Source organism: Uloborus diversus, chromosome 7 (genome assembly GCF_026930045.1).
Source record: "Uloborus diversus isolate 005 chromosome 7, Udiv.v.3.1, whole genome shotgun sequence".
Classification (NCBI taxonomy): domain Eukaryota; kingdom Metazoa; phylum Arthropoda; class Arachnida; order Araneae; family Uloboridae; genus Uloborus; species Uloborus diversus.
In genome coordinates, this window is record NC_072737.1 from 4,693,217 (window position 1) to 4,837,395 (window position 144,179).

Here is a 144,179-nt window from a genome sequence, read left to right on the forward strand (position 1 = left end):
AGGATCTAAATGAAATATGGATAGTGGTTTTCTCCCCAAAACTTCCTAAAAACGAGCTGATGTGTGCATCACATGACTTCCTTTTGCTCCAATTTAATGTCATTTCCCCACCATTGGCAATTTTAATGTGATTCAATTGTTTACTCTCTAAATATCACTAACAATGGCCAAACTGAAATCATAATTTAAAAAAAAAAAAAATCGCCAAATATGTCGCCAAAATGGCGACAAAACTTGGCGACCAAAAGACTAGCGATATATCGCCACGTGTCCGCCAAATTGTAACACCACTTGAGTTTACATCGAAAGTAACAATGATTTCCCTCAAAAAGTGGCAAAAGACGCCCTTAGAAACACCCGAATGCAACCAAAAGGGGGGGTGCACAACTAGACCCCAGGGGCGTAGCTAAGGGGGGGGGGAGTTTGGGGACAAACCCCCCCCCCCGAAAAGTTAGTCTCAAAAAAAAAAGAGAAAAAGAAGAGAGAAGAGAAAGGAAAAAATTCCAAGCGATTACACACACACACACATATATATATATATATATATATATATATATATATATATATATATATATATATATAAAAGAAGTAACCCCCCCCCCCCCGAAAGTCGGGTCTAGCTACGCCACTGCTAGACCCCACTAGGAATCTACGTACCAAGTATCAATTTTCTACGACATACCGTTCTTGAGTTATGCGACATACATACGCACATACATAGGTAAATACAGACGTCACGAGAAAACTCGTTGTAACTAACTCGGGAATCGTCAAAATGGATATTTCGCGTGTCTATACGTTCTTAGGCATTTATCCACGTGTGGTTGAGTCGAAAAAAAAAACCCAACATTCATTTGGGGGCGAGCAAAATGGAAATTTAGGTCGATTTTTGAGTGAAATTTTTTTTGCGAATACTTCTTCTTTTTTTGAAAAACGAAGTATAAAAAAAACTTTTCTACACCGGGGTGTTATGCAAATCTGCATTTATGACAAGGGGATCAAAATCTATGACCTAGAGGGGTACGGTGTAGATACATTATTGGCCTAAAGTAAAGCAGCTCGAATTTAGCGCCATTCGAAAGCCTTGGAAAAATGCTCCTGAAATTATTTTAATTCTTTCAAATTTCAAAAAAAAGAAGAAAACAAACAAACAAGGCCGTAAAATCACGGGAAAATTTTTTAAAACCATTTTTATGCCTAAGGAAACACTACTATTTCCATACCGGAAACGAAATAGTGGCAACACGCGATCAGAAGTTGCCACTTTTTTTTTTTTTTTTCTCGCCTCTGACGAAAAAAAATTTTGTTTTTGTGTTGAGGTAAAAATTTCTCCTTTTGATTTTTTATGGCGATCTTTTTTTTTTTTTTTTTTTTTTTTTTTTTTTTTTTTTTTTTGTGCTGCTATCAGAAGTTAATCAAGAAGGTAAGAAGGTTGCGCTTAATTTATTCGGGGATTTTTGATCTGCCGTTTTCTTTCATTAAGAATGATTATTTTGACGGGAAATTTTACAGTATTTTTTTTTTTCTCTAATTGAAGCCTGATTGTTAACACGCATCAATTTTTGACCCAACTTTTATTTTCGAGGTAGACCACGAAAAGCCGGGCAGCGCAGCTACTGTTAAAATAAATTGTAGATTTAGAAGGCAAAGGTTACAATGTAAAGGACACATATCTCGCTTGTTGAGAAACAATGATTTAAATACCAATGCAAAAAATTATGTATTGCACCATTCCACCATAAAGTAGTCACTTTGTACCCCACGTGACTTTTCATATATTTCATTAAAAAATAATTATTTAAAAAAGTAATGCCGTAATTTTTTGCTTTAGGTGACCGTGGACCTTCCAAATAGCTCAAATCGTTAAAAAATATGACTTTTTTATTTCGTGGAAGTAACAATATATGAAGTGTGCTGAATCGTACGAAAAAAAACCGCTTGTTGATCTGATGTTTTATCGCGAAGTTATATGCCTTTAAAAAAAAAAGTAAACAGAGCATGTTTTTGATTAAAATGGCTGTAAAACATGTAAACAAAATCGAAAAACTCAGTAAAAATAAGTGTCAAACATGTAAACTAAGTTTCAATAAATTCTTACATTGGTATTAATGTCAAGTATTTAGTCATCGTGAAAATATTTTTCGGGAGGTATTAAAATACGAAGATCATGAAATGTAGGTGAAATTAGACTTTAACGTCATTTATCTCGGACTGGAAAATTCGATGCTGACACAGATTGAAAAAAGCTCCATGCGACTTCATTTTTGTTTGATATGCTTCAAATTTTAGAATATACTACTTTCGTAGTAGTTTGATAAAACTGGGTATGCATTAAGGTTTAAGAAAATTTTATGGTGTTTAAAAATATTAAAGTTTCTATTTTTATGTAATATTCGCAACAAAAACTATTGCTTTAAGCGAAAAAAAATACTGTGCAGTTAATATTGGACCAATCCTTAAATGGATACCCAAAGTTCTTGGAAATGTTCTGTGCTCTGGTAAAATGCAAATTGTTTGAGAAAAAAGCAAACATTGAGTCGCATGGAGCATTTTAAAATTTATATTTTAAATTTCAAACTTTTTAATTTTAATCAAATTTTTATTTTTTGCTTGATATTTTGTATGCTAATAAACTTACTAACTTTTATGCTCAGTTTCACATTTCAAAATTAATAAATAAAAGAAAAAGCTTTAAAGGTCCACCGTCCCCTAAGGTATCATATATTCGTTTGAAATTTGTTTAGCAATGAAATTTTTATCATTATCTTTTGAAATTATCTTTTTTACTTTAATATACGATACGTCACGTGCGGGACAAAATTACCGTTTTGCGCGGAGTGGCCCTATTGCACTCTACGATCAATATTCTACGATCCCTCTACAGTACAATAGAGTACATTGAGTAACAGGACTCGCCGATATATATCAGTCGATATATCATGATATATATCCGATATTTATTTTGAAAATATCATGATATTTTGATATTTTCGATATTTATTTTTTCAACCACGGTATTTTCAATATAAAAATTATATTAATCATAGTAATATTGTTCATTTATTTTTGAAAATAACCAAAAAGTTATGTACGATATTTTAAAGATTTATTAATACATCAGTAACATAACAAAGTAATATAGTATTGTTACAAATCCTGTAAATAGTAATTATTGTAGTAACGTAACCTGTAAATAGTTTCCCGTAATGAATATACAACCCCTTTTCATATGGCTAAAGTGTACGACCCCCCTATTTCCTTTTTGTTCATTGATAAAATTTGATAACGGTCTACTATTTTCCAGAAGCGTGTGGAATATTTGAGAGATTTCTTTTCGGTGTGTATATAAACCGTTACGCTGGATAAAGAGGGGAGTTTTCGATTGAGATTTCGAACTGAGAGCGTATTTGCTCTGTTTATAGCGAGGCATTTCGCTGTGTTGTTATCGTATTTGGAAGTAAATACGTGTGTAACCGTTAAGTTTACGGTGTTGAGTGATATTTGCTTAATTGCTGATGATTAATTTAGCAGTTGTGAACGATTTCTCCTGTACATAGTGTAAATAAAGCTCCTGTGTTTTTATCAAGAACTGTGTCTTCATTTCAAGAAAGTGGAAGTCGCGCTGGAATCCGTTACAATATTAATCATAGTTATATTGTTCATTTATTTTTGAAAATAACCAAAACGTTATGTACGACATTTTAAAGATTTATTAATACATCAGTAACATAACAAAGTAATATAGTATTCTTTTTTTATTTTATATTCATAAAATTATTAGTAATGTAACAATTTTAATTCCGATTAAAAGTGCTTAATTTAATATTAAACGTTGGTCAGAAAAAAAGAAAATGCCCTATGACTATTCACCAACTAATACGTATTTTTTTATTTCTCAATCATATTATAACTGGGTAAAACTAGCTAAAAGAAGAAAGATGAGTAAAACAGCTAATGTTAAATTAATTCCATTAAAATTGATTAAAATGTCAAATGAAATATTAGATATAAATAATAAGAGAAACCTTAATTTTTAGACTACATATTGCAATAATATAAGAAAATAAGGAGTGTTTTTGAAGATGCATTTACTATCTTGAAGACTTGAGTTTGTGTTGGTTGAAAATATCGGATATATATCAACATATCCGATATATATAGTTACAAAGTCTGTAAATAGTAATTATTTTTGTGATTAATTTGTCGTAATCTAGCTAAATTAGGCGTTTACTAAATTATCTTTCATCTAAAATTATTGTAGTAACGTAACCTGTAAATAGTTTCCTGTAATGAATATACAGCCCCTATACATTCAGTTGAAGTATACGGTCCCCTATTTTTCATTGATAAGGTTTGTGAATGAAAAGAAGATACTAGAAGCATTTGGAATATAGTGGAAACTTTTCGATGTTATAGAAAGCCGTTACGCATGATAAAAAGTCAGTTTCGATTGAGAATTTGTACTGAGAGTGTATTAGATCTGTTTATAGCGAGGCATTTCGCTGTGTTGTTTTTTCGTATTTGGAAGTAAATACGTGTGTAACCATTGAGTTTACGGTGTTGCGTGATATTTGCTTCATTGCTGATGATTCATTTAGCAGTTGTTGACGATCTTTAATGTACGTAGTGTAAATAAAACTCCTGTGTATTCTCAAGAACTGTGTCGTTATTTCAAGAAAGTTGAACTCGCCCCGGAACCTTATAACAATATCAAAATATCGGATATTTTCGAAAATATGATATTTTCGAAAACTGCTGAGTATAATACTGCCGTGTGCAGGTAAACGGCAGTATCTGCAAAAAGGAGTTTCCGAGACATTTGAAGAAACGCGTTTTGGTTTCAATACTAACAATAGGGAAATGCTGGAATCAGACGTCTTTTTCGTACCTTTTTTTCGGTGGAAACCAAATAAGCGAGCTTGTACAGTAAAGATAACGTACAATAGATGACAAAAATGTAAAAAAATGAGAAATGAAAAATTTGCAGTTACTGCCCTTTACCTGCATACGGAAGAATACTCTAAGATCTCGTACATTATTACAATGCAAATCAAATAATAAAAATTTAAGAGAAATGCACAAGGCAGGTATTTACATATTCCAGGCCATGGGGCAATACAAGCTTCTTCCACGGGGGTGAGATGACCTTGCACTCGAATGGCAGGACTGACAAACCGGGCATTGCATTTGGGGTCGTCCTCGTCTAGATACTCATCGGCTGCAGGCAAATCAAGTTCGCTACCGAAAAAATAACAAAGATTAGACACATAAAACAACTCTATCCCATCACAGAAACGAAGTTTAACTTTTTGTTATTACAACCATAAACATATTTATAAAAGCGAATGATCGAGTAACGCTGAAGTCATCAACAATGAAACTCGCGCCACGATATGATAATTTGATAATATTTTTTGGTAATATTTGACATGCAGGGAAATGCTGTTTTTTTTTGAGCAATCACGATTGCTTATTGTTCTCACTTGACTGTTTTTGGCGTTCCTATCATTTTATTTTCCCCCCGCCACCCTCCGCACCACCACCGTCGATCGGCTCCTCACGATGCTGCTCCTATAGCGAAAGCCGTCTCCAGGTTGCATCCATGTCCTACACACACACGCACACATACACAACTAAACACACACACACACCTACACACAAACACATACACACACGCATACATAGAGACACCCACACATACACACACGCATACATAGAGACACCCACACATACACACACATACACACAACTACCCACACATTCATGCCTGCACACAGATACAAACACATATACCTATACACACATACACATACCCTCTCCCCCCACACATTCACACACACAACTACCCACACACTTATGCCAGCGCACAAACACATACACACACGCATACATAGAGACACCCACACATACACACACATACACACAACTACCCACACATTCATGCCTGCACACAGATACAAACACATATACCTACACACACATACACATACCCTCTCCCCCCACAAATTCACACACACAACTACCCACACACTTATGCCAGCGCACAGACACAAACACACATGCCTACCCAAACATACACATACCCCCTACACACAAACACACATACCCCCCCCCCACACACAAACACACGCCTACATACACACACTCGTGATTGCGAAAAACAAAATTTGAATTCAAGATGTCAAAATTCAAATTAATTTTTACTTTATTTATTTATTTATTTTTTTAATTTAAAAGGGCTGAACTGGATCCGGTAACTTAACCGTTTTACTGGTAAAAGACTGTCATTTTAAGAGAATGAAGAAACGTAAAAATGGTCAACAAACAACAATGAACGCTACTTACTGGAGTTCAGGGTTAATATACTGGAGTTAGGGTTAAAATTTCAACTATCGAAATGAAATTTGACAAGCAATTGCTTTGTTTGAATGTAGAAGCAATTTTCACCCGTCATACTTTGACGGGCGATTTTTCTAGTCCTCAAATACATAACAGCCAATGATCGAGTAACGAGTATTTTTTGGAAATGTTTGACATGCACGGAAAACTTGATTTTGTAGGGCTGAACACTGGATTCAGTAACTTGACTATTTTACGCTATCCACTGGAGCTACGGTTAAAATTTCAACTTTAAAAATACAGTAGAACTTTGATTATCCGAGCTAATTGGAACCGCTTGTTCTATAGAATTCTATATACGTCTTTTAGAATCCTATAGATTTTTTTAAATAGAATTCCATAGAAACATCCTATAGAAAATCGGGTGTCGGAAATCTCTGTTGATAGAAACTTCGCATAAAAACCCTGTCAGGATCTCAAATTTTTAAAAAGTATTAATTGAAATACAATAGAATATTTTTAAAAGATAAAAATGACCATGAAAAAAGCAATGTTTTACAATTAAAAAAACTAAAACAGAAAATATAAGTTTAAAAAGAAAAAAGTTTTTAATTTTTTACAATGCCAAGTGAAATATTGAAAAATGCATTTAAAGAAGCAAACTTCTAGAAAATATTCTTATTTTCACATTGAAAACTCTTCACTCAATGCTAAATTAAAATTCTTTTTAAAAATTAGATTTCATTATCGGCTCGGTTAACAGAAACCTCGCTTAATCGAAGCTCGGTTAATCGAGGTTCTACTGTATCACCAAACAGGCAATTTTTACGTTGAAATGTAGAAGAATTTTCACCTGTCATATCTTGAATGTCGATTTTTCAGTTAATTAAATAATTAGGAAATGTTTTTTGAGATGTATTGACTACTTACTCCGGATTCGGTCCAAACGGCCTAAACAACATCTTGGTGTCGACGGAACCATTTTCATATCTATATTCGATTCGAATTTTGGATCGAGGCTCTCTGACCACCACGGAGTAGTTGAAAACAGATCGGGGCGCCACCCAAACTGACATGACGCCAGGGTCGGTTGACAGCAGAGGCGGACGATTTCTCAGGTAATACTTCTCAGGAATTCGGCCGCCAAATTTTAGCTAATAAAGAACACATATATTGACATCTTTGTTTCACCATAGGTAAAGCAGCAAAAGTTTTTAGTAAACGAAACCTAATAGAGTCCTATAGAATTACGTTCCAATTTTCTGTAGATCGTTTTCTATAGAATTATATAGTGAAAAACTCTGAAGGTTTCTACAAAATTAGTCTATAGAATTCTATACACGACTTTTAGAATCCTATAGAGTTTTTTTAAATAGAATTCCATAGAAACATCCTATAGAAAATTGGGCCATAATTCTAAAAAACTCTATACAGCCTCTTTAGATCTTCTTATTGATCCTCTATAGATCTTCCTATAGAGCCTCTATAGATCTTATTAAGAGCCTCATAAAATACAACGACAATGCTTTACACAAGGTAAAAAGTATTTAAAGACAAGAAATAAGCATTGTACGAGTGAATAAAATCAGTCGAAAGAGAAACTTGAAAATGGCTATGAGATACTAGGGTATGTTCAGTAAATTACTGACCCAATAGCCAGGGCTAAAGAAGAAATACATGAAATACACCACCATCTCAGTCATTTCCAACCGAGGACTGCAGTTTCATGCTTATTGGCACTCATCAGCCCGGCATAGGAAAGTGACTGAGCTGGAGATGGAAAACCTCTTTGTATTTCATGTATTTCTGCTTTAGCCCTGGCTATTGGGCCGGTATTTTACTGAATATACCATGCCTTGCCTTCAATCCTCGAGTTGAACCGAACCATTGCTTCGGTCACTCGTCTGGTCTGCGCTAATTCTTTATTAACTACCAGTTTGTTTGCCACTCTTGGCTTCCTTAATAGGTTTTCCATCTCCAGCTCAGTCACTTTCCTATGCCGGGCTGAAGCGTGCTAATAAGCACGAAACTGCAGTCCTCGGCTGGAAATGACTGAGCTGGTGGTGTATTTCATGTATACTAGGGTATGGTTTTAAAACAACCAAATTTTTGAATTCCAATTAGAGCAGCAGTTGGCGGAGGAAATCCGTTGAACAATTTGTCACGCTATTTTTCATAAGCATTTTGTCATAATAAGATGTGGAATGTCCCTTTTCTCGTTACCCCCTCCATTCCCTTTTCCCAAACTGAAACAATTTCTCAAACTCCTCCCCTCTCAAAGCGTGAGTTCATTAGTGGGTACTAGGCCTAACTTTAATTACAAATTCTGAAGTGCAAAAATCAAATTGATCAGACAGAAATCATCTGGTAACGAAACAATGAACATTAAAATGAAACATCTAATTAATGGGTTGGTTTAGCTAGAACAATTTTACTGTATTGAGTTTCATTTTTGACTGCTGGAGTCGAATACAAAGTTCAGAATCTAGACAGCTTCGATATAAATACCGAGTAATCTGAAGAGTATTCCATGGACACTTTTCAAGCACGTTTTGAATACTTTTTGAACTCGGACACTTGTTCTCTTTTTTATAGCACTTTGAAACACTTTTTGAAACAGCTTTCAAAACAATTCTGAGAACAGTTTTCAAAATGCTCATTTGGTTCAGCGTACATTTTTACACTTTTGGGGACGCATATGAGAAGATTTTTTTAACACTCCCTTATGAAAATGGTCTATAGAATTCTATAAAAATCTATAGAAATACCTATATAGAGTCCTATAGAATTACGGTCCAATTTTCTATAGATCATTTTCTATAGAATTATATAGTGAAAACTCTGAAGGTTTCTACAAAATTAGTCTATAGAATTCTATATACGTCTTTTAGAATCCTACAGAGTTTTTATAAATAGAATTCCATAGAAACATCCTATAGAAAAATGGGCCATAATTCTAAAAAAAACTCTATACAGCCTCTTTAGATCTTCTTATAGATCCTCTATAGATCTTCCTATAGAGCCTCTATAGATCTTATTAAGAGCCTCATAAAATACAATGACAATGCTTTACACAAGGTAAAAAGTATTTAAAGACATGAAATAAGCATTGTACGAGTGAATAAAATCAGTCGAAGGAGAAAGTTGAAATGGCTATGAGATACTAGGATATGTTCAGTAAATTACCGGCCCAATAGCCAGGGCTAAAGCAGAAATACATGAAATACACCACCAGCTCAGTCATTTCCAGCCGAGGATTGCAGTTTCGTGCTTATTAGCACTCATCAGCCCGGCATAGGAAAGTGACTGAGCTGGAGATGGAAAACCTCTTTGTATTTCAAGTATATCTGCTTTAGCCCTGGCTATTGAGCCAGTAATTTACTGAATATACCATGCCTTGCCTTCAATAATCGAGTTGAACCGAACCATTGCTTCGGTCACTCGTCTGGTCTGCGCTAATTCTTTATTAACTACCAGTTTGTTTGCCACTCTTGGCTTCCTTAATAGGTTTTCCACCTCCAGCTCAGTCACTTTCCTATGCCGGGCTGATGCGTGCTAATAAGCACGAAACTGCAGTCCTCGGACTGCAGTTTCGTGCTGGCTGGTGGTGTATTTCATGTATACTAGGGTATGGTTTTAAAAACAACCAAATTTTTGAATTCCAATTAGAGCAACAGCTGACGGAGGAAATCCGTTGAACAATTTGTCACGCTATTTTTCATAAGCATTTTGTCATAATAAGATGTGGGATGTCCCTTTTCTCGTTACCTCCTCCTTTCCCTTTTCACAAACTAAAACAATTTCTCAAACTCCTCCCCCCTCAAAGCGTGAGTTCATCAGTGGGTACTAGGCCTAACTTTAATTACGAATTCTGAAGTGCAAAAATCAAATTGATCAGACAGAAATCAACTGGTAATAAAACAATGAGAATTCAAAATGGAACATCTAATTAATGGGTTGGTTTAGCTGGCCCAATTTTACTGTATTGGGTTTCATTATTGACTGCTGGAGTCGAATACCAAGTTCAGAATCTAGACAGCTTCGGTATAAATACCGAGTAATCTGAAGAGTATTCCATGGACACTTTTCAAGCACGTTTTGAATACTTTTTGAACTCGGACACTTGTTCTCTTTTTTATAGCACTTTGAAACACTTTTTGAAACAGCTTTCAAAACAATTCTGAGAACACTTTTCAAAACGCTCATTTGGTTCAGCGTACATTTTTACACTTTTGGGGACGCATTTGAGAACATTTTTTTCCCTTATGAAAATGGTCTATAGAATTCTATAAAAAATCTATAGAATACCTATATAGAGTCTTTTGAATTATGGCCCAATTTTCTATAGACCGTTTTCTATAGAATTCTACAGTTAAAACGCTATAGGTTTCTATAAAATTAGTTCTATAGAATTCTATATACGTCTTTTAGAATCCTATAAAGTTTTTTTAACAGAATTCTATGGAAATATCCTATAGAAAATTGGTCCATAATTCTATAAAACTCTATACAAGTATTTCTTATAGAGCCTCTATAGATCTTATTACGAGCCTCATAAAACACAATGACAATGCTTTACATAATCAATATATGTCTGACAAAACCAAATGATGAATAAAAAAATTCGGTGCAGCAATTATTTATCTTTAGTTCAACAATCCAACAATTATTGGATTATATTAACAACCCAACATTACTGTTAGATAGCGATACTACATAAAACTGGACAATGGCATATATCATTTGGGAGTGCTAATTAAATATTAAAGCCCCTATCAGTACAGCGGGCCATTTTTTACAGCCCCTATGGACCACCCTTTTGATTATACCAGCAGTTTTTGTTGTTAATTTTTCAGTCAGTATCGTAGGGCAACTCTCAATTGCCGCCGGCAATGGACAGTCTTTGACAAAGGTAGGCCATCAGTTTTCCCTCCAACCTCCATTCTCGACACCAACCGACAGCGATCCATTGCAACAAAATTTCTATTAGTATCATATTCAGATATTCTAATGATTGGTATAAAAAGGAAGATGCTTAAATTATATTTGTACGAAAGAATGCAATGATTTTACCAGTGTACCCAATGTGTTCCCATTTGTAAGTTTAACAAAAATCCCGAGCGTATCACATTCGAATTTAAATTTAAAACACATCTTTTTAACGGAGCGAATTCGGAACATGGCCGGATTTAGGGGTGGGCAGGCGGGGCTACTTCCCCGGAGTCTCCACAACAAAGGGGCCCCCACAGTAAAAATTTTACAAAATATCCTAACTTTCACGGGTCAGCAAATTTTACGTTTTTTTCTCCCCTATAAATTATAATAATAATAATATAAAAAATAAATAGTAGCAGTAACTTCAGGATGTATTTACTATTAAAGTGCTGATCGAAAATGTCGAATATATACATATATCAAAATATTCGGATATATATCAAAGTATCGGATATTTTCGAAAATATGATGATCTTTTCGAACCCTGATTAGGGGTCTTCACTCCTTCGTTGTCACAGGGCCTCCACACTTCCAAATCCGGCCCTGATTCGGAACATATTTCAGTGCAAATTCAAACAATTAGAACACTTTCTCTAAATTAAAGTGTTCCAATGAGTACTGGGAATTTGCAGTGTGGTAGCTGCATGATCTTACAGCACAATTTCTTGAGATGTCAGGAAGGAAAATTCTATACTCCGAAGGAAAATTCTATATTTAGAAGGTGAAAATTCTGGTTTTCAAATACAAGAGCATTATTTGAAAATCATTTAGCGTGTTAAAAAAAAATCGAAGTTTGTGGAGGACTCCTGAGGGATCCGCGGACCACAGTTTGGGAAGCCCTGCTACAGTGAATAAAATAATTTTGCCTCTTAGAACTTGAAAGATAGTCGACAAATTTACAGGTCATATCAGAGCTGTAGCTCTTATTTAATCAAAAGTCGTTGTACTTACGAACTCTGTGCACATGGGATTTCCACTGGAATCACATTTCTTGCCACCCAAGAAAGCAGGCAGAACGTCTTCGTCGATGTACTTTAAGAGCATTGTTGCCGTGTGTTCTGCGACATAAGAAAATGAAGTTAATAATTATTTAATTTTATTTATAAGAGTTTTGTAGTATGAGCATGGTTTATAGCAGGGGTTCTCACGCTTTTTCGGCTAGCGGCACCCTTTGAAGAGTTAGAACTTTCTCGCGACACCCCAGTCCATTTTATTTAAAGTAGTACACCGAAGAGGGTCATCCTAAGGTTCATATCCTAGTAACTCGCTCATTTATGACTGAATTGGCTCGAGCTTTTTCATATTCACCAGATGATTCATAAACGAGCTAATGCGTGCATCACATGACTTCCTTTTACTCCAATTTAATGTCATTTCCCAAATATTGGCAATTTTAATGTGATTCCATAGTTTACTCTATAAATATCACCAACAATTGCCAAATAGAAACCAAATTTAAAAAAAAAATCGCCAAATTTGTCACCAAGTTGGCGACAAAACTTGGCGACCAAAAGACTGGCGATATATCGCCAAGTCTCCGACAAATTATAACACCATTCGAGTTTACATCGAAATGAACAATGATTTCCCCCAAAAAGTGGCAAAAGACCCCTTAGAAACATCCGAATGCAACCAAAACGGAAGGTGCACAACTAGACCCCATTAGGAGTCCACGTACTGAATTTCAACTTTCTAGGACATACTGTTTTTGAGTTACACGAGATACATACGCACATACGTACGTCACGAGAAAATTCGTTGTAATTAACTCGGGGGTCGTCAAAATGGATATTTCGGTGTCTGTACGTTCCTAGGCAAATATCCACGTGTGGTCGGGTCGAAAAAAAATCAATATTCATTCGGGGGTGAGAAAATGGAAATTAATTCCGATTTTTGAATGATGCCAAAAAATATGATGAAACTAAAGAAAATTGAAAAAATAAAAAGATCCTAAAGAAACAATATAGAAACAAATACATCTAACCACATTTGATAACCTCAAAAGCATGAACAAAAATTTCATTATTTACTTCCACTGAAGAGAGAAAGTTTAACCGTCACCATTAGGGGGAACACCCACCCCCCTTAAAAATATATTTATACCATGTGCACACTTCGCGGCACCCCTCGCCTCCTCCCACGGTACCCAATTTGAGAACCCCTGGTTTACAGCAAGAAATGAGCATTCACGTAGAGAAAATAGCAATATTGTTGGGCACCCCTCGCAATATTGTTGCAATATTGTAATGTATTGTTGCAATATTGTAATGTATTGTTGCAATATTGTTGCAATATTGTAATTTATTGTTGCAATATTGCTGCAATATTGTAATGTATTGTTGCAATATTGTAATGTATTGCTGCAATATTGATGCAATAGCAATATTGTTGCACCCCTCGCCTCCTCACACGGCACCCAGTTTGAGAACCCCTGGTTTATAGCAAGAAATGGACATTCACGTAGAGAAAATATGACCGTTGGCAGAAATTGAACAAGTACCTCGGGAGACGACTCTGATTTTTTGTAGCAACTTGAGTTTCATTATAGGTTTGAATATGTTAAAGGCCTTGTCGAAGTAGAAAGGAGCTGAAATAGAAGACAGAAAAAAAAAATCAGGCTTGGACGTTTAGAAATGTTACCAACATATTAATTTAAACAGATATCAAAGAGCAAAAGCTGAAACTAAAATACGACGCGTGTTTTTAAAGTAAGTTCCGTTTTGAAATAGAAAAGGAATGAGAACAGATAGAGCAGAGACATTTATTGCACAAAAATCTACAATCTTTACACTATATTTCGACATTACTCCCGTGATTTTCCAAGCATTTGTCATAGCGTGGTATAGGTTTTTGTATACCTTACCGTAGAAATTTGCCGCCTGTGCAGTCAAACATGGGGTAACATGTTCTCTGAGCTCATTATTGCTGTTGTGCCACAGACCACCTAGGAAAGACTTTAGATGCCGAAACAAATGAAAGTTGCTGCGGGTGAGGTTGGGGCAGACCAAAGGATGTTCAAAAAGTTTCAGCAAAAGCTCTGAAAGAGTCCTAATGGTTGACTAGGAAGGCGGCAACTTTGTACGAATAGGTATACAAAAACCTGTACCAATGCTATGACAAATGCTTGGAAAACCACGGAAGCAATGCAGAAAAATAGCGTAAGGGTGTTAGATTTTTGTGCAATATTTTTTTTTTGCTCTATCTGTACTGGTTCTTTTTTTTTTTTTTTTTTAGTTTCAAAACGGAGCTTACTTTAAAAACACGCCTCGTATATATATATATACAGTGAAACCTGTGTATAATGATACTGTCTATAACAATAAACTTGTCTATAACGATATTTTCCTTGGTCCCAGCAAAATGTCAGCATGAATAACCGAACTGTCTAACAATAACCTGTCTATAACAATATTTTTTTAGTTCCAAGAATATCGTTGTAGACATGTTTTACTGTATACAGTGAAACCTGTGCATAACGATACTGTCTATAATATAACAATAAACTTGTGTATAACGATATTTTCCTTGGTCGCAGCAAAATGTCAGCATGAATAACCGAACTGTCTATAACGATAACCTGTCTATAACAATATTTTTTTAAGTCCCAACAGTATCGTTGTAGACAGGTTTTACTGTATATATAAAACACTTAATTGCAATTCTTTGGAAGACGAGAACATGAAACCGCAAATATACTCGAGCCTGTTTTTTTTTCCCACAGTGCATCAACATCACCCGTAGTCAACTCCAGAATGGGCTCGTTTCCAAAATTTTAAAAAGTATTTTTTCTGAAAGAACATGCTTAAAAACATAGGATCTGACCATTTTTTAAATAATTTGACTGAGTTTAATATTTTTAAAAAGATACTTAAGTCGGTGTGCTTTCATTGTTTACATTTCTTGCCGATGACATCACAATCCATTCTGTGTTGCCATTCACAGAACGTAATATTTATTTTCCTTCTTTACTCACGTGTACTGGCAACGATAGGGTTGATAGCAAGCGTAGAGCGCAATTTTAATTCGCTTCTTGATTATCATAACGCAGAAACGCAGTACTACAAAGATGCGTCAAAGAGCATCATTTGTGACGTCATCAAGACCACGCCTTGTTTGAAAAATCAGACACTTAAAAAAATTAATTAAAAAATAACTGTTGGGAAAATGAAAGAATTTTCTGGATCCATGATTTTTTTTTTTTTTTTTGCTTATTCTATCAATTTCAGGACTAAAAGTACTACTTTTCACTGAAGGAAACAACCCCATAGACACTTTCCAGTAAAATAAACATATGAACAGGATTTTCTTGCTTTTCGAGTTCCAAATTAACATTAACAATTAATGGGTGATTGTGAGTTCATCAAAAAATACCTGAAAGTTTCAAAGCGAGAACGGGGGAGGGGGGAATATTTGGCCCTTATTACTTAAGTGCACCTTTGCCATAGTATTAAATAGTTCTGAGTCAAAATATTGTGTGTACATGTGATTAAATTTTTAATGGATTACAAAGTTACTTTTGAGCTGGTGTTATACAAATTATCTAAGGGATAGGCGTCCATCTTAAGGCTCTTGCAGGTATATTTGATGAGTATTATATAATTTTAAAAAAATGCGAAGGTAGGGAGATAAAAGCATAACAAAAAAAAAACATAATTTCGGTACTTTTGGACATAAAAATACCTAAAATACGTCCGAAAAAACCGAAAATTCAGTAAAATACCGGAATACAATCACCCCTGAATTAAGGAGCTGACATGGGGGAAGAGAGTTAGTCACAAAAAGTAAATTTTACCGGGGGAGAAAAAAATACACCAGGCCAAATAGTGGACTACAAGCAAACACCATCTTCCCTCCCTCATAGATACTAAATCATTTTGACAATGGGGTTGTTTCCTTCAGTTAAAAGTACTACTTTTAGTCACTGAAACTGATGGAATAACCAAAAAAAAAAAAACATGGACCCAGAAAATACTTTTATTTTACCAACAGTTATTTTTTAATTAATGTTTTAAAACGTCCGGTTTTTAAAGCAAGGCGTGGTCTTGATGAAGTCACAAATGATGTACTTTTTGCGCATCTATCTGCCGCGATTCCACGTTATGATAATCAAGAAGCGAATTAAATAATTGCGCTCTACGCTTGCTATCAAACCTATCGTTGCCAGCACACGTGAGTAAAGAAGAGAATTAGATATTACGTTGTGAGAATGGCAACAGTGAATGACATTTCATCATTTGAGATGTCATCGGCAGAAGCGTATACAATAAAAGCGCACCGGTTAAAATATTTTTTTAAAAAACATTAAGCTTAGTCAAATTATTGAAAAAGGGTCAGGTCCTCTGTTTTTAAGCATACTCGATCAGAAACAAATACTTTAAAAATTTTGGAACCGACCCCATTGTGTATAGAATCTTATTTCGCACCGAGTCGTATTAAAGTAATACTTGAAAAAAAAAAATCCTTTGCAATAATTTATCAGAATTAAATATTCCAATCCTTTGTATATGTTACCGTTAAAGTATGAAATCCGTTATTTCATAGAATACCTAGTTATTTTATTTCATGGAATAACTGATCGTGCCCGTTAAAGGGTAAAACTCTCTTGTATTTCACGGTTTAACTAGTTATTTCATAGAATTACGATCTGCAGCCCGTTAAAGTGTAAAACAATCTACATCATATATCTTGCACGACAAATACATTTATCTTCCACCCCTACTGCATTTATGAACTATTCCAGGCCATAGGGAGAGAACTTGTTTAGCGTGTTGGCGCCAGTGCATTTCGGTTAATTGATTGCTTGCACGTACATTGCCGGCTGCTGTTCGTCAAATACTGTTTCAACGTATCAAGTATTGAGATACATTGCAGCGTATAAATACCATTTATACGCTGCATAAATTAGATAAATTGCTTCTTTTTCATTTTAATTGTCTATCATTAGTTAATTTATAGAATACCCCGAGTTATTTAATTTCAGATAAATTGTTTAGTTTACACTTTAACTGTCTCTCATTAGTTAATTTATAGAATACCTAGTTATTTCATAGAATAGCTAGTTAACGTGTCAGATTAATAACATATTGTTACAAATTCTGTAAATAGTAGTTATTGTTGTGATTAATTTGTCGTAATCTAGCTAAATTTGGGCGTTTATTCCATTATCTTTCACCTAAAATTATTGTAGTAAAGTAACCTGTAAATAGTTTCTTGTAATGAATATACAACCCCCTGACATTCGACTGAAGTATATGGTCCCCCTATTTTTTTCATTGCTAAAATTTGTGAATGAATAAAAAGAAAGTACGAGATATTTGTAGAATGTTATCGAAACTTCTCAATGGAACATTCTGGAAACATTTTAAGGATTTATAAATAGCCTCTGCGGCATAAAAAGTCAGTCTCGATTGAGAATTTGTTCTGAGAGTGTATTAGCTCTGTTTATTGCGAGGCATTTCGCTGTGTTGTTTTTCGTATTTGGATGTAAATACGTGTGTAACCGTTGAGTTTACGGTGTTGATTGATATTTGATTAATTGCTGATGATTAATTTAGCAGTTGTCAACGATCTTTCCTGTACATAGCGTAAATAAATCTCCCGTGTTTTTCTCACGAACTTTGTCGTCGTTTCAAGAAAGTTGAAGCTGCACCGGAACCTTTAACAATATTACACACTTTAACGGACAGGATCAGTTATTTCATGGAATAACTGGATATTCGATAAAATAACTGCATTATATACTTTAACGGTAAACCCAGCGACCGTTTTTCCACTCTGCTGGTAGCGACTATGTGACTTACATTAGTCTGGCGCTAAGATACAGATATTACTACTGCTGTCATGTGACTGGCTCGGAAGAAAAATAGGTTGAGTACAGCTGCCATAACCAATCATAAAGTACTTTTCTTGAACTGTTTTTTTCTCCGAGGTTAGATGGTGTTTCTGAATTTCAGTTTAAGGGTCTGATTACCGAATAGACCAACCAGGCCGTGGCCTTGGGCCCCTGCTTTTTAGTGACCCCCAAAAATGGCTTAAATTGTTTTAGACAATGATTAAAGTAGTGAAGTTTGACTACTGGAGGCTCCCGAAAAAGAGTGTTTGGCCTAGGGCCTCCTGATATCTTAATCGGGCCCTGCTCTCGTCACAGCTCGGCAAAAAATGTTGACGTGATTCAACCAAATACAGTATAACTTCGATTTAACGATACCCGATTTAACAATTTCCTCATTTTAGTAATTCATTTCACTGGTCCGGATTTAACTGCATTGAATGGTTACGCTCCTTAATTTGACGATAGCCTTGATTTAACGGTAACTTTTTCCAGTCACTTGACAATCGTTAAACCAGGGTTATATTGTATATATTTTTACTTTTCGATCATATTGTTACTCTATATACAAGCATGATGCTGTAAATGTAGCTGTCTTAGTTAAATTCGGCAAAAACTAACTTGTAAAAAAGCAGTCGAAAACTTTGTACTATGGAATGAGTAAAAATGATAACAACGTGTATAAAGTACAAATAAAGTAGTATAAAAGAGTTAAAAAGAGTTAAAAGTTTTTAACTCTTATTTGTACTTTATACACGTTGTTGTCATTTTTACTCAAAAACTAACTTGCTGTAATCTTTACCGGAATTAATGGAATCTGCTAGTTAGGTCAACCAGACATGCCCACTCCCTCTATGAGCAAGGGCGCACTCCCCTAAATATCGCGACCCCCCAAATCAAGAGCTCCCCCCCCCAAAAAAAGTGAAAAATATCCCTCAAAGCACCTCCCCCCCCCCGAAAAACTTCAATGGCGCAGGCTGCGCTATAACCCCCCACCCCCACCCCACCCCACCCCCACCCAGGTCGGCACCCCGGGTCAACGATCGATTTTTTGGCTAATCAAAATGACCAAATTTCACTGCGTATTATGTTTTACTGCGTTGCCACTTCAAAAACAAACTTTTAATTTCGTTAATTTTCTATGAAAAAAAACAATGAAATAAAAAACAGTTATGGATTAATAAGGGAGAAAAAATAGTATTAATTACCATTAATGAAAAAGACATTGCCCCAGCATTCAGGAAAGTGGTCCTGTACGACGCGGATCAAATCCAGTCCCATTTCAATTACTGCAAGGAAAAAGGAAAACACAAATTCAAATTATCACGCTGAAAATTATCAGTAGAGACATGGTACACACATCCTCATATATACACAGTTCAGTCACATTAATGTGACCATCTGTCAAAAGCCAGAATAACCACCTTTCGCAGAGCGGACTGCTGCGAGATGTGCAGGAAGAGTGTCACTTAGGTCCCTGAAGGTGTTCTCTGGGAAGTTGAGGCATGCCGACTCTAGTTCCGTGGCCAGCTGCGCTAGATTACGCTGTCGAGGATCCATGGCGCGAACAACTCGATCGCGATGGTCCCACAGATGCTCGATTGGGTTTAAGTCAGGTGAGTTTGCTGGCCAGGGGAGGGCGGTAAACTCATCCTGGTGCTCTTCGAACCACGCACGTGCTCTGGCAGCTGTATGGCACCTCGCATTGTCTTGCTTGAAGATGCCATCATCCTGAGGAAAAACAATGCGCATGTAGGGGTGGACATGGACAGATGCGTACTTGTATTGATCCATCGTGCCTTCCACAATGATCAGTGAACCCAGAGAATGCCAGGAAAACATTCCCCTGACCATAATGCTCCCGCCTCCAGCTTGGACCGTTCCGGCAATGGTTGCAGGGTGGTTCCTTTCAGAAGTTTCACGCAATATACGCCAACGTCCATCTGTCTGATGGAGCATAAAACGCGATTCATCTGAAAACGCTGCCACTCAGTGGACGTCCAGCTGCTGTACTGACGTGCAAATTCTAGCCTTCGTCGTCGATGAACAGCAGTCAGCATAGGTGCACGAACCAGGCGTCTGCTTCGGAGGCCCAGACGCAGCAATGTCCGCTGAATAGTAGTTTAGGAGACACTTTTGTTAGCCCCTTGTTTCATTTTGGTGGTCAGTTGCTCAACGGTAGCCCGTCTATCTGCCCGAACGCATCTCCGCAACCGTCGTTCGCCTCTGTCATCTATGGCCCGTGGTGCACCACATTTGCCACGTCGCTGATTTTGGACAGTCCCATTTTGCCATGCACGGTACACTTTTACCACGGCGGCACGCGAACAGTTCACAAACTCAGCCGCTTCGGAAATGCTTCCACCCTTGGCCCGAAAGCCAATGATCATGCCCTTTTGGACGTCGGATAAGTCGCTTCGTTTCTGCATTACGCCAACGATTGAAATGTTTTCCGAAGTCCTCACGCACCCTTTATATACGCTCAACTGCACTGTGCTGCCACCTGCCTTCTGTGATTGGTAATTTAATTCTGACGTGGAAAGTACGAGGTGGTCACATTAATGTGACTGGACTGTGTATAATAGCCAATGATCGAGTAACACTCTTGACGTCATCAACAACGAAACTCGGGCCACGGCATGATAATTTGATAATATGTTTCGGTAATGTTTAACATGCAGGGAAAGGCTTTATTTTGACAAGGCTGAACTGGATCCGTTAACTTAACTGTTTTATTGGTAAGACTCATTTCAGGGGAATGAAGCAACGAAATAATGGCCAACACACAATGAACGCTACCTACTGGAGTTTAGGGTTCATCCACTGGAGTTAGGGTTACCATTTCAACTATCAAAATATCACCAAACAGGCAAGCGCTTCGTTCAAATGTAGAAGCAATTTTCACCCGTCGTATCTTGAAGGGTGACTAGTATATACAGAGTGGCCAAATTTTTTTCAGCACTTGATACTAATACGCAGATCGATCATTATTTCCCGTCGCTGCTGCTAACGGGCGGAATAGCTATATAAATTGCATGCATTAAAAGTGAAAAAATTATACAGTAGATTATGAACTTAACAACTAACATGACTTGTACTAATTTTTCATATGAACATCACTTAAAAATAAGTGCTCTCCATTTTAAATTTTAGAAAATACTAGCAAAAATAATCGGCGTTGCCTGGGTCAGTAATAATTATGAGAAACAATCGTTACTTGCCCTTGTTTTCTGTTTTAAGCGAAGGAATTTAAAACAAACCTTTTTGACGTGATTAAAAATCGAGCTTCTTCCTTACAAATTAAACTAAAGTAGCATTAAGTATAAAGAACAAAATAGCATTCAATTAGAAACGAAAGCACGACATTTAAGCATATACAAATTTGAAGAATTTCCGAAATATGAAATTGAACTTTACATGTTTAAAAAGAATTATCTGTTAGTACTTTTTTTTATAATCTAAAACCTTCTCTGTATGGCTATTGATGTACGAATTGTTTAAAAAAATGTAGCCGCCCGTGTTCCCCTTACACTTGCTTTAGTTATTTTGGGAAATTTCAATTTTTGTGGGCACTTGGTGCGGTCTAAAATCTTACCAAATTTGCGAGAATCATTTTGGGACACTTTCGATAATACTCCCCCTCCTTACTAATTTTTATTATAGAAATATTGTTGCCAGATGCTGAGATACTTTTGGTCAAAATAAAATGGCGCTAAACGGTTTCATCCGAAATGTTTCCAAAATAAGTAGTAAAATCTGGCGATTGTTTGAAATCGTGCAAAAAGAAAAAATTAATGGAAGTTTTTGTGCGGTTTATGGATTTGCCTAATTTAGTTGTTGAATTATTTTACACAGTATTTTTTTTTAAGTATCTTTTATTGGCGATATTTTGTTTATATGGTGAAAGCTGAGAAACATTACGTAGTCTTTGGGCTCAAAAACAGCGACAGTGGAAAAAACTGCCAAATGCATCAGCTACTGAAATCTTTCTGAAAAAATTCTGGCGATGTTTCTGCTGGTTGGTTGGATATAGTGAGCAAGTGTCCAATCAGCATAAAAAATAATAATAAACCATTAATTACATAAGTTCCGTTTAAAAGTAAAATGATCTGCCAAATCCATTTATTTTTAGCCAATCTTGTGGAAAAACGTTACTTTAAGATTTGACTTGAGAAAAGCCTCAAAAAGTCAGACGAAACACAAAAATATTCAACAATACAACAATTCTTGGGAGTTGAGATGACACACTAAATAATGACTTGGGTTGATGAAAGCTTTCAAACAGGGAACAAAAAAGCTCATAACTCGTTTTTTATACAATTTATAAACTTCGAACAGATGCTATCTTCAGCAGAAAAATTGGCGCTTTCGATGGACATATAATGTTTTTTCCACCCCCATATTGGGGCATTTATACGAAAATTGGGACTAAAATTGGAATAAAAAGGGAACTATCAATCGGATTTTTTTCGAACTGGTCTATAAACCTTCCCAGTACCAAACTGAACAAACGGTGAAAGTTTCAGCCAAATCTGCCGGGTAGTTTCTGAGATCTTAGGGAACAAATTTACCAAACTTCATTTTTATATATATAGATGTAAATTACAATTGGAAATTAATGAAAAGATCACAGTTCAATTTATAAGTTCTAACACTGTTGAAATTACTTTTGTGCATGCAACCAATCGCATCGTTTGTATTTTAACTCAAAAAAAAAAAAAACTCGTAACCACATGCAAATTTCCAGCCATTTACCTCATACATAACATTTTGATTTGACCAACGCCACTTAAATGCTAAATGCCTATCGCATTTGCCACAAAATGAAGTGCCCATTTAAGGTAACAATACGGTAAGCAGCGCCACGCAGCGGTACCTCAACGATGGCATTGTTATGGTGATGGATCTAAAAAATTCAAATTAAACTGTTAAAATTAAAATTCAGAAGTTAACCTATAGTTTATAGATCCTCTACCATTTTTTTTTTTTTTTTTTTTTGTGTGTGTGTGTACGTCAAAAACGAAAAACCAGGAAGCAATACGCATTTAGGTGTTGATTTGACATTGTTCCAATGTATTTGCTCATCCGAAAAAACAAAAAAAAAAAAAAACTTACCGCATTTGTAGGCGAGTTGCTGAATAGAGAAGTTATCCATGTCAAAGATATAAGTAATGTCATGAACATTAAGGCCTGTCTGAAAAATGTCCCCTTCATTAGGTATATGAAGAAATAAATCACACAAAACATAATATACAAGAACAAATTTTGTAGCGTTAATCCATGAACAACAATATTTCTCGGGCCTTGAGATTTAAAAGGCCTTGATTTTATGAGGCCTTTCTAAGTTTTTTGATGGGGCCTTTTGAAGATTTTCTAGCTAAATTCAATACAGTGATTTTCACCTGTTCAATGGTGCTCCAGTTTAATTCTTATTGAAATTTCAGTTCTATGAAGGGATGTTTTATTTTAAAAGTGCATTAAAATTCAATATAATGTAAATCATTATACATAGTATAACGTGCTTTACACAAATCGACATTTTCGTCTATAACTTTATTCGATCCCCATTACCTGGAATCCCACTTCCTGCGATCGGATTCTTTTAAAAATTTTCATGAGACCTCAGACTCGATGACAATGCAATATTCCACAATCAAATTACTTAATTATTACTTATTTCATTTTTAATCAATATTTTTGCATAAATCCTTTAATATGAGGACAAAAACGCTCGCACAAATTGGAATTAAACATTGACAGAAGCCTCTGATTTTTCCGCATCAAATAAAATTTGTTCCAATGTTCAAAGGTAATTAGAACGTGATTTATAATTGTTTTCAACAAATTTCATGCCAAGATATTGGCAAGCCTTCAATTGAAAATTCATTGTTGATCACGGTCATTGTTAAGAGTCATTTTTACTTTCTTCTATATCTAATATATAGAAGAAAGTATTGGATTCGTGCAAATTTTCGAATTTCGAATTTTGACGGATTCGAACGTTTTGAGGTGTGCTGAGTCCATTTCGACCATTTTTGGAAAATGTCTGTCTGTCTGTGTGTGTGTGTGTGTATGTATGTGTGTGTGTGTGTATGTATGTGTGTCACGTCTGTGTGTGACCAGTTTTTTGTGGCCGCTCTACAACAAAAACTACCGCATGAAATCGAACGAAATTTAGTACACATATGTGCCCCTATGTGAACTTGTGCCCATTAGTTTTTTGGCGTGAATTCCTCCAAGGGGGGTGGAGCAATGGGACGTTTTTTGAGTTACGCGTGATTGCTATTCCTCAGGAAGTACCTGTCGGAATCAAACAAAATTTGGTCCATGTGTTGCCATTAACAGGAACAGGTGCTGATTCAATTTTGGTGTCAATAACTCAAACGGGGGTTGAGCTATAGAACGTTTTTTGTCGTCAATTGTGACTGCTGTATCTCAAGAAATAATGAGCGGAATGAAAGAAAAATTTATCGGCAAGTAGCCCTTAGTAGGTATAAGAGCTGATTTTATTTTGGTGTCAACAGCTAAAAAGGGGGTAGCGCAATCGCCCGTTCTTTTTTTCCATTGTGAGTGCCCTATCTCAAGAAGTAATGCTACGTTCTGGTTGAAATTTGGAATATATGTGAATCCATATGTAAACAGGCTTTGGTTCTATTTTGACGCCGATCGCTCCAAGAGGTGTTGATTTTTTTTTTTTTTTTTTTTTTGCGAATAAAAATATTTTTATTAATGCAACAATAAGAAAGATAAATCGTAATAGATTGTCGTCTGCGTATTTCTCGTGATTTTAATTGTATGGAAATGATAGGAAATATTATCTCAATGATTTAAAATTTTTAACTGTTGCCATCTTATGTTTGTTAACAAATAAAATATTTGTAATTCTTTCAAGCAAGGCTTTTAAAATAACTTTCAATTTTCGCTCTTTGCTTTGCTTTTGCAATAATTCAGACATTGGGATAGTCGTCAAGTTTTGGCATGTGTCATTTTGTTTTTGTTGGGAATATTGCTTCCTCGTCAAGCATGGGGAGGGATCAGATAAAAGGAAAAATATAGAAGAAAGTTTCGTGATGGCCACAACATACTAGTTTCTTTTAAGATGGACACTTTTGATAGTTGATGTCTTCAATTTTCGTAAAAATTTCAGGATGTATTAGTGGTACTATGATAAGAAAAAGTGAAGTTTCTTTTTCTAAAAAACTGATTTGTTTGTCCTTGAGTAGGGGTCAAAGGTAGTGAACAAAAGAGCTAAATATATGATTGGTTTGCTTCAAAAGCAATGAGTAAACCGAGTCAATTCTTTCAAATAATGCTACTACTCGATTCTAGGTACATTCTAGTCTAAATATTTTGGTGACTCACTCATGGCTTTTAGGGCAAAGGTCAATTGAAAATGCAATTTTTTAAATTTTTTTGCCTTGTTTGGGCCCGGATATTTGCTGCTGCCGTGAGTAACCCTCGGAAATAAGTATATGATTAACTACTCAACACAGTATAGTACTAAGAAAAATATAAAATAGCTTTCGTTTCCCTTGGCTTTAGTAGTTAAACGGTCTCAAAGTCGATGATTTTTTTAAAATTGCCAAGTTTAGAGGTCAATACCTTTGATCGCGACGGGTCAACATCTTTGGGACACAGCTGTAGTTATAGTCCAAATGGTGTAGTTTAAGGTGCATGTTAGAAAACCATGGCAACTAATCAAGTTTTTTAATTACCCGGTCTCAAAGTTGATAATTTGAAAAAACAAGAGTCAAAATTTTAGGTCAATTACTCTATTACGCCTATATAAACATTATGCACAGTTCCCAAACTTCTTTTGATCTTTTGTTATTGTCTAACAAACCTGTGATTTTTTTCCTTAGTGTTTATTTATTTATTTTTTTTTTATTTATTTATTTATTTATTCATTTATTTTTTTTGACTTTGTATTTATGTTTTTAATTTTGAGCCATATAGAATAAATTTGTTTATTTATAAAAGTTTGTTACTAAGTAAATTCTACTGTAATTATGAACTCAATCTCTTATCCAATTGTAATTCTCTTCCTAAAATATAGCATTGATTTATGATCATTATAAAATCAAAAATAACCAAAGATGCATGCGAATAGTCAATGTTATATCAGAGTGATTCCACGTCAACTGACCTAAATTTTTAAAACTGTTCCTACTCGATCATCCCCGAATGGGATGAAATTTTAGAGGTGTAGAGATGTCTTTAAAACTAACCTATGCAAATTTTCAGCTTCCGAGATCCGAATCCTGAGGATCTAGGATCTTCAAAATATAGTGCTCCAAAATGGCGGATCAGCTTTGTGAGGAGAATTGCCATGTTGTGGTCAAGGTTACAGAAAATGTTATTACACTGGAAGCATGAAACTTTGGGAGCTTAAAGTACATTTGACTGTTGATTCGTTCTAGTATTTGTGAGTTTGAGCTCATAAGATTGAGTAGCACGCATATAAACTCGTGAAAAAACCGTTCTTTTATACTGAAATCGTCATTTTTGAGACCGTTTAAATTAAGGAATATGATTAGGTCTCATGGTTTTCTGACATGAGTCTAAAACCACACCACGCAAAGTATAATTGCAGCTCTTGTTCTAAGTTGTTGACTCAGGCGTTATAGAGTAAATTGACCTAAGACTTTTATTCTTGTTGTTTCAAATTATCAACTTTGAGACCACGTAATTAAAAAAGTTGATTAGTTGCCATGGGTTTCTAACCTTGACCTTAAACTACATTACTCGGACTATAACTACAGCTGTGTTCCAAAGTTGTTGACCCGTCGCGATCAAAGATATTGACCTCTAAACTTGGCCATTTTTAAAAAATCATCGACTTTGAGACCGTTTAACTACTAAAGCCAAGGCAAACGAAAGCTATTTTATATTTTTCTTAGTCCTATACTGTGGTGAGTATAGTACTAAATTAGTACATCGTAAGTACTCGTTAATTATATACGAATTTCCGAGTGTTACTCACGGCTTTAGCAGATTTCCGGGCCAAAACAAAGCAAAAAAAAAGTTTTAAAAATTGCATTTTCAATTGACCTTTGCCCTCAAAGTCATGAGTGAGTCACCAAAATATTTATACTAGAATATACCTAGTATCAAATAGTATCCTTATTTAAAAGAATTGGCTCGGTTCACTCATTGCTTTTGAAGCAAAACAATCATATACTAAGCAATAAATAAATACCTTTGTGCCGAGAAATAACAGGAAATATCCAACGTTGTTTAGCACAAATAAACAGATTTCAGAATACACTTTTACTGGGTGTCTTTACATCTAGAAGCTCACACCTTTGAATTGAAAAAGGGGTTCCTTGAAACCTCGAAACACGTGTATTCTGAAATCTGTTTATTTGTGCTAAACAACGTTGGATATTTCCTGTTAAATCATATACTAGCTCTTTTTTTCTCACGACCCTAAACTTTGACCTCCACTCGGGGGCCAACAAGTCAAATTAGAGAGGAAAGAAGCTTCACTTTTTCTTATCACGATACTAATAAAATATCCTGAAAGTTTCAGGAAAATTGAAGGTGTCAACAATCAGGCCCCCATTCAATTTGTCCATCTTAAAAGAATGACTCTTATACAATGCTTTAATTGAAATGTATCTCAAAAGTAATGTAAATATAATTTCCACAAACAGTTGCGGCGATTGAAGGGGGGTAACCGCCCCTTTTTATAGGTTTTTTTTTCCTAATTAAAAAGCCAAAACCAGAAATCACAAAAATAGCAGAAATGTCAAAATTTTCAGGACATAATGATTTGTTTTACTCAGTGGCGGCTATTCGGGGGGGGGGGAGGGACAAAGGGGCATCCCCCTCACTTTTTATGCGATTTTCTTCCCAATTAATGAACCAAAGCTAGAAATTACAAAAAAAAAAAAAAAAGCTGTAAGGTAAAAAGTTTTAGATCGTAAATATTTGTTTTACTTTGTACATCTGTTTACGAAACATTATTTAGCATAAGCAGTCACTTTTAGTTTATGTATTCATTGTTTAGATATTAATAAATAAATTGTTTTAATTGTTTGTTGGTTTCATGAAATTCTTACTAAGTGTTTGTGACATCTCAAAATACTTCCGGGTCTAATTCATGTCTAAGTTTCTTCGTGGGAAGTTATTGTGTACCTAATTCATCAAAATCTTAAGAAAAACGTGAGTTAAAAATTGATAGATATAAGTAAATTTCTACTCATCTGCTCTAAAAAACAAGCCCTAACAAAATTTTGCCCTTTATTTTCTGTTTTTCATATTTTACGGCCGTTTTTTTTTTTTCTTTCTTTCTTTCTTTTTTTTTTTTCATTTTTTGCTGCCTTTTTTTTTTGTCCCCCCCCCCCCCCCAACATCCATTTATGAGCCTCAATCGCCGCCTCTGTCCACACACATGCATACATACATACATACTTACATAGATGATTGATATGGATTAACTGGATTAGACAATTTTTCGACAGGCAATTTATCGGAAAAGTTGAACGTTTTAAGAGCTCAACAGTTGCACCTTAAAGAGTATTAGTATTCCTTTTAGCGTTTAAGAGATCCTTGTTTCGAACGTTGCTCGAGCTATTCAGTCTTTTTTTTTTGGGGGGGGGGGGGGATTTTATGAATACAGAACATCTTGAATTATGTTAAAATAATTTTCCGTAAAACAAGTAAAACTAAAAAAAAACGAAAAGAAAATAATAGTTTTAAGAAAACAAAAAAAAAAAAAAAAAAAAAAAAAAACGCTTTTGTGTCAAAAATTTAAAAAAGTAATAAAAAATCTTTAGCAGATAAGTATGATAAAATAATTGGCTAACAATTAACTTCAATGCACGAAAAAGAGCGTGTGGGGGGGGGGGGCTTCATATCAGTTGTCTGAAATTTTTTCCATTTGTTGTCCTTGCAAAAATGTAAATAGATAGCACCCCACGGTTTTTTCCCTATAAGTTAATTGTTTGTCATTCATACTAATTTCCCATAGATTTTTTTAACTTTTTACTTCATACTTTTTAGTTTTTTAAATTATTACTTTATTTAGTCATTTACACCAAGTGATTGAAATTGTCATTGTCCGTTCAAATACTTTTATTTTGATGAAGAGATAAAATTCGATCCAGCCTATATCCACCCCCCTCCTAAGAATGCTGGTCAGGTAATCGTTTATGTTTGAAAATTGTATTATAAGACATGTGTAATGATTTTATACAGGATATTCTGTTTTAACCTGCAAAAAGACCTATATTTTCGCAACCGTTAGTCCTAGATGCATACTTCTAGTTGCAAAAATGTTCAAAATCAGATGTAGAGCTAAGGAATTGAAAGTTTGAAGCGAAAATATGAATGCGTCAAATAATAACAAAATTTTAACTTTTTATACTCGCCCTAGGTCCCCTTACTTATGTTTAGGGGGCATTTCACGGTGTTTTTGACATTTGTGTAGAGTCCGTAACGTGACCTTTTTCTGCCATAGCTTTTTAATTTACCGTTCAATTTGCAAATTATTTTATTTTAAGTTGGTGTGTTGATAGGAAAAGCTCAAAATAAAATAATAAGCTAACCAAACAGTAAATTAAAAAGTTATGGCAAAAAAAAAGGCCATGTTACGCACTCTACATAAATGTCAAAAATACCGTGAAATGATCCTTAGGGAAATAATCTCCATTGGAAAACAATTCCAACACAAAAAGTTTGAAATTAGTACAACCAATATTCACCGAGATATGAAACGCAGAGTTTGTGATTTGTACAACTTTACAGTTTACACTCATCGTCAATAACACCTTTTAAAGGAAAATATAGCAATTAACAAGTGTTTGAAATTATATGTGTGCAAGTGTGATTTGCAAATTGTTCGAGGTTTTGCAGTGCGTTTTTGCGTATCACGGCATAACATTTGCATTCATTTTTGAATAGCAATGAAAAATATAAATACCTTGTTTTTTTTTACTTTGACAATCTGTCATTCTTCTGAAAGGGCGATAAATTCCAATCTTATCCTCTATATGGTCCCTTAAAACTTGGAACTGGAATATCTCCTTGAGTTTTGGTCGAACAAATATCAAGTTTTTTTTGTGTCAGTAACAGTTTAATTGATATTATCTCTCTAAATATAAGTTCGAGGACCTAGGCCCCGTATAAAAAGTTAAATATTTAATTTTTTGACTCATTTTTATTTTTGCTTCAAATTTTCAATATCTTAACTCCGTATCTGATTTTGAACATTTTTGCAATTGGAAGTACACATCTAGGACTAACGGTTGCAAAAATAGAGCTCTTGCAGGTTAAAAAGGAACACCCTGTGCTGAGACTCAAAAAAACATATTTTATTTCTGAAAACACAAATGAATTTTGATGTTCAAGCCACACATGAGGTTCACACAAAAATGTCCGAAAAATCCAAAAAACACGTATCACAAAAATTGGCTATTGTAACTAAACACATTTCCAAATATGTTGCCAACTCTTAAGAACGTAATAATCACGCATTCACAATTTCTCCTGTTGCCAAAATATAAATTATACACTGAAACTTAAGGAGAAAAAACAAAATTAGAGTTCAACACCCTGTATAATCATGTAATAATTCTAAATAATAGTAAATTACCTTTTGATTATGTTTCTTTTGTTCCTTGCGATCCCATTCTATTAAATATGAGCAGTATTTACAAATTTCATACGCAGTCATGGACATAATGAAACCTGAAAAACAAGTAAGCATATACTTCTTTTGTATAACACGGTAATTACAATTGTTGACATTCTTTCAAGTAATGGAATTTTAAAAGAGATAGAGAGAGATAACAAATATCCATTAACAAGATGTTAACAACAAATCAACGTCTTGGCTGTGACCTGTTTTTTGTTGAGCCCTGTTTTTCAAGTGCTTGATAAACAGCCATGACTTCTTCTTCTGATGATGTTGGGATTTCAGAAACTCCCTAATTGCTCCATGCCTTGAAAAATTATAATTTCCAAGCTATTGATCCTTTCAACTCCTGTGAAGAGCTGAGAGCAATTTTCAAATCAAAATAGTTAACAAAATCAAATACAATAGACCTTCGTTTTTCGCGGAGGTTACGTTCCACGTAAATGCCGCGTAACTAAGACTTAATAGTGGTGTTGAAATAGGGGTTAGGCTCCAAAGATTAAAACGAGCTGATGTGTGTATCACATGACTTCCTTTGACTCCAATTTAATGTCATTTCCCCATTGTTGGCAATTTTAATGTGATTCAATAGTTTACTCTCTAAATATCACCAATAGTGGCCAAATTGAAACCAGATTTTAAAAAAAAATCGCCAAGTTGGCGACAAAATTTGACGACCAAAAAACTGGCGATATATCGCCTAGTGTCCGCCAAATTATAACACTACTTGAGTTTACATCGAAGTTAACAATGATTTCCCCCCAAAAAAGGGCAAAAGACCCCTTTTGGAGCATCCGAATGCAACCAAAAAGGGAGGTGCACAACTAGATCCCACTAGGAGTCTAAGTACCAAATTTCAACTTTCTAGAACATTCCGTTCTTGAGTTATGCGACATACATACACACATACGTACATACAAACGTCACGAGAAAACTCGTTGTAATTAACTCGGGAATCGTCAAAATGGATATTTCGGGTGTCTGTACGTTTCTAGGCATATATCCACGTGTGGTCGGGTTGAAAAATAAACTCAACATTCATTCGGGGTTGAGCAAAATGGAAATTAATGCCGATTTTTGAGTGAAAATTTTTTCGCGAATACAATACTTCCTTTTTTGTAAAAGGAAGTAAAAATGCTTCATGTAGTCATAGATAAATGTATAATATGTTTAATGTGTACTTATTCTGATACATATTCACAGCGTGTATAAAGAAAACATGAATTAACTTAGTTTCTTAGTTTTTATATTACTAGTGGTACCTGCACGGCTTCGCCCGTAATAGAAAAATTAAAAGGTCTTTTGGTTCGCCTGTATTTACAAATAATGTATTGTGAATTTTCTCGTCAATTGGCTTGTACTCATGTTACGGTTCCACGTTATGATAATTTCGTATCTCGCCAATTGGCTTGTGCCCATGTTACGGTTCCACGTTATGATAATTTCGTCATTTATGATAGTTTTTTTTCTTAAAATTGGAATAAAAAAAGAACCACATCGAATTTTTGAAAAATCGCTTCGAGGTGCACACCCCCATGCTACATACTAACTTCATGCCAAATTTCATGAAAATCGGCCGAACGGTTTAGGCGCTATGCGCGTCACAGACATCCTACAGACATCCTACAGATATCCTACAGACATCCTCCGGACAGAGAGACATTCAGCTTTATTATTAGTAAAGAAAAAGCTGGGTTTGGCAGTCATTATTTTTATATGTAGTTCTTTGTGGAGCATTTACACATCCACAATCACTCCCGTCACTTCCACGACGGGATCTTCCTTCACTAAAAACCAGTAACATCATTTGCAATTGTCAAGCAATGGTTCATTGTGAAAGAGTTAAATATTAGTCATCGGTGTCGGTATCCTCGTTGGTTTCGTTCTCCTTTTTTCACTTCTAGAAACTCTTCCTGCCGTGAGCTCTGATTTTTGTGAATTTAATAACTTAACTTCTGGAAAGAGCTCTGGAATCAATCGCAAAAAATGTCTACAGCGTTCACTTGAACAGTCACTAAACTAACTGGTCCTTGCCCTTGGAAGTTCGCATTGCGACCAGGGCTTGCTCGCATGGGAGCTCAGGGGAGCGAGCCCATACTCTTCTTTCGATTTTGATGTCAGTTTCAACATTTTAGCTAAAGCACTTTTTTTTTTTTTGGTATTCTGCTTTGAAGTAGTTTTCTTTAAAACATGAAATCAACATTGTTAAAGCGCAAAAGTTGCTAAACTGATACATACGTATCCTTTTGTGAAACCTTTTTACTACCTTTTGCAAAAAAAAAAAAATCACTCAAAAATCGACCTTATTTCCATTTTACATACCCTCGAATGAATAATGAGTTTTTTTTTCGACTCGATCAATAACTCGACTCGATCAAGTGCCTAAGAAACGTAATAGACTTGCGAAATATCCATTTTGACGATTTCCGAGTTAATTACAACGCGTTTTCTCGTGACGTCTGTATGTACGAATGTATGTGCGTATGTGTGTCGCATAACTCAAGCACGGTATGTCCTAGAAAGTTGAAATTTGGTACGTAGACTCCTAGTGGAGTCTAATTGTGCACCTCCCCTTTTGGTTGCATTCGGGTGTTTCTAAAGGGGTCTTTTGCCCCTTTTTGAGAGGAAATCATTGCTAATTTCGATGTAAACTCAAGTGGTGTTACAATTTGGCGGACACTTGGCGATATATCGTTAGTCTTTTGGTTGCCAAGTTTTGTTGCCAACTTGGCGGCAAATTTGGCGCTTTTTTTTTTCTTTTTTTTTATCTGATTTCAATTTGGCTTCTGTTGGTGATATTTAGAAAGTAAAACTATTGAATCACATTAAAACTGCCAGTACTGAGGAAATGACATTAAATTGGGGTAAAAGGAAGTCATGTGATGCACACATTAGCTCGTTTTATTCTATGCAGAAAGCGTCTTCGATTGACGACGCTAATTAGTAGTCCTCAAAGAAACATGCGTGTTTTATAACACTAGGATTTTTTTTTTCATACATTCGTTGTATTTCACAAAAAGTCTTCCAACGTAAAGTCAAACCTTCTACCCGTTCAATATCGAAAAGAAAAACTGTTCCTTGTTCTTTCGAACTACCGTAAAACACACTCTGCAGCATTAAAGTGCTATTGCCGGCTCTAATCTGTGTGATTCCGAACCTTGGATGCTCCTCCTACAAGTTAGTACCAAACATAATCGACATTCTGTATACAGGACCCAATCAAGAGGAAGTGGTGCCCATGTCCTGGTAAAATTTTGTGCATCTCATAGGAAAATCAGCCCATTTTCAAAAAACAGTAAACTTCCAATTATCCGCGGTTGTTGTTTCGTCGTCGTGTGCCAGCTAGATTGGCAATTTGGGGTGCGCTGCTTCACTTTTCCAACTGTACTGTCATTTTGGTGCGAAGGTCGTCTTCTACAGTACACACATGACATAAGGACCCGTTTATAGGGTAAACAACCCTTGACAGTATAACAACACATTCACACAAAGAAAGGACAAGGACAGGAGAGAGAAAGTACGTCCATGCCCGAGTAGGGATTCGAACCCGGACGTTCCTGTCGCAGTCAGACTTCTCTGATCACTAGACAACGCTGGCGGCATTATCCGCGGTCTTTCACACTTTTGAAAAAAAAAAAATATCGCAAATGGTAAGCTAAATGTAGATAAGTGCACACTTAATTAACTTAACAAGAGCAAAATCTATTTTTAGACATTCCTTTTCCTTTAACTTAACAAGAGCAAAATCTATTTTTAGACATTCCTTTTCCTTTAACTTAACAAGAGCAAAATCTATTTTTAGACATTCCTCTTCCTTTCACTTAACAAGAGCAAAATATATTTTTAGAAATTCCTTTTCCTTTCACTTAACAAGAGCAAAATCTATTTTTAGACATTCCTTTTCCTTTGTTCCCCCTTTCTTCCTGGGGCATCAACCTTTCCAAAATCACTGAATCCGGACTAGTTTTAGTCGGCTAACTTTAAGTAAAATAAAAAAACTGATTTTTAGATCTTTAGATCTACCCTACTTACTGCTTTAGATGAACTCTACTTAGCGATATAAGCTACTTACGTGTGTTAACGAGTAACTGGACCAGTGGGTGAAAAAACTCCTCTCTCCTCCCCTATGCGTTTTTGTTGTAACGCTTATAATGATTTGGTTGATGAGCGATCACTACATGCATTTGTTACATACCCTGTTATCGTTTTAACTATAGTTTACATGTATGCGAGTGTTATTGATCTGTTTAAGCCAGTGGTTCTCCTTTTCCAACTCGAGACATCCTTTAAAGAATTCGAATTATTTCACTGCACCCTAGTCTATCTCTATTATCTACATATACATATTGTTACAAAATTCTGTAAATATTAGTTATTTTTTATGATTAATTTGTCGCAATCTAGCTAAATTTGGAGATTAAAATTATCTTTCATCCAAAATTATTGTAGTAATGTGAACCTGTAAATAGTTTCTTGTAAATGAATATACAGTCCCCCGTACTTTCGGCAGAAGTATATGGTCCCCTCATTTCTGAATGATAAAATTTGTGAATGGAAAGAAATAAAATAACGGTCTACGATTTTCTGGAATCTTCTGGGAATACTGTGGAAACTTTTCGATGTCTATAAATAAGCCGCGTCGCATGATAAAAAGTGAGTTTCGATTGAGAATTTGTACTGAGAGTGTATTAGCTCTTTTATTGCGAGGCATTTCGCTGTGTTGTTTTTCGTATTTGGATGTAAATACGTGTGTAACCGTTGAGTTTACGGTGTTGCTTAATTGCTGATGATTAATTTAGCAGTTGTTAACGATCTTTCCTATACATAGTGTAAATAAAGCTCCTGTGTTTTTCTCAAGCACTGTGTCGTCCTTTCAAGAAAGTGGAAGTCGCACCGAATCCGTTATAATATTAAAATTCCTTCCCGGTTATGGAAGTCTTATTCAAACAAATATTACCAATACAGCAACAAAACTGACTTTACTGGAGAATGAAACTGCACAAGTTTTGTTTCCGAAAATGTTCGATGTATGGACCTTTCGTATTGCGGCACATATCAAATTTCTGCTCCAATTCTTGCTTCACTCGCTATAACTTGTCACGATCAACCATAGAAAATTCAGTTGTGATGTTTCGGCTGAAATCTTTCATATCACGTGGCCCATGGGACACGGAACTCACGATCTTCAATGTCAGACCATAAAAAAATCGCTTGGAGTTAGGTCCGGAGAGCACGGTGCTCACGGAAGAAGTTGATTGACGTCATCAAAATCTCATAGAATCCAAAGACTAGGAAGCTCGTTATTGAGGAAATGGGGAACGTCTGTCAGATAATGGGGATGCCCCCATCTTGTTGGAAAATGAACGACCAATGATCGTGCAATGCTAAAGCGAGTGACAGAAGAATTCGCTTATCAGTGATTAGCGCGCCATCCTATTTCGTGGATAACCTGCAGTGTACTGAAGTAGTTCACAAAAATTTGGGCGGGGTAGGGGGGGAACGAAACTAACCAACTTTGGTGTCCCTAAAAATGTGCTGCCCAGGGAGATGACCTACGGGACCGTACGTGCATTAACCAGGCCCCGTCTGAATAGACAGATTAAACAAAATAGAATACTTACCATAGTGATCGCCTTTCCCCACATGAACGTATCTTACGACAGATCCGTCTTTGGCAAAACCCAGGAAGGAACTGTATTCATATTTCTCAGTCGCCTGTGGGATACAGAAAAAAAAAACGAAACAGCTCACTTTAAATCCTTTAAGCACAGCATTTAACTGGAAAAATGTACTAGCGGGTTACAATAACAATGTTTATAATAAGAAAATAAAGCATTGTTGACAATTTAAAAAAATATATGGATGTTTACCTATTTTTTAATATTTTTATAAGCAAAAACAAATTTAAAATATTAGTTTTATTGCAAATGAATGCAAAACACTTGAAAAATGCTATCTAAACTTGGGACAGCTAACTAACTGCTGGAACGCTGGCATTTTTCTGGATATTTTTTGCTGATTTTTTTAGGTTGTTTAAAATTGAAAACTAGCCAGCAGAGGTCTCTACTGGATCGCTGTCATTGCTCACGATAATGTTTCAAATGTAGAGCGAACACGCCGATCGTCGCTCTTCGCCGGAGGGTAAAACTTGATTCTTCTGCCCATGCGCGAGCTAAATCAACGTCGTGAATGGCCACGCCGGAATCCACTTGACTTTGATTTGAGCGTCACGGTGAGGAGCGACGTCGAAGATCGGCGATTCGCTCCTAGGAAACTAGGACTTCATGCAAACTTGGAGTAGCGCAATAAAACGTCCCTTCTCTATTGGTGTAGGTATTTGAGTACTTGGTTATGTTTCAGATACCCTTTAATTATGACACTATTAACATTGGTCGCCGTTGCATCGCTTTTATAATTTGGGACGCTGGCCAATGTTTTGGAAGTTCATTTGTTATGTGCATTTCTTAGAATGCTAGAAATTAGTAAACTTCTCAAATACTTATACATACTACACTTGTTTTCTATTTATCTTTCTATTTAATAGACACAGAAAAATTGAGGAAACAACAAACAATTTTTGCGAAAGACCTCACCTATGGTACTCAAGAACAGTAGAACCTCGTTTATTCCGTCCCCGTTTCTCCGGATCTCCAGTTTAACCGGATCAAATTTGTAGAGTTAAAAAAACTTGAATAATAGTTCTAAATTATAACAAGAAAGGAGCCACAAGTGCACAAAATATTCGCTTTTTGCTTTCATTTAATGTACGACTCTCGCAAAGGTCGTACTACGGATTATAATAATCTAACAAACAAAAGAGAGATCACAAAGACAATTAGCAGATTGAAGACTAGGCCACTTTGGTGGCAAGAAAATAAATGGACACAAAACCAGGACTTATGTCAAAAGTAGAAATTTTTTCCGAACCTTCTCCGGGTCATATTTTCAATTACCCAGCAATACTGGCACTCGTCCAGATTTGGCAGGATTGCCCACCTAGGGGAGGGGGGAGGGGTTGTGGGTTCAGACTGCGAAATTGAAATTTTTAAGGGGCGGGGGGTTAAAGGGGTATTTTTCTTATTTTGGGTGGGTCTCCACAATATTGAGGGAGGTGCGCCCTTGACCTTAGGGTGGGGGGTACCCCTGCGCATATGACGGATATCTACACACAGAAGATAAAGTAGCGCCGGCTGGAGCAGTCGCTAAATCTCCTTGACTTCTTGTTGGACACGACACCAACCAGCCAATTAGCATGACAAACTTATCACTCAAGTCAGTCACGGTAAGTCAAACTTACCGTCACCACTGTAGTTCAAATTAAAATAACAGTGTTTGCAAAAAACAGTATAATGGGGTTGTTTCCGAAATTTTAAAAGTATTTTTTTCTGAAAGGAGCATGCTTAAAAACATAGGGTTCAAACTATTCTTTAAATAATTTGACAAAGTTTAAAATTTTTAAACAATTATTTTAATCGGTGCAAAGGTTGTAATTCCTTTTTTTACGCTTTTCACGTTACATCACAAGTGATGAAATGCCATTCACTGATGCCAGTAGCGCACAGTGAAAATTATCACAACCTGCAATGCAGTTGAAAGCAAAGAGTAATATTTTTTCGCGGCAATGGAGTAGCGCGTCAAAGTACATCACTTGTGACGTCATCAAGACCACGCCCTATTTCCAAAAATGGGACATTTAAAAAAATAAATAAAAAAATAACTCTTGGGAAAAGTAAGTTTTTTTTTTTTTTTGGCTCCATGGTTTTTTTTTCTTTTTTTTTTTCCCCTTGCTTATTCTATCAATTTCAGTCACTAAAAGTAGTACTTTTGACTGAAGGAAACTAACCCCATTCTGTTAAAAGCATTGCTTGTTCGCTAGAATAAAAGAAACCTTTGCTTATTTCAGAAAAGTATTGCTATTTAAGAATGTGTTTTGCTTATCACCATAACACCCGGATTATCCTGATTTTCGGTAGTCCGGAAAAACGAGGTTGTTCTGAATTGCAAATTTTATTAAACATTTAAGGAGTTACAAAATAAGCGAAACGAACAAATATATTTTTATGATGACGCCACTAAAGTTAGATCAAAACTTCACGGGACAAACAGGGGAATAATTTTCGGGTAAGCCTTCCAGAAAAATTCAGAAATCTTGCAAAAATTTCAAGTCGAAGACGTTTTTCTGGAAAGTCTCATTCAATCTATGGAAAGTTTTGATATTGTCACCAGCGTTCGAAAATACCAATTTTCAAAAGTATCGAAAATATCCGATATTTTGATATGTATCGGATATTTTGATATATATCCGATATTTTCAATTAACACAAACTAAAGTCTTCTTAAAGAAGTTCTTCTGCCCTTATATAGAAGTTTGGTAAGACCTTATTTGGAGTATGCTGTTCAGTTTCGGTCTCCATATCTTAAGAAAGATATTAATGTATTGGAAAGGGTTCAGAGGCGGGCTACAAGGCTAATAAATGGACTTTCTCATTTAGACTATGATTCCCGGCTTTGGATGCTAAAAATGTACAGTCTTGAGCAAAGAAGAGACCGAGGGGGACATGATTCAGTTGTTTAAATTTATTAAAATGAAAGATGTTACGGGGCTGAAGTTTAGCACTGAAAACAGGACAAGGGGTCATTGTTTTAAGCTATTTAAATCTCAGGCTAACATGGATGTTAGGAAAATTATTATTTTAGCAGGGTAGTGGAACCTTGGAACAGCTTACCGGAAGAGGTGGTAATGAGTAAGGAAGTAGATAGTTTTAAGAGGGCCATTGATCTTCACTGGGGATTGTAAATTGACTAGGACCAGCCTAGCTGGGCCAGAGCCTGTTGCTAGTCTTCACTTTTGTATTTGTAAAATAGTAAATGCATCCTCAAATCACTTTTTATTTTCTTACATTATTATTACAATATGTAGACTTAAAATTAAAGGTTTCTCTCATTATTCATATATAATATTTCAATTTACAGTTTTGTCAATTTTAATGAAGTTAATTTAGCATTAGCTGTTTTACTCATTTTTCTTCTGTTAGCTACCTTTACAGTTATATGATTCAGAAATAAATAAAAATAATTTATTTAAAAAAAAAAAAAAAAAACCCGACTGCGTAAAAACAAAAACCTAAAAAGAAAAATGTATAAGCCCAGTAGTTTAGAATGCTATTGCACCATTGAAATAGTTTTATATTCGTACACAGATACGACATATCATAATTCAAAAACAGAATAGAAGGATCAACAGTCGGGGCCCATTTCTTTCTGAATCAAGGAACCCCGTAAATTTGAATGGTCCCCGACTGTTGATCCTTCTATTCTGTTTTTGAATTTATGATATGTCTTATCTGTGTACGAATATAAAACTATTTAAATGGTGCAGTTATTCAGTAGTACTTAATAGCATTCTAAACTACTGGGCTTAAACATTTTTCTTTTTAGTTTTTTTTGGTTTTTACGCAGTCGGGTTTTTTTGTTTTTATTCAATAATTATTTTTATTTTATCACTTTTTAGTTAATTTTCATTGACTTAGTCAATATGAATATAAGACTCGCAACCTCGTCATTTCATTGAGAGAGTTTGTATCGTGAGTTTATTAAGTAACTTGCGGTGATTTAAACTACGGATAATTAGTCCCTCTAGGGACCTAACTCGGCTTAAAGCTACATGTGCTTGACCTTTAGCAAAAATGCGGAGAACATAAGTCAACCATAACGCAGCTATATAAATAGCCTGTAATACTCACGATGACGCGAGCTAGCAAACATCGTCAGTCAAATTTTTCTGCAAAACTAAAAGACAGGGTTGGCAAAAACCGGGTTTTTTTTTAAAAAGCCCATGGACCCAGGGTTTTTTGGGTTTTTTTTTAAATAAAACCCAAAAAAACCAACTAAAGCTGGGTTTTTTTAAAAGAAATGTGGGTTTTTTTGTCTTTTTTTAGGGAAAATGTAGGGTACTTGTAGCATATTGTAGCGTAAGTATATGAACAAAGCACAAGAATTGTCTTGGGGTAAAAAAAGCTGGAAAACTTGTTAAAATTCAGCGTTTTCTGAAGAAGAGTATGAAAGACGACGAAACCCAAGAATGGTTGAAATTTCAGATTTTTTAGTTTCCATGATACCAACAGTTAAGGCAAAATTACTTCTTGAGTGATAAAATCTATTGTTCGTTTTTAATTACTACTATTTTTTTTTTTTTTTTTTTGCATTTTACTTTATTGTATTTCATTTTTTTATGCAAAACTACTGTAGAACCTCAAGTAGTTTAAATCCCTATTTACTGAATTCCAGCTTAATCAAGACATTTCTTTGAATTTTATGTTGCCTGTTTTTCTATTTCTGTGTACAGATTAAGAAATATTAAACTTTTTTGTAAGATAATGAAAATACTGTACATTCCTATTCTGTTTTCTGTCCGACCATTTGTAAAAACTGTTAATTTCTAAAAAAAATATAACTTGTTAATTCGAAATTTGTGACGTGTCGGGTTGCAGAAAATAATTCACATGAAAGCCTTTTAACTAGATTAATTTCCTCTGTACAATCTACAAATATTGAGAAAACCAGACGTGACAGGACTTAGTCAAGATAATTTGAGTTATTTATTGACCAGTTAAAGATAAAAGTTAAATATATATATTTTAAATCTTTGAAGTATTTTTAATGCCGTTAAGAGGTAAGAAATACTATTAAGTTCAAAATTCATTTTTTATGTCCAATTGTCTGTGGTGAAGAACAAATAAATAGAAGTTTAAATTGTAAAAGTTTTTAAATTAATTACTCTTTTAAAAAACTCTCAAAAAATTTAAAAAACCCAAAAGTGGGCTAAATAATGGGTTTTTTCAAAAAAACCCATTGGGTCCAACCCAATTGGGTCCAATCCGGCCAACCCTGCTAAAAGAACCTGGCAAGAAAGTACACGTCGCGAAACTCAGTCCCTTGAACCCAGGCAAAGACAAATGCAACGTGTTAGAGATGAAAATCGAATTAGTAGATTTTCTTTCTTTTGGTGCTTATTGCACGTGTTTATTTTGATGAAGACTCTAATCTGAGTATCTTCCCTCCATTACGCATGATATATTTTTTTAGTACAGTACAGAATATATACTATAAACAACATATGAAAGAATTTACATCAGAAAGAGGGGAAGTACATCCGGAGCGAGGATGGAAGTCGAAACCACCGCCTCAGGTATGAGAAGCAATCGCTTAGACCACTCGGTCATTGAGGCCCCAATTAGTAGATTAAGTAAATAAAAAATTCAGGTAGTGAAAGCTACCTGCATTTGTCTCACGTTGTGTCGCACGCAGGTAGCCAGCGACTGCGTGAGACACCATCCCGAATTGACAAAATGGCAACTGGTTGTTGATATGGTGCATTTTGATTACTGTCATGTGTTTAGTGACACTCCCAAGGTTAAGACAAATCGATTGACGCAAAAATTACAAAAATTGGCTAAGGCGTTAAGCCTCTACAATGCCACATAGGAACAAACTTAGACTTATTAACACATTACCCTCCTTTGCGTCGCGCACGCACAGTCGGGCAAAAATATGCATTAGTTGGTGCAGTCATAAGACTTTTTTTCTGACCAACGTTTAATTTATTGTTTTCGTTATATTTAGTTAGGCACTTTTAATATGATTTAAAATTGTTGCATTACTAATAATAAAAATGAATATAGAATAAAAATTTATTACTTTGCTGTATTTATGATGTATTAATACATCATAAAAAAATATAGTACACACTTTTCAAGTTCTTTTTAATAATACATTAACAATATTACTAGGATTTATATATTTTTTATATTGAAAATTACGTAGTCGAAAAAATAAATATCGAAAATATCATGGTATTTTCAAAATAAATATCGGGTATATAGCGTGATATATATCGACTGATATATATCGGCGAACCCTGATTGTCACATAAATGTATATATCACTTTCGTGGTTAAAAATAGATTTTACAAGAAATTAGTTTTAAAAAGAAAAACCTTTTTAGACTCACTTCTGATCGTTTGAACCATTCTGTAATAGTGTCAAACTCGTAAACTTCCCTGCAATCGTGAATCTATGGAAAAAGAAATTAACACTAGAAAAATGAGTAAGATAAAAATTACCAACTACTAAACATCATACTTATAGTAAATGAATAAGACTAAATAAACTTCTAAACATGTTTTATACGATTTATGAATATGGCTAAATGACAACCGTGTAAACATGTTACTTTCTAATTGTTTATGCATAAAACGAAATTAAGAAATTTTAAATATGTTACTGTCAATTAAATAATTGTCTAAAAGCATATTATTTAAAGCATTACGAGAAGAAATAAAATCGAAGCAATTTAGAAAAATATCTCAGAAACAAATTATTCTTACTGTTCCCCTTGCAAACGCAAAAACAAAAGATTTTAATATTTTATGTAAACACTAGATCTTCGATCTCGCCATGTTATTTTCGAGTGCCAATCACTCATTTGTTTTTCTTCAAGCAAGTGGATCCTACAATAGGTCTCAACACACACTACAAAAATGTTTGTGTAACCTTACTCCATAAAATCGTCGGCAGCTTTGCTGCCTCCACTGCTCTGGGGGTAACTAAACTGATATAACTCTTGTAAAGTTACACATTGCTTATGAAAAATTACGGACACTATAACACCGACTATAACACCTTTAAAAAAGTGTTACAAATAACTTAAGTTTTTACCGCAATAATAACCGTTTTTTGTTTCACTTTGCTTCCAGTTATAATGTTATAAATTATGCGAGTAGGCATACTCAATCTACAGTCGGCTCCCGCTACAACGCGATTCGACTTACGCGAAATGGCTATAACGCGAATTTTTCACAAGCAACGAATTTTAGACCTGACGCGAATTTTTCGACCACAACACGAATTATTTTCGAACGAAGTATCTGCTTCGTTACTGGCTATTAAATATTGATTTTGTGAATGTTATTACATCACTTTAAGCATCACTGACAATGAAAGTTCCCTCATCAAACTTGTCTACGCGTCGCGTTGTTAGTGCATCAACTAACCACTCAGCAACTTTCATTTAGTATTTTTTTTTTCATCTTTACTAATAATAAAGCAGAAAGTCTCTCTGTCCGGAGGATGTCTGTAGGATGTCTGTGACGCGCATAGCGCCTAAACCGTTCGGCCGATTTTCATGAAATTTGGCACAAAGTTAGTATGTAGCATGGGGGTGTGCACCTCGAAGCGATTTTTTCGAAAATTCGATGTGGTTCTTTTTTTATTCCAATTTTAAGAAAAAAAAAACTATCATAAATTACGAAATTATCATAACGTGGAACCGTAACATGGGCACAAGCCAATTGGCGAGATACGAAATTATCATAACGTGGAACTGTAACGTCGGTACAAGCCAATTGGCGAGAAAATTCACCATACATTATTTGTAAATATACAGGCGAACCAAAAGACCTTTAATTTTTCTATTACGGGCGAAGCCGTGCGGGTGCCTCTAGTTCTAAATATTAAAGTTGATGAAACATAATGGCACCTTAGTGGTACCTTCATCTTAAACTTTTGACGATGAGAAGAAAAAGAAAGTTTCTGATTGAAAAAAAAGGCTAAGATTCTTGATATGCTTGAACAACTGCAAAACGCCGACGGTAGCGCGACAACAATTATGAATTAATTTTCCATACGTAAATTAAAAGTCAAAACAAAAAGCTATCAGCAAATATTCAGAACTTAGTTTCAATATTGAAGCTTGCATTGCAGTCTTGCAAAGTAAATAGTATGAAAATGGAAAATGCTCTTCTATTCTGGAAAAAAGAGATCAAGAAGAGGGGCTGTTGCCACAAAATGAAACGTTAAAAAAGAAACAGCGAAGCAACCGTATTTAAAAATGTATCAGGTAAGAATAACTATATCTAATCATGGAGCATTAAATTATGGAGCATGGATAATCATCATTATCTTCAATTTTGAACACACAAATATTGTTACTGTATCTACTGTACAGCATTATTATAGTGCAGCATTTTATTATTACTACATACTATGCGAATCGTGTTACGTCTTTCCCTTCCATTGATCATTCATTTTGTGCATCTTTAGTATTCAATGTAGAATAAAACAGTTTTGTATTTTTTAAATACAGTAAAAGTTCAGTTTTTTTTATGTAAGTATATAGTTGAGGAATACTTGAAAGCAATTTGAGGGGTGTTCATAAGTGTCTGAATGAATTTGGTATGCTTCTAAAAAATTTGTATACATACATTTTTCCACAACGCGAAATTTCGACTTACGCGAGGTGTCTTGGAACGCATCCCTCGCGTAAGTCGGGACTCGACTGTATGGCGTAACGTCTGAATCATTTCTACGTAAAAGGTTACACCAGAATTTTCTATATGCTTACAAAGAAATTGCTTGAAAGGGTATACATTAACAAAAATTAAGCTTTCATCTGACCGTTTTGAACGGGTACTCATTTCTAATGGTAAATAGACTTATACTTCAAGTTAACTATTCGACGGTTTAAATTAATTGTATTAACCGATCAAGTAATAATTTCTTTCTATACGTTTTAAACTGAAGGTACAAAAATAAAATAGTAAGTTACAATGCTTGAAATTTCGTTATAACAGTATTTTAAAAAAAATCATCCTCAAAACCCCTTCTTTAAGCTCTTGCTCTTATTTATTCGTTTATTCAATACGAGTGGTACCCGCACGGCTTTGCCCGTAACGACCCTAAAAGGTCTTTTGGTTTGCCTGTATATTTACAAGTAATGTATGGTGAATTTTCTCGCCAATTGGCTTGTACCGACGTTAAAGTTCCACGTTATGATAATTTCGTATCTCGCCAATTGACTTGTGCCCATGTTACGGTTCCACGTTATGATAATTTCGTAATTTATAATAGTTTTTTTCTTAAAATTGGAATAAAAAAAGAACCACATCGAATTTTCGAAAAATCGCTTCGAGGTGCACACCCCCATGCTACAAACTAACTTTGTGCCAAATTTCATGAAAATCGGGCCGAACGGTCTAGGCGCTATGCGCGTCACAGACATCCAGACAGAGAGACTTTCAGCTTTATTATTAGTAAAGATGAAATTCATACAATTTTCAGAAACTAGTACATTTGTGTAAGAACGAAATTTTAAGTGCACTAATGCAAAAAAGACAAAAACCATGAACTTTTTTTAAATATAATTTGCCGTAGTTGCATATGTGCAGGGCCATCACAAGACCAAAAGATGATGGCCCCTTGATTATTTCAAAGGTATTCCAAATACTTGGGAAAATAATTGGTTTCAGTTTTTTCCCCCGGAAAGTTTTCAAATTTTTAGTCTTAAAAATGCATTTTAGTTCCATATTTTTTAAAAATTTTCAATTCAACTTTAGGTGTTACCCCCCAGACGGGTTTCACCCGGGGCGGACCGCCCCCTCCGCCCCTCGATAGTCGACGCCACTGATTATGCCACTATTTACGTAATAACCACGACATATATTCCCCATTGTTACTTAGGATTAATATTTCTGTCAAACCACATTCAATGCACAATTGAATATTTTTTTTTAAATACAAGATTATAAATACAAAGGAAAAAAATACCTGACGAAAAAGAGCTTCTGCCTTCTTTAAATTATAGTTTCGGGCTGAAATAATGAGAGGAAAAAATATTACATATATCAAAAGATGAAAATCATTACCGATTTGCATCATCGTAAAAAATTTTCTTAGTGCAATAAATGATGCTCAAGAAACTGCATGAAAGTGCTCAAACAGCATTAAAATTGCAGACCCGTGTTTCGACGTTGCAAGAAACTCCGCTTTCAAAAAATAGTGGTTTTGTGGGAGGGATAATGAAGGTAGGTACCTCTCCCAGGAAATAAAAGTATTTTCTCTCTCTCTCTTTTTTTTTTTTTTTTTGAAAAAGTGAGAATGAAGTTTTATTAAACTACTTTGTAAACATGTCCAAAAAACGTGAAAGAAAGTGGGATAGCTCTTACAAATGCAACTGAACAAGTATAAACCAACAATAAATTAATTATTTCAATATACAGTAAAAACCTGTAAAGTTGACTACCTTTGTAAGTTGACCACCTGTCTATGTTGACCGCTTTTGTCAGGAACGGAATTAGTACTATCTTGTATAATGAAAGAAAACCTCTGTAATTTGACCACCTTTCTATCTTGACCACCTGTCTATCTTGACCACTAATGTACCCCAAATTTGGTTTGGAGTATTGCAAAAAAACCCTTTGTAAGTGGACCACTTTGCTTATTTTTTAAAAATTAATTCAGCAAATTATTTTATTTTATTATTATTTTTTTAATAGCTTTCCAAGAATATTTTTGATGCCAGACCAGCATTTTACCAACTAAATAAAACAGCAGCATAACTAAATCTCCTTGTAAATTTAACCCCCACATTGAAAAACTACTAAGAACCCTTTTATTCTCCAAACTTGTTTTTCTTTTGTTGTTCTATTTGAGATTACCTTTTGTACTCTCTGTTCAATGAAAACATGTGTCAGCAGAAAAGTACTTAGTATTTTTTTCCAGTTGCAATATTTTGTGGCAACACTGGAATTGTGCTAGAGTAAAAGTTACTTGCATTGCAGTATTTCTGGTGCAAGGGATTAAGAGATACGACATTTTCACTCTCAACTGCTTTTTTGAACTATGATAGTCCAGCTTGTTGCTCTTTGTGTTATAGTTTTACATAAAATGGCTTCAAAAAGAAAGTTAGTTGAACTTGAGATTGACAAAAAGTATGAATTAATTGAAAAGTGAAGAATCCAGAGAAAATTAGCTGACACATATGGGATTTCCAAAACTAGTGTCTAATAAGTGCGCCAAACTTCAATAAGGATTTATTTTGTTGAAAAGTAGATCATCATGGTTATAAATGTATTAAATGTATATGAGAAAAAAAAAGAAGCGAAAAATTTGTTGTTTTTGATTAACTATGAATTTTTAGGAACTATTAATATTAAACAACTTTTTATAAAAAATGATTCGTTTTTTTGATCAATTTACTGAAATTTCAAAATTTACATGACACATTATACGTCATTCTAAGAAAATAACCCTAAAAAATATTTGAATAACATTTTAAATTATTGTTTCAAAGTAATATTAAACAATGAAACTAAGTTGAAAGGAAAGAGTAAGTGTCAATTAGTCAAAAAATTAACACATGGGGCAAGAAATGACAAAAAAAAAAAAAAAAAATCATTACCCCCTTTATAAGTTGACCAACTGTCTAAGTTGACCACCAAAGTATTGCACCGCAAGTGGTCAACTTACACAGGTTTCACTGTATATTGAAAAACGAAAAATTCGTAGGTTTACCCCACTCCGCCTAATTACTTTTGGGTAGGCTTGCCAAACGATCCGGTTTGACCGGGACATCCCGGATATCAGACAAAATTCCGGTGTGCCGGCCGGTTTACTTCACGTCCCGGAAAATGATAAATTTGACTATAGATAACCAAAAAAGTCTAAAAATAATTTACTATGAAGGATTATTTAGGATAATTATTTTCTCATTTGCAACATTAAAATGTTAAGTTAATATTGAATTAGCTTGTGAAGGTTCTTACAACAATATTGAAACCAAAAGAGTTCTAACCAATAAAAAGTGTATGTAAATATTTTTTTTTTTTTTTTTGAGCAATCATGATTGCTTATTGCTTTCATCTGATTGTTTTGATGTGCAATCATTTTATTTTTCCGCCAGCACCCTCTGCAGCACCACCGTCGACCGGCTCCTCACGATGCTGCCTGCTCCTATAGCGAAAACCGTCTCCAGGTTGCATCCATATGCTACACACACGCGCATACATACACAACTACACACACACACTCGCACACACAAATACATATAGCTACACACATACACACACACGCATACATACAGACACCTACACATACACACACAACTACCCACAAATTCATCACACTCACATACACACAACTACCCACACACTCATGCCTGCACAAAGACACAAACACATATGCCTACACACACACATTCCCCACCACACACAAACACTCATACAACTTCCCACACACTCATACCTGTACACAGACACACATGCCTACACACAAACACACATACCCCCCACACACACAAACACACACGCCTACATACACACACACTCGTGATTGCGAAAAACATAATTTGAATTCAAGATGCCAAAAATTCAAATTAATTTTTTTTTTGCTTATTCAAAGCGTTTCTACTTGCTTAAATAACTTTAAAATATAAACATGCAAGAAATAAAATGTTAAAATTCAATGCATTAAAAATGAAATACCGTCTAAAACCCTGTAGAAGCCAGCCAAGGTTGAAAACCCTTTGGAATACCCGCGACACAGGGGGGGGGGGGGTGCTCTTCCGATGTCCCGGTTGAACATTTCAGAAATCTGGCAAGCCTACTTTTGGGGGAGTAATACTTTGCGAAACAAATTGTTTTATGAAAACTCTTGGGCAGGACACTTCGCTCTCGTGCTTCATTCTTTTGGTTAGAACAATGTTTCATTCAAGTTATAGTAATTGAAATAATATTAACATTGAAACCTACATAGAAATTTTTATCCTATCTAAATGATCGTCTTAGAGGCTTTGAACAAACTTTTGGAAATGTACAAAAAAAAATGTTTATTTCTTGATTAGGTTGCATAAATGGATTTTAATTTATTGTTTTTTATTCAAAAAAAAGAAAAGAGAACATTACAGTAACCCCTCGTTACATCGCGCTTGTCGGGAGACAACAAAAAACGCGATATATCCGAAAACACGATATAACCGATGTTATAAAAATTAACGCAATTTTAACGCATTAACATAAATTTTAATGACATGTGCCCCAACAAAAACTTTAGTTTAGTATCGAACTAGGACGATTCTTTTTTGTAAAATCAAAAAGAAATTAGTCTACCAATTTTTCTTTAAAAAAAATATAAAAATATTTTTATGGGTTTATGGTGGAATATGAATCGAAAGTTGCAGCTGAAACTGTATTTAACTAAGTACTTGGAAATCATGCAAGTTTTGTTTTTGTTTTTAACTAAAAAAGAGAATATATTTGAGAAATATTTTTTTTTAAAAATTGCGGTGAGTTTAAATAAAAAGCAACATTTTTTTATCAAACATATAATTTTTTGGGAGACAAAGGAAAAGCGCGATATATCCGAATCAGTGATATAACGAGGCGCGATGTAACGAGGGTTATGTATTACGTATGGAAGCACAACAACCTCCTTCCTTTTCTAAAAATATGGGTGATATAAATAAATTTTACGCATAAAAATTTATTCCATCACGTTCAGAACCGGCATTGCTTTCAATGCAAAAAGAATGAAATTATTGATATGAAGTCATCCGACAAACGTTAATAGAGTTCTTTGTACTTTCGGAACATGTGTCTGCAATCCTTTTTACTCTTAGAGCATTTTGCATTGTTTTTTAGTTAATTACAACGCAGTGACCGACATAAAATGCAAAGTGTGACAAGCAAATAACACAAGCACATTTTTTGGAATGTGCCATATAGGACAAGTTTGATACATATTCATTGCAATAATGTTAGTTTATAAGGTCCCAAGAAAATATAAATTTGCGTAAAATTTTAGTATTAGGTTTCTTCTTAATTTCAATTTTATGCAATGCCAGAGGCGGCGATTGGGACTGAAAAAAAAAATGTATGAAGGGGGGGGGGTGGAAAAAGAAAAAAAAAGAAAGGAAGAATAAATAACTAAAAGCCATAGGATTTTTACCGGCAGCAAAAAAGAAAAGAAAAAAGAAAAAAATAGTACAAAAGTATGCTAAGTCTGGTTTTTAGAGCATATAAACGGTAATTGATGCTTGACTCACATTTTTCTTAAAATTTTCATGAATTATGTACACACATGAATTAACCTTACATTATTTACCCCAAAGTATTTTTATGTGTCACAAACACTTGGTAATAATTTCATTAAGCATGTACGGCTTGTTTAAGTAAAAAAATTGATTTACTAATATCTAAACAATAAATACATAAAATAAAAGTTAGTGCTAGTGCTAAATAATGTGTCGTAAACAAAAGTACGAAATAAAATTATGATCTGAAAATTTCGACGTTTCTGCTTTTTTTTTTATAATTTCTAGTTTTGGCTTTAAATTGGAAAATAAAATAAATAAATGGAGGGGGTCGCCCCCCCCCCCCCGAATTCCCGCCACTGTAGTAATGCTAAAGTCAATGGTAAATGTATGCAGCGCTGCATTAAAAATAGCACAGACGTGCAATAACGATATAGCACTATAATACATTATCCAAAAGAAACAATGTCGTTTATATAGTGTGGCTTCGGTAACTTGTGCCTTGGACAGATTCATTTATGCTTGTATCGTAAGAGGAGAAGTTTCTGTATTGACACAATGCCCATAACCTTTGGCGCAGTTGCCATTTTACGTTCATTTTAAGGAATAAAACCGTTCAAGCTTCAGCAGATAGGAAATCAGCTTTTGAGAGTAAGAAAACCAAGCATAAAAGCTGCAATTACACTTTTATCTTTACTTTTGAAGAAAAATCTTGATTTTAAAAGATATGTATAATGGGGTTTTTTCCTTCAGTCAAAAGTAGTACTTTTAGTCAATGAAATTGATAGAATAAGCACAAATAATAATAATAACATGGACCCAGAAAATACTTTCATTTTCCCCAACATTTTTTAAATTATTTTTTTTAAATGTCCGATTTTTCAAACAAGGCGTGGTCTTGATGACGTCACAAATGATGCACTTTGCCGCATATTTTCAACCGCTATTCCACTTTATGATAATCAAGAGGCGAATTAACCTATCCTATTCAGAGTCACAACTGACTTCAACTGTATTTATGTCGAGGACTGCATACTAAGTGCCTTGCCTCCATTATTTTATATACCGATAGATGGCAGCACCATCACCGGATCGAACAGTTAATGAGAATTTAGAACTAGTCCAAGAGCTAATAGCTACCTGGTACTAGCACCCCCAGAGGTATCATTTCACTTGGAGGACATTGAGCCCACGAGCATATTTAACGTCGCCCAGTCCCCTTTAATGACGACGGTGGGTCTTCGACCAGCGGGGACCGAACCCGAGCCCCTCCGGCCCCGAGTCCAATGCCCTACCGATCAGGCTACCACGGCCCCAAGAGGCGAATTAAAATTGCGTTCTACGCTTGCTATCAACCCTATCGTTGCCAATACACGTGAGTAAAGATGCGAATTAAATATTTTGCTCTGTGAATGGCAACACATAATGGCATTTCATCATTTGTGATGTCATCGGAGAGAAGCATAAACATTGAAAGCGCTCCGATTTAAATAATTTTTTCAAAATATTAAACTTAAATTATTTAAAAAGTAGCCAGATCCTATGTTTTTAAGCATGCTCTTTCAGAAAAAAATACTTTTAAAGTTTTGCAAATGACCCCATTATTTTTGAGATGTTCAATTCTTTTGTTCCTACTGTTCAGAAAAAGTTTCAACCAAATCAGATTTCTTTTTTGACAGACGACTTTTCTCATACGGGCCTAGGACAAGAATCACACACAAAGCAAAACGTGCCGGGAATCAGAAAATGTGTAAAATCATGGCCCCACCAATACTTCGCTCACACTTATAGGCCGTGACAATCGCTGAAATTCATAGCAACAAAGAGGGCGCTACAGGGAACCCCTGCTATCCATTACGTTGCCCTTGGTTGGTGAATGCAGGGTTCCGTCCAGCGCCTCTTTTGGTCAAAATGGGCGACATCCAATCAAAAATAAACAAACTTTGAGACGTTGACATTGATTGGCTGATGCATAGCAGATCATAGTTGCATTTAACACAGAAGTTATAAGGGCTCAAAAGGGTCAGCGCCATCTAGTGAGGCCATGGTAGAATACAAAGCGTTGTTACACAAAAATTAGTTTTTAAGAAATGAAAATTCAAATTCTTACCTCTCAGCCACTTATTGAGCGCGATGTCTGAATGACCTGGTGTTAGAATATCCGATACATTTTTCTTGAACTGTGAATATAAAATAAAATACATATTTAAATGCATGCATAGCAGGGAAAGTAATTGATTTTTATACCTGAATTAATTGCGAATTCTCAGGAAAGTTTAAAATTACCACTGATGCGGAGTAGGGTGGTTCAAAAAACCTTTTTCTCAGCTAGAGTCCAGGACCCCCCCCCCCCCTTTTTTTTTTTTTTTTTTTTTGAGCCTTACTAATAGTATTATGCTGTAAAAGTTTTAGCTTCTTACTCAAATTTTATAATATGTGGCATTGTTTTTTCAGTTCAATGTACTTTTTTTATCCCCCCCCCCTTATTGATGAAGTTTGGGGGAGGGGGTTGAGCACCGTCTTTCAGTTGAAATTCTTCCAGTATATTGCTATCCACAAGTCTAAAAATATTGAGGGGTGTCCTGTCATCTAGGTCAGGGCTTCGCAACCGGTGTGCCGCGGCACACTGGTGCGCCGTGACAAGGAACCCGGTGTGCCGCGGTATTTTCGTAGTTGTATAAAAAGAAAGAGCCTTGATGTATTTTATTTCAACCTTACGACCGAATAGCGTTTGTATCGTTCTGTAACTTCTCAATTCACCCTGTCGGTCATGTGCAATAAGACATACCCAAGAATCAAAGAGGCGGGATTTTCTGCCCCACCTCTTTTAAACTTTTCACGATCCTATTATTTTCAGTTTGCGAAAACGGATTCTAATTTCCACGAAATGCACTAATTATGCAGAAGTTTTTCTAAATTTTTCACAAACGGGAATATCGCCGCCTCCTCCAGTCAGAGATCGTGCCCTCCCCGCCCAGAATTTTAGCCCAAGCTTTAACTTTTGTTTTCCTCTTTTCCAGTTCCGATTCTAATTTCATTTTATCGTAGTTTCTCAAAGTTCGATTCTGAGACTTAACAAACTGGAAATTAAAACCATAAACTGTTAACTCCATCGTGAAGCTCTCATGGCAAAGAACTTACCAGATGAGCTGAAGTCGTGAAAATCGTGAATTTCATAAGATCGAGGCCGCTTAATTCTCGCCTTTTCGCCGTATACTCTGTGAAGAACTGGGGCAGATCACAACTCCCTACTTCTTCATACAGAGATTCGCTAGCTTTCATGTGGTAAGGTACTATCAAGAATTTTCGAATTGAGGGACCCCATTTTTTGATTTTAAAAAACGAAATGCAGTACAGCAGTTTGTTGCAAGACAACTATTGGCTGGCAAAACTAACGTACATGGCTGACATTTTTGAACACCTTAACGAATTGAATCGGAAAATGTAAAGACAAGGAGAGAATTTGGGTTACATGTATGAGCGAGCTAAACGGGTTCAAATCAAAAATTCAGCTGTGGAGAGAAGAAGTAGATCGTGGCTCATTGGACATGTTCAAACAGACCGTCAACGTGGTATGTGAAGGAAATTGCATGGCAGAAAAGCTACTGAATGTGGTAGCGGATCATTTAGTCATACTTCAGAACAAGTTTAAGCACTATTTCAAGAATACTGACATAGAACGGTATGACTGGATTCGCGATCCATTCTCTTTATCTGCCGATGCATCAGTTAAAGACTTTTCTTTGAAGCCGCGAGAAGAATTTATGGACCTTAAGAGCGACCGTACTCAATGTTGAGCGAAGTGCCGCTCTGAACGAATTTTGGTTGCTGGTTATAAATGAGTATGTCACCATCTCTTTTCTTGCTATTGATGTGCTGCTACCATTTTCAACTACATATCTTTGCGAACTCAGCTTCTCAGCCCTCACACTTATAAAAAAACAGCAAGAAATCATCTCTAAGCCTGGAACCAGAACTTCATGTAGCTCTTTCCAGGATAGAGCCGAACATCAAACGTCTTTACTCCTCAAGGTAGGCTGAAGTGTCTTATTAGCGTCAAACGGAAGTTATAGGTGCTTGCTTCGTTTTTGAAACATTATTTGATAAATCGTTTAATTGCAGTGTGCACACTTTAAGGACATGCTTGATGGAAATGCTTTGAAACATATGAAGCATAATTTTCTTTAAAGTCTGATATAGGTAGTTTTGTTGTTCATTATCAACCTCAATACATTTGAAGTATTTCTACTTTCTGAATAAATTAAAATACACTACGTTAGTTATAATTGTTTTATTTATATTAAAAAAGCCCCCCCCCCCGTCTTTCTACCAGTGAATGATAAAAACATTTTTATATTACCATTACGAAGTTAGGTTCAGTGTGCCCCGTTGATCTAGAAATTTCTTAAGTGTGCCGCAAAGTAAAAAAGGTTGAGAAGCACTGATCTAGGTGAACCTTTTTTTTATGTGTATTTTTGAAAAACCCTAATGCAGAGTGTGTCAACGCAGTCCACTAATAGTATGTTGTATTTACACTTTACATTTTCAATTATTGTTGTCATAAGGCAAGTATTTGCAGCAGTCATTAAGAGTACATTGCAGAAATTTTAAATCTACTTCTGATTCTACATCTTCAGATTTTGCAGATTTCAGCAAAATTTGAGAATATTTGCTGAAATTCTGCAGAATTACTCAGTTATTGAAACTTCAAATCGTGACAACCCTATTATTTGACCACTTTTGCGTCGACGATCTTATACTTTTAAAATCAGGTAAACGGCAGTATCTGCAGAAAGGAGTTTTCGAAATATTTGAAGAAAGGCGCTTTCGATTCAATTATAATAGGAAAATTTTGGAATTATAAGTTTTTTTTTCGCGCTTTTTTTCAGCGGAAACAAAATAAGCAAGCTTGTACAATAAAGCTAACGTACAATAGGGTAAGGTCACAGTGGCGGATCTAGCCGATCAATTTGGGAGGGGCCGTCCACAAATTTTGAACAAACTCTCGAGAAACATTATTAAAATGAATGATACTAAAGGGAGAGTGAGGGTGTTTGGAATCCCCCCTTCCTTAATATGTTACCTTAGACGCTCTAAAAATCTAATTTTAAGCTATTTTTGCACATATTAGAGAAAGCGATGGAGGATTTGTGAGCACTCCCTCCGAAAAATTTCGAAATTAAAGCCATAAATACGCAAATTTAAGCTCTCGTTGGTCTCGTGAGCAATAGGTGACTCGGAGGACAACAGCATTTAGAGAACGTCCAAGTGTCTAAAGTTGGGATCTAGATATGATGTAAACGAAGGAGTAAAATTTTGGAAATAATAGTTCTTTTTCTAGGAGAGAGATATAATTTCTCTCCCAATTAAGGCCTTAATTTTCTTTTAATGTAAAAAACATGTGTTAAATTTTGTTATTTTCTCATAATATTTTCGTTTTTTTTTTTCTTAAAAAAAATCCTACTATCACAAGGCTTTGGGAGGGGCCATGGCCCCCATGGCCCCCTTCTAGATCCGCCCCTGTAAAGGTCACCAGAAACAGACAAGGGTCCGGTGACAGACATTCATGAGCGAGTAAAACTAATGTTGTAGCCCATGAATACGGTGCAGTCATCTAGTGTTATCAGAGTGAATTTTATGAGCCAGTTGGTATTTTCAAGGCAGTGGTGGAAGGTTATGAACAGCTACCACAAGGTCAGTACAGGTACAAGGTCAGTACTTCCACAAGGTTCATGTTCATTTGAATTTAATACGACTTTAGTTCTGGAAAAATTTTTTTGTAAATTTTGAAGAGAAGAGGGAATTTTGTTTATTAATCATCCTTTCATCATCCTGTCTGTTACTCATCCTTCTAGAGACTGTCTGTTCCTGGGTATGATCAGATTTTCGGTGTCTGTTACTGGGGGGTCAGACCTTTTTTCAAAATAGCAAATAAAAATAGAATTACCCGATTCAGAGGTTCCAGAAGCAGCGAAATGTTAGATGAGATGTAATTGCACGAGAAAAAAATAGTTTAAAAAGTCTAAATACATCAAATTGCTCATAAAATTGAGTTAACCCGAGAGCGATGTTTTAAGCATGTCTACCACTGGTGCCGTTACCCTCCTAGATGATAAAAACGCAAAAAAAAAAAAAAAAAAAAAAAAAAATGAAAAACGAAAACTTTGCAGTTATTGCTCTTTACCTGCCCACGGCAGTATGCCATCGTATTTCTAACATTTTTGTCTACACTGTTGGAGAAAACTCGATGAATGAAGATCAGATTACGTCAGATCTGAGACCACCCTTTCTAGTGTGAGCGGTCCAGGAACTGCAAAAATGCCTACAAGCGTTTGTAATATCAGGGCAGCTTGAATGGGGTGGTTTTCTTCAGTCAAAAGTACTACTTTTAATCATTGAAATTGATAGAATGAGCAAAAAATATAACATGGACCCAAGAAATACTTTCATTCTCCCAACAGTTATTTTTTAATTAATTGTTTAAAATGTCCGATTTTTCAAACAAGGCGTGGTCTGGATGACGTCACAAATGATGCACTTTGCCGCATCTTTCTACAGCGTTTCCACGTTATGATAATCAAGCAGCGAATTAAACATTGCGCTCTACGCTTGCTATCAACCCTATCGTTGCCAATACACGTGAGTAAAGATGCGAATTAAATATTTTGCTGTGTGAAAATGGCAACCCTGAATGGCATTTCATCATTTGTGATGTCATCGGCAGAAGCCGTAAACAATGAAAGCGCTCCGTTTTAAGTTTTTTTTTAATATTAAACTTAAACAAATTTTTTTAAATGGTCAAATCCTATGTTCTTAAGCATGCTCTTTCAGAAAAAAAATACTTTTAAAATTTTGGAAACGAATTGCTGAAATTAAGCGGGGACGTTTCTCTAAATAAACAAACTTTTAGAAAATCATTCAATCCTATCTATTTTAAAAGAAAATAGAAATTTGAAGTAAACTGGTAATCGTGCAAGAAAAAAAACTTAAACACAGACACTGCAGTGTCTCATGCCATAGCAGCAACTTTACCTGTTTGAGAGCTTCATATTGGGAGTCCGATAAATACACTGCCGAGTCTTCCATGGAAATGTGCTATCAACACAAAACTGTAAAGAAAAAAAAGTATAATTGTTATTTTTTATGTTGAATGAATCAGCCACAATTTATTCAACGTATTAGAGATCAGTACCTGGACGACCGAGCCTCGCTCGGCTTTAAAAGAATTATTTTTTGTCAACTCGTGTTTTTTAAGGTTCAACACTTTTCCAAATATACTTAAAAAGCTTCACGTTAACGAAATGTTAAGCACTCGACCTTCTTATAACACTAAAGTACCAAACAAAGAAGATTCTGAATGTAATTAAATCAACATTTTGCTTTAAACTATCTGTTACATTTGTTTCCACTATACAATTTTCTTGTCAGTAATTTTGACCTTAGTTTTGCTATGGTGAAATCGATTTTTAACCGAATACTTCCTTTCATACTATGATGCGCTTCACGATTTTATCCCAATCGAGATTTTTTTTTTTTTTTTTTGAATAAGTACTTGTAGTTTTTACCACAAACCATTCCTACAAATGATAACAACTGACTTAACAAAACATAAACAATCTCAAGACATACGCTTCTTCGAAATAAAATTTAGATGCGTGATGTAAAAAACATGCTAAACTTTTCGAAGTGTAAAAAGAAAATAAATAAATAAAATAAAATAGGATGGTCAAGCAATAGTTTCACTTAAAAAAGAAAAAAGCCTTACATCGACTTACATAATGCTTTTGAATTTGTTTCAGCCAAGTATGATTGAAATTAGCCAAAGTGGCCAATATCAGCCAAGCCTGGCAACCCTAAGCAAGAATAAAATTTTAAAGCGAGAAGAGACAAATTTTCATTGTTATGGTTGCAAATCGTCTGCCTGATGCGTCAATTCAGAGTTTACTTCAAGGCTTAACTCAATTTGACTTTATATTAAAAAACTGTTTTTTGTAAAAAATCGCGTTTTTACAGAAAAAAACACTGATGTAGATGAACTTAGAATGCAAAACTACAATTAAATCCAAAATTTCATCCAAATCGTTAGAGCCGTTTTCGAGATACGAAATATATACATACCCACAAGAATTGCTTGTTTAAAGATATAAGATAAATAAACAAACACATGTGTAAATATAATGAAAGGAAAGTGAACAACGTGTTACTGCACAAAATTAGTAGCTTAAGGTTATCGCGATTTAAAACTTTAAGTTTGAGTAATTCAACAGATTTTCTGCAAGTATCTTTGAATTAAAGAAGACATTTTGCAGATATCTGTAAAGCCTTTGTAGACTTGCATGCGGATAACAAGTGGAAGAAATTTAAGACAACTGATAAGAAGCCCCCCAAGCTTTTTTTTCTATTACAGTAAAATTAAGTGTTTAGTCAATTACTTTATTTACTTGCCATCCAAAGATTTTTTTTTTACTTTTTGGTACATTTTGCTACTAAAGCGTGTTTTTTTTTTTAGTTTTTTAAACTATTATTTTATCTATTTCTTTTTCGCATCCTTGTGTGAGTCCCCATTCGTCGTCTGCTAAATGTAAGTATTTTTATCCACAGATAAATTGATTATAGAATATTGCATTGTCATCGGGTCTGAGGTTGCATTCCAAATTTTAAAAGAATCCGATCACAATAAATGGGCGAAAATTGAGCTGCAAGATTATAAATTTAATTTCGGTGTAGATTAGAACGCACGCCCGATGATTCCCGGGGGTGGACGTCAGCGAAGACCCGCGCCTTAGACCGCTCGGCCACGAACGATCGATCATAAAGTGGTGGAATGTAAGCCACTAGCTCTTAGTCCAAAGGAGAGCTACGAACATACAAGTGAAGCTAATAAAAGCGGGTTAAAATCTGCAGAAAGTTGGCAGATTCCAGCAAAATTCGTGAATTGTGAGGAATCTCGACGAAGGTAGGTTTTCTTAGTCGTATTTGAGACTATGAAGTGTGACAGTTTGTCACAAGAAATAGGGATACAAATGACAAACTCCTTCTTGGTGCCCCTTTAAAACTGGTCATTATGTTCGAAGCGTGGACACGAGCGAATGCAGAAAAGACCAATTGCCTCTATATTTGAAAACCAACATATAGTTCAGTTAACTAAGAAATTTCGAAAAACCTTAATGAAAACGTAATTTTACTTTTGAAAAAAAGTTTTTGTCCCATTTTCTTGTTTAAGAAGTTAGCGGCCAGACTTCAAATAACACCAATTCACTTTTTATGTACTTGTTTGTCAATGTATCGATCAACTTCACAATAGTTATCACAGCAAGAAAAACACTAAGTATTTAATTTGGTGTTTGTCTTGCTTATTTATTTTTATTTTGCCATTATGTGTCTTTGTTCTTTCATTAATCATATTTCAGTACACGATTCTGTTTTTCTAAATTTAAAACTTCGTTTATTTTTTTTATCAACAATTTCTTTCGAAGCTCTAAAGTTTTACGTCGTTTATTCAATAATTTATTACTAGTACCATTTTTCGACATTCTGTATATGTTTAAGAAATAATTGCTTGGTGCAGCATACTCTTTTTCAAGGCTCTTTCGTCATCTAACCAACTAATCTCCTTAGTTTTTTTACTATTGTTTGGTGCAGTTTCGTATCTTAAGACTCTTGCGCCACACGAAACCCAATAGAACCAACCAACCAATAGCTCTAAGTTTTGTGTTGATAATTTTATGTTGGCAATATTTAACGCACAATGCTACTATGATTTGTGAAGAGTTCTTGTATTAGTGCAGAAAACCAAAAAAATAAACTAAGTGATTTTCAAATTGCACGGATAATTAAATTGCCGGATAATCCGCATACGAATAATCAAGATTCATTATAAATATCACCTTCCTTCCAGAATCCTATAAATTAAGTGAAACGCAGTATGTAAGTGATGACACAGTGTTTTGCAACATATTTAAACCTCCTCCTTCTTCGTCACTATGTATCACACTTCACTCACCCTCTCGTCTAGTCACATGTTACACAAAATCGTCGCCTCAAAGCAAAAGTAAGACATCTAATCCCAGGAACATAACACTAAGATATCCTACTGTTGCTCTGAGGCGACGATATTACATGAACATATTGTTAAAAAAATGTTTTTATTACATCTATCTACTTCTTGATACTCCCTCCCCAGGGAAGTCCAAATCGTCGCCTCAGAGCAACAGTAAGACATCTAATCTCAGGAATATAACACTAAGATATCCTACTGTTGCTCTGAGGCGACGATATTACATGAACATATTGTTACAAAAAATGTTTTTATTACAACCAAAATGTATGCCGCTTCCCTTCTTGATACTCCCTCCCCAGGGAAGCCCAAATCGTCGCCTCAAAGCAACAGTAAGACATCTAATCCCAGGAATATAACACTAAGATATCCTACTGTTGCTCTGAAGCGATGATATTAGATGGACATATTTTTAAAAAAATGTTTTTATTACAACCAAAATGTGTGACGTTTCCCTTCTTGTTACTCCCTCCGCAGGGGAGGCCAAATCGTCGCCTCATAGCAACAGTAAGACATCTGATTCCAGGAATATAATACTAAGATATCCTAATGTTGCTCTGAGGCGACGATATTACATGAATATATTGTTACAAAAAAATGTTTTTATTACAATCAAAATGTGTGACGTTTCCCTTCTTGTTACTCCCTCCGCAGGGGAGGCCAAATCGTCGCCTCATAGCAACAGTAAGACATCCAATTCCAGGAATATAATACTAAGATATCCTAATGTTGCTCTGAGGCAACGATATTGCATGAACATATTGTTACAAAAATTGTTTTTATTACAACCAAAATGTGTGACATTTCCTCTCTTGGTACCACCTCCCCAGGGGAGCCCAAAACCAAAAACTTTAGGTGGGCGGAAAATGACGAATGGAAGCCCAAATTTGGCCGGCTGATAAAATACGAGTAAGCACACAGAAGTGCATCTTCTGAAAACGGACATTCCGGTGCTTAAAAAGAGCAATATTGCAATGGGGTTGTTTCCTTCCATCAAAAGTAGTACTTTTAGTCACTGAAATTGATAGAATAAGCAAAAAAAAAATAATAACATGGACCCAGAGAATACTTTCAATTTCCCAACAGCTATTTTTTAATTAATTTTTTTATATGTCTGATTTTTCAAACAAGGCGTGGTCTTGATGACGTCACAAATGATGCTCTTTGGCGCATATATCTACCACGTTTGCACGTTATGATAATCAAGAAGCGAATTAAAATTGCTCTCGACGCTTGCTATCAACCCTATCGTTGCCAATACACGTGAGTAAAGATGCGAATTAAATATTTTGCTCTGTGAATGGCAACACTGAATGGCATTTCATCATTTGTGATGTCATCGGCAGAAGCATAAACAATGAAAGCTCGCCGATTTAAGTAATTTTTTTTAAATATTAAACTTAAACAAATTATTTAAAAAAATGGACAGATCTTAGGTTTTTAAGCATGCGCTTTCAGAAAAAAATACTTTTAAAATTTTGGAAACGACCCCATTATATCCTCAAATTGACGAATCGTCAGAGACGATTAGCAAAAATAAGAAAAAATTTTAGCTATTTCATAGAGAATTCCTGTGACCTCCTATCGGGGTGCCCCTACCCTTCCTTCCCTTTGTCACAAACTATCACAATTTCTCAAAACTCCCTAACCCTCTCAAAGAGAGATACTATGTGTAGAAGACTGTGAAATATGAACAGAAATACGGCAACTTGTTGTACAAAAGCATCCAATTTGAAAGTCATCTTTACTAATAATAAAGCTGAAAGTCTCTCTGTCTGGATGTCTGGATATCCGGAGGATGTCTGTAGGATGTCTGGATATCTGTGACGCGCATAGCGCCTAGACCGTTCGCCCGATTTTCATGAAATTTGTCACAAAGTTAGTTTGTAGCACGGGAGTGTGCACCTCGAAGCGATTTTTCGAAAATTCGATGTGGTTCTTTTTCTATTCCAATTTTAAGAACAAAACTATCATAAGATTTACGAGTAAATTACGAAATTATCATAACTTGGAAGCGTAACATGGGCACAAGCCAATTGGCGAGAAAATTCACCATACATTATTTGTAAATATACAGGCGAACCAAAAGACCTTTTAATTTTTCTATTACGGGCAAAGCCGTGCGGGTACCACTAGTTAGAAATAAATCCAGTATCTTTACTAATAATAAAGCTGAAAGTCTGTGTCTCTGGATGTCTGTATGTCTGTTACGCGCATAGCTCTTAGACCTTTCGGCCGTAGCAACTTACCATAACATGGACGAGCGAATTACCAAATTTTCAAAACGTGAAACCGTCACATGGGCGACCAAATGAATACAGCAAATTGGCGAGAAATTCATCCATTATTTGTAAATATACAGGCGAACCAAATGACCTTTTAATTTTCTACTACGGGCAAAGCCGTGCGGATACCGCTAGTAACAAATAAAAGTTTCAACAACCCACAAACTGACTGATATAGAAAGTCGAAATCAGTAATAACAAACTTTGTCGTACAATTTGCAAAATAATTTCTTATGAACGTACTGAAGATAGGAATCTTAAAAAATGTAGATTATATCTTTTCCATTTCGAAAATCATGACCCTACAGGGCTGCTTGCAATTCTTTTGTTTTTCGCGGGAAGCTGCTGTTTACCGCGGTGAAAATCGCAGCGATTCATCCCCCATTTGGTAATACAGTAAAACCTCGTTAAGTCGTCCCTCAAGGGACAAAATATTTTTGACCACTTATGCGGAGTGACTACTTATGTGGAGTGGGAAATTAAGGAAGAAAAAAAAAAAGCCTTACAAATGCTCATGAATAGCAGTAGAATTCTGTGAGAAAACAATAGCTTATGTAATCAATGTCTATAAATTAGTGCAATAATTAACTAGTATGTTGTGGCCATCACGAAACTTTCTTCTATATTTTTCTTTTTTTTCTGATCCCTCCCCATGCTTGACGAGGAAGCAATATTCCCAACAAAAACAAAATTACACATGCAAAAACTTGACGACCATCCCAATGTCTGAATTATTACAAGAGCAAAGCAAAGAGCGAAAATTGAAAGTTATTTTAAAAGCCTTACTTGAATTAATTACAAATATTTTATTTGTTAACGAACATAAGATGGCAACAGTTAAAAATTTTAAATCATTGAGATAATATTTCCGATCATTTCCAATAATTAAAATCACGAGAAATACGCAGACGACAATCTATTACGATTTATCTTTCTCATTGTTGCATTAATAAAGCTAATTTTATTCGAAAAAAAAAACCAACACCTTGGAGCGATTGGTGTCAAAATTGAACCGAAGCCTGTTTACATATGGATTCACATATATTCCAAATTTCAACCAGAACGTAGCATTACTTCTTGAGATAGGGCACTCACAATGGAAAAAAAGAACGGGCGATTGCGCTACCCGCTTTTTAGCTGTTGACACCAAAATAAAATCAGCTCTTATACCCACTAAGGGCTACCAGCCGATAAATTTTTTTTTCATTCCGTTCATTATTTCTTGAGAAACAGCAGTCACAATTAACGACAAAAAACGTTCTATAGCTCAACCCCCGTTTGAGTTATTGGCACCAAAATTGAATCAGCACCTGTTCCTGTTACTGGCAACATATGGACCAAATTTTGTTTGATTCCGCCCGTTACTTCCTGAGGAATAGCAATCACGCGTAACTCAAAAAACGTCCCATTGCTCCACCCCCCCTGGAGGAATTCGCGCCAAAAACCAATGGGCACAAGTTCACATAGGGGCACATATGTGTACCAAATTTCGTTCGATTTCATGCGGTAGTTTTTGCTGTAGAGCGGCCACAAAAAACTGCTCACACACAGACGTGACACACACACATACACACACACACATATACACACATACACACACATACACACACACAGACAGACAGACATTTTCCAAAAATAGTCGAAATGGACTCAGCGCACCTCAAAACGTTCGAATCCGTCAAAATTCGAAATTCGAAAATTTGCACGAATCCAATACTTTCTTCTATATATTAGATATAGAAGAAAGTAAAAAGGGGGGAAATACTAATGATAGTTACTTTGTTTTATTTTCTCTTACTTATACATTACTAAATAATAACAACAACTTATTTTAACTTAATGTAATTACATTTTTACAATCGTTTAATGTTGACTGATGAAGTTGTTGCTTACGGAAAAGAACGATCTCTTCTAACATACATCAAGCTTTAAATTCTGTGTTTGTAGTTCCTTGAACGGATGTTAAATACTGACTAACTTTCTCCAAGTATTAGATTTTGTATGTCTTGTTGAAAGGAGTTTGATTCATACTCTTGGCACTCGGCAGAGTCACAGCAAGAAGTATGCTTTGAATGACCAGAACCGAAGATCGAGATTTCAAGGAAAAATGACTATCAAACAGCCTTTCAACTAAGTCCGACACTATTTTCTAAGATCCGATAAGGAAAAGGAATTTTAGAAAACAATTTTTGAGTGACTAGTTAACCGGGTAAAATTAAATTTGGTGACCAGTAAAGGAGGATCATTTTACATTACTGTGAATGAGACCTTTTCGGGACCAAAGAAAAATGACCACGTAAACGGAGAGACTACTTAACCGGTCGACTACTTACTGAGGTTTCACTTAGCGAATCACCATTCCGACTGTTATTCTATTTAGTTCCTCAGAAAAAAAAAAAAAAAAGATCACATGAGTTACGGTTATGAGGAAAATGGAATTTTAAGATGGCAAAACTGGAAACTTGTTTTGAGAATTGCAGCATATAAAGAAAGAAAATGTATTTTGTAATAGAACTTGCGTTGAAACGTTATTTTTAATGTTTGGCAGTACATTTGTACCTAAAGAAGTACAAATCTTTCAATTAAAATAAACATTAAAAAATAACAAAAAACATCCAAATGCATTTCTTTAAATTGTTTTAAACTCTTTATTGTAGGTTAAAAAAGGGGGCTCGGATGTTATTAATAAATATTCTTTAGAAAAATAAATGAATGAATAAAAAAAGTCTTCTTAAACAAATCATTTTCCTCAAAAATAAAATCGTCAGCACAACTGTTTCTTTCTGGTAAAAATTAAAGCACTCCGAATTTACTTTTATTTCCCGTTGCCAAAAATAGAAATCTTTGAAACTTTAGAAAGAAAATAAGAATAATTCATCTTGACGATCAATATTTCACATTAAAAACAAGGTTTCGGAGTTGGCGTCGGACTGATTTTGGAGAAAAGGAGTCGGAGTGGAGAGTCGACAAAACTCCTAGGGTTAGAGTCGGAGTCTGTCATTTCTCCTTCGAGTCTGCATTTCAGTAATGGCTGCGGAGTCATAGTTGGTGAGACAGGCAACCAACCGACACCCATTTTCCCCTTCTCAACACCCTACTTCCCATTTTTTTAATTTTTTCGATATGTATTTAATTATTTCCCTTTATTTTTTATTTTATTTATTTATTTATTTTTGTACTTTGCGATACTTTTACGACCCACTAAGCAAACTTTCATGTGTTTATTCATTATTTTATTATTTTAACAGAAAAGTTGACTGAAATTTTTTTTTTAATTCTAAAGAATATTTCTATAAGCTTGCTTCGGACTCAAACGTTTTATATAAAGTAAGTGTATGAATTCTTGATTACAACACTCAAAAATTGCAGTTGATCTCAATATCTTTACATTTAGGCAAATTCTCAAACAGTCCGTAAGATTTAAATTAAATATTGAGAAAAGAAAATATGTAAGAATTTGTAGTAAAAACTATTCGTATAAAAACGCCTAGGTAAGACCAGTCTATCTGGATGAGGGGAGGAAAGTAAAAATTTGATGCGCGTTGCTCCGCAGATTTTTAATGTGACCAATAGATGCGTACATTTCCGCCTATAAACAGGAAGTTTGGCTTTCCACCTAATAGGTGGTCAAACTAGTTATTTTATGAATTTTTTGACTCTTTCCTGCACAGTGTGGATCCATAAGAATGATGATGACGTGGGTCGACACCCGTGGCATCGATCCTTAAAACCCAAGATGGACTAATGCCGCGATTTAGGGTTACATATTTCGAAAATTTCTTCTTCGACTGCGCCCTAATATTATAACCCCTACAAAAAGTATCCTACCTTGAAATTCTGGTGAATCTAGAAGATAAAGCTTTCAAATACAGTAAACTCCCGATTATCGGCGGTCGGGTTATCCGCTGCTCGGATTATCCGCGGGTCTTTTCACTATTTTTTTTGGCAGTCATTTAATGCTTTTAAAACTTTTGATCGTGTTATTGTTCGTTTTTAGATTTTACATATGTATATTTTTTACTTCCAATGTTAGCAAATGGAATGTAGCTATGTTTTTAACAAAAATGTAAATGTATGTGTAAGTGTTATTCATATTTTTTAGCTATTGTATACAGTAGTATCGTTTTTACTTCCTTTTACAAAAAAGGAAGTATTGTATTCGCGAAAAAATTTTCACTCAAAAATCGCCCTTCATTTCCATTTTGCTCACCCCCAAATGAATGTTGAGTTTTTTTTTCGATTCGACCACATGCGGAAAAGTGCCTAAGAATGTATAGACACGCGAAATATCCATTTTGACCATCACCGAGGTAATTACAACGACTTTTCTCGTGACGTCTGTATGTATGTGCGTATGTATCTCGCATAACTCAAAAATGGTATGTCCTAGAAAGTTGAAATTTGGTACATAGACTCGTAGTGGGGTCTAGTTGTGCACCTCCCCTTTTGGTTGCTTTCGGATGTTCCTAAGGGGGTCTTTTGCACCTTTTTGGGGGGAAATCATTGTTAATTTCGATGTAAACTCAAGTGGCGTTATAATTTGTCGGACACTTGGCGATATATCGCCTGTCTTTTGGTCGCCAAGTTTTGTCGCCAACTTGGCGACAAATTTGGCGGAGTTTTTTTTTTTTTTTTTTTTTTTTGGTTTCAATTTGGCCATTGTTGGTGATATTTAGAGAATAAATATTGAATCACATTAAAATAGCGAATAATGGGGAAATGACATTAAATTGGAGTAAAAGGAAGTCATGTGATGCACACATCAGCTCGTTTAATTATTATTTTGATTATCCGCGGTTTTCGCTTATCCGCGGTTACCATGCCACCCTATTCCGCGGATAATCGGGAGTTTACTGTATAAAGAAATGTGGTGTCATAGAAGCCCTCAACTCTGCAATTGGGCGATTCCACGGGAAACGGCCATTTTGTCCCGCACGTGACGCCTCGTATATTTCATAAAAAATAATAATTTAAGAATTAAATTAATAATTTAGAGTAATGATAAAATTTTTATAGCTTAACAAATTTCAAACGAATGTGTGAATCCTCGAGGGAAAGATTTCGTCATTACTTTTTTAAATAATTACGTTTTAATGAACCGTCCCGTGGGCCAGGCGGCATATAAACAACCTTTACTTTGCTAAAGACCATGTAAAAATTTGAAGACTGCTGATTGGCGAACACATAAAAACGCGTCAGACATCTCCTTTATAGCTTGTTTTGCGTGCTCTTTTAATGTTTCATTTCGAAATGAGATTTCCTAGACATTTAAAGAGGGAGGGGGGATATTAAAAGCACGACGTGAGGGGGGATATTAAAAGCTCTCAAACGTGAATTCAGAATTTCTGGGGAACGAAATTCGTTCACATGCGTTGGATGGTGAAAAAAACATGACCGATGCATTTGCGTCGACTGACCAATCAGGAGTCCCAAAACAATGACAAGGTCCATGACTGAGTAAAGGTTGCTTATATGCGGCCGGGCGAGACAAAGTGACGACTTTTTCGTGGCATGGTCCAATACATAATTTTTTCCAATATTTTTTTTTTCTATTGCTTCTCAAGAAATGAGATATGTTTCCTTTACAGTGGAACCTTTGCACCCTCAAAATCTACATTTTATTTTAACATTAATACATTAACAGAGAAAAAATATTAACTTATTCATAAGCAAGTTACAAGAGGTTGACTTTGGATGTCCCGCACGTGACGCATGCAAATAAATGAAGTTTTAGAAAACGAAATTGTTTAATAAAAATATAATTGTGTCAGGAGTATCTTTGTATCAAATGCAAAGACTTAAAAAAATTCTTAGCACTGTTTGATTAAAATATTAAGGGATATGACAAAATCTTAATGAAAGCTAAGCGTCTTTTTTTCCCGCACGTAAAGGTAGAATAGTCCAATTGCAAGTACAGAAATGTAATAGGAAAGTGTAGAAAGGAACAAAAATACAATTGCGTGTCTTAGCATGAGCAAAATAACAGTTTAATTCTCATTGTACAGTAAAACCTGATTAATTGACCACCCTTGTAAGTTGACCACCTGTCTAAGTTGACCGCTTTTTTTCAGGCACAGAATTAGATCTATATCATATAATTCAACCTCTATAAGTTGACCACCTGTTTAAGTTGGCGGTCAACTTAGACAGGTGGTCAACTTAGACAGGTTTCACTGTATAATATTCTTCAGTGTGAAACGTTATCCATCAAAAGCTGCTGCGCTCTCGAACCCCAAAGCACTTGCATTTTTCTTTTCTTTTTTTTTTTGGCAACATTCTGCTTTTGTAGTGATGTACAGTAAAACCTGTTAAATTGATCACCTGTCTAAGTTGATTACTATTGTCAGGCACAGAATTAGATCTATATCATATAATTCAACCTCTATCAGTTGATCACCTGTTTAAGTAGACCACTAAAATAGTACACCGTAAGTGGTATACTGGTTTCACTGTATATATTTTCACTTTTTCGAGCAAAGCTATTTGTTTATTTTGCGTTGTCTAATAAAAATTATGAATGTCTTGAAATGTCTTGAAATTTAAAGTGAGTCAAGAGGTAATTACGTTTAAGGCAACAAAATGTTTCGAATTTTAAATACTCAAATCTTTCCAAAAACCTGAAACAAAACAAGCAGCAAAAAACACCCACCGCACCCCCCCAAAACATGCATAAAACATTCCAGTCTGAACACACGCTAGGGAAAATTAACTTAGTATGTAGCTCGAAAATAAATAAATTCTCAAAATAAAAAATTACACTTATCACCAACTCTTTTCCTCATTCAAATTATTCATACTATTAATGAACACGTCAAGCTTACGGTTTTTCTTGAAAGAAAACGAGGTCGAAGAACTTACACCATTCCTTTGTTGAATGACATTTCCTTAAAGTCTCGAATATTTTATTAGTTTTCTTTGTCCTTTTCAAACCATTTTACAAACGCAAGCAAAGCTTATTCATTAAAGAGATATACAAGTTGAGGTAAAGACAAGATAAAGTGCATTTGGTAGTATTTATGTGTGTTGACTCTTCTTACTGAAATAAGCTTACTGGTTTATGAAACCCCGTTATCTTAAAACCCGCTTTGGCTCACGATTGTTACAAGGGAGGAAATAGTTGAAAATTAAAAGTTACAGTAAAACGCCAAAATTTGCGTTTCTCAAGGGACTGAGTAAAAAAAAAAACGTAAAATACTTGAAATGCATAGAAAGCAAAAATCAAATAGAAAAAAATGAAGGTTGTAAAAATTACTCTTTTGATAGGTAGAATACCCATACTTTAAGAATGGAACATTATTATACATACCATTTTAGATCATTTTAACATACAGTCAATTCGTGATAACTCGACGACCGATAACTCGAACATTACTATAACTCGACATTACTATAACCCCTTTGTTTTTAATTCCATGATAATTATTTTCAATATCTCGAAGTTAACTTTCTTTAACTCGAAGTTGATTCCAAGATGACTCGAAATTTATTTTGAAAGAACGGGAAAAAATAGAAACAAGTGACTATGAGACAAAAATTAGTTTACCTTCACTTGCAATTCCTGCACAGTAGACCTCTAAAGCACCTGTTGAGACAATGTGCGATAAAGGAATTACACGTGCGGAAATGAGTTAGCTTGTTTTCTTTTGTTGTACTGTACTGTTAACACTTTGACATGTTGCTAGACTACGAATTTTCTTTTAAGCTGTCAAGTCAACTGATAGTACCTTTATTCAAAGGCTGACCTAAGTTAAGATGCGTTCCCCTTCATTCTTTGATTCGATCATTTAACGATAAGTTCCTGAAAGACTGAGTGAGTTTTCTTTAATATTAAAGATGTATAAGCAAGTACTCTGTCAATGACATTAAAAGAAAAAGAGTATCTTCCAAAGCGGTAGAATACATGAATCCGAATTTGAAACGAATGAAGATGTACGCCTTTTCTGAAATAGAATCAGCTCTATGCAAGTGGTTCCAGCAGTAGCGAAATCAAAACCACGCTTGATTTTTTTTTCTTTTTTTGTCTCAATATTTTTGATTAAACTGCATCTTGTGCTTAAAACTTTCAATTTCTGTAATTTTCTCGGATATATGTACATATTAATTAAAATATTCGATGTTTTGATATTGAAATGTTGGATACCGAAACTAGCGGTAAGTCAAACTTTCGATAAGTCGAAGTTTTCCGTCGGTCCCTTTAGGTTCGAGTTATTGCAAATTGACTGTATTTAGTTGCTAATCTCCATTTCGGGACACTTTGTATTCACGCAATGAGTAATAAAAAACAAAATAAATTGTATTTTTGTTTCCCCCAACAAAACAACCAACTTATAAACGGTCTCTTTATTTTTTGCTGAAAGCGGTGAAAACAAATTTTTAAAATAATGATTTAGATTTGATTAAGTATTAAGGAAGTTATGGCGTTCCCACAAATAAAAGCACCTTTAAGAAATCATATGGTGATTACATAAATAATTGATTGCATTTTAATTGATTGATTAGATATCGTCAATTCGATACAACTAGCTGTCCCAAGTAGGACTCTTAGGAGTCATTCTTCTTTTAAAACGAGCTGATGTGTGCATCACATGACTTCCTTTTACTCCAATTTAATGTCATTTCCCCATCATTGGCAATTTTAATGTGATTCAATAGTTTACTCTCTAAATATCACCAACAGTGGCCAAATTGAAACCAAATTTAATATTTAAAAAAAGTCGCCCAATTTGTCGCCAAGTTGGCGACAAAACTTGGCGACCAAAAGACTGGCGATATATCGCCAAGTAACCGACAAATTATAACACCACTTGAGTTTACATCGAAATTAACAATGATTTCCCCCCAAAAATGGAGCAAAAGACCCCCTTAGAAACATCCGAATGCAACCAAAAAGGAAGGTGCACAACTAGGCCCCACTAGGAGTGTACTTACCAAATTTCAAGTTTCTAGGACATACCGTTTTTGAGTTATGCGAGATACACACATACATACGTACATACGGACGGCACGAGAAAATTCGTTGTAATTAACTTGGGGGTCGTCAAAATGGATATTTCGGGTGTCTGTAGGTTCCTAGGCATATATCCACGTGTGGTCGGGTCGAAAAAAAAAACTTAACATTCATTCGGGGGTGAGAAAAATGGTAATTTAAGGTCGATTTTTGAGTGAAAATTTTTTCGCGAATACAATACTTCCTTTTTTGTAAAAGGAAGTAAAAATTTTTACCAGACGGAACTATGTTGACAATTTTTGTCTTTTTAAATTTTACAAACTTTTTAACATTCATTGTTATGATGTAGATATTTTTAACTTGTCATTTTACAATTTTAAGTCTTTATGTTTTAATAATTTAAATGCATAGTTTGTTTTAATTGCTTTTTTATATTATTGTTGCCACTGTAACTGGAATCTTTCTGTAGTGTTCAATGCTTTTAATAAATAAATAAATAATTGCAAGCATGCTTAAAATCATAATATTTTTAAAACCTTGAAAGGATAAATTCATGTAATAATGTTTACTTTTATTCACAAAATCATTGCAACAAATAAGCGTGAGTAGGAAATCATTCACGGATAGGGGCAACCATTAAGGGGTCACAATATCTTTCAAGCAAATTCTTTTAATTTATATAAATTTTATATTTCTTTGTAACCATAACGTTGAGCATACTTCTTTCGTAATGAATAATTTATTTTCAAAATTTAAAAATATTGCCTACTTTTTTTGAAAATTCAAAAAATTGAGGAAAATTTCAACTTTTAAAATTTCTAAGGATTTTTTATTTTTGCACTAATTTAAAAAAACGTTTTTTGCAAAACGATCACTATAATCATCTCTAAAAATCTGTGCATTCATTTGCTTATGAGTTCATTAGAAAATTTTCTGTGGTTAATTATGTACAAAATCGAAGTTTTTTTGTAAAAAAAATGGTTTTTAAAGGTTTAACATGCTCTAAACATTAGAGTCATTTATAAAATGCTTATCCAGTGCAAAATTTTGTCAAATATGTTATCCCAATTGCAAAAAAGTATTACTTTAAAGCTGTATCTTTAATAGAAAAAAACCTTAGGGATTCTAATGACATGAAAAAACAAAAAAAACATCATCGAGAAAAAGCAATTTAAAGTTTTTCTTTTGCATGAGAACAAATAGCGAGCATGGCCTAAAACCACTCATAACTTTTTGAATATGTGAACTAGAGCATTGAAACTTTTCCCCTGTGTTCAGAATAGTTTTTTTGTTTTGAAATAAGCAATAAAAAATTTTTTGGTCGTTTCATCATTTTTGAGGTACTATAACCCCTTAAGATAACTTAAAAATCGAAGTTTCAAAAAAAAACAACAAAAATCAGCATGATTTCATTACATTGATTGCTATGGTACTGAGCCCTTCAGCCCCGTTAAATACGAACATGGCAATCCTATTCCCTTAAAATCTCCCCTCCCTCCCCCTCCCCCCAAAAAAAGTTCGAAATAACACCGGATTTATTATGCACAGGAAGTATCAACCGAAAACCTGCCTCAAAAAGAACTTGAACCTTCTTTGCAGTAATGATGCCGATTTGAATTAAAATCTCTGCAAGAATTATTTAGAAAACTTGTTCTTGGATTTTCCATTGGGTCATTTTCAATTGTCTTTCGTTTGAAGGAAAGTTTCACTACCAGATAAGAATCTACATTTAATTGCGTAACCATAGGAATCTGTATTTATGATGTGATTTCAAGGACGTTGACAGTCATTACCTTCTCTTATTTTTCAAATTAAATGAAGAAACATACGTTATTAATGGGGTTGTTTCCTTCAGTCAAAAGTAATACTTTTAGTCACTGAAATTGATAGAATAAGCAAATATAATAGCATGGGCCCAGAAAATACTTGCATTTTCCCAACAGTTATTTTTTTTAATTAATTTTTTTAAATGTCCGATTTTTCAAACAAGGCGTGGTCTTGATGACGTCACAAATCGTGCATTTTGGCGCATCTTTCTAGCGTTTCCAAGTTATGATGATCAAGAAGCGAATTAAATATTGCGCTCTACGCTTGCTATCAACCCTATCGTTGCCAATACACATGAGTCAAGATGCGGATTAAATATTTTGCTCAGTGAAAGGCAACACTGAATGGCATTTCATCATTTGTGATGTCGTGGGCAAAAGCGTTAAACGATGAAAGAGCACCGATTTAAGTAATTTTTTTTAATACTAAACTTAAGCAAATTATTTAAAAAACGGTCAGATCCTATGTTTTTAAACATGCTCTTTCAGAAAAAAATACTTTTAAATTTTTGGAAACTATCCCATTGGAAATAGTTTCCTTTCATTTTTTTATTTAATTGTATTTTTACAAATGTTTTTGTGACTAAATTCTAAAAACATTTCGGATGTTGCCATGCTAATTCTACAGAAATGAAGGTTTACAAAAAATAGTTAACAATAAGTTTTAATATTCTTTGGATATTTTAAATTCTTCTGGATACATTAAACACAAAGTCAATGTTTTAAAAAACATCTGAGCAACAGCGCAGTTGAAACTAGATATGTCACTGAAAAAAAGGGAGGCGGGGGGGAGTTGTGATAAAAATTCATCACCAATTAAAAGAAGTCAAGTCAAAAAAGAAAAAAAAACACTTCAAGTTCTTCATTCGTATATTTTCTTACTGCAGCATTCCCCCCCCCCCCCCGGGGGGTCATGGCGCAGACTGCGCCATTGAAATTTTTGGGGGGGTTTTGAGGGATGACATTCACTTTTGGGGGGCTCTTGCTTTTGGGGTGGTTCTTTGCGAATTTTAGGGGGTATGCTCCCTTGCTCTTAAGAGGGGCTCCCCCGCCTATTGATAGATAAGTTAAGTGTATCTCAATATCTGAGGCAGTGAGAAGCAAAGAGATATAAGTGGATATTTTCAAATTAAGTAAAACGCGTTTAAAGTTCCGGTCCGAGGCAGGCTGTTACTGAGACGTTTTTATAAATCATGCTGTATCACAGCAATTACCGTGGCTACTAGTACTATCTGTCCCACGATGGAGGAAAGGTTCACCTACTTTTTGTGCATTGGTTATCTCCACCTTTTTTATTTTGGCACTTACATCCCTTTGCTTCTCACTACCTCATATATGCAAGGAAAGGTTTTTAATATCCTGTTCGAAATCATTTAAAACCAGTTAACTTTGTTTTTTTTTTTTTTTTTTGGAGAATGCACTCGTGATAAAGAGGGTGTCTTTCATGCAAAACCCATTAGATTCACTACAATAACATATAATTACGTGGGAATGTGAATTAGGATTACTTCTCCATCACAGTAAGTAACAGCACCTGCAGCAACAGTTCTGCAAATGGTTGTCTGATATTACTGAATGTGCTTTTCTCGTTTTTAAAATTATTTCAAGGTTAGAAATAATGAATTGTAATTCTTATTCTATTTGCGCTTATTTAGCTAATGGTCACTATCCCACTGCTGAGTATTTCTGATTTTATTTCATTTGTACTAAATCGATTTTAAATTGTTTTCAAGTGCGGCAGTAAATTATTGTTTTCAATTATAAATATTTAATTTATTGCGACAATAATGTTTGTATTGGGTTGCTTGGTTGATTTGGTTGTGTTTTTTCGAGCAAGAGCCTTAACAGGCTATACTGCGCCAAACGATTGTTAAAAAAGGAAAAGAAGAGCCGAAAAGGCGAGTTTTATTATTAAGGAGCAATGGACATAAAACTTCTAGAATTTTGAAAAAATTGCCAAAAAAAAAAAAAAAAAAAAAACAATTAACGAAGTTTTAAATATTGAATGACGGGCCGAAAGAAATAACCGAAAACCAATTTTGAGTATATAAAAAAATGTTAATAGCAAAACAAAAACAAAACAAACACAAGACGTAAGAACGAACACTAAATTAGAGAAAAAAATCCAATCTCCTGAAGGAAGGGGAACAATTTTGGATGGAGAGTGTCCCCTAACAATTCCTTTAAAGATGAAACAAAATAGTTAAAGAATTTGAAACGAACATAATTGAAATTTGGACAATCGGAGAGGATATGCAACACTGATTGATATTGCATGCATTGCATTTTGGAGCAGGTTCACGGTGAAAGATGTTGGTGGTTATGGATGTTTTGACCATGTTTGTAAAACAGAATCGATTTTGTGTGCGTAGCAAATTATTGCCTCAAATACACTAACTAGTACCAGGACCTTGAACATTATTTCTGAAACAGAACCGGATTTCATGATACAAAAACTAACTTGATAAAGGAAAAATATTGAGTATCAACCCACTTGCAAGGACGGATACAAGGGATGGGCGATGAGGCAATCGCCCCTCGCTTGAAAGGCTCACCATTGACAAATTTTCAACATTGAAGTACGAAAAACGCCATTCCAGACGATCTTCCATAATGTAAAACCCAGGGGAAGAAAAGTTTGGAACTTCCTCGGAAATGCTTTAGAATTGAAGTCCGAAGTAATGAACATTTCCAAACCAGGATAAGTAGTAAAGGGCATGTAAAAAATTCAATCTCCACTCACTTGAAAAAGTTTTGGATCCGCCCTTGCCCACTTGCGACAGGAATCTCAAAAATGTTCCCTAATTAGCGGTGCCCGCTGTATAAAAGTGTCCGTTAAAGGAGGTTTCACACGAAAAATATTTGATTTCTGGTGAAACACAGCTAACAAAATTACATACTGATGAAATATGTAATTACCATTAGAATGCTATCCGAGTAGAACGGTTTTCAGCATAATTTATAAAAGCATTATAAATAAATAATAAATCTCATTTTTTAAAAAGGCTTTAAAAAAAAAAACCTAACAATAACAATGGGGTTGTTTCCTTCAGTCAAAAGTAATACTTCTAGTCAGTGAAATTGATAGAATAAGCGAAAAATATAACATGGACCCAGATAATACTTTTAGTTTCCCAACAGTCATTTTTTAATTATTTTTTTAAAATGTCCGATTTTTCAAACAAGGCGTGGTCTTGATGACGTAACAAATGATACTCTTTGGCGCATCTTTCCACCGCATTTCCACGTTATGATAATCAAGAAGCGAATTTAACTTGCGCTCTACGCTTGCTATCAAATCTATCGTTGCCTATGCACGTGAGTAAAGATGTGAATTAAATATTTTGCTCTGTGAATGGCAACATGAAATGGCATTTCATCATTTGTGATGTCATTGGCAGCGCACCGATTTAAGTTTTTTTTTTCAATGTTAAACTTAAACAAATTATTTTAAAAATAATCAGATCCTATGTTTTTAAGCATGCTCTTTCAGAAAAAATACTTTTAAAATTTTGGAAACGACCCCATTCAATAACTCGTTCATTCATACTGGTACAAATTTGGAAGACACTCCAACACTAAAAAAATATGAGTTAAATACAGTGTATCAATTGAAAAAAAAAAAAAATCACCGTTAGAGAGAAAATAATTATGGGAAGAATTTAAGGAAAAGAGAGAAAAAAGGATCATGCATTTTTTTAATTTAACAAAAGCGAAAAGAAAATCGTCTGTGTGTCCTCCAAGAGGGTAACCAGCGGGTTTTTTTTTTTTTTTTTTTTTTTTTTTTTTTTTTTTTTTGAGATGCTTATTTATGACGTAACACAAAATTTTGTCCATAAAGTAAGAAAGTACGAAAATGCTGTAATATCGCGAGGTGGGTTGAAAAATTTCCTGTTAGCTCGTTATCACACATAAAAAAGATGCAATCCAAAAAATAATTTTAAAAATAGGACATTTTCAACTCTTCCTAGCCACCAAAATAATTACCTTCAACTTTTTAAGTCACTGTTGCAAATTAAATTAGCATAACGATATTCGGTTGATTTAAATTTATTATAGTTACTTTATAACAAATAAAAAAATGAATGCATAAAAAATGGAGTGTGTTTTAAAAGTGGAACATTTTCAATCCTACCATGACCCAAAAAATAATTTCTGTTAATTATGAAAGTAAAGGTAGCAAATTAATTAAAAGTAACCAACGATGCTACATTGGCTTAATTTATTAGTTACTTTGTAGCAATTGAATTCAGGAAAGTATGTTCAAATAACTATTTTTGAGTGAATAAGCGGAACTTTATCATCAAATAGTTTTAACAATTGACTCAACTTCAATGATTTAATCAAACTCATTGGAAAATAGTCACTATCTCTTAAAATATTAATTGTTAAAATCTATGAACAAAACTACTCCGTCGAAGTCAATGCTGGTTTACATCATTTACTATCTTCATTTAACTAATCATTATGTATGACAACGTTAATTCAATTTGCTATGATTCTTTTCAGTTTTAAAAATAAATACTGAAAAGAATGCACCTCGAACGCTTTTTAGGTAAAAATAGTTTTACTAAACTGAGCTCCATCACTATACAGTATAAAAAATGAACTAATAATTTCAATAATTTACGCAAACTTATTGACATACATTCATTATCTCGTAAAGCATTAAAATTTAATCTTTTATAACATTAAACTTTAATGTTAACATTACGTATATGTAACTTTGTAATTAACATTACATAATACTTACGTTATAATGTTATACATTATGTAATTGTGAAGGTTAAAATTTATAAATAAATTAAACCTTCAAACTGAGAACTCACTGATTAACATCATTTACTATATTTTTTTAGTTAACCATTACGTCATTATGTATGACAAGGTTAATTTGATTGCTGTACAGTAGACCCTCATTTTACGCGGGTTTATTTTATTTTACGCGGTTTCAATTATATACGCGGTTTAAGATTTGACACCTTTATTTTATTTTACGCGGATGAATTTCGGTTTTACGCGGATGCGGCAATGCAAGCAAATAAAATTTTCCCCTCTTTCATGATCCCAACTCCCGTCACAAATGATGCTCTTTGGCGCATCTGTCTACCACGTTTCTACGTTATGATAATCAAGCAGCGAACTAAAATTGCGCTCTACGCTTGCTATCAACCCTATCGTTGCCAATACACGTGAGTAAAGATGGGAATTAAATATTTTGCTCTGTGAATGGCAACATGAAATGGTATTTCATCATTTGTGATGTCATTGGCAGAAGTATAAACAATGAAAGCGCAAAGATTTAAGTAATTTTTTAAATGTTAAATTTAAACAAATTATTTAAAAAATGGTCAGATATTATGTTTGTAAGCATGCTCTTTCAGAAAAAAATACTTTTACAATTTTGGAAACGACCCCATTCAATAACTCGTTCATTCATTATACAAATTTGGAAGACACTCCAACACTAAAAAAATATAAGATAAATACGTCGAATAATATCGCGAGGTGGGTTGAAAAATTTCCTGTTAGTTCGTTATCACACATAAAAAAGATACGGTCCAAAAAATAATTTTAAAAATAGGACATTTTTTCAACTCTTTCCTTCCCCCCAAAAATAATTACCCTCAACTATTTAAGTCACTGTTGAAAATTAAATTAACATAACGATATTTGGTTGATTTAATTTATTATAGTCTTAATATATAAAAATCAATGTCCTGACATAACATATATATATATATATCAACGCACAGCCGAAACCGCTGAAGCTTTAGACTTGAAATTTGGCAGGCATGTCCGCATGATTACGAAAGTAACCACTAAGAAAGGATTTTTCGAAATCTTAATTAGTTCGGGAGAAATTAATTAAAACCTCTTAATTTTTGCGAAAATAAAACCTGTCATTGAATTTAAATCCCTTATTTTCGAAGGCTTTCCTCCATTCAAATCATTGTTCAGTACTTCATCTCAACTTTTGGTCGATAGCGAACTATAAATTTGATATTGTTTTTGTTTCTCACGTGGTTCTTCGAGGCTTTTCTCAAGTCAAATCATAATGTTTCTGTCTATTGCTCTCATTTTTTCAAAACTAGAAACGAAGTTTTTAAGAACATCATCACAGGCGGACCTATCTTTTTGAATTTAGAAGAGTGCAGTTTCCTGTTAAAGTTTGCTTTGCAATAACCATTAATAAGTCTCAAGGACAGACATTAAAAGTAGCAGGGACCGATTTAAGACAAGACCTTTTTTTTTACACGGCCAATTTTATGTAGCTTGCTACAAAGTCAGTTCATCAAGCAGCTTAATAATTTTAGCACCAGAAAAAAAAACTAAAAATGTTGTATACAAAGGAGTTCTCGCTTAAACATAGGTATATCAATAAAATGTGGATGGCCTGTGTTTGCAAAGATAATCAATACTTTAAAAGGATCGTTAATAAAAGTTAAAGATCGGTTAAGGACAAGGGCATATATATAAGGAGTCCAGGGACCCCGGGATCCTCCAAAATTAGAAAAAATTATAGGTAATAAGTAATTATTATAGGGGATTTTCGAAACTAGGTGCACCAAACACTGTTAACCCCTGCTAATTCCATTACCCGAGCGATACCGGGTACGGGAATGCTAGTTATTTCATAAGAATTAAAAAACTGAATGCATAAAATGGAGTGTGTTTTAAAAGTTGCAGATTACGCGTAATCAACTGCATTTTGGCGTGCTAATCATCGAGCTTGGACCACTGGAGACATTTTATACCATTGGTTCCAGAACTCTTACCAGAAGTAAAATTATTAAACTCACACGGTTCAGAACTCACAGGAAGAAGAGCTTTTAGGAGTGACAAAGGAGGATTATACCAACGAAGCTACCGACATCGATGACACACAACCAAAAACGTTCAAATTGAAAATTTTGAGCCATTCCTAGACAATAGAAATGATCTTCCTGATTTGTTAGTGAAGGAAGGTTCTACATGGAAATGACGCAAAAGGTCATGGATGCGTTAACGCTCTGCAAAGAATTACAGAGAAAAATTCTTAATGACTGTCAAAAGACTATCATAGCCAGCTCCTCTTTATAAACAGGACACGAAATCTTAATATATAAAAATCTTCCGTGCGGACGTTTGTCACCATAAGGCTTTTAAACGGCTGGATCGATTTTGATCAAATTTTTTATATGTAATTAAGTTGTGGCAAGCATGGTTTCGAAACGCGATGGATTGAATCGGAAACGTTTTTGTTAATTAATTTAAACATTGGATGGTTACATCTCCCAAATGATTAATGTCTATTTTAACCTATTGTTGAGTGAGAACTGAAATAAATATTTCACCCGTTGCCAAAGGACAATAAGAAAGCCAGCTCTGCTCTTTGTAATGAAATTTCCTACTGTGATATGTCAATTGAGAATAGATAAAACGTAGAGAGAGAAGGAGAAGCATACATTTCTCTTGAAAGCAACGATTTTAAGTCCCGTGATATATTTTAAAGTAAAGTACTGGAAGGTTCACGCAAAACGTGTTTTCTTTCGTCGTAGTTGAACCATGTCACCGGATCGGTGCTTTAGGTTTTCCTAACCAAATGATCAGAAAGTACCGTACCTAGCAACATTTGTTTCTCGGCTCAAATCCAGCTGAGTTTTGGCACCAATGTCAAGAATACTTTAAGGATTATCAAACTAATCAGTACATTATTGAAGGAAAAGATGATAGAATTTAAAGACGAAACAAATTTTATTTTCGTCCAGATAAATTACAACAGGGTAGTTCTGTACACAAAAGATCAGCGCAGTGGAAGATCTTTATCTTTGGTGGAAGGAACAAATTAGGCAATATATAAAGTTTAAAAAGTTTTCGTTCAAAAGATCGGACCGCTCATCGGTCGGAGTTGGCTTCGCTCACTGATCGGCTGGATTACAGTAACGTGGTGGCGTGGCGACTTTGGCTATAAACAATAGAGTTGCGTGATCATTTGTTTGCATTTTAAAGCTACTGTTAATGTAATTTATTGGCTTTTTTGTTTATTTGGCGAAATATTTCAAATTGCAAAGAATTGTTTTTCGTTTTTAAAGAGTGTTTAGTCATTTTAGTCTAAGAATGTGATTATTTTACATCGGGAATGTGGGGGGGGGGGTGAGGGATTTTCGCTTATTCAGAGAAATGTTTTTACCTTTATCGTTTTTCTAAACAATATCCTTTCGATTGTTTTATTCTTTTTCATATGGGGGATGTTGTAGCGGGATTTTCCGTTTGTTCTAGATGGGTAGTTAGTTTTTTACGCTTAATATCTGAGGACGCTTTTTATCCTTTAATTATGACTGAAGGAACAAACCATCAAGTACGGGAGAAAAAATAGTTAATAAAATAACTGCTCAGTGGGCATTAGATAATCAAGTTGTAATAAATATACGCGTTCTGACACCAAGCAGCTTAAATCATTTTCTTTTTACTTATTTTTTTCAACAAAACGGTTCAAACACTTGATGTTTTATTGAAAATTTTTAACTTTTCAATTTACAAAGTTTGAACAAACAACGTCTGTCGGGTCCTCTAGTATATATATATATATATATATATATATATATATATATATATATATATATATATATATATATATATACTAGCAAAAATACCCGGCGTTGCCTGGGTCAGTAATAATTATTAGAAAAAATCGTTACTTGCTTTTGTTTTCTGTTTTAAGTGAAAGAATTTAAAACACATCTTTTTGACGTGATTAAAAATCGAGTTTCTTCCTTACCCATAAAACTAAAATAGCAATAAGTATAAAGAACAAAGTAGTATTGATTTAGAAACGAAAGAACTATTATTAAGCATATACAAATTTAAAAAACATGAAATTAATCTTCTCATATTTAAAAAGATTAATCTGTTGATACTTTTTTTTAACATGGAGTCTAAAACCTATACTTCTCTGTATGGCTAATGAAGTACGAAGTGATTAAAAAAAAGTAGCTGCGCTCGTAATCCCCTTATACTTGCTTTAGTTATTTCGGGAAATTTCAATCATTGTGGCTCTTGGTGCGATTTTACCGAATTTGCGAAAGTCGTTTCGGGGTACCTTCGATGATGCTCCCCCATTCTTTCCTTACTTTGTAAAACGATATGATATTAATTTTCGTTACAGAGATATCGTCGCCAGATGCGGAGATATTTTTGGTCACCATAAAATGGCGCTAAACAGTTTCATCCGAAATGTTACCAATATAAGTAATACAATTTGATGATTGTTTGAAATTGTGCAAAAAGGAAAATTAATGGAAGTTTTTGTGCTGTTTATGGATTTGCCTAATTTAGTTGCTGGATTATTTAACACAGTAAAAAAAGTCTTTTGAAAATTCTTTGATTGGCGATATTTTGTTTACATGGTGAAAGCTGAGAAACATTATGACGTAGTCTTTGACTTCAAAAACAGCAACGTTGAAAAAACTGCCAAATGCATCAGCTACGGAAATCTTTCTGCAAAAATTTTGGCGATCTGCTGGTTGTTTGGATAATGAGTAAGTGTTCAATCAGCATAAATAATAATAAAAACCATTAGTTACATTAAAGTTCCGTTTAAATGGAAAATCATCAGCCAAATCATGTATTATTTGCCAATCTTGTGCAAAAATCTTACTTCAAGATTTGACTTGAGAAAAGCCTTGAACAATCACGAAAAGCAAAGAAAGTTAACAATACAACAATTGTCGCTATCGACAGGGAGTTGAGATGATACACTAAATACTGTATTGAGTTGAGGAAAGCCTTCGAACATGGATCTAAAAAGCTCATAACTCGTTTTTTATTCTACTTAGAAATTTCGAACAGGTGCCACCTTCAGCAGAAAAATCAGAGCTTTCGATGGACATATAATGTAAATATGTGCAAGTATTTTTTCATCCCAATGTTAGAGAATTTATACAAAAATTGTGTTTTATTGCCCCCCTAAGGGGGTTTTGCCCCCCATAACGGGACGAAAACTACCCTATGTGTTATTCTGATGCATAAGCTATATTATTGTAAAGTTTCATCAAAATCCGTTCAGTAGTTTTTGCGTGAAAGAGTAACAAACATCCATACATCCATACAGACAAACTTTCGCATATATAATATTAGTAAGATATATATATATATATATATATATATATATATATATATATATATATATATATATATACACTATTATAAAGAGGAAAGATTTGTTTGTGTGTTTGTATCGTATAGGCTCTAAAACTACTGGACCGATTTTAACCATTTTTTCACCATTAGAATGTTACATTATCAGGAATTATAATAGGGTATAATTTATTTCAAAAATAATTAGTTTAAAAAAGTTATATAATGTTTTATGTGATTTTTAGTGCTTTTTACTCAACAGACCCCGAACCAATTGCGCCAGATAAAAAATTTTTGTACTAAAATGTAGGAAATTTTATTTTAACTATGATGAAAAAAAAAAAAAAAAAAAAAACAATTTTCCAAATAGAGCGATTTTTGTATTTGTTATGAAATTTTGAAAAACCTTTATTTTGCATTTTTCATGGGTTTAATTTTGTAATTTGTTATAATTTTAAAGAGTTGTTTGGCAACAATTGTATTTATTTTTCTGAAGGACAACACATTAAAAATTTGTTTAAACCAGAAACTAATAATTACTTTTATTATTAGAGTATGCTTTTTTTTTTTTTTTTTTTTTTTTTTGTAAGTTTTCAACATTTGTGTCTATTTTGTAAATTTGTGTTTATTTTGTAACTGTGCGTAAAAGAGGAAGATCTCAGCTTATGAAATATTTGTCCATGGCGAGGAAAGCCAAAATACGTCGTCTTACAAACGTCTTTAGCTAACACAAATAAATTCGACGGTTTTCCTACACTTGAATATGCAACATATACCCACGAGAAAAACGAGGATTTTTCAAATCTAAACATTTAATGGACATTGTTTGGACTTGAGACTAATTTCATAGTTATGGTGAAAGCTAAACTAACGGGAACCTGTAACCTTCTGAAGGGCGTCGTAGATTCTGACGGTATCATTGGATTACCGGGAACTACTTTGATATACCCCCCCAAATCGGAAATTTGGCGACTTTTTTTGTTTTTGTTGACACAAAACTTTGTTGCCACAAAAATTGTTGCCACAAAACTTTTAAAAAAAACTCAAAAAATGGTACAAAATACAAGAAAATACTTAATTTGGCAACAGCAAAAACCTAAAAGCTGAAAAAACCTAAATTGGCAACACCAAAATAAGAAACAGCAACCCTAAAAATTCCGTAGGAAATGCCAGATTTGGCGCGTAATTTTTGGGGGTGTATATCAAAGTTATACCGATTACCGTGCCAACAGGACCACTTCTCCTTTAAAACCCCTTAATAATGTAATTATGTGACATGATATAATAATACTTACATGTATTTGTTTTAATTAAAGAGCTTTGAACAATGAAGCACTAATAATTGAAAAGCAGGAATAATTTCACTGCATCGCGTTTATTACAGAGTACCTGCTTAAGCATTCCCATCTTCGTTCGTGAATAATAATTTCATTGTATTAAGGGGTGCCAGAAGTATAACTTCAGTCATGGAGGTCATAATGTTCTTTTACAACTAGCATTTATGTTAAAATAATAAAAAAAAAATCCCTATGACTGGTGTTCTCCTAGCGTCACCCCTTAAAAAAATTTACTACAATGAAATACATCAAAAACCTTAGCCACAGCAACGCGTGGCCGGGTCAGCTAGTTAATTTATGTTTTCTTTATGCATGTTGTGCATAAAAGTCGATCCATACCTGCCAACATCTACTGGGGAAAAAAATCCAGTAAATCATTAAAAACTACAGTAGATACATAAAATACACCGCCAACTCAGTCATTTCCAGGGCTTCCTTAAGAGGATTTTCCATCTCCAGCTCAATCACTTTCCTATGCCGGGCTGATGAGTGCTAATAAGCACGAAATTGCAGTCCTCGGCTGGAAATGACTGAGTTGGCGGTGTATTTTATGTACGAGGCGTGTTTTTAAAGTAAGTACCGTTTTGATATAAAAAAGGAACGAGTACAGATAGAGCTAAGTAATTTAGTGCACAAAAATCTACCACCCTTACGCTATTTTTCGACATTGCTCCCGTGATTTTCCAAGCATTTGTCATAGCGTGGTACAGGTTTTTGTATACCTATTCGTACAAAGTTACCGCCCGTTTAGTCAACCATGAGGACTCTTACAGGGCTTTGGCTGGGGCGTTTTTGAACATCCTCTGGTCTGCCCTCACCTCGCCCGCAACATCTTTCATTTGTTTCGGCATCTAAAGTCTTTCCAAGGTGGTCTGTGGCACAACAGCAATAATGAGCTCAGAGAACATGTTATCCCTTGGCTGACTACACAGGCGGCAATTTTCTATGAATAGGTATACAAAAACCTGTACCACGCTATGACAAATGCTTGGAATTTCACGGGAGCAATGTCAAAAAATAGCGTAAGGGTGGTAGATTTTTGTGCAATAAATTTCTTTGCTCTATCTGTACTCGTTCTTTTTTTATATCAAAACGGTACTTACTTTAAAAACATGCCTCGTATTTCTGCCTTAGCACTGGCCAAAGGGTGTAACTTACTGAAAATACAGTAGATGTTTACGACGGATTTTTCGTTCTTAGTTAGGAAATAAAAGAATTTTTTATTTTCCTTCTTAGTACAACCAAATGCTCCTTACATCTTATACACTATCAAGAGAAATGATCAAAATCCAGGAATCTCCCGGAAAAACCAGTAGAGTTGGCAGGTACTTAGTACACAAACTTATTACACAATTAGTCATCACTAGAATGAAGTATTTTGTTATCTACAGAACCAAACCCCTATTTAACACTAGTATTAGGTCTCAATTAACGCGGTTTCATTAAAAAATACAGTAGATGTTTACGACGGTTTTTTCGTTCTTAGTTAGGAAATAAAAGAATTTTTTATTTTCCTTCTTAGTACAACCAAATGCTCCTTACATCTTATACACTATCAAGAGAAATGATCAAAATCCAGGAATCTCCCGGAAAAGCCAGTAGAGTTGGCAGGTACTTAGTACACAAACTTATTACACAATTAGTCATCACTAGAATGAAGTATTTTGTTATCTGGGCAGTTCTCAAAAGGTGGGAGCAAACACAGACCTCGACTTTGAAGCTTCAACACCAAATAACTTTCATTTTAACTAACTCAATAATTTTTGAGTTAAATTATAATACTGTATAGAGACAAGAATTGACATAAATTATGGAAAAAATGCTCTTTAAATGCCCTTAAAAAAATATTTTCTTTGCTAAAAGGCGCAATTTTGGACATATCAAAACGTTAACTGAGCAAATGTACGATAAAAAAAAATTTTTTTAAATTATTTCCATACGTTTAAAAAAAAAATTTAAAGGTATGAATCTTACACTGAATAATTTTTTGTTAATATTTTACACAGATAACAAAAGTAAAGACACATTATTCACTTTGTAAACGATTTTAGAAAATAGTAAGTTTGAAATTTGATGCATGTCCAAAATTTACGATCTTTACATTGCTATTTTTTGAGAACTAAATATATGATGTTTTCATTTTAAAGGTGTTTATCGAGCCTCAGAATCAATTTTTAATTGTTTAAAAGTGTTTTCATAAGCTTTTATGCAGTATCTTAGAAGAAAAATAATTTTTTTTAAACGTACATGTGAAATGTCCAAATGGCGTTACGATCTTGACGCCGATAATTCGGTCCATTTATTCATAATTTTTGATGACCTACTGTCTTCTAACCTCAATAAAAAACGTTATTATAATGTTATCTTCTTTAATCCATTGGTATTTTGCATAATTAATATGTTACACATAGAATAATAAATTACAGTAGAAACATGGCTGGTTATGATCGAACCAAAAGCCATTTTGCGCTAAAATCGCCAAGCAAACCTCCGTTAGCGACAACACAGTATACGATAAGCTAAAGGTTACCAGAGGGAAATTCCAATTTGACAAATTTAGTTTATCGTCAGCTGTACCAGTTTTGACGACTTTATCACCTGCGCTAGCAATTTTTGAGCAATCACGATTGCTTATTGTTCTCATTTGACTGTTTTGATGTCCTATCTTTTTATTTTCCCACCGCCACCCCCCGCACCATCACCGTCGACCGGCTCCTCACGATGCTGCTCCTCTAGCGAAAGCCGTCTCCAGGTTGCATCCCTGTCCTACACATACGTACGCACACACACATACACACACATACACACAACTACCCACACATTCATGCCTGCACACTGACACAAACACATATGCCTACACACACATACACATACCCCCTCGCACACACATACACACATTCATATACACAACTACCCACACACTTATGCCAGCACACAGACAAACACACATGCCTACACACAACTATCCACACATTCATGCAAGCACACTGACACAAACACATATGCCTACACACACATACACATACCCCCCCCCCCCCACACACATACACACATTCATATACACAACTACCCACACACTTATGCCAGCACACAGACAAACACACATGCCTACACACACATACACATACCCCTACACACAAACACACATACCCCCCACACACAAACACACACGCCTACATACACACACTTGTGATTGCGAAAAACATAATTTGAATTCAAGATGTCAAAATTCAAATTAATTTTTGATTTATTTTTTTTTCCGCTTTTATTATTTTAGAATTCCTTTTCTCTTCTTTCTTTTGGAAACATAATTTAACGATCTCCAAATAGAAATACGAATTTCTTTCTTCAATAATTTTTTTAGCCATCATTTTAATTCTTATGACATTAGAAAAAATATTCATTATTAAAACTGATGTCACTTTTTACAATTGTATTATTTTTAATTTGAAGCTTTTTTTTAACCTTGCATCAACTTCTTCAAAATCATTCCAAAACTTTATTATATGTAAGGAGCAGCATGTATAGCCATTCAAGTATTTCATTAATATCCTCTTTATTATTAAATTGCAAAATTTAAAAAGTAGTAAATAAAATTTTCATTGGAAAAATTAAAAATCAGATTAACAATTGTCAAAAATGGTGAAACTTATGTTATAATGATGTCCAAAATCCATTACCTACAGGACAAAAATGTCCAAAATCTGTTACCTACAGACTGCTGATTTAATTTGCTAATTAACAATTTTTACAAATACCTGCTGTCTTTTCATGTTCATATATTGTGTTCTAGGTATGCATACTATAGAATAAAAGCTAAATTGATGTCAAATTCGAAAATTTTTGAAATTGCTCAAAGTTAACTTTTTTGTTCCTACCTTTTGAGAACTGCCCATCTACGGAACCAAACCCCTATTTTAACACTAGTATTAGATCTCAATTTACGCGGTTTCGATTTACGCGGCATTTCCGTGGAACGCAACCCCCGCGGAAAACGAGGGTCTACTGTATTTAGCTTCAATAAGCCGAATCGGATGAAAAATTAACTTAAACAAATAACTCAATTTCAACATTTAACTCGGGCTTATCATCACAATCTCACAAACTAAATGATAAAATCTTAAAACAAAACCATACCTTCCAAATAACGTATTCCAAACCTTCTAATCCAAATCTTTTCGAATGAACTAATGAAAGTGCTCCATTCGAGAGTGACAGTTTTTATCGAATAAAACAAAATCGCAACACAAAAGGTCAAGCGAAAGGAACATTAAAAAGAGCCATTTCCTCTTGACCGTTATTTGAGATTCTTCTCCTTTCTACCGCACACTCTTTTAGTGATGAATTGACTGATAATTTACCTCTTTGCATTCTTTTCGGCGGGCGACGGGTCAGAATCGAAGAAAAGATGGCGCCAAAAAATCAAAAACCATTCCGCACCAGGAAAAAAGGAATTTCCAAAAGAATCTTTTCCTCCAGAATCGAACGATTATAGAATTATTGACAATAGAACTAATAATTATTTCTAATTAGGGAGAATGATGAGGAACTGATGTTCGTTTTTGCTAAAACATGCGTGAATTATTGTTCTTCATAGGAACAGGACTCGATGGTAATACAATTATAACAAAAGCTATTGTATTATAAACTCAATTTTAAACGGAAAATGTTACATTCGAGAATATCTTTTTTCTAGGGCGAGATGCCTGGATATTTTGTAATTTGGATACATCTTTTTGTTGTACATGTGGTGTGAAAGAGGCAACATTTTACGAGGCGTATTTTTAAAGTAAGTTCCGTTTTGATATAAAAAAAGAACGAGTACAGATAGAGCAAAGAAATTTATTGCACAAAAATCTACCACCCTTACGCTATTTTTTGACATTGCTCCCGTGATTTTCCAAACATTTGCCATAGCGTGGTACAGGTTTTTGTATACCTATTCATAGAAAATTGCCGCCTGTGTAGTCAGCCATGGGATAACATGTTCTCTGAGTTCATTATTGCTGTTGTGCCACAGACCACCTTGGAAAGACTTTAGATGCCGAAACAAATGAAAGATGTTGCGAGCGAGGTGAGGGCAGACCAGAGGATGTTCAAAAACGCCCCAGCCAAAGCCCTGTAAGAGTCCTCATGGTTGACTAAACGGGCGGTAACTTTGTACGAATGGGTATACAAAAACCTGTACCACGCTATGACAAATGCTTGGAAAATCACGGGAGCAACGTCAAAAAATAGCGTAAGGGTGGTAGATTTTTGTGCACTAAATTACTTCGCTCTATCTGTACTCGTTCCTTTTTTATATAAAAACGGAACTTACTTTAAAAACACGCCTCGTATCAGCATAAAATTTCAAATTTCCAAAAAAAGGCTTTTTTTTAATTCGCAATAGTACACAAGTGCTGGTTCACACTTGCAGACGCAAGTCGGCACGGGTGACCGTTTTTTACTATGGGGTTGGTTGTTTCCATCAGTCAAAAGTACTACTTTGTCACTGAGGTTGATCGAATGAGCAAAAAAAAAAAAATAAATAAATAAATAACATACAGCGAGGAACATTTTTTCCATAACGTTTAATTTTTAATCAATGTTTTAAAATGTCCGATTTTTTAAACAAGGCGTGGTCTTTATGACGGGACAACTGATGAACTTTGGCGCTTACTCCACTGGCACGCTGAATGCTGACGCTTGCTGTCTACCGCGTTTCCAGCTTATGATAATTTAGAAGCGACTTAAATATCCAACATGTAGGGGCACATGAGATCAGTTTCCATATCCTCTCCGTAATATACATATTAGTGCAGGCTTATTGTAAGTGTTAAACGAGCTGATGTGTGCATCACATGACTTCCTTTTACTCCAATTTAATGTCATTTCCCCATTATTCGCTATTTTAATGTGATTCAATAGTTTACTCTCTAAACATCACCAACAGTGGCCAAATTGAAACCAGATTATAAAAAAAAATTTAAAAAATCGTCAAGTTTGTAGCTAAGTTGGCGACAAAACTTGGCGACTAAATAACTGGCGATATATCGCCAAATGTCCGCCAAATTATAACACCACTTCAATTTACATCGAAATTAACAATGATTTCCCCCCAAAAAGTGGCAAAAGACCCCCCTTTGGAGCATCCGAATGCAACCAAAAAGGAAGGTGCACAACTACACCCCACTAGGAGTCTACGTACCCGATTTCAACTTTCTAGGACATTCCGTTCTTGAGTTATGCGACATACATACGTACATACAGACGTCACGAGAAAACTCGTTGTAATTAACTCAGGGATCGTCAAAATGGATATTTCGGATGTCTGTACCTTCCTAGGCACATATCCACGTGTGATCGGGTCGGAAAAAAAACTGAACACTCATTGGGGGGTGAGCAAAATGGAAATGAAGGCCGATTTTCGGGTGAACATTTTTTCGCGAATACAATACTTCCTTTTTTTGTAAAAGGAAGTAAAAAAGGTGTAAAGAATTATAATTATTTTACTATACACTCGGTTTGTAAATTTATTGTTAATTATTATTACACTAGAAAGTCGGGTGAAAATTTCTTCAACATTTGAACGAAGCCATTGCCTGTTTGGTGATAGTGTGATAGTTAAAATATTAACCCTAACTCCAGTGGATAAACCCTAAACTCTAGTAGATAGCGTTCATTGTTGACCACTTTTTCGTTTCTTCATTCCCCTGAAATGACACAGTCTTATCTGTAAAACAGTTAAGTTACAGTATCGAGTTCAGCCTTGTCACGATAAAGCCTTTCCCTGCATGTGAAACATTACCAAAACATATCATCAAATCATCATGCCGTGGCGCGAGTTTCATTGTTGAAACACGCGGGTTACTCGATCATCGGCTATTATATATGAGGATTATTATTCACTAGTGGTACCCGCACGGCTTTGCCCGTAATAGAAAAATGAAAAGGTCTTTTGGTTCGCCTGTATATTTACAATTAACGTATGGTGAATTTTCTCGCCAATTGGCTTGTGCCCATGTTACGGTTGCACGTTATGATAATTTCGTAATTTACTCGTCCATCTGATATTTTTGTTCTTAAAATTGGTATAGAAAAAGAACCGCATCGAATTTTCGAAAAATCGCTTCGAGGTGCACACCCCCATGCTACAAACTATCTTTGTGCCAAATTTCATGAAAATCGGTCGAACGGTCTAGGCGCTATATGCGTCACAGAGATCCAGACATCCTACAGACATCCAGACATCCTCCGGACAGAGAGACTTTCAGCTTTAAGTAAGATTATGTATTTACTCTTTTTTTAATAATTATTTTGTTACTAAATAGGTGGATAACAATTTAGTTTTACATAATTATTTACATTGAAAAAAAAATATTTTCCTTTGACCAAAATCTGAATTTTAGAATAATTTCAAAATTCATCATCATATTCTGTATGAAGCTTAAACGATCGAAATAATAAGAATAAACTTTACATCTAATACTTTTTGTATTGTTTAGTCTTATAAATTTTTTTCATGTCCATCCAGTGATTGAACATGCTACGAAGCTTTTAAAATTTGTCAGTGAGCAGAACTATGTATAGTTAGAAACTGACATAGTATAGGCTACGTGTTACAAACCCTTCAATGTAATTGGTATATAGGTATATATTTCATACAAGAGGTACCCGCACGGCTTTGCCCGTAATAGAAAAATTAAAAGGTCTTTTGGTTCGCCTGTCTATTTACAAATGATGTATGGTGAATTTTCTCGCCAATTGGCTTGTGCCCATGTTACGGTTGCACGTTATGATAATTTCGTAATTTACTCGTCCATCTGATATTTTTGTTCTTAAAATTGGTATAGAAAAAGAACCACATCGAATTTTCGAAACATCGCTTCGAGGTGCACACCCCCATGCTACAAACTATCTTTGTGCCAAATTTCATGAAAATCGGCCGAACGGTCTAGGCGCTATATGCGTCACAGAGATCCAGACATCCTACAGACATCCAGACATCCTCGGGACAGAGAGACTTTCAGCTTTATTATTAGTAAAGAGTAAAGATTATGTATTTACTTTTTTTTTAATAATTATTTTGTTACTAAATAGGTGGATAACAATTTAGTTTTACATAATTATTTACATTGAAAAAAAAAATATTTTCCTTCAACGAAAATCTGAATTTTAGAATAATTTTAAAATTCATCATCATATTCTGTATGAAGCTTAAACGATCGAAATAATAAGAATAAAATTTACATCTAATACTTTTTGTATTGTTTAGTCTTATAAATTTTTTTCATGTCCATCCAGTGATTGAACATGCTACGAAGCTTTTAAAATTTGTCAGTGAGCAGAACTATGTATAGTTAGAAACTGACATAGTATAGGCTACGTGTTACAAACCCTTCAATGTAATTGGTATATAGGTATATATTTCATACAAGAGGTACCCGCACGGCTTTGCCCGTAATAGAAAAATTAAAAGGTCTTTTGGTTCGCCTGTCTATTTACAAATGATGTATGGTGAATTTTCTCGCCAATTGGCTTGTGCCCATGTTACGGTTGCACGTTATGATAATTTCGTAATTTACTCGTCCATCTGATATTTTTGTTCTTAAAATTGGTATAGAAAAAGAACCACATCGAATTTTCGAAACATCGCTTCGAGGTGCACACCCCCATGCTACAAACTATCTTTGTGCCAAATTTCATGAAAATCGGCCGAACGGTCTAGGCGCTATATGCGTCACAGAGATCCAGACATCCTACAGACATCCAGACATCCTCGGGACAGAGAGACTTTCAGCTTTATTATTAGTAAAGAGTAAAGATTATGTATTTACTTTTTTTTTAATAATTATTTTGTTACTAAATAGGTGGATAACAATTTAGTTTTACATAATTATTTACATTGAAAAAAAAAATATTTTCCTTCAACCAAAATCTGAATTTTAGAATAATTTTAAAATTCATCATCATATTCTGTATGAAGCTTAAACGATCGAAATAATAAGAATAAACTTTACATCTAATACTTTTTGTATTGTTTAGTCTTATAAATTTTTTTCATGTCCATCCAGTGATTGAACATGCTACGAAGCTTTTAAAATTTGTCAGTGAGCAGAACTATGTATAGTTAGAAACTGACATAGTATAGGCTACGTGTTACAAACCCTTCAATGTAATTGGTATATAGGTATATATTTCATACAAGAGGTACCCGCACGGCTTTGCCCGTAATAGAAAAATTAAAAGGTCTTTTGGTTCGCCTGTCTATTTACAAATGATGTATGGTGAATTTTCTCGCCAATTGGCTTGTGCCCATGTTACGGTTGCACGTTATGATAATTTCGTAATTTACTCGTCCATCTGATATTTTTGTTCTTAAAATTGGTATAGAAAAAGAACCACATCGAATTTTCGAAACATCGCTTCGAGGTGCACACCCCCATGCTACAAACTATCTTTGTGCCAAATTTCATGAAAATCGGCCGAACGGTCTAGGCGCTATATGCGTCACAGAGATCCAGACATCCTACAGACATCCAGACATCCTCGGGACAGAGAGACTTTCAGCTTTATTATTAGTAAAGAGTAAAGATTATGTATTTACTTTTTTTTTAATAATTATTTTGTTACTAAATAGGTGGATAACAATTTAGTTTTACATAATTATTTACATTGAAAAAAAAAATATTTTCCTTCAACCAAAATCTGAATTTTAGAATAATTTTAAAATTCATCATCATATTCTGTATGAAGCTTAAACGATCGAAATAATAAGAATAAACTTTACATCTAATACTTTTTGTATTGTTTAGTCTTATAAATTTTTTTCATGTCCATCCAGTGATTGAACATGCTACGAAGCTTTTAAAATTTGTCAGTGAGCAGAACTATGTATAGTTAGAAACTGACATAGTATAGGCTACGTGTTACAAACCCTTCAATGTAATTGGTATATAGGTATATATTTCATACAAGAGGTACCCGCACGGCTTTGCCCGTAATAGAAAAATTAAAAGGTCTTTTGGTTCGCCTGTCTATTTACAAATGATGTATGGTGAATTTTCTCGCCAATTGGCTTGTGCCCATGTTACGGTTGCACGTTATGATAATTTCGTAATTTACTCGTCCATCTGATATTTTTGTTCTTAAAATTGGTATAGAAAAAGAACCACATCGAATTTTCGAAACATCGCTTCGAGGTGCACACCCCCATGCTACAAACTATCTTTGTGCCAAATTTCATGAAAATCGGCCGAACGGTCTAGGCGCTATATGCGTCACAGAGATCCAGACATCCTACAGACATCCAGACATCCTCGGGACAGAGAGACTTTCAGCTTTATTATTAGTAAAGAGTAAAGATTATGTATTTACTTTTTTTTTAATAATTATTTTGTTACTAAATAGGTGGATAACAATTTAGTTTTACATAATTATTTACATTGAAAAAAAAAATATTTTCCTTCAACCAAAATCTGAATTTTAGAATAATTTTAAAATTCATCATCATATTCTGTATGAAGCTTAAACGATCGAAATAATAAGAATAAACTTTACATCTAATACTTTTTGTATTGTTTAGTCTTATAAATTTTTTTCATGTCCATCCAGTGATTGAACATGCTACGAAGCTTTTAAAATTTGTCAGTGAGCAGAACTATGTATAGTTAGAAACTGACATAGTATAGGCTACGTGTTACAAACCCTTCAATGTAATTGGTATATAGGTATATATTTCATACAAGAGGTACCCGCACGGCTTTGCCCGTAATAGAAAAATTAAAAGGTCTTTTGGTTCGCCTGTCTATTTACAAATGATGTATGGTGAATTTTCTCGCCAATTGGCTTGTGCCCATGTTACGGTTGCACGTTATGATAATTTCGTAATTTACTCGTCCATCTGATATTTTTGTTCTTAAAATTGGTATAGAAAAAGAACCACATCGAATTTTCGAAACATCGCTTCGAGGTGCACACCCCCATGCTACAAACTATCTTTGTGCCAAATTTCATGAAAATCGGCCGAACGGTCTAGGCGCTATATGCGTCACAGAGATCCAGACATCCTACAGACATCCAGACATCCTCGGGACAGAGAGACTTTCAGCTTTATTATTAGTAAAGAGTAAAGATTATGTATTTACTTTTTTTTTAATAATTATTTTGTTACTAAATAGGTGGATAACAATTTAGTTTTACATAATTATTTACATTGAAAAAAAAAATATTTTCCTTCAACCAAAATCTGAATTTTAGAATAATTTTAAAATTCATCATCATATTCTGTATGAAGCTTAAACGATCGAAATAATAAGAATAAACTTTACATCTAATACTTTTTGTATTGTTTAGTCTTATAAATTTTTTTCATGTCCATCCAGTGATTGAACATGCTACGAAGCTTTTAAAATTTGTCAGTGAGCAGAACTATGTATAGTTAGAAACTGACATAGTATAGGCTACGTGTTACAAACCCTTCAATGTAATTGGTATATAGGTATATATTTCATACAAGAGGTACCCGCACGGCTTTGCCCGTAATAGAAAAATTAAAAGGTCTTTTGGTTCGCCTGTCTATTTACAAATGATGTATGGTGAATTTTCTCGCCAATTGGCTTGTGCCCATGTTACGGTTGCACGTTATGATAATTTCGTAATTTACTCGTCCATCTGATATTTTTGTTCTTAAAATTGGTATAGAAAAAGAACCACATCGAATTTTCGAAACATCGCTTCGAGGTGCACACCCCCATGCTACAAACTATCTTTGTGCCAAATTTCATGAAAATCGGCCGAACGGTCTAGGCGCTATATGCGTCACAGAGATCCAGACATCCTACAGACATCCAGACATCCTCGGGACAGAGAGACTTTCAGCTTTATTATTAGTAAAGAGTAAAGATTATGTATTTACTTTTTTTTTAATAATTATTTTGTTACTAAATAGGTGGATAACAATTTAGTTTTACATAATTATTTACATTGAAAAAAAAAATATTTTCCTTCAACCAAAATCTGAATTTTAGAATAATTTTAAAATTCATCATCATATTCTGTATGAAGCTTAAACGATCGAAATAATAAGAATAAACTTTACATCTAATACTTTTTGTATTGTTTAGTCTTATAAATTTTTTTCATGTCCATCCAGTGATTGAACATGCTACGAAGCTTTTAAAATTTGTCAGTGAGCAGAACTATGTATAGTTAGAAACTGACATAGTATAGGCTACGTGTTACAAACCCTTCAATGTAATTGGTATATAGGTATATATTTCATACAAGAGGTACCCGCACGGCTTTGCCCGTAATAGAAAAATTAAAAGGTCTTTTGGTTCGCCTGTCTATTTACAAATGATGTATGGTGAATTTTCTCGCCAATTGGCTTGTGCCCATGTTACGGTTGCACGTTATGATAATTTCGTAATTTACTCGTCCATCTGATATTTTTGTTCTTAAAATTGGTATAGAAAAAGAACCACATCGAATTTTCGAAACATCGCTTCGAGGTGCACACCCCCATGCTACAAACTATCTTTGTGCCAAATTTCATGAAAATCGGCCGAACGGTCTAGGCGCTATATGCGTCACAGAGATCCAGACATCCTACAGACATCCAGACATCCTCGGGACAGAGAGACTTTCAGCTTTATTATTAGTAAAGAGTAAAGATTATGTATTTACTTTTTTTTTAATAATTATTTTGTTACTAAATAGGTGGATAACAATTTAGTTTTACATAATTATTTACATTGAAAAAAAAAATATTTTCCTTCAACCAAAATCTGAATTTTAGAATAATTTTAAAATTCATCATCATATTCTGTATGAAGCTTAAACGATCGAAATAATAAGAATAAACTTTACATCTAATACTTTTTGTATTGTTTAGTCTTATAAATTTTTTTCATGTCCATCCAGTGATTGAACATGCTACGAAGCTTTTAAAATTTGTCAGTGAGCAGAACTATGTATAGTTAGAAACTGACATAGTATAGGCTACGTGTTACAAACCCTTCAATGTAATTGGTATATAGGTATATATTTCATACAAGAGGTACCCGCACGGCTTTGCCCGTAATAGAAAAATTAAAAGGTCTTTTGGTTCGCCTGTCTATTTACAAATGATGTATGGTGAATTTTCTCGCCAATTGGCTTGTGCCCATGTTACGGTTGCACGTTATGATAATTTCGTAATTTACTCGTCCATCTGATATTTTTGTTCTTAAAATTGGTATAGAAAAAGAACCACATCGAATTTTCGAAACATCGCTTCGAGGTGCACACCCCCATGCTACAAACTATCTTTGTGCCAAATTTCATGAAAATCGGCCGAACGGTCTAGGCGCTATATGCGTCACAGAGATCCAGACATCCTACAGACATCCAGACATCCTCGGGACAGAGAGACTTTCAGCTTTATTATTAGTAAAGAGTAAAGATTATGTATTTACTTTTTTTTTAATAATTATTTTGTTACTAAATAGGTGGATAACAATTTAGTTTTACATAATTATTTACATTGAAAAAAAAAATATTTTCCTTCGACCAAAATCTGAATTTTAGAATAATTTTAAAATTCATCATCATATTCTGTATGAAGCTTAAACGATCGAAATAATAAGAATAAACTTTACATCTAATACTTTTTGTATTGTTTAGTCTTATAAATTTTTTTCATGTCCATCCAGTGATTGAACATGCTACGAAGCTTTTAAAATTTGTCAGTGAGCAGAACTATGTATAGTTAGAAACTGACATAGTATAGGCTACGTGTTACAAACCCTTCAATGTAATTGGTATATAGGTATATATTTCATACAAGAGGTACCCGCACGGCTTTGCCCGTAATAGAAAAATTAAAAGGTCTTTTGGTTCGCCTGTCTATTTACAAATGATGTATGGTGAATTTTCTCGCCAATTGGCTTGTGCCCATGTTACGGTTGCACGTTATGATAATTTCGTAATTTACTCGTCCATCTGATATTTTTGTTCTTAAAATTGGTATAGAAAAAGAACCACATCGAATTTTCGAAACATCGCTTCGAGGTGCACACCCCCATGCTACAAACTATCTTTGTGCCAAATTTCATGAAAATCGGCCGAACGGTCTAGGCGCTATATGCGTCACAGAGATCCAGACATCCTACAGACATCCAGACATCCTCGGGACAGAGAGACTTTCAGCTTTATTATTAGTAAAGAGTAAAGATTATGTATTTACTTTTTTTTTAATAATTATTTTGTTACTAAATAGGTGGATAACAATTTAGTTTTACATAATTATTTACATTGAAAAAAAAAATATTTTCCTTCGACCAAAATCTGAATTTTAGAATAATTTTAAAATTCATCATCATATTCTGTATGAAGCTTAAACGATCGAAATAATAAGAATAAACTTTACATCTAATACTTTTTGTATTGTTTAGTCTTATAAATTTTTTTCATGTCCATCCAGTGATTGAACATGCTACGAAGCTTTTAAAATTTGTCAGTGAGCAGAACTATGTATAGTTAGAAACTGACATAGTATAGGCTACGTGTTACAAACCCTTCAATGTAATTGGTATATAGGTATATATTTCATACAAGAGGTACCCGCACGGCTTTGCCCGTAATAGAAAAATTAAAAGGTCTTTTGGTTCGCCTGTCTATTTACAAATGATGTATGGTGAATTTTCTCGCCAATTGGCTTGTGCCCATGTTACGGTTGCACGTTATGATAATTTCGTAATTTACTCGTCCATCTGATATTTTTGTTCTTAAAATTGGTATAGAAAAAGAACCACATCGAATTTTCGAAACATCGCTTCGAGGTGCACACCCCCATGCTACAAACTATCTTTGTGCCAAATTTCATGAAAATCGGCCGAACGGTCTAGGCGCTATATGCGTCACAGAGATCCAGACATCCTACAGACATCCAGACATCCTCGGGACAGAGAGACTTTCAGCTTTATTATTAGTAAAGAGTAAAGATTATGTATTTACTTTTTTTTTAATAATTATTTTGTTACTAAATAGGTGGATAACAATTTAGTTTTACATAATTATTTACATTGAAAAAAAAAATATTTTCCTTCGACCAAAATCTGAATTTTAGAATAATTTTAAAATTCATCATCATATTCTGTATGAAGCTTAAACGATCGAAATAATAAGAATAAACTTTACATCTAATACTTTTTGTATTGTTTAGTCTTATAAATTTTTTTCATGTCCATCCAGTGATTGAACATGCTACGAAGCTTTTAAAATTTGTCAGTGAGCAGAACTATGTATAGTTAGAAACTGACATAGTATAGGCTACGTGTTACAAACCCTTCAATGTAATTGGTATATAGGTATATATTTCATACAAGAGGTACCCGCACGGCTTTGCCCGTAATAGAAAAATTAAAAGGTCTTTTGGTTCGCCTGTCTATTTACAAATGATGTATGGTGAATTTTCTCGCCAATTGGCTTGTGCCCATGTTACGGTTGCACGTTATGATAATTTCGTAATTTACTCGTCCATCTGATATTTTTGTTCTTAAAATTGGTATAGAAAAAGAACCACATCGAATTTTCGAAACATCGCTTCGAGGTGCACACCCCCATGCTACAAACTATCTTTGTGCCAAATTTCATGAAAATCGGCCGAACGGTCTAGGCGCTATATGCGTCACAGAGATCCAGACATCCTACAGACATCCAGACATCCTCCGGACAGAGAGACTTTCAGCTTTATTATTAGTAAAGAGTAAAGATTATGTATTTACTTTTTTTTTAATAATTATTTTGTTACTAAATAGGTGGATAACAATTTAGTTTTACATAATTATTTACATTGAAAAAAAAAATATTTTCCTTCAACCAAAATCTGAATTTTAGAATAATTTTAAAATTCATCATCATATTCTGTATGAAGCTTAAACGATCGAAATAATAAGAATAAACTTTACATCTAATACTTTTTGTATTGTTTAGTCTTATAAATTTTTTTCATGTCCATCCAGTGATTGAACATGCTACGAAGCTTTTAAAATTTGTCAGTGAGCAGAATTATGTATAGTTTGAAACTGACGTAGTATAGGCTACGTGTTACAAACCCTTCAATGTAATTGGTATGTAGGTATATATTTCATACAAGAGGTACCCGCACGGCTTTGCCCGTAATAGAAAAATTAAAAGGTCTTTTGGTTCGCCTGTCTATTTACAAATGATGTATGGTGAATTTTCTCGCCAATTGGCTTGTGCCCATGTTACGGTTCCACATTATGATAATTTCGTAATTTACTCGTCCATCTTATGATATTTTTGTTCTTAAAATTGGAATGGAAAAAGAACCACATCGAATGTTCGAAAAATCGCTTCGAGGTGCACACCCCCATGGTACAAACTAACTTTGTGCCAAATTTCATGAAAATCGGTCGAACGGTCTAGGCGCTATGTGCGTCACAGAGATCGTGACAGGCAGAGATCAGGATAGAGATCCTGACAGAGACTTTCAGCTTTATTATTAGTAAAAATATTAAAGAGCTTTTTGTTGAAACATGATGCTCGTCCTGCATTTTTCAATCCCCCCCCCCCCCCACCCCTCATTATTTTGTTATGCTGACAAATGTATGTATTTTTAAAATACATAGTGAAAGCTTAGGGCAAAAAATTTGAAATATGATTTGCAACGTAGCACTTGGTTTCTGAACTGTAATCAGGGCTTCGTTTGCATAGGAGCTGGCGGGGGTTCAACCTCCTGCGCTCCTCTTTAATTTTAAGGGATTTTGCACATCTTTTCATGCATTTCTGCTTTAGCACTGGCTATTGCGCCCGGTAATTTACTGAATATACCACTGCCTTTTGTCTTCAATCCGAGTTTAACCGAACCATTGCTTCGGTCACTCGTCTGGTCTGCGCTAATTCTATATTAGCTACCAGTTTGTTTGGCACTCTTGGCTTCGTTAAGAGGTTTTCCAGTTCCAGCTCAGTCACTTTCCTATGCCGGGCTGATGAGTGCTATTAAGTACGAAACTGCAGTCCTCGGCTGGAAATGACTGAGCTGGCGTCGTATTTCATGTATTTCTGCTTTATCCCTGGCTACTGGGCGGTATTTACAGAATTCATTCTATTTAGGTAATAAAGTAAGTTTAAGGGACTATAGGGCTCCTGCACTTCTTTCCTTAGAAACTAAGCCCTGACTGAAAGTTGGTGGAATGTGGGGCAGGGTGAGATAGGGGCAAAGTGAAATGGCGAAATATTTACTTCGTTTTTAGCGCCACCTACCTGGTAATATTTTAACTATGTTGCAGCAAATGTTGTCTATTTGAGTCAGTTCGATGCCAGCCGATCGAAGATTCTCGGTGTTCACTAATGGTGACAGGGGCACGTTAAATTTGTTCGTGGTCACAAAGTCCTCCAAGTTTTCCCATTCCAAATCAATGCATCTGTGAGTTCTAGATCAGGATTTGCTCGGCTCCAGAGCCCCATCCAACCTGTTAAACCACGTGTTGTGGGTAGGTACGGAGGACCCTGAAGTATGTATAGTATATCTTGATTTTTAATACTCTGAGTTTTTTTTTACTTTTTTACTACTCGGTTCATACAGGATGTACCAAAAATGACTAATTCATTTGAAAAATCAGTAAAAATTAAACGGACAGTGATAGAAACATACCGTTTGTTGCATTATGCTTGGGACAACACTAAATTTTCAGACAGACAAATTTTCAAAATTGGTTACGATATTCTCCAACAGATGGCGCTGCAGGTATTTAGAGGAGGCTGCAGGTGTGTCTGTAAAAATGTACTGTTTTTCCAAGCACATTGCAAATAAAGAGTATATTTATTTCGCTGCCCGTTTAGTCTTTATTGATTTTGAAAATATACCAGTCATTTTTTTGATCTTACATACTGCGTTTTTTTTTTTATACCTTTTAAAATACCTGCAGCGCCATCTGTTGGGAAACATTGTAACTAATTTGCAAAGTTTGTCTGTGTGAAAATTTACTGTCGTCCCAAGCATAATGAGAAAAAACGGTATATTTCTGTCGCTGCCTGTTTAGTTTTTATTGATTTTTCAAATGAATCAGTCATTTTTGGAACAGCGTGTAAGTACACGCTTTAACTTGATTATAGAACTTTGTTTTAAAGTTTAAACGCCATCGTTGAGTTCAGAATACTTTTAAACTGGGAAGTTTCAAAAACAATCGAAATAAGAGAAAACGTGAAGAAAATAAAGAAGTGAGAGAAAGAGTTACATTGTTTGGGTGATCCATTGTGAGTTTTACGAGTCGCAGGCTAAATGATTGTAATATTTCACGCTCCATTCACAGCAGACTTATATTAATGTCTAAAATTGAGTGTCTACCAGGAAACGCGGGGTCACGAAATTCTCGAGTTTGATATAAGAAATGAAAAGTAGTTGTTAAATTTTTCCGGTTAGAAATAGAAAAAAGCAATTTTGTAAAAAGAATTAAAGTTGGCATTTCAAATGACAATCATTTCGAAGATTGAAAAACGATAGAAAGAAACGTGATGTATTCATCTGTTGTAGCAATAGTTCCATGTGATCGTCCCCACTAATTGTCTACGGGCTAAGTGCAAATATCGTTCAAGTTCGTTTACCAATTTTAGAGACAACGTGAACTTGCTTGAATTCTATTATAAGTAACTATCTGCGTTGCCCGGCTTTGCCCGGTCTACCTTGAAAATAAAAATTGTGTCAAGTGACGAATATTCAAGAATGAGGCTTAAATAAAAGAAAAAAAAATCATGCAAAATTTCCCTCCCAAGCAATGACGACAGATATTAAAATACTTTTCAGAAATTAAATCGAGAAAGATGAATTTAAAAAGCGTACCCATGGAAACACAAAATAAAATACATTTAAGAATTAAAATGCGAAAGAAAATGGTTAACAATTTGAATGGAAATAAGGTTTTTTGAACTTCATTTAATTCGCTTGTAACATTTTTTTTTTCTAATTGAGATAGAGGGTTAAACTTTCGACCTTAGGTCGAGTTGGATCTGGAGTAAAAATAGCAGCTATTTCCAATGGTGTCAAAAAGAAAACTGTGAGTCAATTCTTTCACTTTTTATTAATGGATTTAATGAAGAAAGTAGTGCCTAAATTTCAACTAAGCCTAAAAACATTCGAGCCAAAAACGCAAATAACTTCCGCCGTAATTAAGTTAGAGCGTTGAAACAAATTGCGTAGAACGCGGAAAATTCTACCCTTTCCAACGATATGTAATATTCATATATGCAAGTAATTTTTCTTCCCCATAATCGGGAATTTATGTGAAAATTGGGCCTAAATTGGAATAAAAAAAAGAACTTTTCATCGAATTTTTTTTCGAACAGGTCTGCAAACCTTTTCAGGACTAAAAGGAACAAATTGTGAAAATTTCAGTGAAATCGGCCGGGTAGTTCTCGAGTTTTGCGAGTTCAAACACACAGACTCTTTTTGGAGATTTCATTTTATGCTATGTAGAGATGAACTCAATAGAAAAATACAATTTTCACACGCTGGAACTGCCTCATTAAGTTTTAATTAGTAATTGAAATAGGAACTATGTTCCGGGGACTGTTAGCACTTACACAACAAAATCTGTCTCTAGATGGCGCTATTAAACACAATATTTATAATCTAAAAATTTAACAGCCAGTTTTTCAACCGTAATTTTACTGTTTTACTCCATTTTTCGTTGCAAAATATATTAATACATTTCAATTTACTTACTTTTGTTTAGTGATTTTGTAACTAAAAAAAAATCAAAAATTTTATCAATCCGCAGCTCTGAATGGTCTTAATCTCAAGATTTCGTTTATTACACTAGAGCCAGCGCACATAGACATTGTTAAGTACAAAAAATTAGAAGGCACTTTACATCACAAAAAAAATATTAATGAATCACCGAAGAGCAATAATTGACCTACAAACTCTTAAGAACATAAACAACAGATGCCAATACATGTTTGAAAACTATTATTAAACGAGCTGATGTGTGCATCACATGACTTCCTTTTACTCCAATTTAATGTCATTTCCCCATTATTGGCAATTTTAATGTGATTCAATAGTTTACTCTCTAAATATCACCAACAGTGGACAAATTAAAACCGGATTTTAAAGAAAAAATTTAAAAAAAAAAAAATCGCCAAATTTGTCGCCAAGTTGGCGACAAAACTTGGCGATCAAAAGGCTGGCGATATATCGACAAGTGTCCGACAAATTATAACACCACTTGAGTTTACATCGAAATTAACAATGATTCCCCCCCCCCAAAAAAAGGAGCAAAAGACCCCCTTTGGAACATCGGAATGCAACCAAAAGGGAAGGTGCACAACTAGAATCCGCTAGGAGTCTACGTGTCAAATTTCAACTTTCTACTACATTCCGTTCTTGAGTTATGCGACATACATACACACATATGCACATACATACGTACATACAGACGTCACGAGAAAACTCGTTGTAATTAACTCGGGGATCGTCAAAATGGATATTTCGGGTGTCTGTACGTTCCTAGGCATATATCCACGTGTGGTCGGGTTGAAAAATAAACTCAACATTTATTCGGGGGGTGAGCAAAATGGAAATTAAAGCCGATTTTTGAGAGAAAATTTTTTCGCGAATACAATACTTCCTTTTTTTGTAAAAGGAAGAAAAAAGTATATTTCACTAAGATATCACGATGTTTTATCTTTTCCTTTTTTAATAATATTGCTTTTTGATTACAGACGATATGTTGAGTTCATTTTTAACCTACTTTCTCGTCAAAGTAAAATAAAACAAATAAGGACATGAAAGGTATTTTAATGGGCTAAGGTTAATGTATCGTAAAAATATTGCTTAGTACAAAAAAAAGTCAAAAATAGATAAAAATAACTAAAAAAAAAATGTGACCCCCCCCCCCACTTCCCCCAATCAACTTTAATTTGACTTCTGAAACTTTGAATTCAAATTATGTTTTTCGCAATCACGAGTTGCGATAAGACACTATTCATTGGAGATTTTGTTTCTAGAAATGGCTCTCCCCCCACACTCCCAAGCATGTCCCTGGGTGGTTACGTGTGTATAGTTGAGTGTGTAGGCTTACGTGTGTGCACGTGGGCGTGTGTATGTAAAGGCGTGCGCGCGCGTGTGTGTGAGTGTGTATGAGCATGCGTGTGTAAATTATGGACGCCGCCACACAGCAGAAGTGGATTCCGGGGGACAGTGCTCAGGACCAAATGAGCCGCGCCGGTGGGCGGTGGTGCTGCAGAGGCTCCTGGTCTAAGCTGAAAAAGGAACCACTTGGCGACCAAAAGACTGGTGATATATCGGCAAAGTGTCAGACAAATTATAACACAACTTGAATTTACATCAAAATTAGCAATGATTCACCCCCCAAAAAAGGCAAAAAAACCCCTTAGGAACATCCGAATACAACCAAAATTGAAGGTGCACAACTAGACCCCACGTCACGAGAAAATTCGGTGTAATTAACTCGGGGATCGTCAAAATGGATATTTCGGGTGTCTGTAGGTTCCTAGGCATATATCCACGTGTGGTCGGGTCGAAAAATAAACTCAACATTCATTCGGTGGTGAGAAAAATGGAAATTAAGGCCGATTTTTGAGTGAAATTTTTTTGGCGAATACAATACTTCCTTTTTTGTAAAAGGAAGTAAAAAACTTTTGAACAAATCGTTCGAATCAAACAGACATTTTTTTTTTTTTTTTTTTTTTTTTTGGAAGATCTCCCCGATGACACCTCATTCTGGTACTTCATTTTTTGATTTGAAAAATTTTTCGTTCAACTTTGAACAGTTCCAAACACTTTATATTAGCGCTTGTGGGAAAAATTTAAGGCAAATATAAAATGCGAACTTAATGGCGGATTTGTTTAAGAAAAACTTTGTTGTAAAAAGCTCTTGATGAAGAATACTTTTACAAAAGATTTTTTTCAAATCAACCATTTTAAAAGCATTTTTTCTACGGTTTTTATTTATTTATTTATTTATTTTATTTTTTTTTTTTTTTTTTAACATGAACGACAACGTGAAAAATTATTTCATGACACCAAAAATTGAAAAAATGGAGTAGATTCTGCATACATTCTCAGTTTTTGGTGACAAGAAATAGAAAAAAAGTTATAAATAAATATAGAAATACCATATCTCGTAGACTTAACATAGACGAAAGTCAGAGATAAATATGACTGAATCAAAATGAAATGAATTTAAAGCGCAAATGTTTTTACCAGGGCTGCGAAGCTGGAGCGAAAAAGAACAAATTCCTGACTCTGACTCCTACCATATCCCACCCCCCAAAGTAATGGTATGCAGATATTTTTTTGACCCTTCCTCCCCCTCGGGACCCTTTATTAATTAATGAATGACACCTTACTTCCTCGGAAAAAGGTTTTTAATCGTTGAGCCCTTCGCCTATGCGGTCGGAAAGTTCCGGAACGCCGTTACAAAATGTTATTACATGTAATATTTATTGTTATTGACAAATTACAAATTCAACTGTATTTCTGCTTTAGCCCTGGCTAATGGGCGGTAATTTACTGAATATACCTTGCCTCGCGTTCAATCTTCGAGTTGAACCGAAGTATTGCTACGGTCACTCGTCTGGTCTGCTAATTCTATATTAGCTTGCTAATAAGCACGAAACTGCAGTCCTCGGCTGGAAATGACTGAGCTGGCGGTGTATTTCACGTATTTCTGCTTTAGCCCTGGCTAATGGGCGGTAATTTACTGAATATACCTTGCCTCGCATTCAATCTTCGAGTTGAACCGAACCATTGCTTCGGTCACTCGTCTGGTCTGCTAATTCTATATTAGCTACCAGTTTGTTTGGCACTCTTGGCCTCCTTAAGAGGTTTTCCATCTCCAGCTCAGTCACTTTACTATGCCGTGCTGATGAGTGCTAATAAGCACGAAACTGCAGTCCTCGGCTGGAAATGACTGAGCTGGCGGTGTATTTTACGTATTTCTGCTTTAGCCCTGGCTAATGGGCGGTAATTTACTGAATATAAATTACAAATTGCTTATAGTTTTTACTTCACGGTTGAATGACGCATCCGCGTCTTTTGATTTTATTTTTCTATGCTTAATAATGCAAACGTCCATGCACCTCGTAATCGAATTATTTATAAACGACCTTCGCGACTTGACACAAACCTTTTTACATGAAAACAGCATCTAGCACACAACATTCAGCATCCAGCCCCCGGCATTCATTTGAATTTTGGCGCCTTGAATTCAAATCATGATTGCCATAAAAGCTATTAGTAGAAACAGGAAACCCAACGAGTTAGGGTCCTATCGCAATTCATGATTGCGCAAAACATAATTCAAGATCTCAAAATTCAAACTAATTTCTCTTTTGTCTTTTTTTTTTTTTTTTTAATTCTGATTTTATCCAATCAGACCGATTTCATTGTGATAAAATCGAAAATATGCACTTAAAAAAAATCTTTCAAAACCATATAATAAAGATTGCTATTTTTAATTGCCAGAATCAAAAGGTACGTCATACTTAGCGACCTATCGAACTTGATGAAATGGGTTATTAGGCGTTATATTTTACTTGAAAATTCTATGATTCAATTGAGATGCATAAGATTCAATCCTTTCACTGGAGAATCCTCCTTCTCTTATAGTGATAGATTTAAAAAAAAAATTAATTTGAATTTAGATCTCTTGAATTCAAATTGTGTTTTTCGCAATCACGTGTGTGTGTATGTAGGCAGTAATGTCTATGTGTGTGGGGGGGGGGGGATGTGCGTTTGTGTGTAGGGGGTATGTATATGTGTGTGTGTATTCATGTGTATTTGTGTCTGTGTGCAGGTATGAGTGTGTGGGTAGTTGTGTGTATGAGTGTTTGTATGTGGTGGGGAATGTGTATGTGTGTGTAGGTATATGTGTTTGTGTCTGTGAGCAAGCATGAGTGTGATGAGTGTGGGTAGTTGTGTAGGTGTGTGTATGTGTAGGTGTCTGTATGTATGCGTGTGTAGGTGTATGTATTTGTGTGTGTAGTTGTGTATGCATTTGTGTGTGTGTAGTTGTGTATGTATTTGTGTGTGTAGTTGTATATGTATTTGTGTGTGTAGTTGCGTATGTATGCGCGTCTGTGTAGGTTACGGATGCAACCTGGAGACGGTTTTCGCTATAGGAACAGCATCGTGAGGAGTCGGTTGACGGTGATGGTGCGGAGGGTGCTAACGGGAAATAAAATGATAGCACATCAAAACAGTCAAACGAGAACAATAAGCAATCGTGATTGCTCAAAAAATGAAAAAAAACGATTACAACGATAGTTTTACAAAAAAAAAAAAAAGTGTCTTGCGTTTCGACAAGAAAAACTATCACTACAAAACTAGTTACAGACCATCAATGTATACCAGGTACCACCAATTTATACCTGATAAGTTGGTGGTGGAGAAAATACGCTCTTCAAATACAAAACGAGCTGATGTGTGCATCACATGACTTCCTTTTACTCCAATTTAATGTCATTTTCTCATTATTGGCAATTGTAATGTCATTCAATAGTTTACTCTCTAAATACCACCAACAGTGGCCAAATTGAAACCAGATTTAAAAAAAATCGTTAAATTTGTCGCCAAGTTGGCGACAAAACTTGGCGACCAAAAGACTGGCGATATATCGCCAAGTGTCCGCCAAATTATAACACCACTTGAGTTTACATCGAAATTAACAATGATTTCCCCCAAAAAAGGAGCAAAAGACCCCCTTAGGAACATCCGAGTGCAACCAAAAGGGAGAGTGCACAACTAGGCCCCACTAGAAGTCTACGTACCAAATTTCAACTTTCCAGGACAAACCGTTTTTGAGTTATGCGAGATACATACACACATACAGACGTCACGAGAAAATTCGTTGTATTTAACTCGGGGGGGTCGTCAAAATGGATATTTCGGGTGTCTGTAGGTTCTTAGGCATATATCCACGTGTGGTCGGGTCGAAAAAAAACTCAACATTCATTCGGTATGGTGAGAAAATGGAAATTAAGGCCGATTTGAGTGAAAAATTTTTCGCGAATACAATACTTCCTTTTTTATAAAAGGAAGTAAAAATACATAAGTGTACAGAGACATCCAGACGTAGAGCACCAAAAGTAAGAAGCAAAACTGGATTTTATACAAATCCTACATACGAAATTTAAATCTTCTTTAGTTAACCAGTCTTTAAAATACAGTAGACCCTCGTTTTTACGCGTTTTGATTATACGCGGTTTAAGATTTGACACCTTTATTTTCTTCTACACGGATGAGTTTTGATTTTACGCGGATGCGGCAATGCAAACGGATAAAATTTTCCCCTCTTTCAAAATCCAATCTTCTGAGATTGCAGATTACCAGAGCCTGATTACCGCAGGGGCATGTGGGGCACAGGCCCCTCCTCTTAGATTTCGGGGGGGCCCAAAATCCCCTCAATTTATCATGCTAATTAAAAAATTTGACTCAGAATCTAGAGTACGATGATATCATTGATAGTTTTGCAAATGCCAAGGAAAAAATCTATTTGTTGATTAAAAATGTGATCTCTTTGCAAATCAGAAAACCACTCCAAATTTAGTCTGTATTTACTATTGAAAATTATATCGTAGATAATTTCGGTATTAACGGATTACTGCAACGGGAAAAGTTTAACCACATTTTATATATATATTTATCATAAACTCCCCCCCCCCTATATCTCTTCTACTTTTTAAATGTATACATTATATTGTGATATGAGGTATCACCAAATTTAGTATGATTGTGTAAAAAACGCAAGTATCAAAATATTTTATTACTTCAACATATTAAAAAAAACGGGAATGAGGTGGGGGGGGGGGGCACAAAATGAATTTCGTGCCCGGTGTCTTCAAAAATTTCGGACCTTGGGGGGCCCTGAAATAGAAATGTGCAACATGTCCAATATCAGGATGATCGAGCTCTGCAGATAACACTTAATAAATTGCATTTTGGTGTGCTAAAAATCCAGCTTGGGGGCCACTGGAGACACTTTACGCGATTGGTTCCAGAGCTCTTTCCAGAAGTAAAGTTTTTAAACTCACTTAGTTCTGAACTCACTGGAAGAAGAGCTTTCTTAGGAGTGAGAAAGGAGGACATTACTCTAGAAGTTCTTAAACTCACACAGTTCAGAACTCCTTACTGGAAGAAGAGCTTTTAGGAGTGACAAAGAAGGACATTACTCTAGAAGTTTTTAAACTCACACAGTTCAGAACTCACTGGAAGAAGAGCTTTTAGGAGTGACAAAGAAGGACATTACTCTAGAAGTTTTTAAACTCTCACAGTTCAGAACTCCTTACTGGAAGAAGAGCTTTTAGGAGTAGCAAAGGAGGTCAAAACCAACGAGGATACCGACATGGGTGACACACAATCAAAAACGTTCACATTGAAAATTTTGAGCAAGTCCTTGACAATAGCAAATAATCTTTCTGATTTGTTAGCGAAGAAAGATCTCGTCATGGAAATGACGCAAGTGACCATGGATGCGTTAATGCTCTACAAAGAACTACAGAGAAAAATTCTTAATGTCTGCCAAAAAACTATCATAGCCAGCTCCTCTTTATGAACACTAAATTAATTTATGTTCTCCTTGTGCATGCTGTGAAGTGTGAATATATATCCATATAAATACACATTAAACTTATTATAAAATTAGTCATCACTAGAATGAAGTATTTTTACTTCCTTTTACAAAAAAAAAAGGAAGTATTGTATTCGCGAAAAAAATTTCACTCAAAAATAGGCCTTAACTTCCATTTTGCTCACCCCCGAATGAATGTTGAGTTTTTTTTTTTCGACCCGACCACACGTGGATATATGTCTAGGAACGTACAGACACCTGAAATATCCATTTTGACGATCCCCGAGTTAATTACTGCGAGTTTTCTCGTGACGTCTGTGTGTACCTATGTATGTGCGTATGTATGTCGCATAACTCAAGAACCTGATGTCCTAGAAAGTTGAAATTTGATACTTAGACTCTTAGGGGGGGTCTAGTTGTGCACCTCTCTTTTTGGTTGCATTCGGATGCTCCAAAGGGGGTCTTTTGCACCTTTTTGTGGTGAAATCATTGTTAATTTTGATGTAAACTCCAGTGGTGTTATAATTTGGTGGACACTTGGCGATATATCGCCAGTCTTTTGGTCGCCAAGTTTTGTCGCCAACTTGGCGACAAATTTGGCGATTTTTTGTTTTATTATATTATTTTTTTAAATCTGGTTTCAATTTGGCCACTGTTGGTGATATTTAGAGAGTAAACTATTGAATCCCATTAAAAGTGCCAATAATGGGGAAATGACATTAAATTGGAGTAAAAGGAAGTCATGTGATGCACACATCAGCTCGTTAATCTATGGAACCAAATCCCTATTATAACACTACCATTAAGTCTTAATTTACGCGGTTTTTATTTAAGCGGCATTTCTGTGGAACGTATCCCCGCGAAAAAACGAGGGTCTACTGTTTTTAAAATGATAAAAATTCGAACAGATGCTCAGACGGAATGCTTATTGCATGATAAAAGGAGATGCTCACTTGGACGGCATTCATTTGTACGATTCAATCAACTCCTGTTTTAATCCTCATACGAAATTGCAAATGATTAGGATCGGTGAATAGCAAATCCAAAAGAGCAAATTTATTGTACGACACAACGCATGCATGTACACTCTACTAAAACTTGACCACGGAGAGATGATGGATGACCTTGAAGCGAAAACATTTGTATCATTTTTACTTCCTTTTACAAAAAAGGAAGTATTGTATTCGCGAAAAAAATTTCCCCCAAAAATCGGCCTTCATTTCCATTTTGCTCACCCCCGAATGAATGTTGAGTTTTTTTTTTTCAACCCGACCACACGTGGATATGTACCTAGGAGCGTACAGACACCCGAAATATCCATTTGGACGATCCCCGAGTTAATTACAACGAGTTTTCTCGTGACGTCTGTATGTACGTATGTATGTGCGTAAGTGTGTATGTATGTCGCATAACTCAAGAACGGAATGTCCTAGAGAGTTGAAATTTGGTACGTAGACTGCTAGTGGGGTCTAGTTGTGCACTTCCCTTTTTAGTTGCATTCGGATGCTCCAAAAGGGGTCTTTTGCCCCCTTTTTAGGGGGAAATCATTGTTAATTCCGATGTAACCTCAAGTGGTGTTATAATTTGGCAGACACTTGGCGATATATCGCCGGTCTTTTGATCGCCGTTTTGTCGCCAACTTGGCGACAAATTTGGCGATTTTTTTTTTTTTTATATCTGGTTTCAATTTGGCCACTGTTGGTGATATTTAGAGAGTAAACTATTGAAATCATATTAATTTATTTGTAAATTAATTGATTCATATTAAAACTGCCAATAACGAGAAAATGACATTAAATTGGAGTAAAAGGAAGTCATGTGATGCACACATCAGCTCGTTAATAGGTAGAATCAGCCAGAAAGTGCCGAGTAGTAAGAGGCGCGTTTTCGTTGATTCTGACAATTACAAAATAACGAACAACCCACAACAATTGATAAAGCTTGACCACGGTGGATGACCTTGATGGTGGATGACCTTGAAGCAGAAACATCCTTTGTTCATTCGTGATAGGTAGTCCGTTATTATTACTCGACATTTTCCGTCTGATTCTACCCATTACAAGTGATGTTTCCACTTCAACGTCATCCACCATTTCCCCGTGGTTAAACTTAGCAAATGATGTTTCCGCTTCAAAGTCATCCGCCATCTCTCCGTGGTCAAGCTGTTATGGTATTTCCTGTCTGACAACAAACCGGAGAACTCCGTCGCGCCCTCTATTACTTTTGCTTCCAACAAATCGCTTCAACTTGCGAAATTTCAACCTTCTGCGATGAATCGTTTTTTTTAGATACAAGAGAGGATACTACGGTTGCAAATACGTGGGCGAAGAAGATGGAAGGGATAATACCTCGTTAAGTTAATTTTACTAATCAAAAGAATTGAGATTGCATAGAAATGAATACAAAAAAGATTACGATTGCGATTGCAAAAAGAACAAATGACGATTACAGTAACATAGATCAAAAAAGAATATACGATTACGATAGTATGGAGGTAAAAACAATCACTATATAGTCGCCTCAGAGTAACAGTAAGACACCTAATCCCAGGAATAATACTAAGATATCCTACTGTTGCTCTTAGGCGACGATATATACATGATTAAAAAAAAAAAAGAAAAATGCAGTTACAAATACAGAAACACAAAAAGTTGAGTTAAAAAAAAATAATTTGAATTTTGTCATCTTGAATTCAAATTATGTTTTTCGCAATAACGAGTGTGTATGTGTGTGTGTGTAGGCGTGTGTGTGTTTGTGTTTCGGGGTATGTGTATGTGTGTGTAGGCATGTGCGTTTGTGTCTGTGTGCAGGCATGAGTGTGTGGGTAGTTGTGTGTGTGTTTGCGTGGGGGGTATGTGTACATGTGTGTAGGCATGCGTGTTTGTGTCTGTGCGCAGGCATGAGTGTGTGGGTAGTTGTGTGTATGGTGAGTGTGTAGGTGTGTGTTTGTGTTTGTGTTTCGGGGTATGTGTATGTGTGTGTAGTCATGTGCGTTTGTGTCTGTGTGCAGGCATGAGTGTGTGGGTAGTGGTGTGTGTGTTTGTGTGGGGGGTATGTGTACATGTGTGTAGGCATGTGCGTTTGTGTCTGTGTGCAGGCATGAGTGTGTGGGTAGTTGTGTGTGTGTTTGTGTGGGGGGTATGTGTACATGTGCGTAGGCATGTGTGTTTGTGTCTGTGCGCAGGCATGAGTGTGGGTAGTTGTGTGTATGGTGAGTGTGTAGGTGTGTGTGTATGTAGGTGTATGTATATGTTTGTATGTGTGTAGGTGTATGTATGTGTAGGTGTATATATATATGTGTGTGTAGGTGCGTGTATGTATGCGTGTAAGTGTAGGATATTGACGCAACCTGCAGACGGTTTTCGCTAGAGGAGCACTATCGTGCGGAGGCGGTCGACGGGGATGCTGTAGAGGGTGGCGGGGGGGGGGGAATAAAATCATAGGAATTCAAAACAGTCAAATAAAAGCAATAAGCAATCTTGATTGCTCAAAAAAAAATGAAAAGAAAGACTTAGATTAGAAATTCGTGAAAGAAATATGTTGCAACATCATGAAAAGGGAGATTACTACTACATAAAGGCAAAGCATCTTACTTGAATTACTATTAACCGCATAAAAGAAATACATTCTGGAAAATCGCTGCTTATTTAAAAATTCAATGAACTGCAATCGAGGCAATTACAACAACCATTGGCCTTTGTTCCTTTCTTCCTTTAAAAGAAATAACCATAATAATCTAGAAAAAAAATTTTAAATTGAAGTCACTTTTACGTGTTCATAATTCCCTTTTACCCAGGACGGTGGCAACCGCAGGCCAATGTCCTAATGGTCAAAACGGCCCTGACTTTGAAGCACACCTCCATTAAAGTAATCGCTCCTCGTGATATTAATAATCTCAAGGAAAAAAGACAGAAATTGCAACATTTATGAGTCAAGTGTCCGTTATTACCCATTCAAGAATGCAATTTGGGAATCGTCGTAATTTCTGCAAATGCAGCGATGACTATCAGTGATTTGAGTTTCCCTTTTGAACAATTCATTTCTCATGTGACGATGAGTGAAATGTCGTTTGTTTACGCAGCTTGTAGGACGAACAAAGAAAATGGAATATTCGATGACAAAAATTTTTGGGTGTATTTTCGCTTGTGTTGCTGCTAGAGGTGCGATATCGATGGCAAAACATCGATGTTAGAAATTGAAACATCGATGGTATTGATACATCGACCAAAAAACATCGATGTTTCCAAACATCGGTGTTTTAAAACATCGATCTTTTTATCAATGTATAACACACATTTTTGAATATACTACACTAACTTAAGCAATACAAAAGAATACGTCCCCGACGAATATATTGAAAATACGGAACCTCGAATCATGAATATAATTTAATAAGAATAATTTCGCAACATTTTGGTATTATAGTAGGACAAAAATTGATAATAAGACAAGCACCGATTAATGCAAACTAGTTATAGTAATAAGGAAATATTTTCAAACTGAATGAAACTACTAGTAAATTTACATCAAAAACGAATCTAAGAAAAAATGTATCATAGCACTTACCGTCAGATGAGAAAAAGTTGTGCTAATTATTTTTAAAATACAAAATTAATTCTAACAATTATTTTTCAGGGCAAGAAATATGTGCTGTACTGTTAGTTAAAAATTAAACACAAATTGCAATTAATAGAGGGACGACTTGTTGGTTGAAATCGATAAGTAACCCTGAATATTGTTGTTGACAGTTTGGAGAAAAAGTTTGTTTACTTTGTCCCCCAGAAGAGCATTTCTCTTTTCGTAGAGTATCCCACCAGTCAGAAAAACCATCTCTTTCCAATGGAACAGAAGTTGCCATCACTATCAAACACTATAAAGCAACTTTTACCACCTCTGAATTTTTAAAGTTATAGTTTTCACCGTAGTAACGTATAGAACTTTCCTTTAGTTTAAGAACTGGAGTCTTGAAATAAACTGCAAGTTCTGGCACCAGACTACTAGTGTCAGGCTCTTCCAATAGCTTTGACCTCTTCCTCACACTCCATTTATCTTCTACCATCTTGTAGTTATCTTCCCAAAAACCATCCTCGACACAGAAAAACTGATCTTATAAAATGGGTGCAAAAAAAAAATGATTTTTTTTTTTTGGTTTTTGGCAACTCCATAAGTAAACTTAATTACCTAGTGAGAAAATTGGAGCAAATTTTATGATAATTTCCAATTAAATGCAAAAACATCAACATCGAAAAAACATCGAAACCAAAACATCGATGATCCAAAAACATCGAAAGTAAAACATCGATGTTAAAAACATCGATGTTTTAACAAAAACATCAATACAAAAACAAATAAAAAACAACAAAAACAAATAAAAAATCGGACAGTTTAAAAAATTAAGAAATAACTGTTGGGAAAATGAAAAAATTTTCTGGGTCCATGTTTTTTTTTTTTTTTTTACTTACTCTATCGATTTCAGTGATAAAAAGTACTACTTTTGACTGAAGGAAACAACCCCATTATTTCACAACGGCTTTTGGAAGTCTCAACTACTTCCTTAAACGTATTTTCATAAAACCTACTCACTAATTTCAAAACCATATGAGGCAGTGAGAAGCAAAGGGATATAAGTGGACATTTTCAAGTTCTGAGTAAAACGCGTTTTTAGTTGCGGTCCTACATAGGTTTCCATTTTTTTTTTTTTCTAAATCATGATGAATAGCCGCACCGACCAGGGTTACTAGTATTATCTCCCGAAAGAAATGAGAGGTTCTCATACCGTTTGTGATAATTATCTCCATTTTTTTTTAGCAATCACGATTGCTTATTGTTCACACTTGACCGTCCTTGATGTTGTGGTCCCTTTTTCAGCTTGGACCAGGGGCCTCTGCAGCACCACCGCCCGCCGTCCTCTGCAGGTGCGGCTGTCCCTCGGTCCTGAGCTTCTCTTGGTATCCGCTTCTCTTGGTCGGAGGCATCCGTGTGCTAACACACGCATGCTCACACACATACAAACACATACACTCACATACGCCTACGTGCATACACACAGGTTTACGCACACACACAAGCCTACACACACACACACACACACACACAACTATGCACACCTAACCGCCCTGGAGGAGGGGCAGGCTTGGGGGGACAGGAGCCAGTTCTAGAAACAATAACTCCAATGAGTAGGGTCCTGTCGCAGGTCGAGATTGCGAAAAACATAATTTGAATTCAAAATTTCAGAATTCAAATTAATTTTCTTTCTCTTTTCTTTCCTTTCTTTCTTTCTTTTTATAGTATTAATTCATTTTATTTATTTTTGACTCATGTCATACAGGGTGCTCCGTGACCTTTCTTTTCGCAAGCGTTAGTCCTAGATGCATACTTCCAATTGCAAAAATGTTCAAAATCAGATGCAGAGTTAAGCTATTGAAAGTCTGAAGCGAAGATAAAAATGAATCAAATACAAAATTTATTTTTTTGTACGGGCCCTAGGTCCCCTAACTAATATTTAGAGAAATAATAAAACTATTACTGACAAAAAAAACTTGAAATTTTGTTCGACCAAAACTCAAGGAGATATTCCAGTTTAAAGTTTTAAGGGACCATACGGAAGATGAGATTGGAACTTGTCGCCCTTTCAGAAGAATGACAGGTCGTCAAAGTAAGATAAACAAGGTATTCATATTTTACATGGCTATACAAAAATAAATGCAAATGTTATGCCGTGATACGCTAATACACACGATAAAACCTCGCACAATTTCAAAAACCACACTCTATGCACACATTTGATTTTAAACACTTGTTAACCGCTATATTTCCCCCCAAAAGGTGTTATTGACGGTTAGTGAAAAGTGGTGTCAGTCGCAAAAAACGCTGCGTTTCATATCTTGGTGAATATTGATCGTACTAATTTGAAATTTTTTGTGTTGAAATTATTTCTCAATAGAGATTATTTCCCTAAACTTAAGTTAGGGGACCTGGGGCCCGTATAGAAAGTTAAATTTTGTATTTTTTGACTCATTTTTATCTTCGCTTCAAACTTTCACTATCTTATAACTCTGCATCTGATTTTGAACATTTTTGCAATTGGAAGTATGCATCTAGGACTAACGGTTGCGAAAATAAAGGTCTTGCAGATTAAAACGAAACACCCTGTATATTACCAACTAAGAACGTTTTCTCCCTTGGACTCATTATTTGGTTTCATAATACAGTCGACTCCCCCTACAACGCGATTCAACTTACGCAAAATGGCTATAAAGCGAATTTTCCACGCGTAACGAATTTTAGAGCTGACGCGAGCGAATCCCTCGTCCACAACACGAATGCCCTTAGAAGGAAGTATCGGCTTCTTTTATTGACAACTAAATATATATTTTTTGAATGTTATTACATCCCATTAGCATCACACTGACCATTGAAAGTTCCCACATCAAACTAGTCTAGGCATCACGTTTTTAGTGCATAAAAAACCGCTCAGCATCTTCCTTTTTTTGAGCAATCACGATTGCTTATTGCTTTCATTTGACTGTTTTTGGCGTCCTATCATTTTATTTTCCCACCGCCACCCTCCGCACCATCACCGTCGGTCGGCTCCTCACGATGCTGCTCCTATAGCGAAAGCCGTCTCCAGGTTGCGTCCATGTCCTACACACACGCGCATACACACACACAAACACACACATACACACACGCATACATACAGACACACACACAAAAACATACACACACACACAAAAACATACACACACAAACACATACATACACACATACACATACATACACGCATATATACAGACACACACATAAACATACTTTATGTTTATGTGTGTGTCTGTATATATGCGTGTCTATCCACACATTCATGCATGCACACAGACACAAACACACATGTCTACACACACATACACATACCCCTACACACAAACATACATACCCTCCACACACAAACACACACGCCTACATACACACACTCGCGATTGCGAAGAACATAATTTGAATTCAAGATGTCAAAATTCAAATTATTTTTTTTTCTTTTTTTTTTCATTCTAAACATTAAAGTTGATGAAATATAATGGCTCCTTAGTGAGCTGTTTCATCTAAAGTTTATGAAGATGGGGAAGAAAAGAAAGTTTTTAACAACAAAAAGAAGATTAAGATTCTCGATATGCTTGGACAACTACCAAACGTTGACGGTAGCAACGTAATAAGTATGAGTGAATCTTCCATACGTACAGTTAAAAGTCAAAACGAAATGATTATCCGTATAAGTTCAGAACTTAATTTCAATGTTAAATCTTGCAGAGTCAGAGTAAAGTATATGAAAATGGAAGCTGCTCTTGAATTGTGGATTAAAGAGATTGGGAAGAGGGGCTTGTTGCCATAAATGGAAACGTTATCAAAGAAAAGGTGAAGCAACCGTACTTTGAAATGTATTTAATAAAAAATAACGATCTGATTATGCAGCATAAATCTTCATCATCAATTTTTAACTCATAAATATTGTTACCGTATCTACTGTACAGTACTATTATGGTGCAGCATTTTATTATTACTACAATACTGTACGTATCGTGTTGTTTTATTTTATGAATCATTCTTTTTGTGCATTTTAACTATTTTATGTTGAATAAAATTGCTTTTTTTTAGTTTTTAAATACAGTAAAGTTGAGTTCTTTATGTAAGAAACTGTAATGTACAGTTGAGGAATGCTTTACAGCAGTTTGAAGGGGTGCTTACAAATGTTTAAAAAATTTGGTATGTTTCTAAAAATGTTTATGCATACATTTTTCCACAACGCGAAATTTCGATTTACGCGAAGAGTCTTGGAACGCATCCCTCGCGTAAGTCGGGACTCGACTGTATATGGCAGTTTATGCTAAAATTTTGCCATGGGAACATCAGTAATTTTCAAATTTCTATACAGCAAAACTCAAACTAAATCACTCAACACTTGACACACATTTTCGTCTCTCAGCATAAAAGTGCCAAAAACAAGACAGTCCGCCAAATAGTGCAACCTCGTTCATGGGGGAAAGTTAATATGCTCTCTTACCTTTAACCTTGCTGTAAATAAAGTTCTTAAATTTTGTAAAGAGTTTTTCAAAAATACTTCCTCAATGCCTAACTATCATTTGTTAATGTCTTATTGTATTATTCGAGCTGAAATCACTTTTGCAACAACTTAAATGAACATCTAAATTATTTACACACATCACGTATAAAAAAAAGCTATCCCATCGCATTAGTAATAGTTATTTAAACGTCGCTTGTATTTTAAGTGTTTTCAACGGTGGCTTCCTCATTTTTCGCTCGTGCTTATCTTTTTATGAAAACTTAAAACAACGTTTCCTGTATGATTTTCCCCATTAATATACGCTTTATTTTGCTTTAATGTATCCAAACTATTCTGATTTTTTCTTATTGTTTAATTTTTATTTTCGAATTTTTATCGCATCATACGTTTCAAGTTGTTCCGAACTGATTCTTAATTCTAATAAATTAGAGCAGGCACTGCAGTTTGGAAAATGGCGGTTGAAAGAGGTAAAACAAACAAATGTTGTAACTTATAACCTGTTTTTACCCGACTGCGCGTGCGCGACGGAAAAGGAGGTTAATGTGTTTATAAGTCTATGTATGTATGTTTGTTCATATGTGGCGTTATAGAGGCTAATTTCTTGGCAAATTTTGATGATTCTTACGTCAATCGATTTGTCTCTACTTTGGGAGTGTCACTAAACACATGACAGTAATCAAAATTCACCATATGCCATTATTTTTAGTTTGGGATCGTGTCGCAAGCTTCCTTCGTGCAAAAATGCACACAGCGTGCGCCAAATGCAGGTAGCGTTTTCACTGCCTGAATTTTTTTGTTTACTGAATCTACTAATACGATTTTCATCTCTAACATGTTGCATTTGTTTCTGTTGTGATTTAGGGGACTGAGTTTTGCGATGTGTACTTTTATGACGGACTTTTCTAGTTTTGCGAGGAAGATTTGACTGACGACGTTTCCGAGTTCGCGTCATCAGGCTATTTATGTATCTGTGGTTGATTTAAGTTCGCGTATTTTTGCTAAAGGTCAACTATAGGCAGCTTTGAGACGAGTTAAATCCCTAGAGGTACTAACAATCAGTAACTTGGTTACCGCAATAAACTCTCAATAAAATGACAAGATAGCGAAATTTACCGTCTTATAATTATAATAACTAAATCAATGAAAATAAACTAAAAAGTGCAAAATAAAAAATAATTATCAAATAAAAACAAAAAACCTGACTGCGTAAAATTCAAAAAAAAAAAAAAATCAAAAAGAAAAAAATATAAGCCCAGTGACGACTAAATACCTTTGTGCTGTAAATTAAAATAATCAATTATCCAACGTTTTGAAGCACAAAAACTTGCAAATTATTGCAGACACGTGTTTCGGTGTTACTAGGAACACCTTTTTCAATGCTAAGAAGTGTGAGCTTCTGGATGAAAAGTCATCCGAGAAAAGCAACACGCTGGAACAGGAGATAGTATAAATACCAAAAATCAGAAATTAAACAAAACAAAAAAAGATAAAATGACAAATTTATTATATAATTCCATCAGGGAAAAAACCGTCAAGTAATAAATTTTCAAGAAAACCCATAAACAATGCAAATAGTCCAAAAATGAAACCAATCTGGATAAATTAGCAATAATTTATTCAGATTATGCTTCCATGCTTATTTCAGATGCTTATTTCAGATTATGCTTCCAGACGTAGTTTTTCCCGCTGGTAAAATTATTGCTAATTTATTCAGATTGGTTTCATTTTTGGACTATTTGCATTGTTTATGGGCTTTCTTAGAAATTTATTACTTAACGGTTTTTTTTCCCTGATGGAATTACATAATAAATTTGTCATTTTATCTTTTTTTGTTTTGTTTAATTTCTGATTTTTGGTATTTATACTATCTCCTGTTCCAGCGTGTTGTTTTTCTCGGATGACTTTTCATCCAGAAGCTCACACTTCCTTGCATTGAAAAAGGTGTTCCCATTAACACCGAAACACGTGTCTGCAATAATTTGCAAGTTTTTGTGCTTCGATACGTTGGATAATTGATTATTTTAATAAACCCAGTAGTTTAGAATGTTATTAAGTACTACTGAACAAGTACATCATTGCCAATAGCTTTATAATCAATAAACACATAAGACAAATCATAAATTCAAAAGCAGAATAGAATGATCAACAGTCGCGGCCCATTCCTTTTTGACCAATCAAGGAAGGAATCCCGTAAAATTTGCATGGGGTCAGACTGTTGATCCTTCTATTCTGCTTTTGAATTTATGATTTGTCTGATGTGTGTATCGATCTTGTTTTTATTTAATAATTATTAAAGTTAGTGAAAGACATATTTCCACTGTGTTTATGAAGTTTTTTTCTTTCTATTCTTTTGAAATTGCATCTCATCGCAAACTGTCTGAACCCATAAGGTTCAAAACAACCTTGTCAACTGTTTTAACCCAGAGGAAAAACTTAGAACGGAATGTTTTGCTTCCTTCAGTATTTTCTTAAGTTCCCGTAAGGTGGCGCACTCAAGCTCTAAAATTGAGATTTGATCATTTTTGGAAAATGTCAATATGTATGAGAATGATGTTATGTATACGAATAGTAAAAAACTGATTTGACTGCATGAAGGTATTTTTTCCTGTTACTTGTGCAGAGAAAACTTGTTCTCATATAGTAACAAATATTGACTATGAATGTACTTTATAACTTATAGTGAGAGAATTCAATCTCACAACGTAAAAAACCTACTTTTATAGAAAAAACACGTTCGTTTATGGTAAAAAAACTCATAACCATGGATTTGTTTTGTACTTTTTATGTGAAAAACCTTTTTTTCTCAATAGCATTCTAATTGCGGATTAACTTTGTACCGTTTACTGAGCATTTATTTACAAATTTGCTCCGTAAACTTTTGCGGGAAATAGTTATTATTGATGGTGAAAAACCGTTCTATGTATCTACTCCGTAATTTTTACGGGAAAAAATTGTTCTTTTATGATAAAAAACCGTGATGTTTACGGATAGACTCCGTAAATTTTACGGGAAAAATTTGTCCTTGTATGGTAAAAAACCGTCAGGTTTAAGGATATACTCCGTAAATTTTACGGGAAAAATTTTTCCTTGTAAGGTAAAAAATCGTCATGTTTACGGATATACTCCGTAAATTTTACTGGAAAAATTTGTCCTTGTATGGTAAAAGACCGTTATGTTGACGGGTATTCTCCGCAACTTTTACGGTTTTGCACAACCAACACAGCTGTCGGTAAAAACCGTAAATTTTACTGAATTTTTTTTACAGTGCGCACGCACATGCGAACTGGTGTTGATTCATTTTTGGCACCAACCTATCCAAGCGGGGTAGACTGATCAAATGTTTTGCTTGTTAAATGTTACTAATATATCTCAAAAAGTAATGTTAGGAGTGGCACAAACATTGATTTTCAAGTGCAAGTGGACCACGAGGAAACAGGCGCAGATTCCTTTCCGGTGCCAATGGATTCGAGCGAGCGACACTAATCGATCATTTTTCTCGTAAAACGCACTAACTCCTTTCGATTGAAATATTTTACCTTGAGAAACATGAAGTTGTCGTTTTCGAACTGATAGTCTTACAAAGTACAAATAAGTAGAAACTTGTACATTTTAGACGTTATATTAGAATGAACTTTTCAGTTTTGGAACAAATTTTAAAATATCATTGCAGCTAATAGCAAATGAGATTCATTCATAGGTTGTTATAACAGAAGGATCGCAGTAATGAGAGGTCGTTTTAAAAAGAGTTAACTGTATCAGTTAATGGGGTTGTTCCCTTCAGTCAAACGTAGTACTTTTAGTCACTGAAATTGATAGAATAAGCAAAAATAATAATAACATGGACCCAGAAAATATTTTCATTTTCCAAACATTTATTTTTTAATCCATTTTTTTAAAAATGTCTGATTTTGCAAACAAGGCGTGGTCTTTATGACGTCACAAATGAAGCCCTTTGCCGCATATATTTACTGCATTTCCGCGTTATGATAATCAACAAGCGAATTAAATATTGCGCTCTACGCTTGCTATCAAACATATCGTTGCCAGTACACGTGAGTAAAGATGCAAATTAAATATTATGCTTTGTGAATGGCAACACTGAATGGCATTTCTTCATTTCTGATGTTAGCGGCAGAAACGTAAACAATGAAAGCGCTCCGATTAAAGTATTTTTTTTAATATTAAACTTAGTCAAATTATTTTAAAAATGGTCGATCCTATGTTTTTAAGCATGCGCTTTCAGAAAAAATACTTTTAAAATTTTGGAAGCGACCCCACTGAAGAAACTACGTTCGTATTATTTTAGAGGGGTTTGATTTTTTTTATTAAATACTTTTTGTCGACAAATTTTGTATCGATATAATAAATCCTGTGACACATGAACTCCAAAGTGTCATCCGTTTTTGTCCCAGCTGTCAAAAAAAAGAGGGGGGGGGGGGCGGATTTAAAAGACACAAACGCAAATAAAATTTGTTGCATAAATATATTAAGGCTACAAAACAGTGACGATGGTGTTTCTCCTCGCGAATATCAACCAATGGCGGATTCAGAAACTCTGGAGGGGTCCATTTATTAAAAGGTACAAGGGCACAGATGAAACAAAAATCTAAACTATTTCGAAAAGTCCAAACACATTACATGCAGAATGTCAATTAAATGTCTTTTCATCCGCAAGCTCAATTATTTTGGATTGAAAAAGTGGTTCCTTGGAACCCCGAAACACGTGTTTGCAGTTTTGTGCAATTATACGTTGTTATTTCTTATTTTTACTATATTGTCAGAAAGTCAATGTTTTTATGCGAGGAAGTAGGCTCGTTTAGTTCTGGACGGAACTTCTTGCAAAAACGGTTATTACTGAAATTTGTTTTGTAGGTGTTACAGTAAATATCGCACGCTAAGACACGCAATGTTATTTTTCGTGACGTCAGAACATTACCGGATCACATATCTGTGTTATTATACGTCTAATTATGTTATGATTGCTTTGTTTTTCTGTAGACGTATATTTCGTATTTCCATTCATTGAAGTTTCACCGTAATTACCGGTTTCTATTTGTTCAATGAGAATTGTTTTTAGGTGATCAAGTTTTTGATATTCTGATTGCTTTGTTTTCTTGTGGCTTGTTATTTCCTGATATATCATCTTCTGAATATGTATACCATAATAACAATATTTTTCCACTGAAACGTTTTCAACGCATGCATTACCCTTTATGTATCGTTTTTAAGCGTTCAACTTTTTACTATTCATATTCAATAAACTGTATTATCTGCTTACATGATTGGTTTTATAGCCATCATCATCATTATTAGTAGTAGTATTAGTTGATAGTTTGTGTCTTTTGTGTTTCCAATATTTTTAAATGTATATGTAATACCATTCACAGAATGTTTATGACAGTTAAGGTTTGATTTGATAAAACCATTATGAAGTTAAAATTGCTTGTTTTTATCGGTACATTTTATGTTTATTATTTTTACTTTCTTTCACAAAAAAGGTTATATTAGTTATTCGTTTTATTACCTATTCTTATCTGTTTTTTACTTCCTTTTACAAAAAAGGAAGTATTGTATTCGCGAAAAAAATTTCCCTTAAAAATCGACCTTAATTTCCATTTTTCTCACCCCCGAATGAATGTTGAGTTTTTTTCGACCCGACCACACGTGGATATATGCCTAGGAACCTACAGACACCCGAAATATCCATTTTGACAACCCCCGAGTAAATTACAACGAATTTTCTCGTGACGTCCGTATGTATATGCGTATGTATATCGCATAACTCAAAAACGGTAGGTCCTAGAAAGTTGAAATTTGTTACGTAGATTCCTAGTGGGGCCTAGTTATGCACCTTCTCTTTTGGTTGCATTCGGATGTTAATAAGGGGGTCTTTTGCACCTTTTTGGGGGGATATCATTGTTAATTTCGATGTAAACTCAAGTGGTATTATAATTTGGCGAACACTTGGCGATATATCGCCAAGCTTTTTCGCCAACTTGGCGACAAATTTTTTTTTTTTTATTTAAATTTGGTTTCAATTTGTCCACTGTTGGTGATATTTAGAGAGTAAACAATTGAATCACATTAAAATTGCCAATAATGGGGAAATGACATTAAATTGGAGTAAAAGGAAGTCATATGATGCGCACATCAGCTCGTTTTTTTTCTTCGCTTTGAGTGTTCTAATGTTGTGAATAGTACTTCTGCAGTCTGTAATTATTTTAAAATTTCTGCTCTGGGGCTGTCCACAAATGTCAGTTTTTTTTTTCAATATCTTTGGCACCTCTTCTTCCCCTTGTCAAAATGTTCCGCACCTCACTTTACCCCCCCCCCCTTTCTACTTAATTGTCATGTCACGCTGAATACATAAATATCGTGTTACAAAAAATACTCTTATTTCAACTAAAATATGTGATGTCACAATTTTACTAAACCCCCATCCTTTTCAAAGCGCAACACGATTTGTGGACAATCCCTTAGGAGCTGTCCACAAATGATGTCACGCTTTGAGGAGAGAACATGAAATCTTGGCAAGATGGAGGGAAGTGATAACATTTAAATGTGACGTCACATAGTTTTATACTAATACTAGCTGTACCGGACGCGTGTTGCTACGCCAACAAAAAAATACATCATTATACTGATTTTCATGACAATCGGTTGAACGGGGCAGAAGTGGCTACTCTGCAGTGCCACCTGGTGGCGAGTGGCTTCAATGAGCATATTATGCACCTTCTCCGTGTAGAAATACATATATATAGCAATTTTCATAATAATCGGTCCAGGTATCCAGTGAAGCCGTGACTATACTCAAATTTTGTACTCACGCAGTTTGCAAGATCAATCCATCGCTAAAAATATCAAATAGAAAAAGTTTTAAATCCCCCCGTTGCATGAAAAGCCATAAAACAATAAAGAAAGAATTTATTTGTTCAAACTCAAGAAAAATGGCAACAGCTCACTTCTCATCAATGAGATCTTTCACGCGAATTAATTTCTGCAGCCGATCATTTTATTCGTATTTATCCAATGGATTGTGACTTAAATTGGAATAAAAAAGGAACTACGATCGGATTTTTTTCGAACTGGTCTATAAACATTCCCAGTACCAAAAATAACGGTGAAAGTTTCAGCCAAATCTGCCGGGTAGTTTTTGAGTTCTTGGATGACGTACAGACAAACATTCATTTATATATATATATATATATATATATATATATATATAGATATAGATATTAATGAAAAATAGCGTGACACGTGACAAAGGGGGGGAGGAGAGGGGTAAGGTGAAGTGTGACACTTTGTGACAAAGAGGGGGAAGGGAGGTCTAAAATTTTGAAAAAAGGAGTGACATAATTAATGGACGTCTCCTTACCACATTATTCTAATGAGACTAGAGAACATTCCTCCCATCGATGGGCACAAATTACAGAGTGGAGATGACGGGTGGTGCCATCTCTCGATGGTAAAGCCAGTTATTGGCATTCTATGTTAGAGGCAATGATGGTCTATCTATTAGATGTACCTTTACATAATACTATCAATTTTAAAGTGTTGGAAAATGTGAATGTCGAAATGGCAAGTGGCTTCCACATTCGAAAACAAATGGCAACTTATACAGTTTTACTAGCAATATCCATAGCGAGAACCAATTTTAAGAGCTGTGTCTTAGCCTAAACAATTTAACTGATCAATTTTTGCAGGGAAAATGTGTTTATCAAGTGGAAGACGAAGAGAGAAAACAAACCATCATAACAAATACAGGGTGGTTATAAAATAAAGTGAGGTGTTCAGAGCCCTCTAGAAAGTGAAGTATTGGACGAAACATCGCCAAATTTCATGGGGGTACATAGCAGACCATGGGATTTCTACTATAGACGAGCTGATGTGTGCATCACATGACTTCCTTTGACTCCAATTTAATGTCATTTTCCCATTATTGGCAATTTTGATGTGATTATATTGTTTACTCTCTAAATATCACCAACAAAGGATAAATTGAAACAAAATTTTTAAAAAAAAGAAAAAATCGCCAAATTTGTCGCCAAGATGGCGACAAAACTTGGCGACTAAAAGACTGGCGATATATCGCCAAGTATCCGACAAATTATAACATAACTTGAGTGTACATCGAAATTAACAATGATTTCCCCCCAAAAAGGGGCAAAAGACTCCCTTAGGAACATCCGAATGCAACCAAAAGGAAAGTTGCACAACTAGACCCCACTAGAAGTATACGTACCAAATTTCAACTTCCTAGGACATACCGTTTTTGAGTTATGCGAGATACATACGCACATACATAAGTAAATACGGACGTCACGAGAAAATTCGTTGTAATTAACTCGGGGGTCGTCAAAATGGATATTTCGGGTGTCTGTACGTTCCTAGGCATATATCCACGTGTGATCGGGTCGAAAAGAAAAAACTCAACATTCATTCAAGGGTGAGAAAAATGGAAATTGAGGCCGACTTTTGAGTGAAAATTTTTTTGCGAATACAATACTTCCTTTTTTGTAAAAGGAAGTAAAAATAGTACCAAAAATTGCCACCAGGGGGGATTTTGGCGCTGCAAAAGTGTATTACTTGCGAATACAGAAGAATTAAATGCCAATGAAAAGCAAACATTAAGTTTTTTGCTACAAATAATTATTGTTAACATATGAGGTTCAATAAAACCAACAAGAAATTTCAATTTGTAACAGGAGAGGAATTTTACCAAAAGTCGTCAGGAAGAAATTTCGGAGCGGCAGCAAGGAATTCTTTCTGAATAATATTCATGTAAGATGGTGCACCACCCCCATGTTGGGATTTTAGGTACTGAGTGTATGGCAGCAACATTTCTTTAATAGCAGTTTTATTAGTCATACATTTCCTACGGTATGGAGACTAGTGATGTGCCGGATCGTTAATAAAGTAGATCCGCGGATACGGATCTCAAAATGTTTTTGCCCAATTCAACTATTCAAGTGTAAAAATTTATTACTGAAGGTATTCCCGTCACTGTTTCTTCAAAAAATGTCATTTACGGCGAAAATATAATAAAGACTATGATTTACTCTTTGAAGAAATCTCCGTTAAAATTGATGAAAGTTGGAAGGAACGGGTCAGCGCAGCATTAATGCTTAAATAGAATGTGAAAAAAATATTTCTAGCCTACTCGGTAGATTTAGGATACAGGAGCAAGAATGTAAAGCTGATACTGGATAGGCTAGAAATCATTTTTCGCATTTTATTCCAGTATAAATGCAGCGCTGACCCATTCCACGCAAATTACTCCGACCGACGAAATAACAGAGCCGGAAATACCTTTACAAACAGTAAATAGAGACTTTTGTCTCACTTTTTTTTGAAGGATACCGGGAAAAACCAAAATGAAGAAAAACAGAAACCTCCTATCAATAACAAAAACTAATATTAAACAAAAAAAAAAAAAAATGTCTCAGAGGGCTGTTGGCTTCTGAAATGATACCTTATAATTTAAATAGGGAATAAAACCTAATTTAAACGGAATTTAAGAGTCTTTTATTCAAATATTTAAAATTTTTTACAATAGAAAAGATCCGTTTAAGATCCATCAAAAAAGCAACGGATACGCATACAGATCTTTATTTTTCTCGGATATCCGCGGATACGGATATCCGGAACATCACTAATGGAGACCGTGGTCGCCCAATCTTTCACCTTGTGATTTTTAACCATGGGGATTTCGTAATGGTGTTGTGTATCTGCGACATGTTCTCAACTTTCAAAACTAGAAAAATGTTACAGGTAGGCGAAATTTATTCCCCCCCTCCCCCCTCAGAGGTGTGGAAAATATTGTGCACGGTATGCAGTACCTGGAAAATCTCGATGTTGGTCATATTGAACCTCACTTGTTGGTAAAAATCATATTTTGTGAATAAAATTGATACCGTTGCAAATTCTGTAAATAGTAATCATTTTTTGTGATTAATTTGTCGTAATCTAGCTAAATTTGGCGTTTATTAAATTATCTTTCATCTAAAATTATTGTAGCAACGTGACCTGTAAATAGTTTCTTGTAATGAATATACAGCCCCCGTACATTCGGCTGAAGCATACGGTCCCCTCATCTCTGAATGATAAAATTTGTGAATGGAAAAGAAATAAGAAAGTGTAGATTGGTGTACGATTTTCTGGACTATCTGAGAAGCTCTCCTTCGATGTCTATAAATAGCCGTGCCGCATGATAAAAAGTCAGTCTCGATTGAGAATTTGTACTGAGAGTGTATTAGCTCTGTTTATTGCGAGGCATTTCGCTGTGTTGTTTTTTCGTATTTGGAAGTAAATACGTGTGTAAGCGTTGAGTTTACGGTGTTGAGTGATATTTGCTTAATTGCTGATGATTAATTTAGCAGTTGTAAACGATCTTTCCTGTACATAGTGTAAATAAATTCTCCTGCGTTTTCTCAATAACTGTGTCACCATTTCAAGAAAGTTTGAAGCTGCACCGGAACTCGCTACAATACATATTTTATCAGTTGGCATTTAATCCTTCAACAGTCACAGTAATACATCTTTTCAGCGCCAAAATTTCCCCTGGTGGCGATTTTTGGTACTAATTTTTTTTTTATTTCAGAAATCGAAATCCCGTGCTCTACCATGCTCATGCGCAAAAATCCACCCTGGTGGTGACTTTTGGTACTAATTTTTTTTATTTCAGAAATCGAAATCCCATGCTCTACTGTTTGTGTCCATGAAATTTGGCAATGTTTCGTCGACAACTTCACTCGCTAGAGGGCTCTGAACACCTCTCGTTATTTTATAACCACCCAGTTTTTACGGTCAATCGTTATGTAACTCTTCTGCTATCAAATCATTCTAATGGTGTCCAAAAGTGAATCTAAATATCTTGTTATCGGGTTCGTAGAGGCACATTGGTTCTGGAGCTCTCCAGTTCATTTGAATTCAGTACACACCTAATTATTTGGTTTATTTTATCTACGTTGCATTAATTCACTCTCAAGAGTTTTTTCAGTTGCAACAAAAAACTTAATGGCCTTGATGCTGATACAAATGAAAAAGAAGTTTTCCGAAATCTGCAGTCATTTTATGTTTGTCTAGTATTAGCTGCCTATTATGTTTTTTTTTCCCGACAATTTTTTAAAACAATTTGCAAAAACATGCATTCGAAAATTTATAGATGCCTTTAAACGTGATTTTTCTGAACAGATTCTGATTTTAACATAAATTCTGAATCTGAAATTGATTTCAACTAATTGATTGATAAAAGGTTTTTTATTACCCAGTTTTATAGTGGATTATTTGTTCTCTTTTTTTTTTTTCTTTCTTTATTACTTTTTTCTTTAAATGTTTTTAATTTCTTAATTTCAAATAATTTTTTATATAATAAATAAAATCTTTTCATTTTGCATCAGATATTGATTATTAAATCAGCGACTTCGAAAACCACCCCCCCCCCCCATACATTATTTTTTTATAAAATCCTTACATATTTTTCACACATACGTTCACCATATTGGATCCGCCATTTTGTTTACAGTAATTTTGACTACAGATTTATAATTAGCGACCTCAAAAACCCCTATATGCCAATTTTGGCAAAAATCTAAGTTTATTTGAGGTTTTGGCCTGCTTTTCGGGATTTCACTCCACTGTGCGGCGGACGGATTAAACGATTCCATTTAATTAAACAGGGGTTAGGAAAAAAAGTTTTATTTTCAATAATTTGAGTTGTGTTAGAATAATTGATGCCACGTATCATACAGATGCGGATACAAGAGAATTCCCCTCTGCCTGAATCATTGGCAATATTATCCCTTCCCATTATGTTCAAACACTTTATGAACAAAAAAATTTTTGGAAAAAATAGAATCTACTTCAAAATTGCTCTAAAAAGGAAAAAATAATTTTATTCTTTAAACACCATCGATAATACTTTTAAACATAATTTTTGAAGTTGGCGCAAAAACAAAAAGTAAAATCCATTGTAACCATGCTTCGTTCATATTTTTTTTTCAGAAAATCATCCAAAGTTAGGAACGAAACATTTATATCGTTACTCAAATATGCTGTTATCAATGCTTAATGTGTGTGGTAGTGAAGAAACTTGGCCTGGTTAAATTTATAGTTGTAGTTGAGTTATGGCTGTGAATGATCTTGTCTATCGTTTTTGCGCCAACTTCAAAAATTATGTTTAAAAGTATTATCGATGGTGTTTAAAGAATAAAATTATTTTTCCCTTTTTAGAGCAATTTTGAAGTCGGTTCTATTTTTTTTTTCAAAATTTTTTTATTTCATTCTTTTTAGTGTAAATGTAGATATTTCAGTAAAAGTAAGAAGTTACCATCACAAAACTTTAACTTATTTTTTTCATACAAATGCTCCATACTAAAAAAAAAGTATGAGCAAGCCTTAAACTTTAAGCGATTGGCACTAAAAATTTATCCTTGTTCCTCTCTGGAATTCATTTGTGTGTTAATTATAACCATTTAAATATTCCTAACTGATTTGCATTTCACAGCATACCAGTTGCTTGTGATGCAGTCCTGTATAGTTGAGGCAAACATAACCTGGTAGTATTGTGAAGGCTCAGCAGATCCTGATCACTGCATCCCCTCACTTCCAGGTTAGTTTTACCACCACTATGGAGCAATGACACTGAAGAAACTTGATGCTTGCTTCAGAGAAGCTTTTATTCAAAATTATCAATACAATTACTATTACTGTTACTGTTGTATGGCACCAAACTTTTATAACAATGGGTTTCATATTTAATCATTTAATAGGGAAATTGCATGAAATTTATAGTTTTTTGCCCATAACTTTTTTTCTAAAGGACAAATATGATCAAACAAAGTAATGGGACCTAAGTTGAGCCATCCCCTATCCATTAAAAAAAGAATCATCAAAATCGGTTCACTAGGAGAGACGCTGTGAGTGGACAAACAAAAAAAAAACATACATAGGGTATGAACTGACAACCGCCTCCTTTTTGAAGTCCGTTAAATATAAACGATTTCAGCGTTTTTTTTTTTTCTTTTCAATTCATTACTTTTTAAAGTAAATACTGGAAATGCTACTTCTCTTTCTTGCTTTATGAGCTATAATAGGTGCCTAAGTGCTGATCGAATTGGTGATTTTTATTGACACCCAAGTAGTTTCAGAAATTTTGCGTACTCAAAACAGTAGGTTCATTCATAGGGAGGGGGCCAATCTTCAGCATGACCTACCCCCCCCCCTCCCCTCTTAAAATGTATCCGCCCCTAGTTTTATGACACTTGGGCTATTAGTTCCGAGATGATTTTACTGTTGAACTATAAAAAAGATCCTGCACTTAATTAGGAGATCTTTTTACTTTATAAAAGGAAGTAATGTATTCGCGAAAAAATTTTCACTGAAAAATCGACCTTAATTTCCATATTACACACCCCCGAATGAATGTTGAGTTTTTTTTTTTCGACCCGATCACACGTGGATAAGTGCCTAAGAACGTACAGACCCCCGAAATATCCATTTTGACGATCCCCGAATTAATTACAACGAGTTTTCTCGTGACGTCTGTATGTACGTAGGCATGACGCATAACTCAAGAACGGTATGTCCTAGAAAGTTAAAATTTGGTACGTAGACTCCTAGTCTAGTTGTGCCACCTCTCCTTTTGGTCTTTCGGTTGCATTCAGGTGTTTCTAAAGGGGTCTTTGCCCCTTTTGGGGGGGGGGGGGGTTGATCATTGTTAATTTCGATGTAAACTCAAGTGGTGTTATAATTTGGCGGACACTTGGAGATATATCGCCAGTCTTTTAGTCGCCAAGTTTTGTCGCCAACTTGGCGACAAATTCGGCGATTATTTATTTATTTATTTACTTTTTTAAATCTGGTTTCAATTTGGCCACTGTTGGTGATATTTAGAGAGCAAACTATTGAATCACATTAAAATTGCCAATAATGGGGAAATGACATTAAATTGGAGTAAGAGGAAGTCACGTGATACACACATCAGCTCGTTTAAAATAAATTTCAGGTTATCAAAGCATGATGCAAGCGTTATCTCCGAAATGATGGGAGGGCAAAAAAAAAAAAACACACAAATCGGTTTAATTGTGCAAAATTATTCCAAGCGAATCGGTTAATTGCCGAAGACAGCTAATGATTAGAAAACAAGTTATACGCTTTTTTTTTTTTTTTTTTTTTGGATTTAGAGAGCAGTTAATATGTAAAGACAAATTGACAGCTTTCAATACGGATTTGATTTTAAAAAGAGCGGTTTTTCTCAACTTGTTTGCTCGGTTCAAATCAAGATTGGCAACACTCACCCGTCAAAACAACTTGTTATAGAAGTGAACTGACATACGTACTATGAAGGAACGAAAAAAAAAGTTTAAAAAAATAGTCAACGTCTTGTCGGGTAAGATAACTTCAATAATTATAAGTCAATTTCTTTTGAATAGCATTCATGCATCATCATCAAAATTGGTGATTCGTGAAGAAAAGCATCACAGGATTTTTTTGAAGCGGCGTCAGTATTTTTCGTTTTGTCGTATCCTTACTTTTGCGGGGGGGGGGGGGGGGGGTCAAACCCATTCTTACGTAATATTTTCCGAGTCGATATTTTATATTAGAAATCGCGCGGTCAAGTGGTTTGGCAGTGACCATATTTTATTTGCGTCTGGAAGGTAAAGAACATATTAGGATGAGCAGTTTTTTATTTGTTTTACAAAGAATGAATAGTGTGCCAAGGACTGCTCCAGCTTCTGATTTTGGAGAGGGTTTATTAATGGAAAGATAATTGGATGCCTCTCTTGCCAAATCTATTAACCTCCATAAAACAACTAGTATGTTGTGGCCATCACGAAACTTTCTTCTATATTTTTCTTTTTTTTTCTGATCCCTCCCCATGCTTGACGAGGAAGCAATATTCCCAACAAAAACAAAATGACACATGCAAAACTTTGACGACCATCCTAATGTCTGAATTATTGCAAAAGCAAACCAAAGAGCAAAAATTGAAAGTTATTTTAAAAGCCTTGCTTGAATTAATTACAAATATTTTATTTGTTAACAAACATAAGTTGGCAACAGTTAAAAATTTTAAATCATTTAGATAATATTTCCGATCATTTCCATACAGTTAAAATCACGAGAAATACGCAGACGACAATCTATTACGATTTATCTTTCTTATTGTTGCATTAATAAAGCTATTTTTATTCAAAAAAAAAAATCTACACCTCTTGGAGCGATTGGCGTCAAAATTGAACCAAAGCCTGTTTACATATGGATTCACATATAGGGCACTCACAATGGAAAAAAAAGAACGGGCGATTGCGCTACCCCCGTTTTTAGCTGTTAACACCAAAATAAAATCAGCTCTTATACCCACTAAGGACTACTTGCCGATAAATTTTTCTTTCATTCCGTTCATTATTTCTTGAGATACAGCAGTCACAATTGACGACAAAAAACGTTCTATAGCTCAACCCCCGTTTGAGTTATTGTCACCAAAATTGAATCACCACCTGTTCCTGTTAATGGCAACATATGGACCAAATTTTGTTTGATTCCGCCAGTTACTTCCTGAGGAATAGCAATCACGCGTGACTCAAAAAACGTCCCATTACTCCACCCCCCTTGGAGGAATTCGCGCCAAAAACCAATGGGCACAAGTTCACATAGGGGCACATATGTGTATCAAATTTCGTTCGATTTCATGCGGTAGTTTTTGCTGTAGAGCGGCCACAAAAAACTGGTCACACACAGACGTGACACACATACACACATACACACACACACATACACACAGACAGACAGACATTTTCCAAAAATAGTCGAAGTGGACTCAGCACACCTCAAAACGTTCAAATCCGTCAAAATTCGAAAATTTGCACGAATCCAATACTTTCTTCTATATCTTAGATATAGAAGAAAGTAAAAAGTAGGGAAAAGTGATGCAGAAGATGGTGTAATAGGAGTAAATAGGCCCTAGTGTTACATTTTCTGCCATCACACGGTCACAAATGTACTGAACCAAAACTTGAATATAAATTCACATGCTAAGCATTGATAAAGCACTACTAAAGCAGAAATGACGATTTTTTTAATAAGTGGAGTCAATCGATTTGGCAATTGAGGCATCCAATTATAAGTAATATTCTGGCACAGATAGGGGTTTTGGGGGGAATTTTGCAAAATGAAAGTTCCCAAAATGCAGTGTTATGCCATTTTATTTCGCTTAAAGGGGTGTCATGACTCTCGAGCCCGCTCCTTTTATGGATCTGTACTTGGTTTAATTATTACAACCCGCAATCAGTCGAAAACGTACGCCGCAGTGTTTTAGTTTATTTGCTGTAAAATTTGACAGTGAAATTATGCGATTTTACAATGAAACATGCTGTATACATTAATGTTTACATTTTTACAGTACATTTTCAGGGTTTTTTTTTAAATTGTTATTTTATTTGTTTATTTATTCATGCAAATGTGTGTTTATTCATATGTGTGTTTTATTTACTTTTTATTTATTTATTTACATTGTCACCAAAGAACTTTCTTAGACGCAACTTCCCGCCCTTTTTCATTTTCTTGGCAGCGCTATACCAACACTTGCTTCAGGTTAGACGTTAATGCAGTCACCAGGGGCGCCCCCAATGAAATGTCACGGGAAGTCACTGTGACCTCCCAAAAATTTCCTTATTTGGTAAATTTTGTCTGACCATTTGGCAAAATCATCATAATTGGGAGAAATTTTTAGTTCCATTCGGGAAAATTATCACCAGTTGGCGAAATTTGGGGTCATTCGACAAATTGAGAATTTCCATCCTCCCAAAAAGTTAAGTTTGGTGCGCCCCAAACTGTGACGCCCGTTTTTAGCGAAGCCCTTTTGTTATGAAATCTTTTGTAACGAAATGACGCCTATAACGAAGTTTTTATTTGGTGACTTCGATATAAACGGGTGACTGTATTAAACAAATCTGTAGATAATAAAATTTCACGTGCACCTTTTTCTTCAGTATCCAATCCTTTTTTTCTCTTTCTTTTTATTGTGGCTTATAGAGCTTTTTCGACACAATGGACGCCCCATTAAAAAGGCAATAAAGACACAATTGAGCAAACATAATGTCCCCCCGGTAATTTCACTTTTTTTTTTTTCTCACAATTCAAAACCCAACACTTTGTTGCACTCGCATCCCAAGGTCAAGTAATAACCGCCGCTGTCACATGCTCGTGTACGGGGGTGGACGAAGACACAATTATCTCACGTGTCCGCACTTAGAGAACAATCGAAATGACCCCACTTTGCCATGTCTCCGACATGACGAGGAAAACGCGAAAAAATAATATTATTTCAGATAGCATCTCTGAGTCACGGGTTCTAATTTAAATGGTTATACAGAGGCTCGATAATGGCAGACGATGCCGAAGTGACATTCGAAACATCATAATACCTGGAATTACCTGCGGTTTGGAAGCTTTTGTCTTTTAGAGAGAGCTCCGTCGACTCAGACTCATTGCATTGTTGATCTATCTGTCTAGTGGTGATTGTGGAAAAAGTTGGATCATGCCTCCCCAAAACGCGGCAAAGTCTCTGATGAAGGAATTTCGAGCGAGTTTTAGTACGTATTGATCTAGCTTTATGTTTTAAGGGGGTCTGGCACACATTTTGAAATTTTTTTTTATTATGTACTTTAAGAGTTTTGAAATTTTTTGCACTGATTCGCCATTTATTTAATAAGCAAAATCATAACATAAATATGAAAAAAAAAATTATTTAAATTTAATTAGTTTTTTTTTTAAATGGGGTTGCTTTACATTGCTATAACTCAAAATATTCTCTATAAATTTTCATTTTTTTAAAAATAAACTACGCACAAATATCTAAGCTTTAATTTTTATTCGGCGACTAAAACTATTGATTCAATAAAAAATTTAAAAACTATTGATTCAATAAAAAATATTTGAAGAAAAATTTCGAAAAATTCGAAGATACTTTTTTTAAAAACAAATCATAATTTTTGCAGTAAACTTTTTTTTTTTTTTTTTTTTCAAATTCGCCGAATAAAAATTAAAGTAAACTGTTTGAAAAAAATATGCTCCAAGTTTCCTTATTTTATCTTTATCGGTTCCTGACTTATTAGAGTTTGAATGCAAGAAATCGTGAAAAATTGCATCATGGAGAAAAACGCGTTTAAAGTTTAGTACACATTAGTTAGGTGCATGCAACAAAAATAATTATATATTTCGTTCTATTTAAGACAGAAACAAGATTCAAACGTCCTTTTAAGCAGAATAAAACGGAGTAATTTTTCACATGATAAAAAAAAATTGTAAAATTTGACGATTTTTGTGTCCCGGACCCCTTAAAAGTCATTCCTGTAGTTTTGTAAACTTTGCCGTATGAGGTCTTAAGGACCTTTAACCCTTTAAGCGGCCGTGACGTAAAATTCCTTCACCCAGCGATGTATCGAAGAGAGGCCGTGTCGGAAAATTTCGCCATGAATATTCTTCCATAGAATTTTACGCCGCAACCGTTCTCGAAGCAGAATATTCAAGGCCAAATTTTTCGACACGGCCGCTCTTCAATACATCGCTGGGTGATGGAATTTTACGTCACGGCCGCTTGAAGGGTTAACCTTCAAAGTTTTCGACTTTGTGAAAAAAATATATGTTATGCATCATTTAATTCTTAACAATTTGATACCTCATTTATTACCATAACCAAAAAACTTTTCAAGTTATCGTAAAAATGCGTAAACTTTCTCCGTAGAGATTTGTTAAGGGGTCTAGGACCTTAAACCTTCAAAATTTTCGATTTTCTGGAAAAAATTTATGTTATGCATATATTAATTCTGAACAATTTGATACCTTATTTATTACCATACGCCAAAAATTTTTCAAGTTATCGTACAAATGTGTAAACTTTCCCCATAGAGATTTATGTTACAGCTGTTTAGGCCTCTTTTTCTCAGGTGCCGGTTTCTTGTTTTGCGTGCATGATATTTCAGAAAGTTTTGTATATATTTCCGTAAAACTTTTCGTGCATGTTTTTCTGGTTTATTGTGATAGTCTGAACCTGAATTTTAACTAAAAATGAAACTTAATATTTAAAAACAATTTTTTTTCGCCCAAAATTTTGGAAAATTTTAACCGGTTTCTTCGGTTTTCTCGTTTTGCGCGCATGATATCTCAGAAAGATTCTTATATATTTCCACAAAACTTTTGATGTATGTCTATCTGGTTTATATTTATGACCTGAACCTAAGTTTAGTTATTTTTTTAAAATTTGTTTATTTTTCGAAATTTGATAAGTTAATATCGAGAATTTCCAAAATTTTGGGCAAAAATATTTTTTTTTTAAATATTAATTTTTAGTTAAAATTTAGGTTCAAATCATAAAAAAATCTAGACAAACATGCATAAAAAGTTTTACGGAAATATATAAAAAACTTTCTGAAATATCATGCGCGCAAAACGAGAAACTCGAAGAAACCGGCACCTGAGAAAAAGAGGCCTAAACAGTTGCTGTGAACATAAATCTCTATAGGGAAAATTTACGCATTTTTACAATAACTTGAAAAGTGTTTGGCGTATGGTAATAAATAAGGTATCAAATTGTTCAGAATTAATGTATGCATAACATGATTTTTTCCACAAAATCGAAAATTTTGAAGGTTAAAGGTCCTTAAACCCCTTAACAGCAGCTGTTTAAGGCTCTTTTTCTCAGGTGCCTGTTTCTGGATTTGCATGCGTGATATCTCAGAAAGTTTCTTATATATTTACTTCAAACTTTTCATGCATGTTTGTCTGGTTTATTTTTATAATTTGAACTTAAATTTTAACTAAAAATGAAATCATGATATTTTTAAAGAAAATATTTTCGCCCAAAATTTCAGAAAATTTTGATATTAACTTATACAATTTCAAAAAATAAATAAATAAATTTTTAAAAAATATTAAATTTAAGTTCAGATTATAAAAATAAACCAGACAAAGATGCATTAAAAGTTTGAAGTAAATATATAAGAAAGTTCCTGAGGTATCACTCACGCAAAACGAGAAACCGGTGAAACCTGCACCTGAGAAAAAGAGACTTAAATAGCTGCTGTTAACATTAATCTCTATGGGGAAAGGTTACGCATTTGTACGATAACTTGGAAAGTTTTTTGCGTATGGTAATGAATAAGGTATCAAATTCTTCAGATGTAAATAATGCATAACATACATTTTTTCCAGAAAGTCAAAAATTTTGAAGGTTAAAGGTCCTTAGACCCCTTATGTTAACTTCGTCTGAAAGTTCTAGTTTTAGTTTCTGCTCTCGACTTACATTGCATTTAGTCATTAAGGCTACACAGTACCATTTTTTCAAGAAAAAAAAATGAAAACGGTAGTATTAAAAGTAGAGTTAATTGATTTAGCTTATATTTTTAACAGATTGAAAAAAAAAAAGTCAATCGGGTAACCATTATTTTAAAATTCGGAAAAATAAATAACTTTCGTTCTAGAATATTTTTTAAACTAATAAAATACTAAATTATTATTTTTTTTTTAATTTGGAATGGTGTTTGAGTTAAGACAAAAACTAGTAACAGAATTTAAAATCTAACACTTCGTTGAATTTAAAAATCATTTTCGTTGATAAACTTTGAAAAAACAAGAAAATTCTATTATGCAACTTTTTTTAAAAAAACTAAGTACTGCACATGTTTGACCTAAACATTACGTTTTGTTGCACTATTATATGGAAACATCGACAAAAAAATCCAAGATTATATTTTAAACAGTGCCATTCTACGGAAAATGGTATTTTTGTCCTGCACGTGAAGCTTCAAACATTTCACTTAAAATAAAAATTTAATAGGAAATGAGCAAAATTTTGTTCTTTGGCAGTCCCAAACGTGACTTCTTAAACACAAAAATTCGTCATTACCTTTTTTATTTATTTATTTATTTTTATTTATTTATTTTTTTTTTATTTTATTTTTTTTTTTTTTTTTGAAATGTTTAAACAATCACGTGCGGTGCAAAATGACCGTTTTCAGTGGAATGGCCATTTACATATTTACATTTAAAACGATTTAAATTATTATTTCTCAATAAATGAGATTGTTGCTTTTACATTGGAAACTTAGCTTTTAAAACCTGCAATTTGTTTCATCATTGTTATATTTATAAAGCAAAAATATTAAGCAACTAGTGGTACCAGCACGGCTTTGCCCGTAATAGAAAATTAAAAGGTCTTTTGGTTCGCCTGTATATTTACAAATAATGTATGGTGAATTTTCTCGCCAATTGGCTTGTACCCATGTTACGGTTTAAGGTTATGATAATTTCGTAATTTACTCGTCCATCTTATGAGAGTTTTGTTCTTAAAATTGGAATAGAAAAAGAACCACATCGAATTTTCGAAAAATCGCTTCGAGGGGCCCACCCCCATGCTACAAACTAACTTTGTGCCAAATTTCATGAAAATAGGCCGAACGGTCTAGGCGCTATGCGCGTCACAGAGATCCTGACAGACAGTGATCCGGACAGAGATCCTGACGCACAGAGAGACTTTCAGCTTTATTATTAGTAAAGATAAAGATGCATGCAGCCAACTACAAGAGGTTGACTTTCTTTGTCTCGCGCGTGACGCGTGGAAATAAATTAAATTTTAAGTAACAAAGTTATGTAATAAAAATTATACTGTGTCAGAAGTATCTTTGTATCAAATGTGTAGATTAGAAAATGTGCTTACTCCTGTTTAATTAAAAAATCAACAAAATGTTGGGGAAATTATAGAGTCGGATTGTCCAGCACGTGACGGTGGAATGACTCAACAGGAAAAAAGTTTTTAGGGATTAGAAGTCGATCGGATAGACAAAAACAGAAGTCTGAGAAGAAACGCATTTAAAGATTATAATAACACAAACTAAATACTACACTAACTCTTGTGCAGTTCTAAACCAAACCCTGTGGCAGGACAGCCGCCAAGAACTACTGTGCCCAATTCAGTTTTCCTGACCAGGGGACTCTGGGGTGCAAGGCAGATGTCCCGGTTAGGTGGTCAACCTAACGCGGAACCCCCAGTGTTTGGTTCCCAAGCACGCTTGGTATTCATTTTATAGACCCACTGAAGGGATGAACGGCTGAGTCAACCATGCCCCAACTCAGGAATACTCACTGCATGGGGAATCTCACGAAGAGATAGACACAAAAAGTTTTTTAAATAATGGAAAAGTGAATGCACTAGAAGTGTTTAGGGAATGGTAGTTTTTTGCTAAACATATGGCTTTTTTATTGAAAAAAACCTATTGAAAATTTTTTTTCAACAAAAAAGTAGACAAAATGTGTTATTTATGTCATATTTTATAATCCTATCTAGTTTTAGAAAGGTGCGTTGACTATTGGAGAAAAAAAATATTTAGGGTGTTCGCCTACCTTAAGGTAAGGAGAAGGTTTGAGGTTTCTAAAATATTGGATAATAAGGCTTTAAATACGTGATTTTGAACTCCCATTGGTCATATTAGGAGAAGGAGATGGTCTCATTGACCTCTCGTTCTTTAAAAAAGAAAAATAAAGGTATAGAATGAAATAAAATTTTTAAAAATCGCATTTAAAGCTAACCTTGGCAATATTAGACGAGCAGCGGGAGCGGTTCGTTTCCTACCTAAAATTCTTAGGAATTGGAGTCCGAGAAACATCTTATCAAATAGTGTTTCATGAAGATTGGGTCAAGATCTAAAAACGGAATTTTAGGCTTTCTTTGGTCTATTTGATGAAGTTTGTATGACCAGTAGCGTAACTATGGGGTCTAGCGTCCCTGGCGAAATAAAGAATGTAACGCACACATACACGCATACAGTCACCTACACATACACACAAAAACATACACATACACACAACTACCCACACATTCATGCCTGCACACAGACAAACACATATGCCTACACACAAATACACATACCCCCTACACACATGCCTACACATACCCCCCACACAAAAACACACACGCCTACATACACACACTCGTGATTGCGAAAAACATAATTTGAATTCAAGATGTCAAAATTTCAAGTAATTTTTTTTTTCTTTGTCTGAGTATTTTGGTAACGGCGCGAATTCTCACTGGTTAGAAATTTTACCAAACGCGTCACATGTCCCAATTATACTGTTGTTTGACTGTTTTTGGATGTGTTAAGATCGTTTGTTTGCTCAAAGCTTTTTTTTTAAATAACGTAATTCGTAAATAATTTTAACGTAATTAACGTAAATAATTTTTTAAAATTCGTATTTAAGCCAAACGGGGAAAAAAACCTCTTCAAGAGAAAA

The 144,179-nt window shown here is 34.7% G+C and overlaps 2 protein-coding genes across 2 annotated transcripts in view; both read right to left on the bottom strand.

Moving 5' to 3' along the window:
• The window catches only part of LOC129226582 (SEC14-like protein 2), a 15,485-nt gene extending 1,563 nt beyond the window's left edge, over positions 1-13,922 (bottom strand). The window contains exons 1-4 of the mRNA XM_054861201.1: positions 13,835-13,922; positions 12,286-12,392; positions 7,270-7,493; positions 5,096-5,238 (exon numbers count right to left, since the gene is read on the bottom strand). Of these exons, the coding sequence (XP_054717176.1) occupies positions 5,096-5,238; positions 7,270-7,493; positions 12,286-12,392; positions 13,835-13,877 (517 nt within the window). The 5' untranslated portion in view covers positions 13,878-13,922. The remainder of the gene's footprint in view (positions 1-5,095; positions 5,239-7,269; positions 7,494-12,285; positions 12,393-13,834) is intronic.
• Positions 13,923-23,055: 9,133 nt separating this feature from the next.
• Positions 23,056-89,479, bottom strand: LOC129226191 (SEC14-like protein 3). The gene is made up of 9 exons (XM_054860790.1): positions 89,376-89,479; positions 57,700-57,776; positions 52,778-52,847; positions 46,407-46,450; positions 42,814-42,876; positions 36,425-36,518; positions 30,762-30,856; positions 23,279-23,357; positions 23,056-23,069 (listed from the first exon to the last, which is right to left on the bottom strand). Exons 2-9 carry the CDS (start codon positions 57,751-57,753, stop codon positions 23,056-23,058), a joined length of 513 nt encoding a protein of 170 aa, XP_054716765.1. The 5' UTR covers positions 57,754-57,776; positions 89,376-89,479.
• Positions 89,480-144,179: the final 54,700 nt, after the last annotated feature.

What these genes read in the sequence shown, in the direction of transcription:
- LOC129226191 (XM_054860790.1), bottom strand. Translation starts at nt 57,753, where the DNA reads ATGGAAGACTCGGCAGTGTATTTATCGGACTCCCAATATGAAGCTCTC. An exon ending in GCTCAATAAGTGGCTGAGAG is followed by an intron (nt 46,451 to 52,777) that starts GTAAGAATTTGA and finishes TCATTATTTCAG; the next exon opens with CCCGAAACTATAATTTAAAG. An exon ending in GGGGAAAGGCGATCACTATG is followed by an intron (nt 30,857 to 36,424) that starts GTAAGTATTCTA and finishes CTTGTTTTTCAG; the next exon opens with GTTTCATTATGTCCATGACT.